The sequence below is a fragment of the Peromyscus californicus genome, unplaced genomic scaffold, assembly GCF_007827085.1.
Source record: "Peromyscus californicus insignis strain IS unplaced genomic scaffold, ASM782708v3 Scaffold_6__1_contigs__length_162567912, whole genome shotgun sequence".
Lineage (NCBI taxonomy): Eukaryota > Metazoa > Chordata > Mammalia > Rodentia > Cricetidae > Peromyscus > Peromyscus californicus.
Window position 1 is genome coordinate 87,799,814 of NW_026294584.1, and position 139,289 is coordinate 87,939,102.

A 139,289-nucleotide genomic window follows, 5' to 3' on the forward strand; every position below is an offset into this window, starting at 1 on the left:
CTCTGTGAGTTCGAGGTCAGCCTGGTCTATAGAGCAAGTTCTAGGGTAGCCAGGGCTATACAGAGAAACCCTGTCTTGGGGGGAAAAAAAAAAGAACTCATTTCATCAATAACAGCTCTGTGTTAGAATGCCTGTTTAGCACGTACAAGCCCCTAGGTTTGATCCCTAGAACAAGCAAAGGCGCAGGTGTGTGTGTGTGTGTGTGTGTGTGTGTGTGTGTGTGTGTGTGTGTGTGACTGTAGGACTGTAGTTAGGGCTACACAGAAGTAAACACAGCCAGGATCAAACCTGGATTCTTCTGTTCATGCTTCTCTCTCAAGTCAGGCTGCATCTGCCACAGTGAGTCACTGTAAGCCTGGGATGTTAACCTGGATTGCACCAGGAGCCCAGCAGATGGGGTTTGGCCTGGGCTGGGCTGAACCTGTCACGTCTTTCCCAACTGCACCCTTCCTGGGCTTCCCTTGTCTTTCAGGTCCTCAGTGACAGAGAAATTTGTATCTGTCACATACAACATTTATCATGGACTTGTTCTCTCGGGTGACGACCCTGCCTGGAATTTTCTAGTCTGGCCTGTTCACCGGAGGAAATATGGCTGGATTTCTTGACAGGGCCACACAGGGCAAAGTCAAGGGGTACCACCTCACTAGACTTACAGAACCTGCAGCCTCCAACTCTCTCTCTGCCTCCATGCTAGCTCGCTGATCACTGCCCTAGGAGGCTAGGGGAGTGCTCTCCCTGCACCTACCCCTACTCACACCCTCAGTGCTCACATTCCATAGCAGACTTCCCAAGCTCTCCAGACTTCTCTCTTCCATCATTTACTCTTTCACATTTGAAAGGCGAAAGGCCTGGAAAAAATATAAGGGTTGCCTGCCATCCATAGATACACTTACATTACTCAAGAGTAGTTAACTATTGGCTAGTGATGTAGCTCGGTTGTTAGCGTGCCTAACATTCATGAAGGCCTATGTTCAGTCCCCAGTGCGGGACACACTGGGCATGTCAAGTCATCTCAGCAATCGGAGGTAGAGTCAGAAGAATCGGGAGTTCAAGGTCACCCTTGGCTGCATAGCAAATTTGATGCCAACCTGGGCAACATGAGACCCTATCTCAAACAAAAACAAAACAAAAACCCCCAAATCTAATAAAATTATTCTCTTTGAATAAAAAATAAATAGATTTTTATTAGACCATCTTGGCTTGGACTTTCATCTTAAAAAGAAGTCCATGCCGGGCGGTGGTGGCACACACCTTTAATCCCAGCACTCGGGAGGCAGAGCCAGGCGGATCTCTGTGAGTTCGAGGCCAGCCTGGGCTACCAAGTGAGTTCCAGGAAAGGCGCAAAGCTACACAGAGAAACCCTGTCTGGAAAAACCAAAAAAAAAAAAAAAAAAAAAAAAAGAAGTCCAGGTTGTCAACGTAGAAGAACTGGGATAGGCTTAGTGAGTGAATTTTCAACAAACCCATGTCATCAGCTGTATTCAGAGCCCTGACTACCCCGCACTGGGCAGGGATGGCAGGTTGATCCTGGGGCCAAGGCTAGGAGGGAGAGGAAGTGGAGAAGGCCAGAGTGGGCTAGGTCCCTGGAAAAAAGGACATCTGGATACACATCTGTCAGCTGAGGAGGTGCTGGGCCAGCTCTGGGCCAGCCTCTTTTCTCTTCCACATTTGGTTTATTTGGTGGGAGTGGGGAGTGCTGTTGCCGCAGCACACATGTGGAAGTCAGAGGTTAATTTAGCAAAGATGGTTATCTCCTTCTACCCTGTGGGTTCCACAGTCATCAAGCTTGGCAGGAAAGTGACTCCACCCATGGAGCCACCTGCTGTCCTGCTGTCCTAAGGGCCATGCTCTTTTCTGCCACCTGGGGTTCTAATTATGTCCTGTCCCTACTACCTGGACTGGGTCCTCCATTCTTGCTGGAACAAGGAATGGAAAGTTAGCTTGGTTCCTGTTCAGGGTTTTGTTTTGAGACAGTGCCACTGTGTAGTTCTGACTGGACTGGAACTCGCTATATAAATCAGGCTAGCCAACAACTATCAATTCTCCTGCCTCAGCCTCTTGAGGGCTGGGATTCGAGGGGTGCATCACCATACCCAGCTGAATCAAGGCCAGAGGACCTCTGGGGCCGTAACACAAGGGTTCTTAGCCATGTCCTCCCAGTTTACGGATTTGGAACTCAGTAAAAAAGCATAAAAAGGCTTTTGTGTCCTGGAAGTAGGGGCTCCCCCAGGGGAGTGAAATTGCAAAGCAGATAAGGGGACCCCTAAAATCCACTCCAAAGTGCCAATGTCCCGCACCCCAAGAAGTCCCTAGGTGGCTGGAGAAGTGATAGGAGAGAGAAAAGTCATTCCCATGGCACGGGGCCTAGGAGTCAATGCTGAGCTAACAGGACTGGCAGGCAGCAGAGAATCCCTTACCCTCCCACTTCCTCAGCCAGCTCAAAGCCCCAGCTGCTGGGGGGACGGACGGGGACAGAGGGGGGGGGCGACGACAACCCCCCAGCCCCACCCCCACGCTTCTGCAGCTCTAGGACAGGTGCGTCCTTGATCAGCCTCCAAGCTTGAAGCTGCTTCCCGGCTGGGACTTTGTCAGTGGCAGTTAATTGACCTGAATTCTGAGCAGGCCGGGAGACGGGAGCCAGAGTACCGCCCGCCCATGAGGCACTTCTTACGTGGAAGGCCCTCACTTAAGCCTCCTAACCGGAGGCCGATGATGGTGCAGGGGCAATTATCTTCCCCTGTATTACGGCTCGGGGAGGGTAATCTGCCAGAGGGTGATGACGAACGACGGCGATCGTGAACGTTCCTGCGGCCCACGTGGCCTGCCCCACCCCCGCCTCGAATTTGCAGATCCCAAGGCCCTGGCTTCCGCCCGGACATCCCACGGACCTCCCTGAACCGCCAGACCCCAGTTCCCCCGGAGGCGGTCCAGAGGTGTTGGGGTGCAGCGTGGGCGCCAGGGGAAGCTGCGCCCTCCGTGCCAGCCCCCTCCCCGCGCCAGGCGGCCGCTAAGCTGCCCTTTGTTTCCCGGCTGCTCCAGACTTCTGCGGAGTCATGGTCACGTGGCGCTTCCGGCACGGGGTGTTCCAGGCTCCACGCCAGGGCCGGAGACGCCCCCGCTCTGGGCCAGCCTGTGGGTTGCTGGCTGCCAGCCCAAGCCCGGGCCCCTTATCCCTGCTGGGCCCACGGCTGCCAAGCAGCTCCGCTCCGGGTCGCAGAGCCTCCAGCGTCCACCACCCCAGGCTCCCAGCTGCTCTGTTCCGCCTTCTCTGGTGTTTCATCCGGGACTGTCTCCTGGGGTCCTCTGACGCCTGTCAAGTGCTGGCCATCAGACCTCTCATGTCTCCAGAAACCCTGTGGACAAATCCTCTGTCTCCATTCCATCACTTCACAGGGTGGTCGAGTCTGCCTTGAGCCTCCCTCCCTTTTTTTGGCCAAGGCCGGCCAGCATAAACAAACATCGGTTTATTGGCCTGGCCCTCCTCCTTCTAGAAGGACAAAAGCCTGAACCTGGTAGAAATGGGGTCCTTCCCTCTGCCGCCTAGCGCTTCCAGTAGGCCCACACAGCGACATCACTCACTCCATTCCTTTTAGGAACTGTGAGGCCTTCTGGGGAAGACCTTTGATTCTCAGCACGTTCCAGAATTCATCCACGGGGCTGGAGGGGACAGCTCACAGTGCAAACGGCTCTTCCCAGCATCTACATCTGGTGGCTCACACCCTTTCCCGCCTAACTCCAGCTCCAGGGTATCTGATGCCTGTCTTCTGAGGACACAGGCACTCACATGCACGTAACCCACACACAGACACACCTCCTGTAATACTCGTAACTGGAAGATAAAGATATTAAAAAAGAATTAATTCAGACAATAAATGTTTATTGAAATATACCGCGTGCTGGTAAACTAGCCCCACCCAGAGTGTGTTGATCCCCGAGAAGTCAGTGCACCTATTTATTCCCTTGTCTGTCTAAGGAGAGGCAACCTCCCCACCCCGGGGCAGCCCAGCTCAAGGCCTCTCATTTCAAACCTGCGGGGACTTTGGAGTGGAGGGCTGGCAGGGGATACAAAGAAGCCAAAGTGGGAGGGGAAACCGAGGGGGCCCGCACGTGCCCACGGTGGATGTGCGTCACCGTTTCTTCAGGGCTTGGTGGGGAAGAGCAGGCAGGTGAACCCCCGGCTGCCGCTGTGTCTGTCCACCAGCGGCAGCGGGTGCTTCATGTAGTGCTGGACCATGGCGGCCACGGAGGGGAAGAGCTGCGGAAGGGAGGCAGGGCGTCTGTGCTCTCCCGAGCCTTACTCTGCCAACAGCTTCCTAAGGCAGCTGTGGGGCCTGGCAGGGGAGCTGGCTGACATTTTTCTAGATGTTTCCCCCCAGTGTGCCGTGAAAGTGCAGTGCCATTTTTGCGGTCTGGTTTCAAGCCTGAAACTGCACCGGCATGCCATGCCGTTGGCCAGCCTCGGGATTCCAGAGCTAGGTAAAGACAGCTTTCGGTCTAGGCCTCTGCCCTGGTCTCTCCCTAAGGAAAGCTGAGGTGAGTGGCTGACAGTCTGAATCCTACTAGTTGCTGGGGAGAAAGTCCTTGGAGACTTCTGCTCTCCCCCCAAGACATTGCCCTCACCTTCACCCTATGAAGATTGAACCATGGTTGCTGGTGGGTGGTGGCGCTCGCCTTTAACCCCAGCCCTTGGGAGGTGGAGGCAGGAGGATCTTGGTGAGTTTGAGGCCAGCCTGGTCTACAAAGTGAGTTCCTGGACAGCCAAGACTTTTACACAGAGAAACCCTGTCTCCAAAAACCAAGAAGAAGGAGAAGGAGGAGGAGGAGGAGGAAGAAGAGGGGAGGATGAGGAAGAAGAGGAAGAAGAAGAAGAAGAAGAAGAAGAAGAAGAAGAAGAAGAGAAGAAGAAGAAGAAGAAGAAGAAGAAGAAGAAGAGGAAGAGGAAGAGGAAGAGGAAGAAGAAGGAGGAGGAGGAGGAGGAGGAGGAGGAGGAGGAGGAGATTTGAACCAGCAGGGTGGGTCTCTTTTCACAGTGCCAGAGGTCGGGAAGATGGTCAGGCCTCTACCCTCTGACTACTTGCTCTGTAGACCAGGCTGGCCTCAAACTCACAGAGAAACCACCCACCTCTGCCTCCCGCGTGCTGGGATTAAAAGTGTGTGCCGCCACCACACAGCTTTATTTTGTTTTTAAACAGGGTCTCACTGTGTAGCTCTAGCTGGCCTGGAACTAAAGAAAGAGATCCATCTGCTTCTGCCTCCCAAGTGCTAGGATTAAAGGTGTGTGCCACCATGCCCAGCTACCTTGTTTGTTAAGTTTTTTTTTTTTAACTTATTTTTAATGTGTATGAGAGTGTTTTGCCTACATGGATGAATAGATGTGCATCCCATGCATGCAGTGCCTGCAGAGACCAGAAGAAGGCAGTGAATCCCTCAGAACTGGGGTCATATACAATTGTACGCTGCCATGTGGGTACCGGGAGCTTAACTCGGGTCTAAACCAGTAAGTGCATCTAACCACTGAACCATCCTCGAGCCCCCACCTTGTTTTTTTTTTTTGTTTTTTTTTTTTTTTAAATGTAAACCCCCACCTTGTTTTTTGAAACAAGGCCTCTCACTGGCTTGGAGCTCACTGTGGAGGCTGGATGGCCAGTGAGTCCAAGGTCTGGACACCCCTTTCTCTTCCTCCCCAGCACCAAGATTATAAACCCAAACCACCACACTTGATTTTTTTTACATGGGTTCTGGGGGGTCAAACTAGATCCTTGCAAGGATTATAGACAGAACTATCTCAGAGGCCCCCACCCTCTGTCGTTTCGACTCAACCCAGGGTGGGGACCAGAAGCAAACTATATTTTCCCCAGACACACACGAGCACCTGGCCAGGCCCAAGGTGCTGCACTGTGAGCCTCCTTGCTGGTTTGGCCCATGACTCCTCCAGCACCCACCTCCTCATGATTCCTGCCCTCCCGGCCCAGGGCATAGTGGTGCCCGCCATCCAGTTGCCGGATGGGGATGTTGAAGACTCGGCCTCTGAGGAGCACAGCCAGGGTGAAGGGCTGGGAACTGTGAGGCCCGGAGCTGAGGCGCACAGTATAGGCTCCGTCCTGTGGAGGAGACCCCCGCTATGAACTTCGGCACCTAATGCCCAGCTGACCCATCACGTCGAATGCCTCCCTGGCCCTCCTCCTGCTGCCAGCTTAATCAGCCACAGGCTGTGAGGAGAAGGGGTTTCCGAGAAGGCCAGGAGTCTACAAACGCCCACCTTTTGGAAGTGAAGCAGGGCTCGCTCGGCAGCTTGACGGTCACAGTTCCCTGAGTACCAAGGCTGACCCAGAAGGCTTCCATCCTATACAACACACAGAGCTACTCAGAGATGTCTTCAAGCACTCCGGTGGGCATGGAGAGCCGAGAACCCTGGTGTATAATTATTTGTGTTTACATCTGCCAGCCCCAGACTGAGCCCTGCAAGCAAAACCAAGGAGTGTCTGTGCCTGGAGCACACGCAGCATGGAGGAGCTGTACACTGTGCTCCGTGCAGGCTCCTTGTGGTGGTACAGGCCCCAGGCCAGGAGGGCTCCTGGGCAAGGACTTTGCTCCCCACAGGCCTCACCCACAGTCTGCCCCCAGCTTGTGCTCACCTCAACAGCAGAGGTGCTCAGGGCAGGGGCTATAGAGGGAGCAGACAGTCTCCGGCCTGCTGAAAGAAGCAGAACAGAGAGCTGGAGCCAGGAAGGGGCTGGGGAAGAAGGCTTCACAGGTGGGTGCGGCAGTCGAGGGAGACATGCCAGTATGTCTAAAGCCCGACATAGGGCATCCGGTGCTCCCTCTGTCCCCGGGCCCAGCACCCTGGGAGGACCCACCAGACAGTCCTTGCATGATTTCCAAATGAGAACTGATCTTGGGACACACACTGGCAGCCTCCCAATTTAGTGCAGACCCTGGGAAATGGCCAAGAGGGTCCTCTCAGGCCTGATCTTGGCAGAAGTCAGAACTGCTTGGACCCCCTTGATGAAGTGAAGTGGGGTCTGAGATCCCGGGGGGAGGGGGTGGTAATCTGTTGTCTGCAGGGCTGGGGGCAGGGAGTGGGATCTTAGGAGAACAGTCCCATTCGGGCTGGAGATGTCCATGCTCACCTTTCACTGTGGTATCCACTGCTCCCTGGGACACAGGAGGTCTGGTCAGATGAGAGCTGGCCTTCCAGGCTGCTACCCACAACCTGAAGTCCCACCCTGGGCCTCCCTCCCACCCCTCCGGGCTCATTTCCTCCTGAGCACTAGCCTCTTACATTCCGAGCCTCCTGGTGACCAAGCATGGGCCTGTGCAGAATAAAGTGGGAAGCAGAGCTCAGACGATTTCTTTTTTCTTTTTCTTTTTTTAAAAATTTATTTATTATTCTTTTATATACATTTGTGTTTTGCCTGCATGTATGTCTGTGTGAGGGTGTCAGATCTTGGAGTTACAGACAGTTGTTAGCTGCCATGTGGGTCCTGGGAATTGAACTCCAGACCTCTGGAAGAGCAGCCAGTGCTCTTAACCACTGAGCCATCTCTCCAGCACCTTATTTTTATTTTTTAATTAAAAAAAAATTCTTTTTGAGACAGGGTCTCACTGTGCAGCATCAGATGACCCAGAACTCTCTAGGTAAACCAGACTGGCCTTGAACTCACAGAGATCTGCCCGCCTCTGCTGCCCAAATGCTGGGATTAAAGAAGGTGTTTGCTACCATGTCTGGCCTCTGAAGTTTCCGTTATTAGTGAACATGGTGTCTCAGGTTGTTCCTACTGCTGTCGCTTACCTGGGCAATCCAGATGTTCTTGGCAGAGGGACTGGGGGGATCAGGGCTTTAGAGCTTGTAGTCTTAGTCAAGGCTGGGACTAAAACAGAGAGGGCACACAGGGTTTGGCCGGGGACCAGGCAGGGAAGTCTAGACTGACCAGAAGTGGCTCGGAACAGTCTAGGGGTCTATTACTGTCCCCTTTGACAGGGGCTCTCCTGAAGCCCTTTGAACCATAGGGAGACACCAGCTTGGTGGCCTGGCTGCATCAGATGAGAGGCTCCACCCAGCGAGGGCTCTAAGGGTGTCACCTCCTTGTAGGGACAGTGTGGGTCTACCTGGGCTAAAGGCAGAAATGAAGGCAGCCAGGTGGGGTTTGGAGGGGACAGAAATGGGGCCAGGAGAGAGTGTGTTCATGGGCAGCTGAGGGCTTTCAGGGGTGGGATAGGGCAGGTGCTCGCTCACGTGGCTCCGGCTCACACTCCAGGTAGATGTCCTCATCGTTTTTCTTTGCAAGGTCTGTTACCTAAGGTGTGGGACCATGGGCTTGACTAGACCTGTGGTCCCTTTTAGGAATAAGAAGGCTGTGCCTCCCTTAGTGAGGAAGGGGGACATGAAAGAAGCCGCTGATTGACGGGGCGTGGCTCAAGGCATTGTACTCCTTATCTACACAGGAGGGGCCTCTCCTCAGTGATTTCGCTTTTAGGAGTGCCCACAGAGAGTGGAGAAGAGACTCTGGGTGACACCCTCAGGACCACTGGCCTATACCTGTGGGAGAGGGAAGACCTTTCCCCCAGGCTACTCAGGTGCCCATTCCTCTCCTATCAGCTTTCTAGAAAAATCCCTAGACTACAGGATAGAGAAGGAGCGAGCTCACCACTCTAGCAGGTGCACCTTGCCCTGTAAGGAAAAAGGAGAACCAGCACTCATGAGAATCACTGAGGAGGGGCCTGGGCACCCTAGTCACAGTGCTCCTCAGAGCACTCATGAGCATTGGTGAGGAGGAGGCATGGACACTCTCAGTCACAGTGCTCCTCAGAGCACTCATGAGCATTGGTGAGGAGGGGCCTGGGCACCCTAGTCACAGTGCTCCTCAGAGCATTCATTCATGAGCATTGGTGAGGAGTGAGCCTGGGCACCCTAGTTGAGGAGCACTCATGAGCATTGGTGAGGAGAGGACCTGGACACCCTTAGTCACAGTGCTCCTCAGAGTCAGCTTTGAAGACCCAGGAGAACACACTTCATTTGCTCATCCTCTCTCTTTGAAACCCTGAAATGTCCCCAGGCTTGATCTCTTACTGAATTTGCTAGGCTTGGCTCCAGATAACTTCATGATGGGAAAAGAAAAAACAAAAGGAAAAAGTCAAACCAATATAGCCACCCGCAAGGTCATGAAGGTTTTCCAGCATGTGAGGAGAATAAGATAGATTGCACCTCAAGTGAGCTGTTTGACCTGGGGCAGAAAAATTCACTCTCCTGCAGCCTGCTTTAGATAGGAATGGCTCAAGCGTCCATTCCTGTCCTGACATCCTAGGGTTCTGGGGTCACAGGCCTCAAGGCACTGACCATAGGGGCCAGTCTCTGGATCTACCGTGGCATGGATAGAATCAGAGTGGTAGCCCCAGGGAGCCCCCAGTGATGAAAGATAATAGTCATAGGTTTCGGTAGGGAGGGCCTTATGTGTGACCTCTTCATTCTCAGGTGCCCCTCACCTGATCCAGAGATCACGGAGGCTGAAGACAGGGCCTGGAGGTCAGGCCTGTGCTTTTGAACTGTCTAGGGCACACAGTTCACGTCTCTGAGTCTGTCTGCACACTCTTTCACTGCTGATAATGATACCTGCACTGACTGCCTTGGGGGCTCAGCAAGCAGAAAGGATGGTGGCTGGGAGGGGTGCGGCGGCGGCAAGCCCAGGTCAGGCCAACCCAAAACTCTAGCCTGTGGAGGAGCCAGGGAAAGAGAGAGGACACTCGGCTTTACCTCGCCTTCCAGAAACAGGCCCCGGCTTTGGGCTTGCAGGCTGCAGACTCATTGCTGTCTTCAGCTGTGGGCACGATGGGGTTAGTGAGGGAGGAGGGAACCGCAGGCACTTGAGGAGCGAGGAAGCTGGGGCGGGCGTGAGCGGGGAGAGCTATGTGCTGCTTTCAATACGACTGAAGTGGAGGCAGGAGGAGCAGGGGTTCAAGGGCAGCCTGGGCTCTGTGAGACCCTCTGTCAACTGCGCCCTCCCCCAGAAAACCCATCCAAACAGACAACTATAAAACATTCAACAAGAGAGGTGCAGGAGAAGGGCAACGCTTCTCTCAGCCTCTATTGGGGTCCCTCTCTTTACTGTGAATTTTTCCCTGTTTATTTATTTATTTGTGTTTATTCTATAAAATACAAAAGCAAAGGGATACTTCTCAAAATGGATAACCGGGTCACAGTGGGAGCCGGGAGTGATGGCGGCTGACCCCTCTGACCAGAGAGAGGTCCTGTGGCCCAGAGCCTAGGTGAGGGCAAGCTGAGCTTTACCCCCAACCCCAGCAGGGATGGAAGAGAGGAGGAGTGCCCTCTCAAGCAGGTTGGATATGGGAGGAAGGCAGGACCCTCTAGGCAAGTGGGAGGAGCTACTATTGTTAATTTGACTCTGGCTTCTGATGCACCTGGCACCAGGGGTTTCAGGACTCCTGGAATGGAAACGTGTGTGGGGGGGAGGGGGCTTGCACATGAGATATCTGTAAGATTCACTCACCGGGAAGTGGTAGCCAGAGGCAGGACGGGTAGGGAAGGAAGGATTTGTGGGGAGTCCTCTGGCCATGGTGGGCTGAGGCAGGGGTGCTGACGGTTTGGATGGACCCAGGGGCCCAGGACGATCTGAAAAAGAACCTGTGCTTTGTGAACTGTGGAGAGGGAGGGGGTTCCTCCCTAGTCTGTTCCCAGTTTTCACGGCTCCCCACCTAGCCCCCATCTCTCCCTCCCTCCCTCCTCCTGTCCCCTCTACTTATTGGCTTCTTGACAGCCCCGTCTCCATGGCAACTGGAGGCCGTCAGCTTCCCTGCCCCCACCTGGCTGATCCCAGTGGGTGAGAGATGCCAGTGGTGGGGGCCTCTCAGGGAACTCCCACCCTGGCTGGAAAGATGTGCGGAGATTTCAGAGGGGGGAACGCAAGGCCCTGGGGACTGGGTCGAGCTTCCTGCTTTGTCGATGTTGCCGTGGTTACCTCGCCCCTCCCTCCTCCTCCTTCCCATTCTCCTTCTTCCCAGTTTTTCCTCTCCCTCCTTTCCTTCATCCCTCTGGCCTTTTCTGCCCAGCCAAGAGGCCACAGTGGCAGCCAGTTGAGGCCCTTCCCACCGCAGCTCAGGCAGAGGGAGGAGAGCTCGCCCCTCCTGGACTCCTCCTTTGTTGGACCCTCTTGTCCTGACCCAACCTCCCAGCCTCTCCCTCCTCAGCCCTCACCCAGATACAAGGAGTCCTCCTTAGAGCCAAGAGACTGTGCGGGGGCCAGACTGAGGGGTGGAACCTCGCAGGGGGGCAGCTCATATTTATCCTCCTCTTCGACCTCCTCCTGAGCCTTCAAGAAGGGATGCTGGGGGCCCAGGGAAGATGGAGGATGGAACAAGTCAGCCCCGGTAGCGGTAGCAGATGCCTCCCTCTCTCCGCCCAGCCCCCAGCCTCAGCAACTGGCCTTACCCTGTGTCTCCAAGTCTCTGGGCCAGGCAGGAAAGACAGGCTTGGTGCATTTTCTCTCCGAAGTGGGGTAGCTGGATGGATAGACTGGTTTTGCTCCATCCCACCCACTTCTAGCACGAGGCTTTACTCCCGCTCTGGTAAATAATAAACCATCTGCCCTTAACTATGGGCTGCAACCCTACACCTAGAGGAACCCATCAAAATGGACATTTCTAGCAGCAGAGGCAATGAGACAGGTGTGTTGAAACATGGGGACCCCTGCAGATGCCTGTTCTACCTAGCAGTGGTTCCTGACCCTACACCAAAGGCAGGTAAGAGAATCAGGCCTGAGTGCTAAGCCTCACTGGACAATTGGTAGGACAGGTTATCTAGAGTCACTCAGGGAGATCCAACGGTGGGGGACCCTAGTCTGCTGGGGCCCCATGACCCACTGGGTCACTTACCTACACATCTGGCGGGTGGCAATGGTGGCCCCAACCTGTAAGCAGACTCTGCTCAGCTCTGCCCAAGGGGACCCTCCGCTGTGTCTGGGTGACATTGCACTCTAGACTAGTCACACCTATAACTGTGAATGCTCCCTGCAGAAGCCGTGTGACATGGTGGACCTGAGATCCCAGCAACTGGAGGGAGGGGGGCAGAACTGGCGGCCTTTGGTGCACTGCGGGATGAGTTGGTACCCTAAGGAAGGTGGCCACAGTGCCGACAGAGTAGAGGCCACAGCTGGCTGGTCACATGGGGTAGAAATAACGGCTGCTGCAGGGAAAGAGGAGGTAGGTGAAGACCGGGGGAAGAGCAGGAGAAAGCGGAGGAGTACTCACCGGGCCTTGCTGCCACTGTACCTGTCCTAGAAGGAGGCAGAAGGGGAGTAGAGGGAGTGGTCAGTACAGCTGGGACTCGCCCTGCCCAGAGCCCTGCATCTCCAAGAGTCTGAACAGGTGAGGTGCCCGAGGCTCCTCTGGGACCAAACCTCACCATGGCAAGGTAGATGAGCCGAGTCCTTTTGCCTCTCCAGAGCCTAGGAGCTGCCACAAATGTCCTGAGGGCACAGGGGCCTATTGTTTCTGTTATTTGCATAGTCTAAGTATTAGGATGGTGTCCGCCTCTACCTGTGGTCTCCCACCCCAAATGGACTTTATCCAGGACACTCCCAGGACCCCACTCTCCCTCTCATGGCTGTGGTCTCCAGCCCTTCTGCCAAGCTAGAAGAAAGACCAAAGACGGACCAGGTTCAGCCCTCTGATAGCGTCACCTTTGCAGACCTGTATGGGTTACAGGAATGGACAGAGCCCTTGCGGTCACTTTTCCTGATCCTTTACTCCTGTTATCACTTGTTGGTGGGTAGTAACCACCAATCAGATAAGTTAAAGGTTAGGGAAAATCCAGAAGCTCTCATATTTCATGTGACTGCCTTGTTCTTTCATAGCGGTGTTTATCAATCATTTATTTATCAAGCTGGGTGTAGTGGTGCATACCTTTAATACCAGCTCTTGGGAGGCAGAGGCAGGCAGATTTCTGTGAGTTTAAGGCTAGCCTGGTCTACAGATTGAGTTCCAGGACAGCCAGATCTACACAGAAAGACCCTGTCTCAATAAATAAATAAATAAATAAATAAATAAATAAATAAATAAATAAATAGCCAATCAACCAAACAACAACAAAAATCTATTTATCAAACATCTACTACACACTAGACACTGTTCCAGACGGAGAGGAGCTACAGAAACCAGGCAAGCCTTTCATGTGTCATTTTCTCATTGGACTCTCAAAATAACCTCCTGATGCAAGGACCAGTTTTCCGTTCACTTTCAGATGAAGATGCTGCATCTCTTAGTCAGCTCTCACTGATGGAGCAATGCCACAACACTGAGTGGCTTAAACAACTGAGATTTTATTTCTTCCAAGCTCAGGAGGATAGAAGGCCAAGACTGGGGTTGGTTTCTGGGTGGCCTCTGTTTCTGGCTTGGATTCCACTACCTCTGTGTGTCTTCACATGGTCTCATGCCTGTGGGCACAGAGGGAGGCTGAGCTGGGCATTATTCCTTCTTATAAAGACAGAAGACTTAGGATCAAGGCCTCCCTCTTATGACTCCATTTAATCTTTTTTTTTTTTTTTTTTTTTTTTGGTTTTTCGAGACAGGGTTTCTCTGTGTAGCTTTGCGCCTTTCCTGGAACTCGCTTTGGAGACCAGGCTGGCCTCGAACTCACAGAGATCCGCCTGGCTCTGCCTCCCGAGTGCTGGGATTAAAGGCGTGCACCACCACCGCCCGGCGACTCCATTTAATCTTAATTGCTTTTCTACAGGCTCTAGGACTAGAGGTTTGACATACGAGTTGTGGAGGAGGGAATTCTCCATTCAGTCTGTAATATTGAGGCTCTGAGAAACCGTGTTAAGTTTCCTGGGCTGGGGGCGTAGCTCAGTTGATAGAGCACTTGCCTGGCATACACGGAGCCCTGTGTTTGATCTGAGTGTGGTGGTGGTGCACACCTGTAATCCCAGCAGAATTTGAATTCAAGGCCACCCTCCGCTGCATAGCACAATCAAGCCAGCTTGAGCTGCTTAAGACCCTGTCTCAATAAACAAACAAAAAACAGATTTTTTTTTTTTAAAAGCCTTGAAAAGCCACTAGGGTAACTCAATAGGGAGCCCAGGTGGTACCGTGGGAAAGTGGGGGGAATGGAGAAGACAGAGGATCAACCCCACCCCTGGCTCAATGTTCTTCTGTTTGGACTAAGAGTCAAAGGGCAACTTTCTCACCCAAGGGAGCCTGTTGCTTATACAAGAGGAGAGCAAGGTCTGGAACCACTGACTATGGGATCAAAGTCTACAGGTCAGACTGAATGGAACATTCTAGATACCACCCCGCCCCAAGCTGGAGTGATAGAATTTCCCAGTGGTACCACTCTCCCACCCCCCTCTCAGCTACCCCTTCCTGCTCAACCCTTTGCATAGGCAAATTGCAAGGCCCGGGAGCAGGAAAGGACCCAGGGAGGACAGAGTCTGTGTTGTCTCCAGGCGCGGACACCAGCTGCACAGAGGTGAAGCGAGAGGCCTGCTTCTGCAGGCCTGTCGGATGGTGGATTTGAATGTCCCCTTTCTCTGACTGGGATCACTTTGTGCACGCCACCATAGCCCCTCTGGATGAATTCCTAGACTGGAGTGGGGTGGGGGGCGGATTGCAAAGGCTCACATTCTGAAGGCTGACTCCCTCACTGTGTGGCAGCACCTGAGTGTCCATTTCATGGTATTTTCAGAGCACAAAGTGATTCCTCAGATTTCTGACATCTCAGCTACTGACCCCCAATGTGAACAGTCCAGAATTCAGGCTAGGGTAGTCAGCTAAGCCTTAGGGAACAGAAAGCCGGTTCCTCCACTTGCCCTGTCACTGGAGAGCTTATTAAAAAATCTTAGGTCCCCCCGATCCTCTCCAAGACTACAAGAATTAGATGACCCAGGCAAGAGCTGGGGGGCTACACCATCTGTAGTATAGACATCTCATCCGAAGTCAGGTCTGAGGAGTGTTGCTCGGTAGAAGAAGATCTGAGTACGGCTTCTCGTAGGTCATTTCGGTATCACCTGTAGCCCTTAGCTCCTGCTGGTACAGGGCTCCCCTGCAGAGGTCGAGTGGCACAGCCCAGCCCCTTGGGGGCTGCTTGAGTGATGGAGAAAGCAGAGAGATGGTTAGCTTCTCTGAACGTCGGTTTCCTTTTGGATGGATGGGAACACTTACAGAAGAATGCACAAGGTGCAGTGGGGGCTCATGACTGCAATCCCAGGCTGAAGAAGCAGGATGATCACGGAGAATTCCAGACCTGCCTGCCCTAGATGGTGAGTTCATGACAGCCTGTACCACATACGGTGTGAGAGATTATATCTCAAAACAAACAACAGCCCAAAAGACATCCTTCATTGACAAGGCATTCTGGGGGTTCAGTTAGCTAATGACATGGGTTCAGTTAGCTCACCTGAACTCAGGACACCGTAGTTGAAGTTGTAGTTGCCCCAAAATGGAGGACGTGGCTAGGTTGGGTTGAGGTCCCTGGTGTCAGCAGAGGGAAGGAAGCATGTGAGGGTCTGGAGTGGCTCCTGTGGACCTGAAGGAAGACAGGTGAGCAGGCTGTGGCCCGAGGTCTCGGGGAGTGCAGTGTGTGGAACAAGAGCCTCTGAGGTTCGGGTGTCTGGGCTCCCGGAAGACTGAAGGAACAGAAGCCAATCTATCGGGCACGCCGTTATCTTTAGGGGTGCAGTAACCACGCTAATAATTTTCCCTCCCATTCACAGAAGTCCTTCCAAGCTCGCTACACAGACAGGTGCTGGTATTGTGACAGCAGGATGCCTCACGACAGGCTGTAAGCCAGATGCGGGTCCGAAGAGAAATGTCCCCCGGCAGCGGAGTGGGCCCTAAGAGAAATGTCCCCAGGCAGCGGAGCGGGCCCTAAGAGAAATGTCCCCAGGCAGCGGAGTGGGCCCTAAGAGAAATGTCCCCAGGCAGTGGAATGGGCCCTAAGAGAAATGTCCCCAGGCAGTGGAGTGGGCCCTAAGAGAAATGTCCCCAGGCAGTGGAGTGGGCCCTAAGACAGTGTAGTGACAGATGGACTCTCTCCAGAGGCTTCTAGGGCTGAGAGAGTGAGGTCAGATGGGCATTTACTGGCAAAAAGTGTCTGCACCCAGCATGCCTCTGCCAGGTCAGCTTGGCCAGGACCTTTGGCACGTTGTTTCTGGAAGGTTCTTTGGTCTTCCCGGAGATTCTGTGAGCTATAGAATTTTTTTTTTTTTTTTTTTTTTTTGGGTTGTTCGAGACAGGGTTTCTCTGTGTAGCTTTGCGCCTTTCCTGGATCTTGCTCTGTAGACCAGGCTGGCCTTGAACTCACAAAGATCCTCCTGCCTCTGCCTCCCGAGTGCTGGGATTAAAGGTGTGTGCCACCACCACCCGGCACTATAGAATATTTTTGCCCTCTAATATTCTGAATACAGTGTCCTGAACTTGCTGCAAAACGTGAGACCAGCCTGGGCTACCTGAGACCTTGTCTCAAAAAACAAACTAAACCAAACAAAACCAGCCTGAGGCAGTAAGGCACACCTGTAACCCTAGAATTTCAGAAGAGGAATCAGAAGATCAGGAATAAGGGTCATCATCCTAGGCTACTTAGTCAGTTCAAGGCCAGCTTTAGCTACATGAGAACCTATCCCAAAACAGGGTTGTTGAGATGGCCCATCAGATAAAGTAATCTTCGATAACCTGTTCCATACCTGGGACCCACATGAAGAAAGGAGAGAAATAACTTCCACAAGTTATCCTCTGACCTCCATGTGCTCTCTGGCAGGAACACACACACACACACACACACACACACACACACACACACACACACACACAATGTCAGGCTGGAGAGACAGTCCATCAGGTAAAGTGGATACTGCTCTTCCAGAGGACCTGAGTTTGGTTTCCAGCTCCCTCACCAGATGGCTCACAACTGCTTTTTTAAAAAAATTATTTGTGTATTTTATGTATATGGGTGTTTTTGTCTGCATGAACATTGGCCCACCAGAAGAGGATATTGACCCCGTGGGACTACAGTTATTACTTATTTATTTATTTTTGTTTGTTTGAGACAGGGTTTCACATATAGCTTTGGCTGTCCTGGAACTCGGTCTGTAGACCAGGCTGACCTCAAACTCACAGAGATCTGCCTGCTTCCACCTCCTGATTAAAGGATTAAAGGCATGTTCTACCACTGCCTGGTGGGACTACAGTTATGAGTGCTGGGATTTGAACTCAGGGCCTCTGGAAGAGCAGCCAGCGCTCTTAACTGCTGAGCCATCCCTCCAGCCCCAGCAGGATCCAATGCCCTCTTCTGGATGGGGACACATCACACACACAGTCTAAAATAATAAAATAAACATTTTTTAAGTCAACCAAGCTGGGCATGGTCGCTCATGCCTTTAATCTCAGCACTTGAGAGACTAAGGCAGAGACAGGCAGGTATGTGAGTTCCAGGCTAGCCTGGGCTACACAGCAAGTTCCAGGACAGCCAGGGCTACATAGTGAGACCTTGCTTCAAACAACAAAAGTCAATCAGTGAATATTCCTCCCCTGGGGCCCCTCCCACTATTAGGTGTTCTTTCTCACTTTTTCTTAATAAAACTATGCTCGCTCTGCTTTTGTTGTTGTTATTATTATTTGTGGGGAGTCACACTGACCCGAGACTTTCTCAGTGGTCCTGATGAAGGGACAAAGGGAACTCTAGTTCTGTGCCCTTGTCCGGCCGTGGACTTGGTGAGGCCCATCTAGAGGAGGAGCCAGTGCCTCGAAGGAGTCAAGGTTGCAGCTTCTGAGGACCCAACTCTTCCCCCTCGCCTGTGGTTATCAATCCTAAGACAGCTGCGTCTGAGGTATCCTGGGCTCTCTTTGCCAACATTGTCTGACTTCGCTCTCTGCTGACCTTGGCCCATTCTCTCCCTGCAAATAGTAATAAAGTCGCTTGGCATAAGTCAGCAGCTTGTGGGAGACCTCCTGACCCCACCGTGGCTTTTGTCTGGTATTTCTCATCTCAGGCCTCCCATTTGACGCCTCAGTCCCCCTTATCCCTGCTGGTTCAGCTCAGCTGTATTTATGGTCATCGGATCTCACTGTGTAGCCCTGGATGGCCTGGAACTCACTGTGTAGACCAGGCTGGTCTTGAACTCACGAGATCTGCCTGCCTCTGTCTCCTGAGTGTCAGGATTAAAGGTGAGTGCTACCTCACTTAACTGCTTTTTTTTTTTTTAAGTCAAAATCAGTCAGTAAAGCATGACGGTATACCTCTGCAGCCCCAGAGGTAAATGGAGGCAGGAGGTTCAAGACTACCCTCTGCTACATAACAAGTTCAAGGTCAGCATGGACTACATGAGACAGTGTCTCAAAACAAAACAGAAGTCAATCAATAAAGACAGAAAAATAAAACGTAGGCAATGAGGAAGAGGTGATGTGGATTTCCAACGTAAAGAAACCAACGCTCTAGGAGAAGGCAGGGGGCCCTGGGAATGGGGAGCCAGGCCCGAGGCCAGATCACAGGGTGAGGAGCCAGCACCAAAACTGTCGATCAAGCCGGAGTCCAAGTGTCCCAGAGGAGGCTCGGTGTCCCATTGAACTCTGTCTTCCCCTGGGTTCAGGCTGATGCCAGGGACAGTCCCAGAGGGATGTGGTCTGCATCAAGGAGAGGAAAGGGGCCAGCACTGATGGGTCAAGCGGCCGGTTTATCACAAGCTGCCGGAGGCCTTTCCCTCCCACACAGTTGTCCTCCCAGCCTGTGACTCAGCTGACTTTAATGAGGTATTTGATGGTCCACAGACAAAGAGACAACTCCCTAGGGAGTCTGTGTTCCCTGCTTCTCCCTGGAACGCGATCATTTATCACTGTGGCCTCAGAGGCTGGTGGCAAACCTTGCCTCCACCTCCCCCGACAGACAGTGGACAGGAGGCTTGGGGTACTGTTTGTCTGCTCAGTTCTTTCCAGGCCAGTTCTCTGTGTCGGGCAGATTCCCCAGAGTCGAGATTTGGGTCCCTGGATTATAGTGCACAGTGTCACCGCCCTGCTGGCCTCTGCCTGGCAAGGTGCTACATCTGTGTCACCCTCAGCAGAGCTGGCCGCGTCCCAGCTGTGCCCGAAGCCCAGAGTGGCTCCTCACCGCTCCTCTGATGGACACCGCGTGTTTCTCACTGCCTTCTAAGAGTGGGATCGACCTACTTCTGCAGCCTCGTCCCTTCATTGTTCCTCAGTGGCTCGTCAACACTAGGCTTCCCCTGTGTTCTCAGAGCACTTTCAGAAATTTCAGTTAGAAAAGACTGAGAACGTCAGTAAGGCTTGGAAGCATAACAACAACAACAATAAAAACCCAAAGGAACATAGGGTGTGTGTGTGTGTGTGTGTGTGTCTGCGTGTGTGCTTTGCATGTGTGTGTGTGTGTGTGTGCCTGCGTATGTGCTTTACATGTGTGTGTGTGTGCTCCTGCGTATGTGCTTTGCATGTGTGTGCTGCAGCACATGTCCACATGCATATGGAGAGCTGAAGCTGACATCTGGTGTCATCCTCCATTACTCTTGACTTTGCTTACTGAAGTTTTAAAAAGATTTATTTGGGGGCTTGAGAGATGGAGCAGAAAGTTAAGAAAATGTGCTGCTCTTTCAGAGGATCCAGGTTCTGTTCCCAACACCCACCTGGTGGCTCACAACCATCTGTGATTACAGTTCCAGGGGCCCAACATCCTCTTCCGACCTCGGGCCCTGCGCACATGTAAACACTTACATACATGTGGGCAAAACACGCATACACATAAAAAGAAAATACATTTTTAAAAAGACTTACGTATGTGTGTTCATGTGTGTCCGTGTGTGTATGTGAACATGTTCTAGCTGCCTTTGGAAGCACCCAGGATAACCTGAGCTGGAGTTCCAGGCAACTGTGAGTCAACCCATGTGGGTGAAGCTGAACGCAGGTCCCCTGCAGGAACAGAGCGGACTCTTGTTAACTGCCGGCTCATCTCTCCGGTTCCTTCACTGCCTTTGTGTTTTGTTTTTGTTTTTTTGAGACAGGGTTTCTCTGTGTAACAGCCCTGGCTGTCCTGAAATTCACTCTGTAGACCAAGCTGGCCTCGAACTCACAGAGATCCACCTGCTTCTGCCTCCCGAGTGCTGGGATTGAATGTGTGTGCCACCACCGCCTGGCTTGGAGAAGGCGTTCTTAAGATATGGGAAAATGTAGGGGATTGAGATGCAGCTCAGCTTGTAGAGTGCTTGTCTACCATGCTTGAAGCTCTGGGTTTGATTCCCAGCATCATATAAAATCAGGCCTATAAATTCAAGGTTATCTTTGCTACATAATGAGTTTTAGGCCAGCCGGGGCTACATGAGACACTGCCTCAAAAAAAAACAAAACAAAAAAAACAAACCAATAAACCCGTAAGAAGACAGACAGGCTGAGGCACGTAGTCCACAGCTGTCATTGGCACTTGGCAGTGGTAGAGGCAGGAGATTCGGGAATTCCAGGCCAACCTTGGCTACATAGAATGTTGAAGCCAGCCAGAGTTTGTAGCGATAACGCCCGCGCTACCACCACCCGTTCACCGTGTCCGAGCGAGGGGCTGTGGATCGAAAGACAGAGACAGAAGACAGCGGGTCACTCGCCTCAGCAGAATGCCGAAGGCCGTTTATGGAAAGAGGGAGGAAACCTTAAATACAGGCTTACAGCACAATGGGAGAACCCCAGAGGGCAGAAGTTCGCTACTCAATGTTCTACAGTCTTGCATCTAAGCTGTTAACGCCCAATATGCAGAATACACAAACAAGGAACTTCCCTAAAGCATTCAGGAGGGTGGAAACCAGCAGGGAATTAGCACAGGGAGGACGTCTGGTCAAGGTCGGCAAGCAGGCAACGGCTTTACTCAATGTGGGAGGAGACCAGGGCCCTACAAGAGCTACCTAAGAATGTCTCAAGTCACCAGACAGGGGTGGCACACGCCTTTAATCCCAGCACTCGGGAGGCAGAGGCAGGCGGATCTCTGTGAGTTCGTGGCCAGCCGGGTCTACATAGTGAGTTCCAGGACAGGCAGAGCTGTTACACAGAGAAACCCTGTCTTGGAGAGAAAAAAAAAAGTCTCAACTCTCCTGCCCCTTCTCCTAAAGGAGAGAAAAGGAGGAAGCCTCTTGTTTACACACATCACACTTTTAAAAATGTTGGAGGGACTAGGAACATGGCTTCGTGCTTAAGAGCACACACTGTTCTTCCAGAGGACCTGAGATGGAGTCCAGGTACCCACGGCAGGCAGCTCACAACTGCCTGTTACTCCAGCTCCAGGGACATCTAAGACCTCAGGCTTCGGCAGGTCGGTACTGGAGTGTGTACAGACCCCCGTCACACACACACACACACACACACACACACACACACACACACACACACACACTTTAAAATAATACAAATAAACCTTTAAGAAAAATCTTGGACCAGTGAGTAAAGGTATTTGCTAGTGATCCAAGTCGGGTCCCCGGGACCGATGGAGGAGAAGGAGAGAACTGACTTTAGCAAGTTGTCCTCTGACCTCCACATGCGTGCTGTGACACTGTGACACACATATAGTCACACACACATGCCACACACACAAGCATATATAAGCATGTTTTTAATCTTAAAAAAAAAAAAAAAGGACCTGTCTCTTTTCAAATGAATGACCCTCCCCCCAGAACCCAGCCCTCCTCCTCCACTTCAACGCTTTTCTGGGGCTATTCATAAGTTAAAACATGACTCTTTTTGTTTGGTTTTCTTGGTTTGGTGTGTGTGTGTGTGTGTGTGTGTGTTGGAGACAAAGTCTCATGTAGCCCAGGCTGGCCCCAATCTTTCTTTGGCCTTTGCCTCCCAAGTGCTGGAATTCCATGTGAGTACTACCACACTTGCCCACAGCTTCTGCTCAGACAGGAAATGGCCCAGTATTCAGGAAGCCTGGGTGAGGCTGCGGGTGGTGGTCCAAGTCGCCTCACCTGGGCCTTCCCTCTGGTCCTCTCTCTTTGTCCTCTCTTCCTGCAGGCCACAGCTTAGGAGAACTTTCCTCAGCAGCCCCCAAGCCCTACCCTCAACGCTTCCATGGCAATTAAGCTCACAGGCTTGTTCCAGAGCTAGACTGTACCGCCTCCAGGGTGCTGTAAGCTCTAAAAATGGCAGCCCTGGTTTCTGTAGAGTTCACAGCCAAACCCCAGCACCTGGCTCCCAGCTCGGCACATGGCAGGATCCTGACTGTCATCTCTTGTAGCGACACAGCTAGCTCTTACTCACTCTGTGGAAAGCCCTGGTCTCTCTGAAAGGCCCACATCTTGCTCCTCTCCTGCCCATCACCAAGCACTAGGCCTAACGGGAAGGCACCGAGTCCTGTCTGCCATTCTGTTTATCTGTGGACAACAGCTCCCTTGGCAAACATGGAGAACTGAAGACTGTCTTTCTGGATAACTTTAACCAACCCCTCTCACTCTGCTTGACACCTCCCCTCCCGTTATCTTCCAGAGGGGGCTAATATTCTTCCTTCTACACTTTTCAGGCACTGCACAGTGTCCAGTCCCCCCCCCCCCCCCCAAACACACACACACATTCTCCGATTGTCCCACAGGTATTATATGACCCTGTTTAGGAATCTGAAGTTCAGAACCTGTCAGCCGAGCATCTTGTCCCGACCTTCTTGTTCCCTCTTTCTAGGTTCTACCATAAGGGAGAGGAATCCCAAAACTACACTGGCTGGACTTTATTCCTTCCTCTTAGGAGACCCCACACACAGTGGGTCAAGGTGCTTCTCCAACCCACACCTTCCGCCACAAGCGTTGAGGGCCCTGAAATCACCTGCCTACCTATTACTAAAGGAAAAACTGAGACCAGAGAACATGGATGCTGGGCCTTAGGCCAAAGCTCACAGTCCCCTTGCTTGTGTTCCTTGCGGCCATCGGCATTTGAGAGTTGTTCGGCGGGAGAGGGCGCCTCCTGGTGGGGATGAAAAGAACGACAGTCTGTAGCTCGATTCACAGGATCCAGAGGCTGACGGAGGAAGTAGGTCATCCGAACCTGCGGCCTTAATTATCAAGAATGTACATAGAGGAAAGTCCCTTGGCAGGGGAACTCTCTCTCCTCAAACCTTGTCCTCAGTCATGCTCCCCATAATGACTTAATAACACTGCCCCGTGGTTTTAATTGAACCCTAAAGAATGGATCTTCAGGAAACAAACACAGTCATCAAATGGTTTTTTGGCACCTGGCAAGCCACACACGCTTTTACGATTCAGGAATCAGGTGCTAAGCCCTATCAGAATGCAGAAGCTTGCATTCTAATAAGACTTCTAGGTCACCAAGACCTCAGGGTCCCAAGCGAGCACCGGGCCGTGCTTCCACAGTAGCCCGCTAGGCGGCGCGCCAACCCAAAGTCGTCCCTTCCGGGAGTACAGATCTGATTCTTTGAAATGCAGCTCCCCAGGAATGCCTTCTTGTACCAAATAATAAATGTGTGCCTCCAAACCTAAAGAAAATATTTCTCTAGCCAAGCATGGTGGTGCACAACCGTAATCCCAGCACTTGGGAGACGGAGATGAGTTCAATGGCCTAGTTTTAATTGGTTTTGGGTTTTTGTTTTGTTTTTCGAGACAGGGTTTCCCTGAGTAACAGCTCTGACTGTCCTGGAACTTCCTTGTAGACCAGGCTGGCCTCGAACTCACAGAGATCCACCCGCCTCTGCCTCCCAAGTGCTGGGATTAAAGGCGTGCACCACCACTCCCGGCTAGTTTTAATTTTTTTTTTTTTTTAATTGAGTATAACTTGTCACTCCCAAGCTGGAGCTAAAACCCCCACCCCAGCTCCTCTTCCTTCTTCCTTCTCCTCCTTCCGACAGTCTCTTAGCCCAAGGAGGCCTTGAGTGCAAGATCCTCCTGCCTCAGCTTCCTGAGTGCTGAAATTGCAAGCATGTACCACCACACCTGGCTGAATTCATAACATAATGAAATTTGTTCTTTTCTCATGAATTTATAATTTCAAAATGAAGAAAATACATAAAATGGAGAGAAGATAGACTATGCTAGTCAAATAATGGATGCCTGGGTTCCTTTTATTTTTTGACAGGGTTTCATGTCAGTCAGGCTGGCCTTGAACTCACTATATTATCAAGTTCTAGGATGACAGGCATGTACCACCATGCCTGGTTTGTGGTTCTGTTATGCCCAGATTGGGACCCCAAAGACTTCACCACAGACCTTAGATACAGAATGCAATAGCATGGTTTATTTCTGTTTGTTTACAAGCCTCGGGCAGGGAAGCTCCATCCAAAGCACTCACTCGTAGGCGTGAGGCCAGGAGGAACTTGCTTTTTCTTTGTGTGGCTAGCTTTTTAAAGGCAAAATCCACAAGCCCTTCAGGGGGCTTGGGGGAGTTTTGCACAGGTACAACTCAGATTGGTTTATTTTTATCTCTGTTTTCTTTTAATTGGGTGAGGGTATGTAACCTTTGAATTTACTGGTTGGTGGTTACAATTTATTACTTTGGGGGCAGTCCAGCACAAGTCCCAGGCTTTGTCCTTGAGCCACCATGGGGGCTGGCTGGCCAAGCACGTACGGCACATAACTCTAAGTTGGTGAGGGGCCCCAGAAAGTAAACATCTGGCTGAACTTTGAGCAGTCAGAGTACGTGCAGAAAGGGAGCTACTGCAAGGACTGTCTTTTGTTTATGGCCCTCCCAGAAACTGTTTGCTCAAGTCTCAGGAAACTGAAATTGAGGCCTGATCTCTGAGAGAAGACTGAGCAGCCTGTTATGGCATCTGCTTGGTCCTTTCAGTTCTTTTTTTTTTTTTTAAGTTTTTATGTTACCTTATATCTTTAAAACTTTTATAAGTGTTTGAGATGGCTGAGTGGATAAAGGTATTTGTTCCCAAGCCTGATGGCCTGAGTTTGATTCCCTGGACCCATATGGCTGAAGGAGGATTAATTCCTATAGTTATCCTCTGACCTCTACATAGACATGTGCCACAGCACGCGCACATACATACATACACACACACACACACACACACACACACACACACACACACACACACACACACACACACGGGAAATGGCTTAGTGGGTATAGCAATTGCTGTACAAGTATGAAGGCCTGAGTTTGAATCCCCCAGAATTCATATAAAACTAGATGTGGTCAGACATGCCTGACATACATGCCTTTCGTCCCAACACCTGGGAGGCAGAGGCAGACAGATCTCTGTGAGTTTGAGGCCAAATGGTCTATATAGTTCCAGACAGCCAGGGCGACAAGAGAGACTGGGAAAAAAAAAAAAAAAAAAAAGCTGGGTGTGGTAGCACAGGTGAGTAATTCTACTGTTTCTATGGCAAGGCAGGAGGCAGAGACAAGGAGAATTTGGAAGCATGATCCGGCTAGCCTGGCCTAGGCAAGGCTGAGGCAGGAGGACTGTGGCAAGGTCAGCCTGAATTACATGACGTTCAGACACTCCGGGCCGCAGAGTGAGAGCCTGGCTAAAGAAACAACAAAGTGAACTATATACACATTTCAGTGATAAAGACCAAGTGGTAAAAAAGTGTAAAAACCCTAAAGGAATGCTTTTAAAATGTTTTATTCTTCGCATGCGCAGTCTGTGAGAGGCGGTGTGCAGGTGCCCACGGGGCCCAGAAGAGGGCGTGCAATCACCCAGGAGCCGGAGTTCCACTGTGAGCTGTCCAACAGGGCTGCTCAGAAACAAACTCAGGTCCTCTAAGAGCCATCTCTCCAGCCCACTGAAGGATTCTTTATGTCATGAGCATTTTATTTTGATAATGCTTTTGATTTAATCTGGGGTGCTTTTAGAAGGCTACTTCGTGTTTCTTCATAATCTTGCGAGAATTCAGAACTATGATTTCTGCTTGGCTCTCCCTTTCGCCGTCCACCCTCCGTGTGGTACTGGGGATTGAATCTGGGGTTTCACACATGCGAAATGAGCACTCTGCCCCTGGGCGGCAACCCATCTGTCAGTTCTGAAACCCAGGACAAACGGATAACTGAGGTGGCAGCCAGGTTCTCTCCGCATCCCTCAGTCCTCACCTGTCCCAGGGTGCTCTGGGCTGGCATACCCTGCCCTCTACCCAGAATCTTCCCCTGCTCTTCCCCCAGCTGCTCTTCCCTATGTAATGGAACCATTTTGGCTACTCCAGTCCCTTTTTGCCCTTTAGGCGTCTTGGTCTCCTGGCTCTCCCCTCTCCCACTTCTCACGCGGTCGGGCTCAGGGTCATGGTTCACTCTGGGTTTTCCAGATGTCTCGGCCCGTTTTCTCCCTCGTATCTACAGTAAACCTTCTCCTCCACCATAGCCAGGAGCGGCATGTCCTTCCTTTTCAGTTCTTTTTTTCATCCACCATCCTCTTTGCATGTCTGACTTTGAGACAGGGTTTCACGAAGTGTTCCAGGCAGGCCTTAAACTTGCAATCTTCTTGCCTCAGCCTCCTGAGAAACTGGGATTACAGGCCTGACTGACTGAAACATTTCTGTGACAGCCCAAAATAAAACAACTACAATAACCTCCCTCCAATAAAAAAATTAGTAATAAAAATAAATTCCAATAGCGGGAGCATGGGCCCTTCAAAGCTAGGGACTGGAGCAATGGCTGTCCCCAAACTTTTATATCATTTACCTCTCACCTCTAGTGGCAAAAGTCTATTTAAAATGATGGCTTTTCGTTTTGCTTTGCTTTTTTGGGGGGGCGGCGGGGGGTTGGGGGTGGGGGACACGATGACAGTCTCATCATGTAGCCCAAGCTGGACCTGAACTCAGGACCCTTATGCCGCAGCTTCCCAAATGTTGATTGTCTTAACAAAAGGACTCAGAACTCTAAGAAGTCTCTGAGAAATTTCCAGGCCTAGATGGACATGCGTGGAGACCACCGGGACCAATCAATACGAATTTCACCTTGCTACTGGAGGATGTGGGCAATCTACTCTGAGTTCTTCCTGGAGTCGATTCTAATTGCTTCACGACTAGCTGGAGTACTTCCAGGAAGTAGCTGCTCTCACCCTAGTAGCTGAAGAAGTGAGATCTTTCTCAACAGGGTCACGGCCACACCTTCCGAGCCTGTGTGACTTCTGGATCTACACTGACCATCAGGCATGTAGCTGTACAGGAAGCGTAAAAACTGAAAACGGGGTCGGAGACAGAAAGTCCAGGTGTTCCTGGCCACTGCGGTGTCTCTGCTCCCAATACAGGTGTAACCTGAGTCCCCACTGGGGAGCCAGAAATCAGCTGAGAAGAGACTCCAGGAGAGAGCAGCCCCAGGCGGAGGTGGAGGAAGTGGGGGCCTCAGCTCCGCTCATCCCGTCTATCTCGGTTTGCACTTGAAGGGTCTGGGTAAGTCCCTTCTCCAGCATCTCAGAGGCTCTTTGGGGCAACCTGGGAAGTTGGGACAAGAGCTGTGACACATGGGTTGTGGGCAGAGGCCTTTGAGAGAGGGGGTGCTTACGAGTGTCTTGGTTATTGCCCCCAAAGTAGCCTCTCATCCTGATGCCCAGGGTCAGGACCTCAGATCTCTGGGACCTACATTTAGGAGACAAGGAGGACCCAGGTCTTTCCTGGGTCTCTCCAGAGACTTGCAATCCATACACGGGCCCTCACAAGCTCCGAGCCGCTGCAGGGTCCGGGCGGACCCTCCCTCCTGTACAGGGAGTTAGCCAGGGCAATGCAGTCAGAGCCAAGGAGGCGCACTGTGTGCCTCCTATCGGCCCCCGCCAGCACCCATCACAGCCTGCACCAACAGTCTGTAGTCTGAAGCCAGCCTCCCCTCCCCGAAAGGATCGCCACCACACCTGCCAGACTCCACTTCCGGAGGAAAACACGGGCTCTAGGCCCCACCCAGCATCCCGCTACCTGCTGGGATTTGTAGTTGGTGGCATCGGGGCTGGCGCATGTGCGTGAGTGTGTAGTGTGTTTGTCTGACTTCACCCGGGGGGGGGGGGGGGGGGCTCGACCTGGGTTTGGTTGAGGCAGCATAGGTCCTGCCCTGCAGCCCACTGCCTGCTGGGACTTGTAGTTTGCAGCTTTTCTCCCTGGGCAACGGTGGGGGCCTTCCTGTTTGTGATCCTGGGCAAACTAAGGGACCAGACTCTAGGCGGGAGAAGCGGTAGGAGGGGCATTCTCTGGCAGGGTCTATCCCTTCTCCAGTAAGGCTTATCCTGGAGATACTGCCTGGCAAAAATGAATTAGGCCAAGGGTACTGTGTCTTTTCTGTTCTGTGATAATGGTATCCCGAAATAATGAACAATCCTGCCCAGGACTGGTTGTATACACAAGTTCATTATCTTTTAGGATTGATTGATAAATATTAATTTCATGAATTTGCTAACTACTTCACCAAGAAAGGCTTTACTCACCAAGAAATTGGTGAGACACACATTGCTCTTGAAGAACCAGTCTGCCTCCATCTTAGGCTTAAAAGCCATCTTATAATAAAGACAAACTAGGTTCATTCCTGTTTATGATTAAACCTCTGTCTCTCAAGGATTAGGCTGTGCCCCACCTGTGAGCTTAACTACAAATGGTTCTGGACTACCTGTTCCAGGAAATGGCAATCATGTCTTTGTTTGAAAAAGTTAATAACCATCTTGCAACCTTTGTTTCTAAAACGTTGTTATGGCTACCTTGTTATGATTGACTACCTGTTGTTAGGACCACCTTGCAATCATGTCTTCATTTCAGGAGGTCGTTAGGACTAACTTGTTACGTTTATGTTCTGCTCCTATAACCCCACCTATTTAGCTGGCCAAATCCCCCATTTGAAAACTCCCTACCCCTGAGCTATAAAGACCTTGTCTTCCTCAGGTCCAATGCTGACCTCTTGAACCCTGCCTTAGTGGGAGGCAGCCTGTGTACACGAATAAAAAAGCTTGCTTTAATTAATTGCTTACTTTGATTAATTTGGCCATGGTGATTTGGGTTGGTGGTCTTTCTCTTCCCATCTTTGGAATTAACACTCGTGTGTGTGAACACATTCGTGTGTGTGTGTGTGTGTGTGTGTGTGTGTGTGTGTGTGTGTGTGTTGTATGCGTTTTTGAAGGCCATATTAATGTCTTCTTCTTCTCCTCCTCCTCCTCCTCCTCCTCCTCCTCCTCCTCCTCCTCCTCCTTCTTTTTCTTCCTTCTCCTTCTCCTTCTCCTTCTCCTTCTTTGTTTATCCACCTTTCCAGGTAGGATTTCTTATTGAAATGAGCTCATCAGTTCACTAGACCCTTGTATTCTCCCCAAGCACTGGGATGTGGGCACTCACTGGCACCAGCTTTTTATGTGATCGCTGGGGATTGAGCTTGGTTCATCATGTTCGTACAGTAAGCGCTTTATGGAATAAACCATCTCCCTAGTCCCCACAGTTTGCTTTGAGGAACAAATAAATGGTTTTGTGTGGGGTTGAGGATATTTAATAAACTGTAAAGCACAGGGTATGTGAGGTGTTCACACCCAAATCAGAGTGTGGTATGTATATAGCTTGATGCTGGTAGGGGTCCTAGGTTGCCAAGAGGTTGCCAGGTACAATGTTTGGCAAGGGGGGTACTTACTATCTGCAGGTAAGGGTCTCTGGCTTCCAAGTACATTGTGAGAGAAGAGGGGTGTGCACATAGCCCAAACAGTGAGGAGTCCTAATTTGCTAAATGATTCCCTGTGCTTGTCCATCTCATCCGCATCAATGGGATTACAAGGTGCCATATCTGAACGCTTTTAAAACATGGGTTCTGCCCAGTCACGGTGGTGGCACACTCCTTAAATCCCAGCACTCAAGAGGCAGAGGCAGGCAGGTCTCTGAGTTCGAAGCCAGCCTGGTCTACAGAGCAAGTACCAGGACAGCCAGGGCTACACAGAGAAACCCTGTCTCAAAAACAACAACAACAAAAAAACCCAAACCACTCCCCCCTCAAAAAAAACAAACAGGGGCTGGAGAGATGGCTCAGAGGTTAAGAGCACTGACTGCTCTTCCAGAGGTCCTGAGTTCAATTCCCAGCAACCACATGGTGGCTCACAACCACTTGTGATGAGATCTGGTGCCCTCTTCTGGCCTGCAGTCATACATGCTGTATACATAATAAATAAATAAATCTTTAAAAAAAAAAAAAAAAAAAAAAAAAAAAAAAAAAAAAACAAACAGCCAAAAGTGGGTTCTGAGATGGAACTCAGGTCCTCATGCTTCCAAAGCAAGTGTTTTCTTGACTGAGGCAATCTCTCCAGCCCCATGTGGGGAGAGTTCATATTAGAGCTGTTAGATACTCCAGTCTTCCCTGTCAGGCCCTCAGTGAGGAAAGACAGTCTGCACTGTACCTCTGGATTGGAGTCAGGAGAGCCTTCATGCCACGGATGAGGAACGAAGGCTCAGAGAGGGCCACAGGTCAGGCTGGGCATGGTGGCTCCTGTTTGTAATCCTAGAACTTGGGAGGCTGAGGCAGGAGGATTGCAGTGAGTCTGAGGTCTGTCTGGGCTACAGTCACAGTCCGACACCTTGTTTCAAAAGATCAAACTACACAAAAGGGGGCTGGAGGGATGCTCAGCAGTTAAGAACACCGGCTGCTCTTGCAGAGGACCCGGGTTTGAGTCCCAGCACCCACGGCAGTTCACAACTGTCTGTGACTCCAATCCTTGGGGATGTGATGCCCTCTTCTGGCCTCCGCAGGCACTGGGTACACATGTGGTGCACAGATATATGTGCATATAAAACACCTATACACATAACATAAAAATTAAAAAAGGAATCTGGAGTGGTGGTCCCTAGCTGCAATCCCAGCACTTGGGAGGTCGAGGTAGAAGCATCAAGAGTTCAAGGTCGTTCTCGGCTACATAGAGAGTTCAAGGCCAACCTTATAGGACGCTCTGCTTCAAACATGACAGAAACAGGGGAGTGTGCCCAGTGGCTCAGTGGTAAAATGCTTGTTGCACAAACGTGAAAACATGATTTCGATCCCTAGCAGTCACGTAACAGCGGGCTTAGCAGCCCATGTTTGTAACTCCAGAGCTGTGGGAAGAGGTGGAGACAGTCGTTCCTAGCAGTTTGCTGGCCAGCCGAGCTCCAGGTTCTGTAAATACCGCATCTCACGATACCGGGGCTCAAAAATTAAGGGGGAGACGGGAGAGATGGCTCTGTGGGTAGGAGCATTTGTGACTCTTGCAGAGGACCTGGGTTCAGTGTCCAGCACCCACATCTCAGCTCATAGTGTCTGTAACTCCAGTTCTAGGGGATCCGATGTCCTCTTCTGACCTCCTTAGGCACCATGTATGTCTGTGCATGCATACAGGCAAAACACTCATACACATAAAATAAATAAAATCTAATTTTGAAAAATAAGTTACAGAGTAATAGAAGATACCTGGCATTGACCTTTGGCCTCCATACACACACGCCCACACACCTGCACATACATGAACATGTATAACATACACATAAACACACATATACACACAAAGTAAAAATTAAAACATATTCTCCCAAAATATCTAGAGAAGAGACTGTCACCCCAGCACTCTGTAGGCCAGCTTGGTCTACAGAGTAAGATCCAGGACAGGCACCAGAACTACACAGAGAAACCCTGTCTCGAAAAAACAAAAAACAAACAAACAAACAAAAAAACCAACAAAATTCCCTTGTTCAGAGAAAAAAGAAAAAAAAAAGACCCAACAACAGCAAATTAACCCACAAAACAGATCCTCCCGTGGCTCAGGGTCGCAGGGTCGCAGTCTCCTAGGTAGAAGTGTCAGGGTTTCTGTCCTTACTTTACGAGGGAGCAGACTGTCCCAATGTTTATCAAGTGGGGCGGTTCTGCAACACGGGAGTTTTGATCTCATCTGTTAAGACATTCAGTAAACTTTGTTTTTTTGGGTGTTGGTCCTGCTTAGCATATATGAAAGAGACCCGCCAGAGCTGCATGGTGATGCATGGTGATACCAGCCTGTAACCCCAGGATTCTGGAGGTGAAGCAGGAAGATCAGAAGTTCAAGGTCATCTACCGAGGCACCAGGAGTTTGGGTCAGCCTGAGCTATATAGAAATTTGTCTCAAAAGTTATAATTTTTTTCAGTGTTATTACTTCCTGGGTGCTATGCTGGGTGCTGACGTTACAGAGGAGACTTGACGTGGTTCCTGGCCCACGTGTGCAAACGGTGTGGTTGGTGAGGGAGGGACACACAAAAAAACCGGCCACAGTGACAGAACCTTCTGTGGTGAATGAGTCTGGCGTTTTGATAGGGATGTGGGTTACAGGGGTGTTGCATCTGTCAAAACTAGAAAACTTAAGTGGTGTGTGCCTGTAACCCTAGTCCTCAGAGGGCAGGGGCAGGCTGATCTCCATGGTTTACATAGAATGTTCCAGGCAGACATCGTGAGACCCTGTCTCAAAAAAAAAAGGTCTGGCACGGAGCCAGCTGTCTGCGGGTCCAGAAAGGTCCGTCTAACCTCAGTGGGATACGATTGCTTGAGTTGCCCAGCTGGCCAGGAACAAAGTCAGGGTGTGCATTATTTCAAACCCAGTCAGTGGGCCTCAGAGACTCCAATTCTGCTTGGCCTTGGCAACGTTGCTTCTCAGAAAACAAGGCCGTTTTGTCGACTGAGTCTGTGGGTGGGTTTGTGTGCCATGTTCTGGAGCCCAGGCAGAGACTGATGTAGACACTGGCTGGTCTGTTTGGCTGTGAATTAGAGAAAGGGGAGAGAGCTGCGTTGATGCAGGTCAGGCCAGTTACAATCCTGGTTCCCCTCTAATCCTCCTGAGAATTCATCTAAGTAAAGATGGAGGATCATTTGGGGGGAAAATTGCATTTATTTATTTCCTTGTGTGTGTGTGTCTGATCCTCCAAGTGCTGGGATTACAAGCATGTACTACCACGCCCGCCCGGTGTTTGTGGTGCTGGGGGTCAGATCCAAGGCTCCCTGCAGGCTAGGCGAGCACCCCATCAGCTGAGCTGCGTCCCTGGCCGGCGGCGATCACATTGAAGGCACCAAGTGGGTGCTCCAGGGAACTGCGGAGGTGGGAACCCTGATGGAGACCAGGGACCTATGGGTTGAATGGGAAGTGAAAGCTGCCCTCCTCGGCCTCAGTTTTCCCCTAGTATGCTGAACCTCAGCTTTCCTGGCCCTGGGGTCCCTACCAGGCCCCCAGTGCTGTCTCTAAGGACTCAGTTGCTGGAAGGGAAGGGAAGGGAAGCGCCCCCGGCCCAGGATCGCACCAGGCAGCTCCAGCCACTTAGCCATTCACGGTGACTCACTTCTCCCAGGGGGGTAGAGGCGTGGTCGCCGGCAAAACGACGGTGTCCAGAGCCACCAAACCCCTCGGTAAGTAAGTCGCGCTCTCGGGGATCTGTTCTCCGCGGCCCGAAGCTCCTACTTTGGGGTCCACAGGGGCTCTGTGGGTCCCGGGGCGCCCGGCTACCTATCACCTCCACACCTTCCTTAGGGGCGAAAGCTCTGCTGGATTTCGAGACTGGGCAGGTGGAGCCGGCAAAGCACTGTCCCAATCATGTGGGACAAACTTGAAGCAGGGAACTGGGGGGTAGGGCGGAACAGAAGTGGGGTGGGGGTGAGGGTGGGGGTACCAACCTGAGTTTTAAAAAGAACAAATTCCTTGTTTTCCCGTTATAACTTCGTTGGTTTGGTTTTTTTTTGAAACGGTGTCTCCTGTAGCCCAGACTTCCTTAAACTCCCATAAAGCCAAAGATGACGTCAAACCTCCGATTCTCTTGTAATCTTCCAAGTGCTGGGATTACGGGTGTGAACCACCACACTTTAATTAACCACACTCAGCAAGTCTTTCTTTCGACGTCATTAAGTTATGTGTATTCTGTCTGAGTGTGGGTTTGTGCGTCCAAGTTAGAAGGGCAGCGGATCCCTTGGAGCTGCAGTTACGGGTGCTTGTGAGGGGCCTGATGTGGGTGCTGGGAACTGAAATCGGATCCTCTTGGAAGGGCTGTGAGCGCTCTTAACCACTGAACCACAGCTCCAGCCCCTGCAACTTTCTTTCTTTGTTTCTTTGTTTCTTCCTTTCTTTTTTTTCCTTTTAAAATATATTTTTCTTCCTGTGGTGAAAGGAGCCTCCTAGCTCCAGCGTAGTGAGCAGTGACTTTCATTCATCTTTGTCCCCTGGAGTGTACATAGGGTCTCAGTCTAAGAGCCAGCTGGGTTCTGCACTAGTGCGGCCCAGACCCATAGATCTGGGCATTCCCTGAGGGGGTTGGTGTGAGCGGGAGGGGATCCCTGGCTTAGCTTTCTCTCCACAGCGCCCTCCCACTCAGCTTGGGAAGGGATGGAGATTGCTGCAGTGGGTGCTGGCCACTTTTACCAGGGCCCCAGTAAATCATGTCAGCAGTGTTTACAGTCACTGACAGAGAGAACCAGCTCCTATAATGTGTCCTCTGACCTACACCCTCAAGCCATAATATATACATGCCACCTCCTAAATAAATGAATGAATAAATAAATAAATAAATGTAATTTTTTAAAAAAAGAGTGCAGATTTAGTGAACACTCAATATTTGCTCATTAATTGTAGCATCTTGTTTAACCTTCACTTTTATCTGTGTGCCCACTTTACAGATTGGACACGAGGAGGCTCCAAGAAGTTGGATCTGACCTACGGAGGTACTGCTGGTAAGTTGTAAAGTGTGACACACACACACACACACACACACACACACACACACACACACACTTGTATGTAGCCAAGGATTGAACTTTTGATCTTCTGGCCTCTACCTCCAAGTGCTGGGGGCTGTAGGCATGTCTCACTGCTCCAACTTCTAGAGTGTGATCTCTCTTTCCACCATGTGGGTCTTGGGAATCGGACCCAGGTCTTCAGGCTTGGTGGCCGAGTGTCTTTCCCAGCTGAGCAGTCTCCCTGGTCATCATCTTTATCCCATGCTATGATCCATCTCAGGGCTTCATGGACGCTGTGTGAACACTCTACTAACTGAACTGTACCTCCAGTCCTCAAGGCACACTCCTAACCTTTCTGCCAAGGTCTCTGCCCTGCCTGTGGTTCTGGGATCTCATCTCAGACTACCCTGTTTTTAAGGCTGTCATTTGGCCATGGAGACCCCTAGGTGCCAACTATAAGCTGTGTTCTTTTCTTGAAACTATTATTTATTTTTATCTGTATGTCTGTACACAGTTGTGGGTACCTAGTGCTTGAGGTGACCGGAAGAGTGCATCCCCTGGGACTGGAGTTGTAGATAGTTGTGAGCCTCCATGTGGGTGCTGGGAATGGAAACTGAGTCCTCTTAACCACCGAGCCACCTCTACAGCCCCCATTCTGTCCTTTTACTTGGTAGGTTCTGGGGATTGAACTCTGGTCATCAGCAAGTGCTTTTACCCACTGAACCATACCACTGACTCCATTTAAAGTCTAGAGAAAACGTTTCATTCTTGTTCTGGTGGTATTTGTCACCCAGAAGCCACACATCTGGATGGCATAGTGGTGCACATCTGTAATCCCAGCACTCAGAAGATGGAGAGATGGAGACAGGAGGATCCAAAGTTGGAGGCCAGCTTGGGCTATGTATCGAGGCTCTGTCTCAAACAAACAAGCAAATACCAACTCCCCACATCCACTCAGTACTCTGTTTTCTCCAGGCTTCCCCCTAGCAGCCCTACATTAGATTGGTCTGGTGGTCGGATACTTGGGAAGGCTTGCTTCTGCTCCTGTTGTATGATCAAGGCCAGAGCCTTGACTCTGAATGCTGAGTCCTACCTGGAACTGGCTGTTGACCAACACTCTTCCAGGACAGGCCTGCCAGAGTCCCTGGGCACTGAGCCACCCAAGTGTGGCTGCCCACTGGGTGCTTACTCTCCAGGACTTCACACAGATTCTGCTCTTCCTTCCTCTAGGGCAAATGGTTCTCAACCTGTGGGTCACGACTTCTTTGACAAACTTACATTACGATTCATAACAGTAGCAAAATTACAGTTATGAAGTAACAGCAAAAATAATTTTATGGCCAGGCAGTGGTGGCGCACGCCTTTAGTCCCAGCACTCGGGAGGCAGAGCCAGGCAGATCTCTGTGAGTTCGAGGCCAGCGTGGTCTATAGAGCGAGATCCAGGACAGGCTCCAAAACTACACAGAGAAACCTTGTCTCAAAAAAAACCCCCAAAAAACCCAAAAACAAAAAACAAAAAAAAATTACGGTGGATGTGTGTGTGTCACCACAACATGAGGAGCTGTATTAAAGGACTGAAGTATTGGGAAGGTTGAGAACCACTGCTCTAGAGACTCAAAAGGGAATCACAGCCTCCTTGGCTCAGCCTCCTGCTTCCTTCGTGACTTCGAGCTGTAACCCAGGGTCCTTCATGGAGCCAGCAAATTAGACCGGATTGAGTATGTACTATCTTTCCATGACTGGGTGAAAGGAGAGATGGTTGCCTTGGGTTCAGCCTGAAACCTTCTGCCCTCTGTCTGTTCTTTTTTCTTTGAGACATGGTTTTGTTCTGTGATTCTGGCTGGCTTGATCATGCTTATTTGCTTCTTATTTATTTATTTATTTTTTAGGAGGTCCACAGGGATTCCAGGATCTTATATACCCTGGGCTGCCTTTGAACTCTCTCTCTTTTTTTTTTAAATTTATTTATTTATGTATAGTGTTCTGTCTGCATGTATGCCAGAAAAGGGCACCAGATCTTATTGTAGATGATTGTGAGCCACCATGTGGTTGCTGGGAATTGAACTCAGGACCTTTGGAACAGCAGCCAGTGCTCTTAACCTCTGAGCCATCTCTCCAGTCCAGCTTTGAACTCTCTATGTAGCCAAACTTCTGATTCTCCAGTCTCTGCCTGACAAATGCTGGTTTTACAGGTGTGTGCCACCGCATCCCGCTGGCTGGCCACGCTAATTTCTATTGATGTCTCCTAGATCTCCAGTGCCCAGACTGGGAGACTGTGGACATTTGGTAAATGAGCAGCAGACTGAGAGGTAGTGTATGTTTTCATTATTTATTTATGTATTTATTTTGGTTTCTTGAGACGTTTTTTCTGTGTAGTCCTGGCTGTCCTGGACCTCAATTCGTAGTTTTGGCTGGCCTTGAACTCAGAGATCCACCTCCTTTACCTCCTGCATGCTGGGATCAAAGCCATGAGCCACCACGACCAGCTGAGGGGATAGTCTTTGAGTATTCCGGGCACTGAGAGACCACTTTAAATGTGTCAAGGTACCTGGCATGATACTTTGGTCCAGGGAATCCTAGTGCTCAGGAAGCAGAGACAGGCCTCATAAATTTGAGGCCAACCTGGGCTACATATTGACTTTCATAACAGCTTGGGCTCCAAAGTAAGACGTCTCAGTAACAAACCAACAGATAGACAAACAGACAACAACCAAACAAACAGCTGGGCATGGTGGCGCACACCTGTAATCCCAGCACTCAGGAGACAAGAGAATCAGTTCAAGGCCAGCTTGAGCTGCGTCGTCATTTAGAGGCTAGCCTTGGCTACATCTCAAAAATAAAACGAAATATCAAAATGAAAACATACACACTTCCAAACCAACCAGAATGTGTCAGGTCCCCAAACCACTCTCTTGGAACTTCGCTTCAAAAAAGAAAAAAAATTAAAAAAAAAATCACATGTGCCGGGCGGTGGTGGCGCACGCCTTTAATCCCAGCACTCGGGAGGCAGAGCCAGGCGGATCTCTGTGAGTTCGAGGCCAGCCTGGGCTACCAAGTGAGTTCCAGGAAAGGCGCAAAGCTACACAGAGAAACCCTGTCTCGAAAAACCAAAAAAAAAAAAAAAAAAAAAAAAAAAAAAAAAAAAAATCACATGTACTCAGGGTGATGAGACTAATTAGTCAGGGGGAGGAGGAAAAAGAAGTACAGAGCCAGTGACCCAACCCAGGAAATGTGACTAAGCAGCCACAGGGGTGTGCAGGGGGTGTGCAGCTTCTGTCTGGGCAGTGGAACGCGCTTCCCTCGCCTGCTCGCGGACTGGTGAGTGGAACGGGGCTTTCCTCGTTGGTCTGACTCGAAAGTGTTCAGAACTTGCCTTGCCTGAGGCCGCAGTGATGAGACTGTGGTGGACCCCAGCCTCCCAGTAGCTGAGGAACAGCTTTGGCTTGCTCTCCTGAGTCCTTGGACCTCAGAGCACTGAGCCTTCCCTTGGGTGGGGCGGGTGGGTGGGACAAGCCAGTGGAGAAGAGGGAAGTGAGAAGCTCGGGTGGAGGGGCCTGAGAGGAGTTTGAGAAGAGAAGGCCTGTGGAGAGGTAAATGTGGTTGGGGCTTCTACAGATGGGCTAGCTGGACCCTCTTGGGTGGATAGGGAGGGCTGGCTGCTAGGGTCTGGGAACAGTCAGGAATGATGTCCCCAGGCATAAGTCAGGCTTGGATCATTATCTGATGCAGTTCTGTAGCTGCAGAGGCTGGGGATGTGTTCCAGCTGCAGGGATGTGTTCCAGCTGCAGCGGAGGAGCCAGGAGGTCTGGGCTCATCCTGGTCTGTAGGAGGTGCTGTCAGACCTGAGAGATTCCCCAAAGGCCTGTCAGGAGGTGGATTCAGATCTGGCAGTGCCTATCCCCAAGATAGTACTGTCCTAGGTCTAGACAACTGGGCTGGAGGGCCTTGGGAAGAAGCAGGGTAGGTCCAGCTACTTGAGGGGCGTTCAGACAGCCCCCAGCCGAGGGTCATCCGGGGAACGGTATGGAGAAAGATGAAGGTAGAATCGGAGATGTGGGGAGTGGGATCTGCTTTGGTGTGTGGGGAAAGAGCATTGTCCTGGGTGTCCGGAGCCACTGCTGTCCCGACTTCTAAGGAGCATGGGCCACAGTCCAGAAAGTCCCGTGCTTTCTCAAATGGACAGGTCACTCCCTCCCTAGGGTTGGTGCTGTTTCAGTTCACAGTTAACGGCACAGATAGGGACTGTGAGGGGAAGTGACCTGTTGAGAATCAGAGTCCAGGCCAGGCGGTGGTGGCGCACGCCTTTAATCCCAACACTCGGGAGGCAGAGCCAGGCGGATCTCTGTGAGTTCGAGGCCAGCCTGGGCTACCAAGTGAGTTCCAGGACAGGCGCAAAGCTACACAGAGAAACCCTGTCTTGAAAAACCAAAAAAAAAAAAAAAAAAAAAAAAAGAGAATCAGAGTCCAAGGGGGACGAAAGTGGCCCTGGTTTTCCTCAGTACTGGGTCACTGGTGCACAATTAGGTCAAGCATGTTGAAGGTAGGAGTAATCCCCCAGTGTGTCCTTAAAGATACTCTAAGGATTAGCCAGCAGGGCACACATCCTCTCCCACCACCCAGGACAGTCTGATGGGTCCCTTTGCCCTCTGCCTTTCTGCCTTAGGCAGCTCCAGGCAGTCCCCCAATGTTGAGATCCTAGGCTATCCCTCTGGTTTAACTAGTGCCCCCAATATTGAGATCCTAGGCTATCCCTCTGGTTTAACTAGTGCCCCCAATGTTGAGATCCTAGGCTATCCCTCTGGTTTAACTAGTGCCCCCAATGTTGAGATCCTAGGCTATCCCTCTGGTTTAACTAGTGCCCCCAATGTTGAGATCCTAGGCTATCCCTCTGGTTTATCTAGTCCCATAACAGGCTCAGCAAATCAAGGCAATTGAACACATCCTTTGGACAGGACCAAGTGTGCCCAAAGGTCCTTAGGCAAACTACTTCCTGCTCCAAAGGTGCTTGATAGCCTCAGGGAGAGAACCAGTCCCTAAAACTCATCACGCGGCGGCCTAGTACGGGAAAAGGAGTCTTCAGCAGAGGTGACCGGCTATAGTGTAGCTCGGTGGTAGAGCGTTTTCTAGCTGTGCCCCCTGGCCTTGGGTTTGGTTCCCAGCATTCCTGCCACTCCCAAAGTTGGAAGATATAAAAGAGGCTGCCTGCGAAGTGGTGAGTTCCCCACCATCAGAAGCATTCAAGACGAGGACGACCAAGGGTGCCCTAGAAGAGGTGTCTGTTCTATGTGCTATGAGGTCTATCTAAGCACTAACGCTCCTTCTAATGCTGGTCTGTGATTATGTGACTGTCTTGCATGGCGGAAGTTGGTCTGTGGTTTCATTGGATGTGATGGCTCCCCACTTCCCTGAGCCCTCTAGCTAGGCCACAAGGCAGACTGTTCTTCCTCTCTTGCCTCCCCTCCTGCAGCCTGCCCAGTGCTGAGCCCCCAGCACAGATCTCGAATGAATGGAAGTGAATAGACTGTCATGGACGCTTGAGGGATGGGGTATCAGGTGTGCCCCTGCTGTTGTTGGCCCGGGGAAGAAGGTGGGGTGTGCTCTAAGCCTGAGGGGCTGGGAAAACTCCCGCAGAAGCTAAGGTGCGGGATCATCCTCAGATAGCTAGGGTTGATGCGTGCCCACAGGGATGCAAGGCTGAGACACATGCAGGAGGAAGCTTGAGGAGCCATGGGACCGGGTCAAAGGTCCAAAAGCAGGAGACAGGGATGGAAGGCTGTTTGCCGGGGAAGCCCCATCCCCAGGGAAGCCTGAACACAAGGCAAAACCAGGAGCTGATAAGGGGCAGTGGGAGGTTCATCAGTGGGAGCTGATGGGGGCTTCTCTCACTGCCACCCAGCCTCCACCCATGCAGGCTGGTTTCAGCTACCCCAGTGTCCCTCATGCACCCCACTTCTCTACCCTTAGGAGTGGGAATTGAACTTAGAACCTCCACATGCTTGGCAAGCACTGTACCACGGAGCTGTACCCCAGCCCTCTTTCTACTTTTTGTCTTGAGATTGGCCTCATTATGTTGCACAGGCGGGCCTTGAACACACTCTGTATTGTCTGGTCTTAAACTTCTAATATGTCTGCCTCAGTTTACCAACTAGTTGGAATTCTAGGCTTGTACCAGCCTGCCTAGCTTTGTCGGGAGGTTGTTGGTTTTTTGTTGTTGTTTGTTTTATTTTGTTTTTTCGAGACAAAGTTTCTCTGTGTAACAGAGCTGGCTGGCCTGGAACTCTCTCTGTAGAGCAGGCTGGGCTTGAACTCACAGAGATCTGCCTGCCTCTGTCTTCTCTGGTAGGTCTGAAGGTGTGCACCACCACATCTGGCTGTCAGGAGTTTTAAAAGCCTTCCTCTCCTTTGAAGCTCTCGTGTAGCAGGCGTTAAATTATGCTCTTCTCCCAGACCTCACACACTAGGAAGATCACTTTGAACATCTATTCGAAACACTTCCAGATAGATAGTGGAGGCAGAGTCTCCTGGCCTATGCACTGATGCTGTTAAAGAAAACTTAGGGGCTGGGGATGTAGCTGCTGGTGGAGTTCTACCTAACATGCACACAGACCTGGGTTCGATTCCCTAGCTCTGCATAAACCGAGCCTGGTAGTAGTACATGCTGGTGATCCAGTAATGCAATTAAATCACTACCAGTCTACAGAAATGGCTTAATGATTATAGGAATTTCTTGGGGGATTAACTCACAATACAGGAAGCTCACAGTTCAGAAAATAGGGATTGAGGTACGGTCCGGCGCTGCTGTCCGGAGAGCTCTGCCCTGATCCACACCAGCATCCAAGACCACGAGGTAGCGAAGAGAGCAAGCACTTATATATTGTCCCAGGTCTTAAGGGGTCCCCATCTGGGCCACGCCCCAGTGGGGAGGGCTGGTACCTAGCAGTTACCTGCTGCCTCACTAGGGGCGGTGCTTCAGGGCACTGACAACCACCCCTACAAACCAGCACTGGGGAGGTGGAGGCAGGAGGATCAGAAGTTCAAGGTCACCCTTGGCTACCTAGTGAATTCAAGACCAGATTGAGCTACAAGAGACCCTATCCTAAAAGAAAAAAGGAAAAAACCTGTTCCCTGATACTTGATACCATAAGGAAGGCTTTAACGGGACTGTCACTGTAAGCACAGGAGCCACAGCACCAAGGCCTTGCAGTGTGGGAGAAAGACTAGTCTCAACACACACTGCAGTGTGAGCAAACAAGGCTTTCCTAGTCAAGGAGCTAGGTAAGGGTCAGTGCATGGAAAGTTACTAAAAGGAAGCGCCAGCGGGGAGGGAGGTTCTGCCAAACTTACCTAACCGGATTCTTGTGAAGATAGCCTGGATGATCAGACACCATGGGGGGGATGGTGCAGGTTGAGGAACCAGATCGAGATTAAAGGATTATGGGATATGGATTATGGGGACTTGCAGCTAAACTGATGTTTCAGGGATCTCTGGCAGAAACTGGATTTTGCAAGGAAGTACAGAGAAAGGTCTAGAAGGTCCAGAGGGAGTAATGGAGTTTAGCCAGAGTCTTTGCATTTCTGTAAGGTGCCTGGTTACTTTTTTTACATTTGTTATTTATTTGTGTGTATATGTATGTGTGCATGTACCATGGCATGCATGCAGAGGTCAGAGGACAACTCTAGGAAGCTGCTGCCCTCCTCCATCCTGTGGTTCCTGCGGATGGAACTAAAGACGTTAGACTTGTCAGCAAGCACCTTTACCACTGAGCCATCCTGCCAGTCCTGAGGAGGTAGTTGTAATGAACCTCTAGGATCGTGAAGGAGCAGACAGCCGAACCGACCCCCTCATCAGAACCCGGCAGTGACTTGGAGTGGAGGGCACTTGATTGAGTTACGGCCCAGTTTCTCATTTTGGTAACACAGAACTAAAAGCAATGATGTTGTGGGCTCAGCCTAGCTTATTCCTGAGCTTGGGTTTGGGGCAGACGCATTAGTTCCTACTGACTCACAGGCTGGGCTGCCCACAGCAGGGGATGTGGTCACACCCCATGGAGTATGGGGGAAGTGTCACGGTGAAAAAAATGCCTTCCTCTGTTTGGGAGGTTGGTAATGAAAAAGGACAGTGGTAACTCGGCTGGCAATTCACATGTCTCACCACAGCTCTGCTTCCTGAGCAGACTCAACCCTCACCGCTGACCCAGCCACCCTTCAGAGAGTCTCCTTCGCCCTCCTGCAACTCTAGGCTGCAGGGCCTGCTTGCTACCCTCGCCCTCCGTGTCCCACAGGGTACCTCTTCCAACAGCTCACCAGGTGGAAGCATGCACTGAATTAAGTGCTGGTGACATATGCTCTCTTCTTTTAAAAGCCTTAAAACAAACAAACAAACAAGCAAGCAAACAGAAAACCTTAGGCCTGAGACGTGGCTCAGTGGGTAGGGAGCACCTGCTGCCAGGGCTGACTGCCTGAGACGTGGCTCTGTGGGTAGGGAGCACTTGCTGCCAGGGCTGACTGCCTGAGATGTAGCTCTGTGGGTAGGGAGCACTTGCTGCCAGGGCTGACGGCCTGAGTTTGATCCCCAGAACTCACATGGCGGAAGGGAAAGCCAATTCTTTTGTCACACTTATTTACTTACTTAGTGTGTGTACATGTACACTCGAGCACACATGTGCATGTGCCACAGTATATATGTGGAGGTCAAAAAAGACACCAGCCACTGACGGAAAGAAATAAAAGGGCGGGTGAAGTTGTTATGACTGTATTTTTCTGAAATTAAAAAAATATGGGGTATATTAACAACAATAACAACAGCTTGCCTTTTGCATTCTCCCTATACTACAATTTCTTTTGTCCAAGAAATATTTCCTCCACTGACTTACCAAACAAAGATGGTGTTCATCACTCTGGAACTGGAAGATTCTGGGAACATAGAAGGGTAGCTAACGCTGAGGATGAGTACAGTTCTCCTGGAAGAGAATTGCCTAGGAGGGATAAAGTCCCAAGAAGGTTTTGTTTTTAGTAGATTTAAAGAGTAAAAACTCTGCTTAAGGACCTCCCCCTCCCCCCCTTCTCTCTCCTTCTCCCTGGCTGGCTTGGAACCCACTATGTAGACCAGGCTGGCCTTGGATTTACGGAGATCCACCTGCCTCTGCTTCCGAGTGCTGGGATTAAAGCTGTTCCACCTCGCCCAGATCTCTCTCCTTTCTCACAGGGTCCCATGGATCCCAAGCTGACCTCAAATACTTTGAGGATGATCTTGAACTCTTGCCTCCACCCTCCCTCCAGTGCTGGGGTTACAGTTTATAAACTGTATCATGCCCAGTTTATAAACTGCTGGGGATTTGAACCCAGGACTTCATGCATGCTAGGCAAGTACTCTGCCAATGAAGCCACATCTCCAGTCCTTTCTCTGTTGCTTCTCTATTTCTTTAGATATTAGATTAACAAATACAGTCGTTGTTGGTCTGAGTCTGTATACATTTGTGCACGGTGTAAACATGGAGGTCAGAGGGCAGCCTCTGGCCGTCTGTTTCCTCCTCCGCCTTCACTTGGGTTCTGAGATCAAACTCAGTTCATCAGACTTGTGCACCAGCGCCTTACCCACTGGGCTGTGACCGGGCACCTTTACCCACCGGGCTGTGTCATAGGTACTTTTACCCACCTAGCTGTTGAAGCACGATCCTAATTATTCTTAAATATAAAAACGAGGGGTCAGATATCGAGGGTGAAAGCTGAAAAATCAGAGAAGCAGAGCAGCAGCCACTGGACTTCTTACCTCTACGAAATCTCAGATTGAATGGGGGATCCTGTGTCAAGTGAGCCGAGACCCTGTCTCCACCTGCTTTATATTCCTGTCTCTACCTCCCTAGTGCTGGGATTAAAGACGTGCACCACCACCCCCGGCTCTGTTTCTCCTTTAGACTGGTTCAATCTCATGTAGCCCAGGGCAGCCTTGAACTCCTGACCTTCCCGCTTCATCCTCCCAAGTGCTGGGATTAAAGGTGTGTGCCACCACCGCCTGGCCTCCAAGGCTAACTAGTGGCTAGCTCCGTCCTCTGATCTCCAGGCAAGCTTTATTTGTCAGAACACAAACAAAACATCACACAGCACACTGTGTCACAGGCCCCTTGTTTTTTCCCTTCCTTTCTTCCTTTTTCTTTTTCCACGTGGTATCTTGTAGCCCAGGTTGGCTTTGAATTCACTAGGTAGCCAAGGATGGCCTTGAACTTCTGACTCTCCTGCTTCTGGAATGTCGGTTTGGCTGGTGTGCACTGTCACACCAGGCATTTTCTGTTGTTGTTTTAAGACAGTTTCACATAGCCCAGGCTAGCCTGGAACCAGAACGTCCCTGAGTGTCTGAACTTTCTGCCTGCCCCTTCCCATTGCTGGGATTACAGTTGTGTCTGCTGTCATAGTAGGCATTTCCTTTTCTTTCTCTTTTTTTCTTTTAGTTTTTGAGGCAGGGTCTCCTTGTGCAGGCCAGGCTGGCCTAAAACTCATGATTCCCCTGGCCTGGTCTCCCATGTGCTGAGATTGCAAGCCTGAGCTAGCATGTTTGGCTTACTTTTAAAAAGATGTATTTATTTTTATTTTAATGTGTATGGGTAGTTTTGCCTGCATGTACGTGTGTGCACCATGAGCATGTAGTACCTCTGGAGGCCAGAAGGGGGTGTTTAGCTCCCAGAAGTGGAGCCTGGATGGTTGTTGGCTGCTGGGAACTGAACTCAGGTCCTCTGCAAGAGTAACAAGAGGTCTTAATCGCCGGGCCATCTCTGCAGCACCAGCTGGCTTATTATTTTGTTTGTTTATTCTAAATCACGAATGGATGTAAAGTTTTGCTAAGCACTTTCTGTATACACATTGATATGAATATCCATAAGGATACACTAATATCACATATACTTGTTAATGTGGTATATTATATTGATACAAATATCCATATGAATATATTAATATCATATATACTTGTTAATGGGGTATATTGTATTGACATAAATATCCATATGGATATATTAAATATATATTAATCACATATATTTGTTAATGAGGTGTATTATATTGGTTAAGTTCGAATGTTGGACTAACTTTACATCCACAACATAAACATCATTTGGTCACTAAGTTTTGTATTTTTTAATTAAAAAAATTTTATTTTGTAAATATTTTCTTTTTCTATTTGTGTGTGTGTGTTGCTTGTGCACGTTTGCACGTGTGTGTAGGTCCAATAGCGTGTGTGTGGATATGCATGTGGAGGCCCAGGGTCGATGTCAGGGCTCTTCCAACGTCATTCCTCGTCTTATTCATTGAGGCAGGATCTCTTAATCAAACCCAGAGCTTGCCGATGTGGCTAGTTTTGCTCTTCAGGTTGCTTTGGGGATCCTCTGTCTCTGTCCTCTGAGGCTAGAATTGCAAGCGGACAGCCCACCCAACATTTATGTGGATTCTGAGGACTCGAACTCTGCTCCTCACACCTGCCATGCAAGGCTTTAGCCATCGAGCATCACCTCAGCCCCAGGTCATCCTCAGCTACTTGCGGGCTGTGAGGACAACCCAGGCTACCTAAGACTGCACATTCCAAAATCCAAAGGGAGAATACTTGGTTGACTGGAAGGCTCCCCCGGACCAGTGAGAGAGCTGGTTGTTGTGACCCTTGTGGTAATCATGGCTTCTCTTTTCAGGTCTGCAAACAGCATGTACACACCCATCCCTCAGAGGTAGGTAGTGCTCCCCACCGTCTTTTCTCTCTTCCTTCCTCACTTCCCAGGGCTGCTCCTCACTCACTGCTCTCACTGTACCCAGACCTCAGTCTCCAGGCCTGCCCAAGTCTCTGTGCTCGAGCCCCCTCCCCACGGAGTCCACTACCAACCATCTCTTCCCACAGTGGCTCTCCATTCCCAGCCTCGGTCCAAGACCCAGGTCTACACATCTGGCGTGTGGAGAAGCTGAAGCCGGTGCCCATAGCACGAGAGAACCATGGCATCTTCTTCTCTGGGGATTCCTACCTGGTGCTTCACAATGGCCCGGAAGAGGCCTCCCATTTGCACCTGTGGATAGGTAAAGGGGTTGGAATGGTGTCTGCGCGGGTTTGGCCACGGCGAGGGATGGAGGTTGCAGTGGGTCTCAGGGACCTTGCCTGTCACCCCACATTCATCCTAGGCCAACAATCATCCCGGGACGAGCAGGGGGCCTGTGCCGTGCTGGCCGTGCACCTCAACACTCTGCTGGGGGAGCGGCCCGTGCAGCACCGTGAGGTTCAAGGGAATGAGTCCGACCTCTTCATGAGCTACTTCCCACGTGGCCTCAAGTACCAGGTGAGAACCACCTCCAGGCCCTCATTCCCAGGGCTTTTCTTGGAATCAGTTCCTGTTTCTGGCTGTTCTTATCCTTCTCAAGGCCTGGGCGCCCTCGGGGATCGGTTTCCACCTCCCTTCATCTCCTAGTGCGATGGAGTGCGGAAGGCTCTGGGTGCCTATGGGGCCACTCAGGCCGGTTTTCTGGGCTGCAGGAAGGTGGTGTGGAGTCGGCATTTCACAAGACAACCTCGGGGGCCACCCCAGCAGCCATCAAAAAGCTCTACCAGGTCAAGGGGAAGAAGAACATCCGTGCCACCGAGAGGGCGCTGAGCTGGGACAGCTTCAACACTGGGGACTGCTTCATCCTGGACCTGGGTCAGGTGGGTAGGTGGCTGAGACTGCGCAGTGTGCCAGCACCGTGCTTTAAGACAGGCTGGGAGGCCGGGGAGATGGAGGAGTGAGAAGGTAGACCCCGTGTTCTGGTGAAGTGTTCCATCCGTGAGAAGACATCCAGCCAGCCAGCCCTTAGGGACCTATACGGATTATTTCCCAGCAGCACACAGGCTCTACTGTCCTCAGATGCTCCAACCTCATAAATACAGTACCTGTACATAACTCACATGTTTCCTCCCCTCCGGTTCCAGGCATGTCCAATCGATGGCCATTGGCCGCATGTAGTCCATGGTATATAAATGGGGCTCAACAGAAAGCTTTAAACTGTCTTCAAACAGGTTTATGGTTTTTTTTGAATTTTTTTTGTAATTTGATTACATTTTTAAAAAAATTATGTCTGTGTCTGTGTGGGGGGCATGTATAAGAGACTGTAGATACCAGCAGAGGCCAGGAGAGGGGGTTGGAGTTGGAGTTACAGGCAGTTGTGAGCTGCCCATTGTGGGTGCTTAGAATACAGGTCCCCTGGAGGAGAATATATATATACACACACACATATACACACACTCTTGGCCACTGAGCCATCTCTCCAGCTCCAGGAGATAATTTATACACAAGATTAAAAAAAAAAAAGCTTAAATATATGATGATAAGTGATGTGGAGATGGCATACGGGCAAGAAGCACTCTTTAAAATTTTTTTTTTCTTTGAAAGCTGGGCAGTGTGGTGCATGCTTTTAATCCCAACACCTGAGAGGCAGAGGTGGGAGGATCTCCAAGTTAGAGCCTAGCCTGGTCTACAATAAAGTTCTAGGATAGCCAGGGCTACACAGAGAGACCCTGTCTGAGAAAAACAAAAAAAGATAATTTTTCTTTTAGATTTATTTTGTCTGTATGAGTGTTTTGCCTGCATGGATATATGCACACTGGCACTGCCTTCTTGCTTGCCCTGCCTGTGGGGACAGTTTTTCAGTGGGGGTATGACACAGGCAACCGGCTGTGATGGGCCTGTCTGATTCCCTGCAGAACATCTTCACCTGGTGCGGTGGAAAGTCCAACATCCTGGAACGGAACAAGGCGAGGGACTTGGCCCTGGCCATCAGGGACAGCGAGCGGCAGGGCAAGGCCCAGGTGGAGATTATCACCGATGGAGAGGAGCCAGCCGAGATGATTCAGGTCGGGGACACTGGGGTGGGCAGCGGGGAGATGCAGCCAAGAGAGACAGTGATGAGCCGGGATTATGAAGGTGGCTGATAGAGGCTGACAGGGGCTATCTGGGGCCCTACTCAGCCCTGTGATGGCTCATGGGGTACCTTTGTGTGATGGGGATAAGGGGTTCCTCTGAGTGGGTACAGCCTTGGGGCCAGAGACTGTCTGGTGGGTGGGCTGGACCCATCACTTTACCAAGTCTTAGCTTAGTGAAGGACACAGGTGGCCCTGGACGTGGTGATTTGGAAAATTCGGGTGCAGAAGCCCCAGTAATCCTGTCTGGCTCCGCAGGTTCTGGGCCCCAAGCCTGCTCTGAAGGAGGGTAACCCTGAGGAAGACCTCACAGCTGACCAGACCAACGCCCAGGCTGCGGCCCTGTATAAGGTGGGCACTTCAGGCCTGCTGGGGACCAACTAGGCATCTGCCGCTGTCAAGGCCATGGAGCTGAAGGGAGGAGGCGGCTGTGGGAAGGCTGGGCCGGGAATCAGGTAGGTTTGTAGGGGTTGGAGGAGAGATGGGTGGGAAGCAGGCAGATGGGCAGCCCTCTGAGGAGGTAAATGGTATTCACTTCCGGCCGGCCCATTGGTGAAGGTTGAAAGCTAATGCTAAGCGTGCCTTGGTTTGAACCCTGGGCAGTTAGTTGTAATGTGAGGTCACCTCTTTCCCTAAGGGAGCCGTGGCTTCTGAACTGCATCTGACAGACAAGAGAGAGGCTGTCTGAAGTTAGCCTTTGGGGAGCCCTCTTCCCACCTGCTTCTTGGAACTGTTGGGAGAGGCAACTGGGTAACTTCATTCACAGTGAGGGCCAGTGTGAGTGTGTGAGTGTGTGTGTGTGTGTGTGTGTGTGTGTGTGTGTGTGTGTGTGTGTGTGACACTGGCGGCTGTCCTTCCTCCCCAGGTCTCTGATGCCACTGGACAGATGAACCTGACCAAGGTAGCCGATTCCAGCCCCTTTGCCTCTGCACTGCTGATTCCAGATGACTGCTTTGTTCTGGACAATGGGCTCTGTGGCAAAATCTACATCTGGAAGGGTATGTGCTCCTCGGTGTGAGCCTGGGGGCCCTGCAGCTGCCATGGGGGCCCTGAAGCCAGCAAGCTCAGCCATTTTGAAAATCTCAGCCGGCCTCGGAACTCCAGGGGCCTCTTCAGTACTTTGCTGGGTCCATCCCAGAGAGTCAGACTGACCAGGTCCAGGTTGGAGCCTGAGCGTGTATGTGTTTAACATGTTCCCAGGGCAGGCCTGTGGGGCTCCAGGGACCACACTTTGAGAACTCTCTCGGCAGTCTCCAGGCCTTCAGGGCTCTGGGGTGCCTGACTTTGAGGTAAATCTTAGATGGGCTTAGTAGCACTTTATGTCGTGTGTGGTAAACTTGTGGGCCGTGCTTTGTCAAGAGATTGTGTCTGCTGGAGAGAGAAAGGTTGCTTGCTTTTGTGTGTGCCACGGCTGCCTGGCTTTCCTTCTTTCTTTCTTGTTTTCTCTTCCTCTCCTCTCCTTCCCTCCCCCCGACCCCCGTTGCCACATGCCTATGGGTACCCAAGGGGGCCAGAGGGCATCAGATCCCTTGGAGCTGAAGTTAAGAACAGTTATGAGCCTCCTGATATGGGTGCTGGGAACTGAACTCTGGTCCTTTGCAAAAGTAGCAAGTGCTCTTAACCACTGAGCCTTTCCAGCCCTTTCCCTTTCTTTTTTGAGATAAGGTCTCATATAGCCCAGGCTGGCCTCTGACTTGTTATGTAGCCAAGGATGACCTTGAACTCCTGATCCTCATGCCTCCATCTCCCGAGTGCTGGGATTACAGGCATGCACTACCATGCCTGATTTTCTCTGGTGCTGGGGTTAGAACCAGGGCATGCTGGGTAAATAGTCTACAGACTGAGCTACATCTCTTGCCCTGGGGCTGTCTTTTCCTTCCTGCAGAGGCGCCATATACCATAGAGTCAATGCTGAGACTCCAGAGTCTGTAGTCCCCAAGAAAGGAATCATTATAGGAAAAGAAGTCGTGGGGCAGGAAGCTTGGGAGGTGGGAGACAAGTGCCCATGGATGCCAGAACAGTGAGTCAGTTACAGAGGAAGGACACAGACACTCCATAGTTCACAAGATTTTAATATCGGCCGGAGAGCCAACCACCACGCTTGGCTCTGTTTCCATGTCAAAATGCCTTCAGCTTGAATCACAGTTTGTGTCCCAGTGATTGCCAACATAAAGGCCTACATAAATGATTGCCTACATTGTCTATATTGTGGATTCTGGGTGATCTTCAGTCTTTTAAACACTTCATCAGCAAGCATGTTGGCTTTTGACCTTGTGGGAGTCCGTTTGCCTCTGTAAGAAATTTTACTCTGCATCCTATTTAGTTTCACAAAAAAAAGTTTTGATAACAGAATGGTGTTACCTGTAACACTGTACTCACACAGGAGGTGAGGGGCTCCGGGGAAGGGTGAGGCCCTGGCCACAGAGTTTCTTTTGTATTTTGTGTGTCTTTTTCTTACATGTATGTCTGAGAATCATGTGTGTGCAGTGTCCTCAGAAGCCAGAAGGCAGCATTGGATCCCCTGGAACTGGAATTACAGGTGGTTGTGAGTGCCAAGTGGATGCTGGGAATTGAACTCAGGTCCTCTGCAAGAGAACCAAGTGCTCTTAACTGCCGAGCCATTGCCCCGGCCCACTGGCCTTACAGTGTGATGTCTAGGAGGAAGCTTTTTCTTCCTAAAAGATGGCTTGGTCAGGGCCAAAAGATTCTGCTGATCCAGGCAGAAGCTTTAATTAATTGATTAATTAATTAATCAATTAATTAATTAAATCTTAGCTTAGAGCTGCCAGCTTTCTGGAAAAAGAATTAAGGGCATGACTTCATACTCTAAGGGGCCCTCAGTATTCTTGGGTATGCTGAGTACATTTGTTTAAAAAAAAAACAAAACCAATACTGTCAGGCATTCTGTGGACCCCTAAAATTTCCTCAGGAAAATGGGGTAGAGACTGGAGACTCTCTGCCCCTTCCAGTGTCCCACGCAGCCCAGGATGACTGTGAACTCCCTATGTAGCTGAAGACATGAAGACGGTTCGGAGCCTCCTGCCTCCACTTCCCCAGTGCAGGGCTTACAAGTGGTCTTCTGTGGTGTTGGGGACAGAAGGCGGAGCTTCACACACGCTGGGAGGGCGAGCCCTCTCCCGTGGCTGCACCCCATCCTCTTCTCCTGCTGAAATCTTGTTCCTATGTTCCAGGGCGAAAAGCTAATGAGAAGGAGAGGCAGGCAGCCCTCCAAGTGGCCGATGGCTTCATCTCTCGGATGAGATATTCCCCAAACACTCAGGTGAGGACAAAACCATGTCCCCCACCTCCTCCTGGCACCTTCCTGTGGCTCCCTACCCCGAGACCGGATGAGAACAGGGCAGCTCAGGAGTTGGGAGCAGACTTGCCTGCCTCAGACCAGTTAGGTGGAAAAGCCTTTTCAGTCCTTCAGCATTAAAAACAACAACAAAAACTCCAAACTTATTTTCAAAGAGAATCCTGGGAGCCTGAGGGACAGGGCATGTCACTGGGGGGCTGTGTCTGTCCGCAGCCACTGGTACCCCTTTTAGTCCCAGCACAGTGGCTACACAAGATATTCTCATCTTGTCTCTCTCCATATGGGTCTCATGTAGCCCAGGCTGGCCTCAGACTGTCTATGTAGCTAAGGATGACCTTGAACTTCTCATTTTCTGGCCTCTACTTCCCAGTTTCTAGGATTATAGGTGTGGGTCACACCTGGTTTAAGTGGTGCTGGGAATTGAACCCAGGGCTTTGTGTGTGGCTAGCATGCCCTGTACCAGTTGGGCTTGATCCTCAGCTCTCTCTTCCCCCTTTCGGGACAGTGTCTCACTCTGTTGCTCAGATTGGCTTAGAACTCACTGTGTATCCCCAGCTGGCCTGAAATCACAGCAATTCTCCTGCCTCAGCCTCTCACGTGCTGAGATGACAGGTGTGAGTCACCGTGCCCTGCTCAGAAGTTCTGACATAGAAATTCTGGTACAGCTGATGTCTAACTGGTGGCATCTGCCTAACTGAGTGCCCCAGTCCTTGAAGGAGCGTTCCCTCAGCCTGTGTCCTGTGACCTTGTAACCTTCGTCTTCTCAGGACTGGCTTAGAGTGTTGGCGGTCTCTCTCTCGCCTGGTGTTACAGGGCCTTTGTCTTCTTGAATGAAAGAATTTAGTCAAAAGACAGGCAGTCTGAGCTAAAGTTTATTCAGCAAATTCACACAAAGAAACAGTCCAAAGAGACTGGAGTGCCCTGTCCCCATGGTGGGGAGCTGCCCCTGGGTTCTGCATTGTGGATACTGAAAACAATTTTATGAATATTTGTGAGGTGGGTGGTATATTCATGGGATAAAGTGGTCCTTTTCCCTCCTAAATCACGACGGACCAGATATCCCTTTAGAGTATTTCTTCCCATAATCCTCTAGAAAACCCCACAAAAGTGTGTATATGTGTGGGGGGCTATCGAAAACCACAGTTCAGGTGATATTAGTGATCATGTGTCACTTGAAGATGCAAGCCTTTCGGTCGATGACATGCCCTTGCACCTCAGGCCCTGACGTAGCGAGACAACCTAACTGTAGGGCCATGACAAGATTTAACTGGAAAGGAACATTCTCTCAGGGACATGGCTGCCAAGGCACAGCTGACATTTGCTTTGGTTACGTCCTACCCAACTCTGCCGACCCGTCAGGGTATCCCTTGTCCTCCTCCTCAGCAGCAGAGGTGGGCAGCCCGTGAGCCAAGCTTTTCTCCCACTGCAGGTGGAGATTCTGCCCCAGGGCCGAGAGAGTCCCATCTTCAAGCAATTCTTCAAGGACTGGAAGTGAGGGTGGGTGTGCCCGGCCCTGCTCTCCTGCCTGCCACCACCTGCCTGCTTGTTCCCGGCTTGCTGAGTCAGCACAGAGGTGCCCTCTGGATGCTCAATAAAAGTGACACATTCCCGTTCCCAGCTCTCTCCCAGGGCGCTCGCCCTGGGCTGACTTTGTCCCACCTACTCACTTGGGCTCATCCCCATTCTGGGGGTTGAGCAGAACACATGATAATTCCATGGCTTCCAGGAGCCCAGCACTGGCTCTGCATGGCCAGGACTCCCAGTGGAGCCGCTATCCAACCCCCACCATGCCCAGAACCCAATAGGGAGGTGGCACAGTGCCAGGCCTTGGCATTGCTTTCAGGCCAGGGTTTCGTTCAAGTCTCACATTCCCAGCCGGGAGAAGGCTGGGGCTGGGGCTGGGGCTAGATTTCTGTTCAAACCAGTATTTCCTCAGCTGCCCCAGTAAGCACCCAGGAGGCCGTTTTAAATGATTACACTCACCCAGCAACAGAATGTGCCACAGCCCTTGAGTAGGCCCCCTGTTCTCTCTTACTGCACTGGGTTTCGTGTTTGGCTCATCAGCCCAGGACCAGTGGTGTGTGTGTGTGTGTGTGTGTGTGTGTGTGTGTGAGGCCCTGCTTCTGATAACTGGTGTTCTCCCTGGTCACAGGCCTGGTTCTATTTCTTGTTAATGACACAGTATGGAATATTGAGGAGGGCAGAGAGCGTGTGCTGGGGAGAAGAGAGAACCTGAGCCAGGTACGGAGGTACAAGCCTGTAATCCTGACACACTTAGGAGGTAGAGGCAGGAGGATCATGAGTTTAGCCTTTGCTACATAGTGAGTTCAAGGTCAACCTAGGCTCTATGAGACCCTATCTCAAAACAAGCTAGAGAGCGTGAAGGAGCGTGTCACAAAGAGGCCCCCACCCTGAAGGCGTAGCAAGAGGGTGGTGTCTTGGTGAGCCTGGACCAGAGGCTGAGAGGCCTAGAGGCAGCCACCCCGAGCCACCCGTCCTGTGTCCTAAGGGTTATTGCGGCTTCTGAGCTGTGACACACTGATTCTTCTGTCCCACACAAAGCCAGAAAGTCTGACAAGTTCATCTTTTTGGTGTTGTGCCAAGAAGCAAAGGAAGGTGACTCCTCTGTGGACCCTCCCCTCAGTTTTCCCTGAGACTTCCACAGAGGAGCACATGCCAGGAGAGAGGAAGACACACCCAGTGATTCCGCCCGTTTTAGATTTATGGAGACTCCCTACCTCCAAGAAAAATGCAGCTCCCAGCTCTCAGAGGCCTCCTCTCTCCACCTCCACCCCACCAGAACAGATTCCTGAGTTATCCTGGAGCTGTGCACACCCTGGTCTGGATGAAGTGCCCCTCCCTGCTGGGGGTGCTGGCTCCCTTCCAGCCAGACCCTCCTAGGGCCCATGTGGCCTGACATGCTGGGATCCCGTGTTTCCAGTGGATGCTGCCGAGTCAGCCTTGCAGGCTCAGAGCAAGGGAAGCGGCCAGGAAGGAAGGAAGCACCCAGACTGACCTCTCCCAGCCCCGTAACCTCTGTGACCTGTCTGCGGGAGGAAGAGGTCTGGTAACAAACATTCTGAGACCCTGTAAATCCGACAGGGCCAACTGCAGGGCATATAGCACACTGGGAAGCCTCTGTTGGTGCCATCTCTGGGCCAGATTTGGAGTGGCCTGAAACACAAGCAGAGATGGGCAGCTTCTACAGCTTCACTTGCGGGAAGCCAGAGGCGCGCAGGGAGCCTTAGGTTTTAGGGTGTTAGGTGAGGGCTGGGGCGAGGGAGAACAGCCAGGCCCTGAAGCAAATGCAGGAACAGCCTGGGGTGGACACCACACTAGTCAACTCTAACAAGAGCCACGGTGCTCACTGGCTAGAGCTTGCCAGGCGTCTCCTGGCCTGGCTGGGCCAGATGGGTAAGGAGCTTGCCACAAAAGCCAGACAACTAATCTCCAGAACCTAAAGGTGGAGAAAGAGAACTTCACAAAGCTGTCTTCTGATGCCCACGTCATGTCGTGTGTGCCCCACATCCCATATCATACACACAAACAATAATAAATACGACGTCCCCGGGCCTGCAGGTGCAGCCAGGGGAACTGAGGCGGCAGGGAGCCCGGGCGCAGGAAGCCTCTCCATCGGGGGCTCTGAGGCGTCTGCAGCCCCACTTGCACCCTAGGCGCTAACCTGCCCAGCTCAATCTGGTGCCCAGACAACGGGGCGCAGGAAGGCCCTGAACTGTCTTGGAAGAAAACACTAGGGACTACAACAATTCCTTTATTCTAAAACTGCTGGTGGGTGAGCGAGTTCCCAGCGCCTCTCAGCCAGGCCAGATAACCAGTTAACCTGGTGCGTGGTCTCCCTAGGAGCCCCCAGCCTGTGGGCGGTGGGGATCGGGCGCCACGATAACTAGTCTAGCTAGCCGAGTGCCCATTTCCAGATCACAAATCATGGTGGGCAAGGAGCTAGGGGTAGGAGGAGAAAGGTGGAAATAAGTGTCCTGAAAATCGAGGTGGTTGAAGGAGAGGCCTGGCCATCAGTCAATCGCTTTTAACTGTGCTGTGCTGCCCCCTGCTGGCCGAAGGTATTGTTGCCTCTGCCTCTCCAATTCCAACCTCAGACTCTGCGGGCAGCTGCTGGGTTGTCAGCAGCTTCCAGAACTCTTCCTCTAGGTGCGGATGGGTAGACTGTTCAGACGCCGCTCTCCTACTTTGTGGTCTGTTTACTTCCACTGAGGTATTGGGAGCCTAACCTTGTGAACTGGAGCCCAGCGGGGAACGACAGAAAACTCTCCTTGCTTCAAAAGCGGCAAGGAGGTAAATTCTAGCTGCCTGAATGGGCTTCACTACGCCCACGTGGGAGCTTCCTAATCTCACCCGCAGAGGCAGGAAGGGCTTTGGTCCAGACACGGCTCTTGGGTTCTGAATGCTCCAGCGACCCGGCTGGCCTTTCTAGGAATGGTCCCCGGGGTGGGTCAGATCAAGCCTGCACTCTCCAGTGAGTGAGACTGCAGGTCACACACGCCTGTGAAGGTGAGATCCTTGGAGTGAGGCCCTTGTGATCCAGAGCACTTCGGTGCCCCCAACAAGGAGGCCTGTCCCTTTGACACCCGGGCTAGGTAGGCGTCCAGAGTCTTGAGCAGCCGTTTGGGGCTCTTCTTGGCCAATACTTCCAAGTCTGGAACAGAGGAGATTGGGAACTGAGGGCTGAGGGGACCTGGGGGACACAGGGCCTCAAGTCCAATGGCCCTGTGAACACGTCCAACCCTGTCCTTTAGAGACAGGAGTAAAACAGTCATCAAAGATGGCAAAACCTGACAGAGCCCAGGGACCGCTTCTTCCTTGTGACAGAGATCTCAACTCTGGAGAATCGAGCTAACTGCTAGACCTCACATGCTGTAGTTTAAAATTTTTTATTTTATTTTATATGTATGGAGTTTTACTTGAATGTATGTCTGTGTACCACGTGTGCTTGATGCCTGAGGAGGTCAGAAGAGGGCGCCAGATCCCCTGGATCTGGAGTTGTGAGCCCCATGTGGGTGCTGGGTTAGAGGCCAGTCCTGTGGAGGAGCATCCAGTGCTCTCTCTCAAGCGCTGAACCATCTCTCCAGCCCTAGCTTTCACGTTTTTTTGTTTTGTTCTGTTCCGTTTGAGACAGGTCTCCTGTAGACCTGGAACTTCTTATCTTCCTATCTCCACCTATAAAGTGCCGAGATTACAGGCTTGAACCACCACACAGCTTGTGCGGCTCCGGGAATTGAACCCAGGGCTCCCGCATGCCAGGCAGGAGCTTTAACAACAGCACCACATCCCAGCCCCAACTTTTACTGACTGTGTGTTTTCAAGACTTATTATTTTTCAAAATATGCATATAAGTCTGAGTGTGTATATGTGCACGTGAGTGTGCCTCAGAGGTCAGAGGAACGGTATCTCTCTGGAGCTGGAGTTACAGGCAGAGGTGAGCTGCCCAGTGTGGGTGCTGGGAACCAAGTGGGTTCTCTGCAAGAGCAGTAGGCCCTCTAACCACTGAGCCATTTTGTCCGTCCTGTTTTGTTGTTTGTTACTATGTAGCTCTGGCTTGCCTGAAACTCACATGCAGACCAGGCTGGCCTTGACCTCACAGAGAACTGCCTGTTGAGCTTTAAATTTTTGGTTCAGAAGATGTGGGTTGTTGTTGTTGTTGTTTGATGTGATGGTAAAGAACCACGAATGGTCAAGACTGTAATCCCAACACAGGGGAATGGAGCAGGAGGACTGTAGCCTGGCTAAAGAACCACGAATGGTCAAGACTGTAATCCCAACACAGGGGAATGGAGCAGGAGGACTGTAGCCTGGCTACAGTGTGAGACTATCTCAAAAATCTAAACAAAAATAACAACAACAACCAGTCATCAGACATATACGGCCGGCCCACCAAGCACACCGTAATCTTTTTTTTTTCTTCTTTGAGACAGGGTTTCTCTGAGTCTAGGACTACGGTCCCGGAACTCCCTCTGAAGAGCAGGCTGGACGCCTGTAATCTTTGCAGTCAGGAAGCAGAGGCAGATGGACTGCCATAAATTCAAGGCCATTCTGGTCTACGCAGCGAGTTCCAGGTCGGCCAGGGCCTTGTAGCGAGACCCTGCTCAGACACGCAAACAAGTAACAGGCAAGGGACAGAAGTGCATGGACAGACAGACGGGATGGGCATGGCGGCAGAGAAGGGAGAGACAGCAGGCCCCAGGGGTTCTGGGGGAGGGGAGGGGAGGAGAGGGGAGGAGAAGTGGGGGGTAGGAGAGTGGAGGGAAACGCAGTACTCCACAGGAGAAAGTGCGCACCTTTGAGGACAAAGCCCGAGTCTGAGATGGTCCTCTGCTGGGTCCTCCACTCCCTCGCCAGGTGAAGGAAAGTGGCCGCGTAGAAGCTGTTCACCACCGGGATGACCTTCTGCCGCCGGTTACATTCCCTGCAGGACAGAGGTGACCTGCTCAGCCAAACCTGACTCCGGTGCCCCCGCTTCCCAGCCGACCCAGTCAGGGTGACCCAGTCAGGGTGCCCCACCCCACCATTCCCCAAGCATTTGGTCAGGTTAGGGAGGCGAGGTGGCTGGTGCACGGGACATGTCCAGATCTGAGACCCAGCAGAGCTGTGGAGAATGAGGCATGGATGGGAATGGACCAGGCTCTGCTGGGTCACTCTGATCCGACAGGGACTCACCTGGAGAGACACTCTTCCCTCAGGGCCTGGATGGCAATGCGGGTGATGTTCACAGACATCACACAGAAAGGGAATTGCTGGAATGGAGGAACGAAGGTCAGTGGCAGCCGGCTCTGCCTTATGTGCTTCTTCTGCCGCATGTGGCTGGCAGGAGCGGCTGCCGCTGATACTGGCCCTGCTTTCCACCTTACATACCAAAATACTTAACGGTAACTTAAGGCCTGGAATCTAGGACTCCATACGAGGTTAGTCCAAACTAGAGCTGCATCCAACTCCCTCTTTTTTCATATTGGACCGGGTTTCACAGATCCCATGCTTGACGTAAACTCTCTTTGTAGCCAAGGTCGACCTTGAACTTTTTTTTTTTTTTTTTTGGTTTTTCGAGACAGGGTTTCTCTGTGTAGCTTTGCGCCTCTCCTGGAACTCACTTGGTAGCCCAGGCTGGCCTCGAACTCACAGAGATCCGCCTGGCTCTGCCTCCCGAGTGCTGGGATTAAAGGCGTGCGCCACCACCGCCCGGCTAATTACTTATTTAATGTGTATGATATGACTGTTTTGTCTGCATGTATGTCTGTGTACCATGTGTGTACCTAGTGCCTGAGGAGGCTAGAAGAGGGTGTTGGACCCCTGGAACTGGAATTACAGACGGTTGTGGGCTGCCATGTGGGTGATGGGAATTGAACCCGGGTCCTCTGGAAGAGCAGCCAGTACTCTTAACCGTGGAGCCATCTCTCCAACTCTTGCTCTTGAACTTCCATCCACCGGCCGAATACTGGGATTACAGTCATGTGCCACCATGCCCATTGTGTGGGGCTGGGGATCGAACCCAGGGCCTCGTGAAGGCTAAGCAAGCATTCGACCAACTCTACTACATCCCATCACTTTCGTGTTTTGACACAGGGTCTCACCATGCAGCTCTGGCTGTGTTGGCACCTGCGATGTAGACCAAGCTGGCCTCGAACTTGTGTTCCTCCTGGGCATCTTTTTGCATTTTCATTTGCATCCATGTCTTTCTTTTGGACTTGAATATTTTTGAATACCAAAGCAGGGTGATCCAAACATCTTTTGAGGCTCAGCTGGCCTCACTCCTGAAGATTCTGGGGTGTGACATGGGTACATCCCAGGTGATTCTGGAGTGAGGTGCTGACTGGGACCACTGGTGTGGACTCTTGGTCCAGCCCTACCGCTTCTGAATGCCTGCTCTGTGCATAATACTGGACTTCTCAGAACTGCACACACAGTGCTGAAGAGATGCCTCCTGGAAAGCTGGTCAATCACTGTCAGCATAGCTACAAGGTGATTCAATAAAGGAGACTGGCATGTCCCACTTCTCTCAGGGGACAGTGCTGTTTTTCGGGACAAAGTGCTAAAAGCCTTGGAATGCACGGAGGCTGGGGTCTCTCAGCATCTGGAGGTTTCAGTCAATTCTCTCTCTCTCTCTCTCTCTCTTTTTTTTTTTTTTTCAAAACAGGTTTCTCTGTGTAACCTTGGCTGTCCTGGATCTCACTCTATAGACCAGGCTGGCCTCGAACTCAGAGATCTGCCTCTGCCTCCTGAGTGCTGGGATTAAAGATGTATGCCACCACCACCCTGCTTGAGTCAATTCTCTTTTAGCAGGGGGCATGACAGGCACCTGAAACTTAAGCTCTCTCTTAAGTCTTTTCTTTTTTAAAAAATATTTTTAACTTTACGTGTATGGGCATGTTGCCTGTATGTATGTCTGTGTTCCACGTGTGCCTGGCAGGTCAAGAGAAGGCACCAATCTCCTGGGACTGGACCTATAGACTGCTGCAAGCGCCGTGTGGGTGCTGGGAACCAGCCCGGGTCCTCTGGAGGGGCAGCCAGTGCTCTTCACTGCTCAGTCACTGCTCTATCCCATAACAGGTTTTCTTGATTATACTCATTTACTTGTGTGTGGCAGGTGCACACGCAGTGGCCCGTGTGTCAAGGTCAGAGAACAATTTGTAGGAATCAGTTTTCTTTCAACTGTGTGGTTCCTGGGCAGCAAGGGCCTTTACCTGCTGAGCCATCTCCATGGCCCTCAGCCATCTTTTTAGGAGGAAACAGACATGGCTTCTGGTTCAACATGTCCCAGAGACTGCATCTGGAAAACTCCATGTTTTGGAGGTCAAACTTCACATGGTGGCGGGCAGTGGTGGCGCATGCCTTTAATCCCAGCACTCGGGAGGCAAAACCAGGCAGATCTCTGTGAGTTCAAGGCCAGCCTGGTCTACAGAATGAGATCCAGGACAGGCACCAAAACTACACAGAGAAACCCTGTCTCGAAACAAAACAAAACAAAACGAAACAAAACAAAACAAACAAACTTCACATTGTTACTTGTTTTGTGTTTTGAGACCAGGTCTTATTGTGTAGCCCAGCTGGCATCGAACTTTCACCCTGAAACACTGGGATTATAGTCAGGGGTGGAGGTATACACTTGCTAACAGCCGCCTGGGAGGCAGCGGAGGGTCACTGAAGCCTGGGAGGCATCAGGTGGCTCACAGCCACCTTAACTTTAGTGCCAGGGGATCTGAAGTCTCTAGCTCTGCAGGCACATGCACTCATATGCACACATAATTATATGCATTATTTTAAAAATAAATCTCATCTTAAAAAGTGGATGGGTGCAAATTGGAGGGTAAACAAGACATTTGTATAATTTCAAAGTATTTTTTGGTAAGATGGTTATTAATTGTAAGGGGAAATAGAAACCTTATTTAAATGGACATGGACCAGAGGACACCATCTTAACCAAAGCTAACACCACAGGAATAACACACAGAAGACTGTGTGTGTGCGCCTTGGTACCAGGCACCCAGGAAAGCACGTTACATACATGGAGCCACTGTGCCCCAAATGCAAACTTTCAGCTGAATTTAAAAAAAGGAGAGACAAACCTAAACTGAGGGATAGTCTACAAAAGAACTGAGCACGGGTCCTTTAATGTGTCAAGGTCGTGAAAGACAAAGACTCCTACGGGCTGGAGGAGACAAGGAGACGAGACAAGATGCAATGATCCACGTGCAAAAGAGCGACAGCAGAAAATGAAGGAGACCAGAGCAAAGGTCTCCAGATGTGCACCGGGCAGTCACTGTTTGCAATAACAGGCAGAGGGAAGATGGCTGGGAAGTGGAATGAACGGCATATGCTGCTCTCTCTGGTGTCCTTTGGCAAGTTTTCTATAACTGTAAAATTGAAGGGACACTAGCCCCCTAGAGCATGTGGCTCTGGCAGGCCTTGCCCTTCTCCCCCATTCCCTCTGCCTCGCTTATCATTAGATTACGTTCCTGAAACTAGCCACCAAGGTCTAGTCCCTTATTTGGCCACTTCCTCCTCCTGAGGCTGACTACCAAAGTCCAGCAATCGAAAGTCCCCTTTGGTTCACTTAATTAACGTGATCAATCAAAATTAAACACGTCATCCTAACACTGGGTTTCCCCCTTTACCTTCATAAACGGCCATTTTCCTATGGGCCACATCTGTCTCCTTTCTATCCAGAGACAGTTCTTTGTCCCTCAGGGACAAATACCCCTGCCCCTTTTCCTGTCCCCTTCTCCCTCATCCCCATCTCCTTCCCCACCCCATCCTAGCCCATTCTAACACAGACCTCCCCTTCTTCTCATTACACCTGCAAGGTCACTGGCTGCCGCTTTCTGCCTGAGTCGGAAAGCGGCCACTTCAACTTTTCGTCCCCACTTAATAAAGGCTCTCTCTGTGAAAACAGGTGTTTGGGTGTGGTTTGTGCCTAATTCGGGGTCTGGAAGGGAGCCCCCACTGTGTGGGAGTGCCCTTCAAAAATCACTACAAAATAAGACGTTAAAGTGCATTGGTCAGGAAGCAGAAGCAGGAGGATCAGGAATTCACGGCTAGTGCTGGCTACAGAGTGAGTTTGAGGCCAGTCTCTCTACCAGAAAGCCTATAATGGAGCTGGTGAGATGTCTCAGCCGGTTCGCCGCCAAACCCAAAGACCGGAATTGATCCCCAGGACCCACATGGCAAGAGGAGAGAACGAACTCCCACAAGATGTCCTTTTTCGTGTGCTTGTGCATGCACACAAGCATGTACACACACACACACTACTGTTCTCACATTGGTTCTCAGCACCCACATGAGGAGGCTCACAATCGCATTCTCCGTCATGGGACCATGAGCCCTATTCTGGCCTCCACAGGCACCTGCACTCATGTGAACATACCTACACACAGACACACATGTATACAAAGAATTTAAAATAAGATAAGGGGCTAGAGAGACGGCTCGTGGTCGAGACTGGTGGATGCTCTTCCAGAACACACGAGTGTGACTCCCAGCACCCACATGGTGGCTCACAACCTCTGTAACTACATTTCCAGGGGAGCTGATGCCCTCTTCTGGCCTCCTTGGGCACATAGACATACATACAGGCAAACATCCATACACATAAAAATAAAAATAACGTAATTTTTAAAAAGTGCATTGATCCAAGCCAATGATGATCCAAGTCAATCTGGCCCCATGATAGGGTGGAGGCAGGGTCCCAACCACCTGCCCTTCCCTTCATTCTAAACTTGGCTCTTTGTTCTGTGTGGTGGTTCACTTTTAGGAGTCTTTATTTAACTTTTCACAATTACACACACACACACACACACACACACACACACACACACACACACACACAGTACTTTGATCACATCCCCTCAATACCCTACCTTACCCCATTCTCTCTAACAAGCCCCTTCCTACTTCCACGTCTTTTCTTGTATCCACTGCATTTAATTAGGAGTGCTGTGTGAGCAGAGGTGAGGAGAGTTGATATTTATTCTTGACTGTCAACTTGACAGGGTCTAGACTCCCCAGAGACAAGCCTCTGGGCAGGTCGGTGAAGGATTCTCTCTAGTTAACCGAGGTGGGAAAGCCACCCTAAATACTGGTGTTGGGCTGGTGTCCTGGACTGATTAAAAGCAGCCGAGCAGCAGCATTCCCTGTTTTCTGTTTGTGACTGTGGATGCCATGTGACTGCCCATCTGGGTCACTTATGCCCTCCCTCCCTTCAGCTGCTTTTGGGAAGTAGTCTGTCTAGCAACAGAAAGGTAAACTAATACACCTCCACTTATTATCCTGTAAATACCAGGGCCAGTCTCATTTGGTTCTGTTTGTGTGTTTTGCCTTTTTGAAATGGGGTCTCATGTAGCCCAGGCTGGCCTGGAACGTACTCTGTAACGGAGGGTGACCTTGAACTATCGATTTTCCTGCCTCCCGCCACTTGATGGATGCCTGATCTCACCTAGCTTCATTTGTTCTTTGCACCTTTTCATGTGGTTGCCGGAACCCCTTTGCCAGACTCCAGGGCCGTGACTGGCTTCCTGCACTCCACCCCCAAACAAGCTCTGTGTAACCCTGGGTCTGTGCCTATCTTTTACCTTTCCCCTACTTCCCAAATGTTCCACTGTGCAACTGGCACAGCTGTCGTACTGTGATGTGTGATGTGCATAGCACGATGATAAGCATCTAATTACAGCAAATGTTCCCGTGAATAAATCAATACTCGCTCTATTTGTGGACCTGGCGCTCTGCTGGGGACACAGTCTCCAGGCAGCACCAGGAAGCACCGATGGCCATTTCCTATCCCTGGGGGCCGGAGTATGTGTGTATGTGGAAGGGTGGTGCAGCCCGCTTTTAAATCATCCTCCCCATTTTCCCTACTGCCTTCTAAGTCATCATTAGCTGAGGATGGCACTGACTTGTGACTGTCCTGACTACCTCCGGAGTGCTGGAGTTCCAGGTGTGCACCACAAAGCCTGCTTTGTGCCGACGACTGAACACAAGGCCCGTGGATACTAAGCAGGCACTCTACCAACGAAGCCACCTTCCCAGCCCCTGTCCCACTTTTGAGACAGGGTTCTACTGTGTCACCCTGGCTGACCTGGAACTTTCTATGTAGACCAGGCTGGCCTTGAACTCACAACAGATCCATCTGCCTCTGACTCCTAGAGTACTGGGATTAAAGGTGTGAGCTACCATACTCACGTAAAAAAAAAAAAATTTTTTTTATTCCTTTCTTCTTAAACAGGGTGTCTTGGAATCCAGGCTGGCCTTGAACTTGCTATGAAGCTTAGGATGACCTTGATTTTACAGGTGTGCCCTAACACGCCAGGTCCTGGGGACCTGTAATACGTATTATATTGGTAAATTGTCATGTGCTGTTTGTGCATGTTGAGAGTTGACTCTTGAGGACAAGAGTCCCCCTTGTCTCAGACTCAAGCCTATATATCTCAAGTGTCCTCTGAGATTCCTTGTCCTGGGGGCAGGCTGATGTCCCAGCCCTGTGGGGGGTTGTGGGGGGGGGGAGGAGAGCAGCCAACAGCTGAGGGCATTAAAGACATTGCACCTCTGAGACCAGCTAGAAGGCAAACCATTTCCAACATGGGTTTACTATTGTTTAGCCCATGGCATTCAACTGCCTGCAGCGGACTAAGAAGCTGGAAGCTCCTCCATGGAGACCACCCTGCTTTGCCCAGAACGCTCTCAGTCAGGCACTTCAGCACAAGTGTTTGAGCAGGGTCTCCCCCATCGTTTCTGCTGGATGTGGTAACTGCCTGATTTGATGAGAATTCTTATCTGTTACTTGATATTTATTCTTTTTTTTAAAATTATTTATTTGTTTGTTTGTTTACTTATATGAGTGCACTGTCTGCAGAATAGGGCATCAGATCCCACTATAGATGGTTGTGAGTCACCATGTGGTGCTAGGAATTGAACTTGGGACCTCTGGAAGATCAGTCAGTTCTCTTAATGCTATGTCATCTCTCCAGTCTGATAGTTATTTTTTTACTTTTGCTTACTATATTGTTAAAAAACTCACTCATACAAAACGGAAAATATGGCTGTCATACGCCGTCATCTGGGTAGAACAGAACTGAACCCAGGGCTCTGTGTACCCCAGGCAAGCACTCTACCAACTGAGCTGCATCCCCAGGCTCTAACTTTGATTTTTTTCTACGTTATTAGATAATATTTCCCACTTACAACTTTTCTGTACACTTGAAATTTCATGAAAATAACCACTTGTCATGGATGGGGGCTGACACCTGTAATCCTAGCCCTTGGAATGCTGAAGCAGGAGGATCACTATGTATTTAAGGACAATCTGGGCTACACAGTGAGTTCCAGGACAGCCCGGACAACAGAGTGAAATGCTGACTCAAAAACTAAGAACATGGCGCACGCCTTTAATACCAGCACTCGGGAGGCAGAGCCAGGTGGATCTCTGTGAGTTCGAGGCCAGCCTGGTCTCCAAAGCGAGTACCAGGAAAGGCGCAAAGCTACACAGAGAAACCCCTGTCTCGAAAAACCAAAAAAAAAAAAAACAAAAACAAAAACTAAGAACAAAACAGAACAAAATAAGGGGCTGGAGAAGTGGCTAGTGGTTAAGGCACTGGTTGCTCTCGAAGGTTCCCAGCACCCATGTCAGGCAGCTCACAACCTCCTGTAACTCCAGCTCCTGGGGATCCAGCACCCTCTTCGAGGCCTCCACGGGCACTGCACACATGTGCGCATACACACACACACACACACACACACACACACACACAAATACACATAAATAAAAATAAAATCTTAAATGCAAAAAAGCAAACTAAAAAACAAGAACACACACACACACACACACACACACACACACACTCACCCTTCTTGGCTTCTCTTTGCCACGAAATCCTCTGAAAACTGAGTCTACATTTACCGTCTCAAATTCATTCCTCCCACTCTACTCCCTTTTAACTTAATCCAAGCCAAGGCTCTTTGTCTCTAATATCCTCTGAAATCGTCCTGTTTTCGTTCCCAGTGACAGCCCTGGCAATCCTTAGGTCTTACCAGCCAGCACCATCTGACCCCAGGCCAAGGCCAACGCTGCATCCTGACTTCCCGGGTGCTCTGTCTCCTGGGATCCTACTCACGTAACGTTGGAAGCGCTGTCACTCAGTCCCAGGGCATCTCACTCCACCTCCATGACTGAAAGCATGGCCTCTACCACTGACGAATTTTCAGAATCGCTTGCAGGGCTTCTTACAACACAGGCTTCTGGGAACCACAGAGGGTCTGGGAGGGGTACTGGAATGGCTGCCTTCCCCCCATCATCGCCCTTCTCCTCCCTCTCCTTCATTCCCTCCCCTCCTCTCTCTCTCTCTCCTTTCTTTCTAGCTAGCTAGCCCAGGCTTGCCTTGAACTTGATATGTAGCCCAGGCTATGTGCAACTCACTACAGGTATTTATTTTATGGTAGTGCTGGGGGACTGAGCCTGCACCCTGATCCTGCTAGGTAAGTGCTCTTTCATAGCTACATTTCCAACCCCTGGAAGTCGCAACATGGGGCCTTGAACTGGTGCCTCAGGCTCTTGAGTGCTGGGATTACTGTTGTGTGTCACCACACGGAGCTCAGAATGTGCACTTGTTCTTATTTATTTTTTTATGTGTGTGGTGTTTGCATGTATGTCTGTGCACCCAATGCATGCCTGGTGCTTGAGGAGGGCAGGAGAGTGTCAGATCCCCTAGAACTGGAGTGACAGACCATTGTGAACCACCATATGGGTGCTGGGAATCAAACCCGGGTTTTCTAAAGAGCAGTCAGTGTTCCTCTGTGTAGCCCTGGCTGTTCTGGAACAATTCTGTAGACCAGGCTGTCCTCAGACTCAGCGAACCCCTGCCTCTGCCTCCCCTGTGTTGGGCTTAAGGCCTGTTGCCACCACCACCCCGCGCATTCAGTGTTCTTAACCACTGAGCCGACTTTCCAGTCCCTACTCCTGCTTTTTCTTGATGGTACCTTCTTCTTCTTCTTCTTCTTCTTCTTTTTTTTTTTTTTTTTTTTAAGAAAAGGTCTAACCATGTGGTTCTAGCTGACCTGGATCTCGCTCTGTAGACCAGGCTAGCCTCAAACTCCCAGAGATCTGCCGGCCTCTGCCTCCCGAGTGCTGGGATTAAAGGCGTGCGCCACAATGCCTCTTTTTTTCCCCTTAGTTCTTCTTAGTTTTTTTTAAAAAATCACTGACTTCCTCCTTGTCCTAAGTCCTAAGCCTCTGTCCAGTCCATCAAAACCCACAATGCTTCTATTCTCTTAGACGCACACGAGTCTTATTTTATTCACCTCCTCTGAAATGTCCCTGTTCCCAAGCCCCTGCCTCCCCGAACTGGGACGACCACAGGGACCTCCCTAGAAACTGCTCTTCACCTGGCAGCGGGTGAGGTCCCTGTACATGTCACCATGCTGCTCCAGCTCTGCAGTTATTCCTGAGGCAACAGAGGACAAACCCGGAACCACCATGTGACTGACGAGGCCTACTGCCTGGTCTGCTTCCTTGGTGGCTTCTTCTCCCACTGTGTGCCCTGTTCCTTCTACTCACTCCCAGCATGCTCTGTTTCTTGTGACCTTTGCTTCTGCTGCACCCTCTGCCTGGAATACCAGGTACCCTAGGCACAGGCTTGGCTGCCATGCCACAGCCTTCCAGACTCAGTTTATCCCCTGAGAGTTAACCCCGCCTCCTCCACTCAACACCGTGTCCCCACTAACCAGTCCAGAGTTAACCCTGCCTCCTCCACTCAACACCGTGTCCCACCTAACCAGTCCAGAGTTAACCCCGCCTCCTCCACTCAACACCGTGTCCCACCTAACCAGCCCATAGTTAACCTGCCTCCTCCACTCAACACCGTGTCCCACCTAACCAGTCCAGAGTTAACCCCGCCTCCTCCACTCAACACCGTGTCCCACCTAACCAGCCCATAGTTAACCTGCCTCCTCCACTCAACACCGTGTCCCCACTAACCAGCCCAGAGTTAACCTGCCTCCTCCACAACACCGTGTCCCACCTAACCAGTCCAGAGTTAACCCCGCCTCCTCCACTCAACACCGTGTCCCACCTAACCAGTCCAGAGTTAACCTGCCTCCTCCACTCAACACCGTGTCCCCCCTAACCAGCCCAGAGTTAACCTCCTCCTCCACTCAACACCGTGTCCCACCTAACCAGCCCAGAGTTAACCTCCTCCTCCACTCAACACCGTGTCCCACCTAACCAGTCCAGAGTTAACCTGCCTCCTCCACTCAACACCGTGTCCCCCCTAACCAGCCCAGAGTTAACCTGCCTCCTCCACTCAACACCGTGTCCCCACTAACCAGTCCAGAGTTAACCCCGCTTCCTCCACTCAACACCGTGTCCCCACTAACCAGCCCAGAGTTAACCCCGCCTCCTCCACTCAACACCGTGTCCCCACTAACCAGCCCAGAGTTAACCTGCCTCCTCCACTCAACACCGTGTCCCCACTAACCAGCCCATAGCTAACCTGCCTCCTCCACTCAACACCGTGTCCCCACTAACCAGCCCAGAGTTAACCTCCTCCTCCACTCAACACCGTGTCCCACCTAACCAGCCCAGAGTTAACCTCCTCCTCCACTCAACACCGTGTCCCACCTAACCAGTCCAGAGTTAACCTCCTCCTCCACTCAACACCGTGTCCCACCTAACCAGTCCAGAGTTAACCTGCCTCCTCCACTCAACACCGTGTCCCCACTAACCAGCCCAGAGTTAACCTGCCTCCTCCACTCAACACCGTGTCCCCACTAACCAGTCCAGAGTTAACCTCCTCCTCCACTCAACACCGTGTCCCACCTAACCAGTCCAGAGTTAACCTGCCTCCTCCACTCAACACCGTGTCCCACCTAACCAGCCCAGAGTTAACCCCGCCTCCTCCACTCAACACCGTGTCCCACCTAACCAGCCCAGAGTTAACCTGCCTCCTCCACTCAACACCTTGTCCCCACTAACCAGTCCAGAGTTAACCTGCCTCCTCCACTCAACACCGTGTCCCACCTAACCAGTCCAGAGTTAACCTGCCTCCTCCACTCAACACCTTGTCCCCACTAACCAGTCCAGAGTTAACCTGCCTCCTCCACTCAACACCGTGTCCCACCTAACCGCCCCCCCTTTCCTTAGCACTTCGCACTTTCGAATGAGTTCTGGAATTCATTTAGAATATCATCCTGTCATCTCTGCTGGAAGAGCCTCGTCTGTTTTGTTCTCTGACACATCCCAAGCACCATGAGAAATAACTAGTGGGGGGTGGGCGGGGATGTGGGAGAGATCTTTGTTTTTTGTTCACTGAATGAAGTAATTTCTAGCCCCGGGTGGACAAATTTGGGTGGACAAATGGGAGGAAGCAGGCTGCATCTGTCTTCTTTTGAGGTGAATACTATCTTTCACTACATGGGAAAACCATCAGACCTATCCCCGAAGGGCAGGAGATACTAAGGGGCTACCAAAGCCATCACTGGGCTGATGGTTAAGATCATGGGTCACCCCAAAACTAACCCTGTCCCTTCAGAGTTGAAAGAGGTTACCAATACCAGAAGCAGCAACCCCACTGTGTGCCTAGTGAATATGATCATAGACAATCGAATACTCCCAGTGGGCAGCTAACAGTCATGATGGTCAGTGCTGACAAATGGCAGTGTCTGGAGTCACCTGGGATATGGGCCTTGATTATGTTGTTGACATGGAGACACATATCTTAATTGTGGGCAGGACCATCCCCTGGGCAGGGGATCTGGGACCATGTGAAACGGACAAAGTGAGCTGTCCACTAGCATTCTGGCAGTTACTGTTGCTTCTTGACTGTGACACAATGTGACCAGCTGCCCCCTGAAGCTCCTGCTGCTGCAGCTCCCTGGCATTGACACACTATAACATCAAACTGTGAGCAAAAACAAACCCTTCCTTAGCAGGCAGAGGCAGGCCGATCTCTGTGCGTTCGAGGCCAGCCTGGTCTACAGAGAGTGTTCCAGGACAGTCAGGGTTACACAGAGAAACCCTGTCTTGAAAAACAACCAACCAACCAACCAACCAACCAAACAAACAAACAAACAAACAAACAAACAAACACCCCTTCCTTCTTCAGTAGCTCTTGCCAGAGACCTTCACCACAGTGACAGAGAAGAAGAGAAAACAAGTCTCCAGGATTTCCATCCAGCACATGAGGAAATCAAGGTTCCGAGTGTCTGAGGGATTTGCTGAAGACCCACAGCTAACGAATGGTGGCGCTCAGATTCTAAGACCTCTGACAGAGAAGCCATCCTGACACTCAGCTGCGCAGTCCTCCTGGCTGCTCAGGTCCTCATCCCGCAGCCTTCCCCCTCTGCCTTCCCACCAGAACCCTACCTGGACGTGGTGATGAGACAGGCGGAAGATCTCCTGGGCCATCAGCAAGGTCTTCGAGTCCATGACCAGATAGAGCAGGTGCAGCAAGGCCAGGAAGCCTGCCCCCCTCAGGTCCGTAGCTGGATTTGCTCCTGTGCCAGAAACCAGGGTGACAGTAAGCGAGGATCCCCTGAGCTCCCAGGACTTGGCTGGGAGACTGCTCTGAGACTGGCCCTGCTGGGCTAGAAGAGGATGCAAGGCACAGCCTGCTTACAGACACACCCCGATGGGCTCTGTGGGACCAAACAAGCCCATCCTTCCGTGTAGAGAGCCGTGTACGGCCGCGCCTCAAAGATGGCGCGGCATCTGGCTTCCGCCTTCCCGATGGCAGGTGCTCCTTATTTGGCTAAGGCTAGGATCTGGCTTGCTTCTGTGCACCTGGACCTAATCTGGCTTGCTTGCGTATGTCTGACCCTATCGGCATTGTCCACGTGGCACTATGGGGTTGATTGCCCAGTGACTATAAAGGGCGTGGGCTGACTTTCCCCGGGAGGAGATAGAAGATCGGAGGAAGAGATAGGGGGGAGAGAGAGAGAGAGAGAGAGAGAGAGAGAGAGAGAGAGAGAGAGAGAGAGAGAGAAAAGAAGAAGAAGAAGAAGAAGAAGAAGAAGAAGAAGAAGAAGAAGAAGAAGAAGAAGAAGAAGAAGAAGTAGAAGAAGAAGATGGCTTCCCCCGGGGTCAGAAGATTGTTCAAGGTTCCTGAATAAACTGCTTGGAGAAGAGCCTGGCGTCGCGTCTTCCTTGCTGGTTGAGGCAGACGCGACAAGTGGTGGCCCTTACGGGGAACCCTTTTAAGGCTCAGAACTCTTCACAGTCAGGGCAGTGCACTGGTAAGTCCCCAGGTAAGGCGGGGATCCGCGATAAAAGCGGGAAACGTAGAGCCGTGACCAAAACGGACAGGGAAAATTAAGTAGAGCCGTGACCAAAACGGACAGGGAAAATTAAGTGGAGCCGCGACCAAAGCGGACAGGAAGGTTAAGTGGAACCACGACAAAAGCGGGCAGGAAGATTAAAGAAAGTGAAAGCAAAGGTGCTGCTAGCATCATGGGCGCAATTTCTTTGCACCCAATTTTTCTGGCTCTTAACGAGCTGCTCCTTTCAAAGAAATTAGATTAAGAAGAGTAACCCGGAGGTTTGGAGAAAGGTTAGAACTGAAATGCAGCTAGCTTGCCCAGTGTTTCTCAATGCCCAGACTCAACAGAGATACCATGACCAGATAAATCAACTAGCAACAAGGGCATGGAAGTCCCTACCTAATAAAGGGGAAGTGAGCGGTAACCTTACTAAGATCCTTCAGGGACCTATGGAACCTTTTTCAGATTTTGTGGCCCGCATGGTCGAGGCTGCAAGCAGAATCTTTGGGGGCCCAGATACCGCGATGCCATTTATAAAGCAGCTAGTTTATGAACAATGTACCAAAGAATGCAAGGCTGCGATCACCCCTTATAAGAACAAAGGTCTAGAATTAGGGGGACCTCTAACTAACGCAGGCCTTGCGGCTGCAGTTATGCAACTTAGTAACAAGAAAGGAGGGAACACTGGGCATGTTTTCGGTGTGGAAAAATGGGCCATCTCAAACGTAGCTGCCCTCAAGGAGAAGGTAACTTCTATAGTTTCATTAAAGAGTATAAATAAGTAGAAAATGTGTAAATGTTGAGTGTGAGTTTAGGCTTAAAAGGTGCAAATGTTGATTGTGAATCTAAGCTTAATGTATGTGGTGAAAGAACCTGAGACACAGAAGGTTAGTGTCCTAGCAGACTGCAAAGCAGGCAGTCTGAGCGGTTTTCAAAAGCAGAAGCCGCTAAGCTAAGAATGGTGGACGCCAGAACCAGCACAACAAGGCATCCGCAGCTGAGATCTGTGGAAAATCAATGCAACACAGAAAAACCTGAGCTAACAGCGAAAACGGTGTGGTTTAAAATTACTGACTCCGCAGATGGGAGTACAATTAGTGGAGTATGATGAAGATGGGATGTCATCCTAGGTTTGGTTTGGGGAAGTTTCTCCAAGGCAGAAAAGATCCAGTTCAGGCGCAGAGTAGACCACCTAGGCAGGGACTGGGTTTTTCATAGGGGCCACTGAGGAAGGAATTCCCATTTCCTGGAAAACAGAGGACCCGGTATGGGTACCTCAGTGGCCACTTTCCTCTGAAAAGTTATCAGCGGCAGAAGAGCTAGTAAAAGAACAGCTTGAGGCTGGACATATATGACCCTCTGTGTCCCCTTGGAATACACCTATATTTGTCATTAGAAAAAAAAAATCTGGAAAGTGGCGATTGTTACATGACCTTAAGGCTATTAATAATCAGATGCAGGTCATGGGTCCAGTGCAGCGAGGGCTGCCGCTTCTATCGGCTCTGCCAGCCTCCTGGTATATTATTGCCGTGGATATAAAGGATTGTTTCTTTTCCATTCCCTTATTTCAAGAATTTGGATGCCTCAGGAAGTTCATCAGCAGATAGGCATCATAATCCACACAGCCCTATGAAGGGCATGGTGAAGTGGAAAGATATCCTCACGGGTAGCTGGCATGGCCCCGATCCCGTGCTGACATGGGCGGGAGGTTCTGTTTGTGTTTTCCCACAGGACCGGCTAGACCCTATCTGGGTACCTGAACGATTGGTGCGGCGGGCCTCTCAGACGGAGAGACGTGATGACACCCCGGAAGCTGATGTGCCTGATCCTGATAGCCCTGATTCTGACAAGCGTGCCAGCGGGAGCAGCTGAGGATTGACTCACGAGCGGAACCTGGTCGGTGGAGTTTGACAACCTGACCCAGATCCTGCGCAATGAGATCATTGCGGTCAACTCCACCCGTGTGCACCTGGCCTCCGCTGCGGAAATGATGTCTTGGCTGCGAAAATTCTATCACCTTTTTAAAGGAGTGGGCGGGATTAGGTGCCCTGGCAGGCCTACTGGTGCTTGTCTCCCTGATGTGCCTGTGGTGCATTGTTCGTTTAAGGGTTTCTCAGCAGTGCAATGCAGCCATGATTATCCAAGCCTTTACAGCCATAGAGGCTGCACAGTCTCCCCAGGCCTGGCTGGCCGCATTAAAAGCTTGATTGCGCAGGATGCGAGGCTAGTGCACTGCACTTGGGCCTAGCTGTATTGCAAAACCCAAGAAGAGCAAGTCTAATTGCATGTGGGTTGATGACCTAATTCCCACCTCTGCAAAAAAGGGTATCGGACGGGTCAAGTGTTCTCTGGGTGGATGACACCTGGACTAACACCAGTACAATGTCCAAGTTGTTTTTTGGCAGAGATTAGACCTCTGCTCTTGCCTGCTGCTTAAAACAATAAAGGGGGAACTGTAGAGAGCCGTGCACGGCCGCGCCTCAAAGATGGCACGGTGTCTGGCTTCCACCTTCCCGATGGCAGGTGCTCCTTATTTGGCTAAGGCTAGGATCTGGCTTGCTTCTGTGCACCTGGACCTAATCTGGCTTGCTTGCGTATGTCTGACCCTATCGGCATTGTCCACGTGGCACTATGGGGTTGATTGCCCAGTGACTATAAAGGGCGTGGGCTGGCTTTCCCCGAGAGGAGATATAAGATCGGAGGAAGAGATAGGAGAGAGAGAGAGAGAGAGAGAGAGAGAGTGAGAGAGAGGAGAGAGAGAGAGAGAGAGAGAGAGAGAGAGAGAGAAGAAGAAGATGGCTTTCCCCGGGGTCAGAAGATTGTTCAAGGTTCCTGAATAAACTGCTTGGAGAAGAGCCTGGTGTCGCGTCTTCCTTGCTGGTCGAGGCGGACGCGACACTTCGGCACTCGGGACTGCCCTGGCAGCAGTCTTCTGTTCCCACAGCCTTCTGTAGTCATTTCCCCACACAACTACCAGCATGATCTTCACACAGATAGGGCTGGGGTGGAGCTTGGCAGGCAGAGTGATTGCCTGCCATACACGAGGCTCTGGGTGCCATCTCCAGCAGAGTGTGAACTGAGCATGTTCGTCAACATGCCTGTCATCCCAGCACTTGGGAGGTAGAGGCAGGGGGATGAGACGGTCAAGGTCATCCTTGTCTGTATAGCAAGTTCAAGGCCAGCAGAGAGACCATCTCCGGAAGGCAAAAAGAGGAAGAAAGACTCAAGCTGACACAGGCCTGTCCTTTCTCCTATATCCCCACCATGTTACGACACAGTAAGAAGGCTCTCAACAGACACCGAGAGGATTCTGGAGTCATACTCTTAGACTTCACAGCCATCAGAATCAGGAGTCAAATAAGCTTCTCATTTCTGCACATTACCCTGTTGTGATAGCAACAGAAAATAGACTAAGAGCAGATCAAAAAGGCCCCAGAAAAGCTGGCTCTTTAGCCAAAGGGATAGGAGAAGGGCAGCCAGGAAGACAGATCCAATTTAGATAACATCTAACCTACTCCAACCAAACACTATAGAGATCCATGTGGCCCCACGCCGCTGCCTCCTCCTCTTTCTTGGCAAATCCCAGTGAGGGCCCAGGTTGTCTGACTGAACCCAGGCAGGTCTTAGCCGCATTAGAGAAAGCCACCAAGTGTGGAGCTCGGCATTTACCCTGTCTAGTGTTAAGGACCCCCGTCCCCTGTCCCCATCCTCCAGTGGAGGGGACACGGAGGAACGGTAACAGAGTCCTGCTACCGCCCCCAGATACTGGTATTCATCGAAGCTGAATGCAATACAGTGAATGATGTCAGCCCTTACTCCCTGACCCCAGTACCGGAGGAGGCCTGCTGGAAGAGAAGAGATAAACAAGACCCAGAGACTGAGAACGTAATGGCCAGAATGCCCAGGGTACGACTGAACATGCACTGTAGCAAGAACAAGGATAATCTCAACCTGAACAACGCCTGAGGTAAGGCAGATGCTCCAAGTACCCGAGAGATTAGAAAGCTGCTCTGGTGGTCAGAACAATCCCCGCTTCCAAAGACGTCCACACTCTAACCCTCAGAATGTAGAGGCACACTACACAGCAAAGGAGATAAAGATGCATGCAAAATCAAGGCTGCTCTCAGCAGAGAGGCGAGTGTCTTGGGGTATCTGGTGGGCTGGATGCACAGGAGAGGGGTCCATGAAGGCAGAAGGAGGCAGAAACATAGTAGGAGCAAGCTCAGGGATGCCCTTCTGCCTATAAGGTCCGCAGGAAGTTTCTAGAAGCTCAAAAGGTTAAGGAAATGGATTTTCTCCCAGGTCCCTTACAATGAAGTCAGCACTGCTGACCTCCTGGTCATTCTCTTCATGTCTGATACAGGGTCCCGTGGAGTCCAGGCTGGTCTCCAACCTTAAACTTTGGATCCACTGCCTCCATTTCTCCAGCGCTGGAAGTGTAGGTTCACGGAACTGTATCTTTTTGTTGTTGTTTTTCAAGACAGGGTTTCTCTGCATAACTCTGGCTGTCCTGGATCTCACTCTGTAGACCAGGCTGGCCTCGAACTCACAGAGATCCGCCTGCCTCTGCCTCCTGAGAGCTGGGATTAAAGGCGTGCGCCACCACTGCCCTGTGAAACTGTCATTTTATGGGGTGCTGGGGATTGAACACTCTAACAACTGAACTACACATCTCTTGGTCAGTAGAAATCCGTTACTGCAACTACAGCAAACTACAGCATCCTGGTTGGCCTGGATCTCTCTGTAGAACAGGCTGGCTTCAAACTCACAGAGATCTGCCTCCTTATGCCTCCTGGGTGCTGGGATTATGCCCTGCAATATAGTTTCTTATTCTTTACAAATGTGATAGGATCCAAGGAAAAAACAGTATAGGGTGGAGGGTGCAGCTCAGTGGATAGACCGCTTATCCGGCATGCAAAAAGGCTCTGGGCTGGATGTCCAGTACTATATAAACTGGGTGTGGTGGGACTACCAGCTAGGGAGGGGGAAGCAGGAGGATCAAAGTTCAAGGCCAGCCTAGGCTATAAGAGACCCTGTCTCAAAAACAAACAAACAAACAAACAAACAAATAAATAAATAAAAGCCATGCTCCTGTGTGCTCCCCTAGGGCCCTTGACTCTTCTGTCCCCTCCTGGATGTTCCTCCTCACTCAAGACGGCCTCTCCCTCTGGAATCTGGAATCAATCAGACCAAGAAAGCAAGACAACAGGCGCTTTTTTTCTCACCCTGGAAGCCGAGGTCTTCCCAATGGTCTCCATGAAGGGCACAGTCGAACTTGGAGCCGGTCAGCTTCTTGTAGATGGTCTGGAGCACTCGGCCGTGCATTGGGTCTTGGCTGTCCAGGCCACCTGCCCCAACACACACACATACACACACTTTCTGCCAGGCCGTCCCCAGGGAGAAACCAGTGCTTCCTGGAGAATGGGAAACTGGACTATGATCAAGACATGCTATGCCCACTCCTGTTCTCATGGCAATCTGAACAGGCAGGAGCTTCCGAGTGTGCCCTGGGTCTGCCCCCGGCACTCACACTGAGCAATGGTGAGGACCAGGTCTCTTTCTTCCCGGAGGCCCTGGTGCAGCTTTGGCGGCCCAAAGAGGCAATGCCGGAGAGCGGCGAGTCCAGTCCTTCGAACAGTTGGCTGGATTCTTTTCTGGGAAGAAAAGCACAGATAATTACGAACCTTCTGTCAGGCAGGGACTCTCCCCAGTTAGTGTTGGGCCAGGAGGAGGAGTCAGAAGCCAGGAGGCAGCAGACAAGCGTGTCCAGCTCCCAAAGTCTCTACAAGATGTTCCGGCAGTTCTCTGCATTTGGTCTCTTGGACTTTTTCAGAACTAGTTACTGACAACCAGGGAGGCTGAGCTGTGGCCACATGGAATCTCAGCTATGGTCAGGTAAACGCCAGGCTAGTATTCTCAGCAAGGTTGTGTCTACCTTTCATACGGCAATCTGTTTCTTTGAGGATATGAATTCCAAAATACGGTTCCTTCTCTGCTTCCATGATGTTAGGGCCAGTGGGCATTCATGAGTTAGATGTCCCTTCTAAACTACATCATGCTGGCTCCCGAAAGTCAGGGCCACCACGGTGTGCCTCACAAGGCTCTGGTTGACATCTTCTGGCCTTCTGTGTCAGCGTCTGTCTCTTTAGCCTCTCTCAGGATCCAGGCTTTAGGCTGACCCAAACCACATTCTGCTAAACTTACTACAGGTCCCATAAACCCCTGAGTGTGCTTACTCCCCCAATCCGCCTTCCCATCCCACTTTATTTTTAGTGTGTGTGTGTGCATGATGTGTGTGAGGGGCACACGTGTCATGACTCGTGTGTGGAGGTCAGTTCTCTCTTCCCACCTTTCCATGGGTTCTGGGGATCAAACTTAGGCCATGCGGCTTGTGCAGCAAGAGCCTTTACCCACCGAGTCATCTTGCTGCCCCACACAACTGTTTGTTTTTCTAGACAGGGTTTCTCTGTGTAGCCCCGGCCATCCTGGAACTCGCTATGTAGATCAGGCTGACCTCAAACTCAGAAATCTGCCAGGGGTTGGGGATTTAGCTCAGTGGTAGAGCGCTTGCCTAGCAAGCGCAAGGCCCTGGGTTCGGTCCTCAGCTCTGGGGGAAAGAAAAAAAGAATACAGAAATCCGCCTGCCTCTGCCTCCCAAGTGCTGGGATTAAAGGTGTGCATAACCACCACCCAGCTCCCACACAACTTTTTTTTGAGACACGGTTTCTCTAGGTAGCTCAGGCTGGCCTTGAACTTGTGATCTCCTGCCTCGGCCTCCTGAGTGCTAGAATTATAGCTGTGTGCCATCACCATATCCTTTTTAACAGTTAATCTTGTGTGTACAGAGTGTTTTGCTTGAACGTAGTCTGTGCACCATGTGCGTGCCTGGTGCCTGAGGTGGTCGGAAGAGGGTGTCGAATCCCCTGGCCCTGAAGTAATGGATGGTTGTGAGCTGCCATGCAGGTTTTGAGAATCAAACACGAGTCCTCTGCAAAAACAAGTGCTCTCAACTGCTAATTCATCTATCTCTCCAGCCCCCAGCATCTTTCCTAAATTTCTAAATTATACTGGGGTGTGGTGGTACGTGCTTAGAACTCCAGTACTTGAGAGGTGAGGAAGGAGGATTGCCTGGTGTTTATCACCAGCCCCGGTAACAAAGTGAGTACTATGCAGCCAGGGCTACATAACAAGACTCTGCTTCAAACATTAATGAATCAATTCAATTCCCAAACAGCTCCTGGCTCCTATGGGGAATTTCCTTCATTTGCCATGAATCTTTAGTACCCCGCTCCCTAGACAGTCTATCTTGCCTCCCCAAGGAGCTGCCTGGTCTTTGACTCCACACTTCCACCTCTAAGAGGGAAAAGTCAGGAAAATCTGCACGTTCTGAATCACAGGACTGCAAAAGCTCCTCAGGCTCAGTCCCACAAAGGCTGGCAGGGCCCTACATGGTTCTGGGAGACAGCTCACGGGTTAATAAGAGCACTTATTCTTCCAAAAGACCTAGGTCCGGTTCCCAGCTCCAATATCACATCAGGCGGCTCACAACTACCTGTTCCAGAGGACCAAACAGCCTCTGGCCACCACAAGGCACCTGCACACACATAATCAATCAATCAATCAATCAGTCAATCAGTCAATCAGTCATGAGTTCTTAGTTTGGAGCACACACTGGAGCTGGCTGTTAAGCATGAGGCAACCCTCTTGCCTCAGTGTCTCTATGCTGGGATTAGAGGTGTGAGCCAACAAACCTGGTTCTTTGGCTACCTGAGATCCTGTAGCCCAAGCTTTCTTAGGTGAGGAAGGGTCCAGTGCCCTGTAAGTTTAGGAAGCAGGAGCATGCTGCAGGCCCATACTTTCCTACAGCTATACCTTGAAGGAGGAGAGGTCCACGGTCTGGAAGTGCTGCAGGGCCTCACTGAAGGAGACAAGCTGGCCAGGCTGCTGGGAGCTGACTCCACTCTCTGGGTGAAAAGAGAAGACACCTGGGGAGTTGAGAAGGTAGCTGTCCTAACAGCCAGCACCCACTGATGGCAGCTGGTTGTCACCTCTGAACCGAGCACTGGCTACCAGCTTGTCACTCACTGTGACATCTCTCCTGAGCTTGGTGAAGCTTGGGTGAGACCCAGATGGTCTCTACCCTCCTCCAGCTCCATCTAAATCTGTCAGAAAAGGACTTGAGGCAATTCTCCCCAACCTTCAGAGACTGCCAGCAGATGGCTTCCACAGGGGCCCTCATTGCCTGCCTCCATCCCTGTCCCCTTCCGGGGCTAACTCGGACCAAGGCTCTCTTATCTTCCCTCAGCACTGGGTGGAGGGTGGGCAGCACCGGCAGCCTTGCCCTGTGGTGTTCCTTCCCTACGTCATGCAGTAGATGTCATTTCCGGATCTGTGGAGGAGACTATACTGTGTCCATAACTAAAAACTAAGCTTCTAATCCCAGTCACAGCTGCACCAGCTGTGCACGTGGATTCTGCAGGCAGCTGTGCTGGACGGCGCCCTCTCCACACTGACCTGTGTCTGGATGGATGGTGTCCACCACTTCCCACTCTTCCTGGGCTCTGAGCACCTCCGGATTTACAACTGCAGCAGCAAGAAAAGGGGGTCTGTGAGGTCGGGGTCTGTGAGGTCGGGGTCGTCTGTGAGGTCGGGGTCTGTGAGGCCGGGGTCTGTGAGGTCGGGGTCTGTGAGGCCGCTCTCACACAGCCCTTCCCTCCAAACCATAGCTGTCCTTCTGGTCAGACGGCCTTCAGGAGGTAGTCATGTCTGAATCCTGGTGGCTTCGTTAGAGAGACCAGGAAGAGAAAAGGAAGTGCTCAGACATTGCAGAGCCAGAGAAAAAGGGTATGGGGGCACCATGCCCACAGGGACCCCCAGGGGGCCTCAGCACAGGAGCAAAGGGCAATGGAAAACCAAGTAGCTCAGAGAAAGCTGAAGAAGCAATCTTGGAAGTCAGGTTTCTGGGGTACGGCTCAGTTGGGAGAGTGCTGGCCTAACACGCACGAAGCCGTTGGTTCAATCCTAATACTGCACAACCAGGCACGTGAGAGGCAGGGAATCAGAAGGCAGCTGGGGATACAGGAGACCCTGTCTTTAAAATACTAATCAATAAAAATATGCTATTTCTTTATTATTTATTTATGTGTATATCTATGTGTGTGCATGCAGGTGTCGGTAACGGCCAAAAGCGGGTGTTGGATTCTCTGGAGCTGGCACCATAGGTAGTTGTGAGCCACCTGCCCAGGGCGCGCAGAACTGAAATCTAGTGCTCTGAAATAGCAGTAAGCATTTTTTTTTAATTTTTATTTTTATTTATTTATTTATTTATTTTGTTTTTTTTTGAGACAGGGTTTCTCTGTGTAGTTTTGGTGCCTGTCCTGGATCTCACTCTGTAGACCAGGCTAGCCTCGAACTCTCAGAGATCCGCCTGGCTCTGCCTCCCGAGTGCTGGGATTAAAGGCGTGCGCCACCACCGCCCGGTGCAGCAAGCACTATTAACCACTGAGCCATCTCTCCAGCCTCAACATTTAAAAAAAAAAAATTAAGTGATGTATCTTCATTTGGGACAAAAGTCTGGTGGGTCAGATTTTTTTCAGGAAATAGTTGCAGAGAGGGCAAAAGTATTTTAATTCTGGGGGTTGCAACATGGATAACAGAAAAGTGAGACAGGCATGGTACCAACCTGAAGCCAGGCATGGGGGTTCATGTCTGTAACCCCAGCACTTAGGAAGACTGCTGTGAGTCTAGGGCTAGCCTGGGCTATGGTGAGACCTTGCCTTAAAAATAGTAATAGTGATGGGAAAATTTTTAGTAACAAAAAGAGTGAAAAGAATCCTAAACAAGCCACTGCTCAGTCTGCCACAGAGTCAGACTTCTTTTGGTTTATCTTGTGTGTTCACGACTTTCAGTGACCTTGTGCAAACAGGGTCTGCTGCTTGGGTATCTCTTTTGTCCTCTCCAGAAGACTTCATTTTTGACTTTGATGAAAATTACGATTCATACAATTAAAAAAAATGCCAAGCAGTGCGGCAATCTTTACTCCCAGCACTTGGGAGGCAGAGGCAGGTGGATCTCTGTGAGTTCGAGGCCAGCCTGGTCTACTTAGACTGTTTCAAAACCAAACAGGAAGGACAGGAACTAGAAGAGACATTGTGTATGTAACCTCTCTATTGTCGTGGGATATCCTGCACCAACGGCAGGTAGGACACCAGATACAGCCCCTCCTGAACTTCAGTGAACCTCGGGTTGTCTGCTTCTTTGGTGTTTTAGGTAGGGTCTCATGTAGCCCTGGGCTATCTTGAACTTACAATCTACCCAAGAATAACCTTTAAACTTCTAGCCTTTCTACCTCCACTTCCCATGTGCTGGAGATACAGGCATGTGCCACGGTGCCTGCTTAAACCCCTATTCCATATAACATTACCCGGCCTCTGGTACTTTGTTGTAGTAATGAAGGATGCGTTGACAGAAGAGACTTGCAGATTAAATAAAACACTACCGAATGCTAATGAAAATGGAGGAGAAAGCGACTGGAAGAGGAGAGGCTTCATTGCTGCTGCTTGCTAACTGTATTTTTTTGGCCAAATTACTTAACCATGTGTGAGTTCTTATGGGACTGTTGTAAGCATGAGGCAACTCTCCAATGTCTTACTTACATGGGTATGCAGCCTAGAGGGAAGAGTTTAACAAATGTTCACTATTGTTATTGACACAGCCATGGTTAAGGCCAGCAGGTTAGTGGGATCGGGGGAAATGATGCAGGGTCCGAAGGAATGGACTGCTAGGAAATTCCATCTTGCTACTTCCAGACTTGGGGTGGCAGACACGGAGACTCAGAATGACTGAGCTATACAATGTCCACAGGACTTGGTCTTGCATGAGTAGAGAAAATGAAGTACAACCTTCCGCATTCAAGACTATGGGAGATAAAAATGAGGGGCAAAGGGGCTGAACAAAGAGACGAATGAGGGCTTGGGGATTTGGCTCAGAGCAACTGCCTAGCAAGCAGAAGGCCATGGGTTTGGTCCTCAGCTCCGCTCCAAGAGAGGACAGGCTGGAGAGATGGCTTAGCAGTTAAGAGCACTTGTGGTTCTTCAAAGGAACCGAGTTTAGTTCTTAGCACCCATACTGGGAGCTCACAGCCGACAGTAACTCTAGCTTCAAGGCATCCAACACCCTCTTCTGGCCTCCACAGGCACCCAGTAACACTCTCACACACACACACAGAGGCATAAAAAATAATTCTTTAAAAAAGAGTGTGTGAAAGCTGGGCGGTGGTGGTGTATGCCTTTAATCCCAGCACTCAGGAGGCAGATTCAGGTGGATCTCCGTGAGTTCGAGGCCAGCCTGGGCTACAGAGTGAGTTCCAGGACAGGCACCAAAACTACACAGAGAAACCCTGTCTCGCAAAACCAAAAAAAAAAAAAAAAAAAAAAAAAAAATAGTGTGTGAGCCAGGTGATGCACTCAGAATCCCAGCACTAGGGAGGCAGAGGCAAGGGGATCACAGCAGGTTCGAGGCCAGTCTGGGCTACAGAGAGAGCTCTAGGACAGACAGGGCCACACAAGACCTTGTCTCAACAACCAGAAAACAAAAACAAGCGAGGAGTGTGGAACACAGGAAAAGTGGTGGGGCTGAACACAGCCTTCCTGCCTTCGACCCTGGCGTCCAAGCATCTTTATCATTAATCGACCTATCTCTCACCCCATGCTCCCTCACCTACAAGCAATTTGACCACATCTGTGAGTCAGGAGCAGAAGAAACCTTGGCCAGGGGGCAAGGGAACTGACCATTACAACCGTTATGCAACCGAAAGTTCAAGATCTCAGCTAGCCTTATCCAGCTGGTGCCTAAAATCTGGAGAGGGATAGCCAAACCATGTACGCACTGTCGCTGTCTTCTTGCAGCCAGGCCAACCCTCCTGGCTCTGAAGATGATCCTGACATAGGAACCCACAGGAGTGCGTGTGTGTGTGTGTGTGTGTGTGTGTGTGTGTGTGTGTGTGAAGCAAATATCTTTAGGATAACTCACGCAGTTCACATTTTTCTTTTTTTTTTCTTTTACTACTTAATTGAATTCTTTATTTTGCCTCTCTTATTTATCCATCAACAAGCACTGATTTAGTCATCCTGTAAATGGAAATTAGCCAAGAGCATTACTTTTGCTGGAAGAGGTGTATCGAGAAAGGGTTTCTCTATGTAACAGTCCTAGCTGTTCTGGAACTTGTTTTGTAGACCAGGCTGGCCTTGAACTCACAGAGATCCACCTGCCTCTGCCTCCTGAGTGCTGGCAATAAAGGTGTGCCCCACCATGCCTGGCCCCATACTGCATCATTTTCAGACTGTCCTTGAGGATGAGCATTGTTTACATTTCCACTGCTGGGTCAGGGAGATGGCTCAGTGCCTTCAAGGCTGGTGACCTGAGTTCATCCCTGGAATCCAAATGGTGGAAAAAGGGAACTGACTCCCGCAAGTCATCCTCGGGGCCGTACTCCGACACCCCCCCCCCCACCCCCGTCGTCCCCATAAACAAGTAAATGTAATTTAAAAAATTTTCACTGTAAACAGACATTATTACATGACTTGCCCAGAAGCACACAGCAAACCACTACCAAATAAACTGGCTCCTAACCCAGTGTTGCTTCTAATTTTTGTTGGGGAATGATACATATACAAAATTCTCAGCTCTGACCTGGGTCCCACTCAAACCCTAAGGGCCCTCAGAGTTCTTACCACCTGGCTGCCATCCATTGGTTTCTGTGGTCAGGGCCTGGAGAAAGCCATGGTTCTTCAGCTCTGAGATCTGTAGAGGCAGGTGACCTTTAGAGTGAGGGTAGCCTCTCTGTCTCCCCCCACACAACTCTTCCCACCCACTGTATGTAAAATATCCTGGAAATCAGAGGCTGGAAGAATACAGTCTGCTCTGATGGGCTGATTAAAAATGTGTGTGTATGTGTGGCACACTCATGTAGGCCATAAGTCGATCTTGGGTGTTGTTTCTCAGGAGACTTCCACTTTGCTTTTTGTAACAGGGTCTCTCTAGTACCTGGGGCTCCCTGCTTTGGCTAGACTAGCTGCCCAGTGAACCCCAAGATCCTCCTGCCTCTGCCTCCACAGCACTAGGATTAGAAGCACATGTCACCATGCCTGACCTTTTATGTGCATTCCTAGGGATCAAGCCCAGGTCCTCATGTGGGCAAGACAACCACTTTACTGACTATTTCCTCGATCCTAATTGTTTGTGTGTACACTCACTCACGTGAGCGAATGCTGGGGATTGAACACAGAGCCTAGTGCATACTAAGCACTCATTCTACACCGAGCTACAGCCCAGTTCCAAATTCAACCCTGTTTTTGTTCAAGACAGAGTATAGCTATGTAGGCGGGCCTTGAACTCTTGTCTTCCTGCCTCAGACTCTCAAATGCTGGGACTTACAGGCCTACACCACCTCCTCCAGCCTAAAAGTTATTCTTAAAGTGGAGCTCCTGGAAAACCTTGACTGTGAAGTTGCAGGTCTTTAACGTGTGGGACAAAGGACTGCCCTTGTTGAGCGATAAAGAGACACAAATGCCCACAATCCTCTGAGACTGTGGTGTGCCCTTGACATCCCTAGTGCACTCTATGCTCACCCTCTGGGTGGCAGGAGCTTATCAGGCAAACTTGTGTAGCGGGTGTGTGCTTTCCCAGATGTGAACCCCTGGAGTCTCTGCCCTCCTGTGTCCCCAGCACACTAAAGCTTATGTTGGCAGGAGAGGCTCTGAAGAGGGGCTGATACGTACAGGAATTCCTCTGAAAGCCATGAGTGCACTGTTGTCCGGGTACAATGAAGAGTGCCCAGCAGAGACACTTTCCCCCTGTAAGACAGACAGACAGACATACAGACAGACAGACCAGGGTCAGCTTCCTGCAGCAATCTCCCTCAGACCATAGTTTAAATTTCTCGTCTTTTCCTAGAATCACAAAGATATGAACTTCAGAGAAATCAGACACAAAACTATAAAGACAAACCCTAGGCATGGCGGTGTCCTTGGGAGGCAGAGGCAGGAGGATCAAGATGTCTGTGGCCAGCCTGGGCTACAGAAGAGCCTATCTCAACCCTCAACTCCCACAGAGGGGGTGGTGGTGCAGGCTTTTGCTTGAGAAACTGGGTTCATATGATCTTAAGATAAGCACGCAGCTAGCAGTTACAGCACTGTGTAGCGTGAATAGACTAGGGTACCACCACAAGAGAAAGGAAGGGAGGATAAGGGTAGAAGAAGGGAGGAAAACACTATAAAGGGATTGCTGAATGTTGTTCAAGAAATCACTTTATGTATATATGCTTGTATATATGTATGTATGGGGGACACTGTGCCACAGCATGTGTGTGCAAGTCAGAGGGCAATTTGTAGGAATTAGGTCTCTCCTTCTACCATGTGAGTCTGGGGAATTGAACTCAGTTCATTAGGCTTGGCCGCAAGCACCTTTATTGCTGAGCCATCTCACCAACCCCTGAGAAATCTTACGTCGGTTTCTCTATTGTTACAAGTCTTGGAACTTGTGTCGGTGAAGTTCATTTAGGCACTTCGCCCAGCCCTTTCCCTCAGCAAACCTTTCCCCTAATAGTGTTTAAAAAAACAAAAAACCAACAAAACAGCTGGGCGGTGGTGGCGCACGCCTTTAATCCCAGCACTCAGGAGGCAGAGGCAGGCGGATCTCTGAGTTTGAGTGCCCAGCAGAGACACTTTCCCCCTGCAAGATAGACAGACAGACAGACCAGGGTCAACTTCCTGCAGCAATCTCCCTCAGACCATAGTTTAAATTTCTATGAGTGAGTTCCAGGACAGCCAGGGCTACACAGAGAAATCTTGTATCGAAAAACCAAAATAAATAAATGAAAGAAAGAAAGAAAGAAAGAAAGAAAGAAAGAAAGAAAGAAAGAAAGCAAGCACGTGACAGGGAGGGAGAGTCAGTTTTCTCTAAATGTGTGGCCTGGAAGGTCCCAGTGCCCAGGGGTTCCCTCCACACCCACAAACACCTGAGCAGAACAAACTGGACTTGTTTTTTTGTTTTTTTTTTTAAATTAAGGGGAGGTCATGAATTTGGGAGGGGTTGGGAGTGGCTCTGGGAAGAGTTAGGGATAGAAGTAGGGGCCAAATATGATCAAATGTATATATTGTATGCATATACAAAACTCTTTTTTCTGAGACAGGGTTTCTCTGTGTAGCTTTGGTGTCTGTCCTGGATCTCGCTCTGTAGACCAGGCTGGCCTCGAACTCACAGAGATTCGTCTGGCTCTGCCTCCTGAGTGTTGGGATTAAAGGCGTGCGCCACCGCCACCGCCACCACCACTACCACCACCACCACCACCACCACCACCACCACCACCCCGTCAAAATTCTTAAAGAATTAATAAAAATGTGTGAGGTATATGTACGCTCATGCGTGACAGTCAGAACCCAACCTAAAGCATCTGTCCTCACTTCCCATTTTGCTTTGAGGCAGGGTCTCTTCTTCCCTGCTGGTGTGCCAGGCTAGCCGGGTCCTTGAGGGGATTCCATGTCTACCTCCCATCTCTCCATTGGGGTTACAGGCACAGGCCACCACATCTGGTTCCATGGGTTCCGAGGGTCCAAGTTCACATCCTCATGCTGCACTGCAGGCGTCTTACCCACTGAGCCATCTCCCGGGCTCAAAAGCACATTATTTTCACATTTTATCTTGCTTTTATTGTGTGTGTGTGTGTCTTTCTATGTATCTGAGAGTCTGCCATGTGTATGCAGGTGCTCAGTGAGGCCAGGAGAGGGCTCAGATCCTTCAGTTACGAGCCCTCTGACATGGGTGCTGGGAACTGAACCCAGGTCCTCTGAAGTGCAGTAAGTACTCTTAACTGCTGAGCCATCCCTCCAGCCCCAAGCATTTTTTAAAAAACATAGATTGAAGCCGGGTGGTGGTGGCGCACGCCTTTAATCCCAGCACTCGGGAGGCAGAGCCAGGCGGATCTCTGTGAGTTCGAGGCCAGCCTGGGCTACCAAGTGAGTCCCAGGAAAGGCGCAAAGCTACACAGAGAAACCCTGTCTCGAAAAACCAAAAAAAAAAAAAAAAAAAAAAAAAAAAAAAAAAAAAAAAAAAAAAAAAAACATAGATTGAAGACTATTCTTGGTTGTTAACTTGACCACATCTGGAATTAACTATAATCTAAGATGCTAGATACACGTGAGGGCGTTTTCTTGACTGGATCATCTGAAGGGGGAAGACCCACCTAAATCTGGCCCACACCTGCTGCTGGCAGCCTACATAAAGGACAGGAAGAAGGAAGCTTTGGCTTTGCCTGCCTGTTGACCTTTGCCCTTGTTGGCAAGTCCACCCCTCCACTGGCATTTGACCCACTTTCTCAGGATTCTGGTGTAGACTGAAGTCCAGCGGAGACATCCAGCCTCAGGGACTAAACAACTGCTGGATTCTTGGACTTTCTGTTAGACTGGCAGGACCACACACACACACACCCCAGTTCTGTCCTCTAGAGAACCCTGACTGATAAGTATGAATTATTCTGAGGTAATGTTTCAGTTGTTAGGTTACCAAAGGTCAAAAAATGTGATTAAAAAAAAGTTGGTTTTTTTTTTTTGGTTTTTCGAGACAGGGTTTCTCTGTGTAGCTTTGCGCCTTTCCTGGATCTTGCTCTGTAGACCAGGCTGGCCTCGAACTCACAGAGATCTGCCTGCCTCTGCCTCCCGAGTGCTGGGATTAAAGGCGTGCGCCACCACTGCCCGGCGGTTTTTGTTTTTTTTGACTAGAGGGTCAAGGGTTACAACTCACCAAATGCAAATGTATCTAACCTTTTGACCTTGCAACAGATACTGCCATCTATAAAATTCACACTCAAGAACCACACAATCAAGTGATAAAAAAAGAGAAAATTGCAAGAAAGATGTTCTAATGCTGTAAATGTCTTCTTAAAGAATGTAGGGTAGCCGGGCACTTGGGAGGCAGAGGCAGGCAGAGCTCTGTGAGTTCAAGGCCAGCCTGGTCTACAAAGAGAGTTCCAGGACAGCCAGGACTGTTACACAGAGACACCCTGTTTCAAAAAACTAAAAAGAAAACTAAACAAACCCAAAACCTTAAAGTATGTCCATTCAGTGAGATAAATGCAGCACCCCCCCCCCCCCCCTGCCAAGCGCTAGTCTCTGGGAGTTACTACAGAGTACCACACCGCTTCATCTGTGGGCCAACTGCATGTCCTCCTGAGAGTCTATTTTCCTCGTGGCCTGTGGAACTTTGCTTTCCTTTTCTTTGGGTTTAAAAGAGACTCCTCTCTTGCTTTTACATTTATTTTTCATCACTATTGCTTGTTTTGAATCTTGTTTCATTTTGTATCTCTAGTTGGCTTATAACGTGCGGTGATCCTTCTGTCTCTACCTCCTCCTGAGTGCTAAGGTGACAGATGTGTACCACTGTGTCTGGTGAGGTGGGGGAATGTCACCGTATGCTACCAATTTGTTTCACTGACCTTACCATTCTCTCCTTCCTTCTCTTTCCTCCCCTCTTTCCCACTGTTTAGCGCTGGGCGGTAGGGGCCTGACGAGGGTCCTCTAGAGGAGTAGCCAGTGATGTTCCCCACCGAGCCATCTCTCTAAGCCTGCTCTTTCAGTCTTAGGACGCCCCTGCAATGCAACCCAAATTTCCCCGCAAAAGGCTCCAGACCTTCTCCTACACATCTTTGATGTTTTCCACAACCATCAGCCTAGTACAAGACACAAAATCCGTCTATAATTTTTATTGAAATTCTGTCTCAATAATATTTGGTGATTCCTGGTGTTATATATGAAAAATCAGATTCACTTCACTCTTCCCTGTCTACATTTCAGCCCCTTCCAGAGACTTCCCTTTGGAAGAACAGTCTGTCCTCTTCTGAGAATGAGGAAATCTCCCTGGAGAGCTCAGCAAATGCTTTGTCTCTACTCTGGCCCCTAAATCTCATTTCTGGTCAGTAAGTCGGAGGGGAAGGTCCAGAAAGTAGGTGAGCTGCCAGGCTCACATGGACACACACTGTGACTGTGTTGATCTAGGAGGGCTCAGGGTGTCAGTGTGCTGCTTATGTTTCTGTTAACTTGACACAAAACAGGTGTCATCGGGAAAGACGCCTCCCCTGGGAAAACGCCTTGGCCGTACTGGCCTTTAGACAAGTCTGTTGTTTTTGTTGCTGCTCTGAGAGAGGGTCCTCACTTTGTATCCCTGGCTGGTCTGGAATTCACTATGCAGACCCAGGTGACTTTGAACTCACAGAGATCTGCCTGTCTCTGCCTCCTGAGTGCTGGGATTAAACGTGTGTGCTACTCCGCCTGACTGGTATTTTCTTGACTAACAACTGATGCGGGAGGGCCCAGCCACTGTGGGCAGTGCCACACCTGGTCAGGCGGTCCTGGTGTAAGAACCAGGTATGAGAAATCGGGCTGAATGCGAGCCTGAGGAGCAAGTCAGTGAACAGTGTTCCTCTATAGTTCTGTTCCTGCTCCCAGGTCTCTTCCTTGACTTCCCTCTGGGATGGGCTGGAAGCTGCAAGATGAAATAAACCCCTTCCTCCCCAAGTTGCTTTTGGTCATGGTGTTTATCACAGCAATAAAAAAACAAAACAAAACTAAGTAAGGGGGCTGAAGAGATGGCTCAGCAATTAACAGCACTGACTGCTTTTTCAGAGGACTCAGGTTCAGTTCCCAACACCCACATGACAGCTCACAACTGTCTGTAATTCCAAGATCTGACACACAGACATACATGCAGGCAAAACACCAATGCACATAAAACAAACAAATAAATAAAAGCTAACTAAGACAGTCAGCCAAAGCCAATGATCGACAGGGAAGAAAATAGTAAGTTAATTGATGTGAGTCCAAGCAATAGTGATTTCTTAGGGAATTTCAGACACCATCCACCGCCCTCAACCCAGGCAAAAGGAAACAAGGTTCTCTGAGTCACCCAGAAAACAAGCTACCACCTACAGGTGGACAGAATCTTCTGCTTTTCAGACAGGGTCTCTGTAGCCCAGGCTGACTTGAACTCATATGTAGCCGAGGATGACCAAGAATTCCTGATCCTTTTGTCTCTACCTCCCAAGTGTTAAGTTCACAGCTGTCCCCCATGATGGCTTAGTGTCTCCTGTCTCTGCCTGCCTGCCTGTCTGTCTCATCCAGGGAATGGAACTATAGTTGTGGGCACACTAGGCAAGTGCTTTCCTGCTGAACCTTCAGCCCAGACTCTCCTAGAACGAAGATATACGATCATTTTCCCTAAATATTTCTAAAACCCCACATTCTCTGGCTCATGAACAGTAGAGCCCCAAACAGCACCTTCTTTTCCAAGTAGGAGTCCTCACCTGTCCATCTCGGAGTTCGCTCTCCGTCCCGAAAGAGCAAGGTTTTTCATTCATGACTCCAGATCACTGGTTCCGATGAGCCATGTCCTCGGGCTCCGGAAGGGTTTGATATGATGGTCTGAGGTCCACAGCTACCAGGAGAGCCACAGGCACAAGTGCGCTACCTTTGCTTTCCTTTTTGGCAGTCATTCAGGCTACAAGTAAGAAAACAGTCCCTTTGTGCCATCACCAAGGTGCAGGTTTCTGTGAGTCTTGAAAGGAGCCCCTGGGGACTGTGAAGCCTCACTCTGGAAAAACAGAGATCGGGGGGAGGGTGGGGAGAAGAAGAAAAAACTGGCTTCGTCAGTTATGCCTCCATTCAAGGGGGAAAGGACTTTAAAAACCTTTCATCAACTGTGAATCTATTCTAAATAAACAAGATGCTTAGCCAGATGTCTACTGTTTACTGCCCACACCACAGGACTGGATGGGCCATACAGGGTACTGGGGGGCAGGGGTGGACTGTCAGTGTCTATTCTAAGTAGTGGGGTCTGTTTCTGGCCACGATGTCACTGAGACCTAGCTGGCTGATAGGGGTGAGGCTAAGTGGTGGTTGCACTTTACTGAAGAGCTCTAGCTTTGTTCAGATCTTAGACATAGGTGGAGCTCTGAGGCTTATGATCCTGAACCTGCTTCCTGGAGTAATAGAAAAACTCAAAATGCATGATATCCTAACCTTGCCAAACCAAAATGATCAACTCTGTGTGTGTGTGTGTGTGTGTGTGTGTGTGTGTGTGTGTGCGCGCGCGCGCGCGTACCTGTGTGTGTGTGTGTGTATACCTGTGTGTGTGTGTGTGTGTGTGTGTGTGTGTGTGTACCTGTGTGTAGTTGTGGCGCTGGGGATCAAATTCAGGTCTTCATACATGTCAGGTGAGTGTTCTACCACTGAGCTACATCTCCAGCTCAACTTATGTGTGTGCACACACATGCACATTCCTGTGTGTGTAGGTGTACATCTGTTTGTGTGAGGGGGTAAGAGGACAACCTCAGCTGTGGTTCCTCAGGGTCCTGTCACCTTAGTTTGTTCAGAGAGGATCTCTGATTTGGAACCCAATGAGCAGGCTGGGCTGGCCGCCCAGTGAGCTTTAGAGATCTGCCTGTCCCCACTGTCCTAACGCTGGGATTACAAGCATGTGCTCCCACACTACCACACCCAATTCAAAAGATATTATTTTTATTTGTGTGGATGTGTGTGTGTCTGCCATGTATGTACAGATGTCCACAGGGTATTAGATCCCCTGGAGCTGGAGTTATAGGTGGTTGTAAGCTGCCATGTAGGTGCTGAGAACCAAATCCTGTTCCTCTGCAAGGGCAACAAATGTTCTTAACTGACGAACCCTCCCCACTTCTGAGATAGGGATATAGATATAGAGAACAGGATATAGACGTAGTTCAGTCTGGCCTCATACCTGCTATGTAGCTAAGGCTTGCTTCTACTTCTCAAGGACTGGGACAAAATGCTGTGGAAAAGCTCAGAACTCTAGCCCTCCTCTCATGTCTGCCTCAGGACTAGGGCGGGACAAAGATCATATCTTAATCATGAGGGAACTAGACATCATGGATGCCTATCACACCAGACGTTTGTGTCAAGCAGAGACAGTCTTCTTCTCATGGACAAGAGCTTCCAAGATCTTAGTGGCAGGGATTGATATGTGGGGCTCAAGATAAAAACATGAGGCCTGGGATACAGATCAGAAGTAAAGCTATTGCTTATCATGTGTGAGGTCCTGGGTCCAACTCCCAACACTGAAGGAAAAAAAGAAAAGAAAAGAAAAGCAAGCAGGAAAAAGAAGATCAGAGATCATTCTCAATATGGTAGTGTATGCCCCTGGAGGTAGAGGCAGGAGGATCACTGTAAGTTTGAGGGCAGCCTGATCTACCTAGAGTTCCAGGCCAGCTGAGGCTACATAGCAAGAGTTTGTCTCAATAAAAAACAAAATAAGGGCAGGTGAAATGGCTCAGTGGGTAGAGGTGCTTGCCGGCAAGTTTGGTGACCTGGGTTCAATCCCCGGAGGGACCCGCATGGTAGAAGAAGAGAAACAAGTTGTCTTCTGACCTCCACACATGCACCACGGTGCACACCATTCCACTCACCCCCTACTACATAAAATTAATACAAAACCAAACAAGGGACTGGGAAGATGGTTCAGTGGGCAAGAGAGCTTGCTTCAGGTGTAAGGACCTGAGTTTGGCTCCCTAGCATTATGGGGGATGAAGATAAAATGACTGCCGTTTCTGGGCCTAGTTCCAGCAGAGCCCCAACTTCAAAGGTATAAGGCATAGAACAGGGCATTTGGCAGTCCTCCTTTGGTCTTTCTGTTTCTATATGGGTATGCATACTCACACCCACACACCGAATAGTCAGGTGGAAAGGCTGGCATTGGCGTATAGTGGCAGGACACTAGGTTCAACCCTTAATACTGAGGGAAAGAAAATGTGGGTGGAGGGTTTTCATACAATTGAAAAATCATACTTCACAGGCTCAAAGGACTAAGGCAGGATCTCCACAGAGTCAGCTCTCGACTGGGGGAATATGATCTATATTCTCCAAGGACTGGCTGCCAGTAATACACTGGACTCATTGTCAACTTTTGGGCTGGATACCTGACTGTCTGTGATCTCGGAAGGATGTGGTAATCCTTTACCTGTAGCACCCCAGGAACTAGCTTTCTCTCCTTGGAACCTCAGCATCTACCTCTCTTTTCCTTTCCTCCCATCTTGGCCTGGATGACAGCACAGGATGACACACACATCAGCTAACCTGGCAGAGTAACAGGTAGGTAGGACAGCGGCAGTCTCAGGAAGGCTTTCCTCTTACTGTGTGGGAAACAAACCAAGTAGCACAGAAGCATGACTTGCTTTACACAGTCGACTGGAGCCCTGCTGGGATCTGTAAAAGGGACAAAATACGCAAAGTTATGAAGTCACTCTTCCTGGTAGTTGGTATTTGAGGAAATGAATTTCCTATAAAAAACAATCAGTCTCAAATCAAGTACTTATTTCAGACCTACTTTCTTCAAAGGGCAACGTTAAGAGGGTAGGATATCTAGACTGTCCGCTGGAGCTAACCTAAAGAGGTGATTTAGAAGCTGGTTTATCCTTAAAGGCAAATGCACACATAGGTATGATCCTTGACGGTCTTTCTTGAGGCTTGTTCCTAGGTGGCTCTGTACTTTGAGGCTCCTACAAAGTGATCGCGATTAGGGGATCCAGGTAGGGGCAAGTTCAGGGACCAGTGTAGTGACAGACAAAATCAGGAGAGCGCCTGCGCAGTTCTCAACAGGGGTCTCAATTCATCAAAAAACCCAGACAAGCGGAGGCTGTGGGGACTTGGGGACAGAAACTTTCTCACTGCTTGTAAGGGGAAAGTGGAGGAAAGCAATGAATTGCCTCCGAGGTTTCAGCGAATCCATCGCAGAACTGGCACCAGGACCCAGGTCTTGTCTGCCTCCCAGGCGGGATCTCTCTCAGACTTGCAACTTTCAGCCTTGTGTGTCCCCGCGGCGACCACTTCCATCCCACATCGTCCCCTTCACCCTCATCTCCCTCACCCCAGCCCTGGCTCACCGGACGCGTCCCCAGCGTTCCGGTTGGGATCCCACATCCCCTGCGGGGCCTCATCGCGCAGGCGCTCAGCGCCTCCTGTCCCGTGCTAGAACTACATTTCCCAACAGGCAATGGAAATCCCGCGCCTCAAACGTCATATGAAGAGCCAGGATGGACAAACTTCATCAGTTTTGCGAGGGCATTGGTCAAAGTTCCTGGACCCTCCTTTGGTGTTCTTCCAACAACAAACTGGTGGGGCGGAGCTTCAGTCATAAAAACCGAGCTCAGACGGAAAGGACGCGTTCTTCCGAGCCCACGAAGCAAGATGTGGGTCGCCGTACTACTGCTGGCCGTGCTGCTGCTGGCGGTCTTCCGCAGAGTTTACGTGGGTCTCTTCGGCGGAAGCTCCCCGAACCCCTTCGCCAAGGATGTCAAGCGACCCCCTGAACCCCTGGTGACCGACAAGGAGGCCAGGAAGAAGGTTCTCAAACAAGGTCAGCTGGAGGGACTGTGGGTTCCAGGACTGCTCTCGGGCCTTCTGCTCATGCAGGGCACGGACCTCCGTCTCCCCATTTAAAAAAAGTACTGGGAAAACTCACTTACACACGGAGGCTCCACTTCTCAGTGTTCTTTGCTCCTGAAGGTTTGGGTGTAGGCATTAATTACCCTTGGCACGCCAAGATGTTGGCATAACCTAGTTGGAATCTGTTCGGCTAACAGCTCACACAGAATAAGACACTTTTCCCCTACTTGGTTCTAGAACCAACTTTTTCCTATGCTCCTGTGCAAGCTCGGGGGTATTGGGGAGCAGCACAGAAAATTTTCCCAGCAAGCGGTTTGACGGGAAAAGTGTAGTAGTCTCAGTTAATAGGATTAAAACTTGACTATAAAACTTCTGAGTTTCACTACTGCTTCAGGATAAGAATCTTACCCTCCAGTCAACCAGCCATCATTAAAACACGTGTAGAGTTGCTTCCAAGGTTTTTGGTTTTTGTGTTTTTGAGACAGGTCTCCCTTTTGCACCAGAGCTGGCTTCAAACTCACTATGAAGCCCAGGGTCAAACTCGGAGCAGTCCTTTGGCTTTTGCCTACAGGATAATGGGATCACAAGCATGCATCAACATGCCTGGCCTTCAAGGTTTTAAGGAAATGTTAGAGCTGGGAAAAGTGGTATAACATTTTAATTCCAGCCTGAACTATACAGTGAGACCTGTCTCTACAAACACCAAAACAACCAAAACCCTCAAATGTAAAACCTTCAAAAAACAAACAAGGATCTCTTGTTTGACCTCCAGGGGCCTCTTGCTTGTAAATTTTAGCCTAGGCTAGCCTCAACTCACTACTGCAAAAAAACAAACAAGGATCTCTTGTTTGACCTCCAGGGGCCTCTTGCTTGTAAATTTTAGCCTAGGCTAGCCTCAACTCACTGCTGGGGACTGACCTTGAACTCCTGGTCCTTGTGTGTCTACTTCGTAAGGCATACTACACCCAGTTATTTTATTGTTACTGCACCCAGTTATTTTATTGTTACTGTTTGTGTATTTAGGAAGGGGTGAAGATCTTATACTTGTATTCCAGGCTAGCTTAAAACTTGCTACGTAGGCCAAGCATACCTCAAACTCATAGTGATTCTCCTGCCATCAGAAAGATTACAGACAGTGGTATTACAGATATAAGCCACCATGGCTTGAGCAGTGTTTTTTGTTGTTGTTGTTGGGTTTTTTTTGTTTTGTTTTTGAGACAGTGTCTCTATGTAGTTCTGGCTGTCTTGGAACTTGCTATACAGATCAGGCTGGCCTTGAATTCACTGAGATTCTTCTTCCTCTGCCTCCTGAGTGCTAGGACTAAAGCTGTGAGCCCCTATACCTGGTCTTGGGCAGTGATTTTTTTTTTTAACACTGAAAGGACTTTTTTATTTTTAAAAATTTATTTAATTTATCATGGTGGTGGCAGTGCATATCTTTAATTCCAGCACTTGGGAGGCAGAGGCAGGCAGATCTCTGCGAGTCTGAGGCTAGCCTGGTCTACAGAGTGAGTTCCAGGACAGCCAAGGCTACACAGAATCCCTGTCTTGAAAAAGCCAAAAAAAAAAAATTATTTTATTTTATGAACATTGGTGTGAAGGTGTTGGATCCCCTGGAACTAGCGTTACAGACAGTTTTGAGTTGCAATGTGGGTGCTGGGAATTGAACCCGAGTCTTCTGGAAGAGCAGCCAGTTGCTTTTAATGGCTGAGCCATCTATTCAGCCTGACTTTTTTCTTTCTTCTTCTTTTTTTTTTTAAATTTTTTAAAATTTTTTATTTTTTTGCAATTGTAATTGGGCAGTGATTTTTTAATGAACAGGTTTTGCTGGACATAGTGGCACATTCCTGTAATCCCAGTGCTGGGGAGGAGAGGCAGGTGGATCTCTACATAGGGAGTTCCAGGCCAGTTAGGGCTGCATAGTGAAACCCTGTCTCCAAAAAACCCACATCAAGGAAAGAAAATAAATCAAGGTGGAAATGAAGGAAGAGAACAGGAGAAGACAACAAAAACCAAGTCTTGTGTTGGATGTGCTTCCCAGTTTGGGTCTGTGTAGGTGTCCTGCCATACCAGCCGTCCTCCTTTTCTGGCTGGTGCTGTGTGACTTCTCAGAATAACAGCTCTGAGCAGCCCTGCCTGCCCCACCTCCATTGGCATGCATAGACCTTGCCTCTTCCAAAGAAACTCAGTTCCCTGAGCCAGCAGCGCGCACACGCGCACGCACGCACGCACGCACGCACGCACGCACGCACGCACGCACGCACGCACGCACGCACACCCACCCATCCATTGTTTCCTTTCCTTGCTTGCATTCATAGAAATGTCTCCACTTAGATTACAATGCGTGTACTGGTGCCATCTTTCTGGTTTTGTTCTACAGTAGTTAGCTGATTCCTACTTTCTTTGAAAGGTATAAAAATCCCCAAGTACATAGTAGGGTTTAAGACCCAGCTCATCACTATTTTGCCTGCCTGGTCCTGAGTATTCCCTGATAAAGTGTTTTGAGACATCTTAATCAAGAATTCTGTGCTGAACTGCCCTAGACGGGTCTGTCCTGTTTTGAGACTGTGTCTAATGAGCCCAGGCTGACCTCCAGTTCAGCTGTATAACTCAGGATGACCTTGAACTCCTAATCCACCTTCCAAGTGCTGGCATCACAGGAGTGACCACCATGCCCAGCTTGCCTTAGAGATTTCTTACATAGTACAAGCTAGAGAAGTCCCCTCCGGCTTCTCTGACATCTCTGCCTTCCTGTTCTCGTCTGAGAAGCCCACCTCTGTCTCCTCCATTCTACAGCATTCTCAGTCAAGCGAGTACCAGAGAAGCTGGATGCCGTGGTGATTGGCAGTGGCATTGGGGGGCTGGCCTCAGCTGCGATTCTGGCTAAAGCTGGCAAAAGAGTCCTTGTACTGGAACAACATAGCAAGGCAGGAGGCTGCTGTCATACCTTCAGGGAAAATGGCCTTGAATTTGACACTGGTAAGGCTTATGTGAAAAAGGGTTGGGATCATGGCTCTGTCTTTAGAAGGCTAGGAATGGGCACTATGGAGTGATATGGGGCACACACAATAGGGTAATATGGGGGCACCTCTATGTTTTGGAGATCCCAACTTCTTTCTGGGCATCTCCATTTCTGTCTGGCCTGGCAAGCATTGGGTGGTATATATTCTGGCACATTCCTATAGAAAGGGTGGGCAGCCCTCTCTGGGCATGAACTTGGCCAGGCAGGGCAACCTCTTCCTTAGTTGGCACATTTCCAGGGCCCGATGCCCTTATCCCTGTGCCTCCTTTTCTTTCCACCTCCCAACAGGAATCCATTACATTGGAAACATGCAGGAAGGCAACATTGGCCGTTTTATCTTGGACCAGATCACTGAAGGGCAGCTGGACTGGGCCCCCATGGCCTCCCCTTTTGACATAATGATACTAGAAGGGCCCGATGGCCGAAAGGAGTTTCCCATGTACAGTGGGAGGAAAGAATACATCCAGGGCCTTAAGGAGAAGTTCCCTCAGGAAGAAGCTGTCATTGACAAGTACATGGAGCTAGTCAAGGTAGCGTGCACCATGATCAGCATCCCCAGTTTATTTCCACCAAGACTGACTTTTTCATTGGTGAAGTAACTGGTTGGGAGGGACTGAGTTGGGGAGGCAGGCAGGCAGGACTAGTCATGTCTGTCTTGAATCTAGTGTACACTTGTATATGCCTGCACCCTGCCAGACTCTTCAGCTGCTACCCTCACTCTGGCCTCTAGATGGTACCCCTGGGAAGTCAGGCTTTGAGGGAGTCCTGAGATGAACCAGACTCCTTGTTTTGTGATTTTTTGAGACAGAGTCTCACAATGTAGCCCTCACTGGCCTGGAACTTAGAGAGATCCCCCTGCCCCTGCTGGGTGTATGCCATCAATCACACATGGACCAGGATGTTTGAAAGGAATTTGAGGGCTGGAAATGGCTCATGCTTATTAGCATGTACAGAACTCTGAAGTAGATCCCAAGCACCCCTTAAACTGGACCTGGTGGTGTATCCTGTAATCCTAGTACTCAGGAGGCAGAAGCAGGAGGATTAGGAGTTCAAGGTCACTGGGATATATATGGGACTCCATGTGAAAAACCATTTTTTTTTTGAGCAAGAAATGGAAGAGCAAATATAGTCTCATTTTAGTGTGAAGAATGAGAAAAATTTAGGGTCCATTTATTTGCTGTTAGTGTTTTATGGTGAGGGAGACAGTCTTGCTATATAGTCCTGGCTTGGGTGTCAGTGTGTAGCTCTGGTTGCCTTTGAACTCATGGCAGTCCTCCTGCCTTAGCTCCTCAACTGTTGGGATCACAAGCCTGAGTCACCATGCCTGCCCAGCTTAAATTTTTTTAAGTCCAGAAATTCAGCCACGAGTAAGTGTTGCTGGGCCTGCAGTCAGTGCTGGCTGTTGGAGTGATGCCTAGCTACAGCGGTTTCGAAGACTCACTCTACCCGTTTTTCCCCAGGTGGTATCCCGTGGAGTCTTCCATGCCATCCTACTGAAGTTCCTCCCGTTGACCTTGACTCAGCTCCTCAACAAGCTTGGGCTGCTGACTCGTTTCTCTCCCTTCTGCCGAGCATCTACCCAGAGCCTGGCCGAGGTCCTGCAGCAGCTTGGGGCTTCCCCCGAGCTCCAGGCTGTTCTCAGCTACATCTTCCCCACTTATGGTGGGTGGCTACTGGCCCAGGCTCTTCTAAGCTGCTGCCCTCCCAACGTTTGGTCTTTCTTTCCCATCTGCCTAGCTGACAAGCCAGAACAGACTAAGGTCTGCTGGAGTTTGAAGATAAGGGCTGAGAAGTCTGACCCCTGCTGGACTCTGGTAGAAATTCTTTTTTTCTACTTTCTAGATTTTTCTTCTCCCTTTTCTTTTTTCTTTTTGTCTTCTGGGCAAGCTTTGCATTCTTGTAGTCAAGGATGCCCTTAAATTCCTGATCCTTCTGCCTCCACCTCGCTAGTGCTAGGATTAGAGGTATTTGCCACTATGCCTGGTTTATGTGGTGCTGGAGATCAAATCAGACCTTCCTGCATGCTAGGAAAGCATCCTGCTAATTGAGCTACATTCCCAGTACATTTTCTCCCCCACATCCCTCACTCCTCTGAGACAGGTTCGGACTTTGTTCAGGCTGGTCTGGAACTCTCCGTAGCCGAGTCTGGCTTTGAATCAGTGATCCTTCCATTTTAGCTTTTGAGTGTTGAGATTGTAGGCATGTACTGTCACACTGCTCCAGGGCGATTTGTCTCTTTAGCCAACAGTGTCAGTGACTTCCTTGGTCTTGGCAGGGTAGTGGTTTTCGGGGAGTATTATTTATATTCCCAATAAACTTGGTATCTTCCCTGGGCCTTCGGGAGCATTTGGATCCTGGGATGGACTCACGTGGCCCTTCACAGGAAGCCCTGTTTCTTCCTGCATGGTGCCAAGTGACTGCTTTTGCCTGCTCACCTTTTCTTTCCTTCTTCCTTCTGTAGGAGTAACCCCCAGCCACACGACCTTTTCCTTGCATGCTATGCTGGTTGACCACTACCTACAAGGGGCATATTACCCCCGAGGAGGTTCCAGTGAGATTGCCTTCCATATCATCCCCGTGATTCAGCGGGCCGGGGGTGCAGTCCTCACCCATGCCACTGTACAGTGTGTGCTGCTGGACTCTGATGGGCGAGCCTGTGGTAAGAGTGCTGCACTGAGCTGTGGGGTCCGTGGGCTGGGGTGAAGGAGACTTGGGGTCTCCCTATAGATGAGCCAGCCTGTTCATGCAAGGTAAGAGAGAGGCTGGAGTCTAGGCTGCTGAGATAGCTCAGTGGATAATGTTCCAGCCACTAGACCTGATGAGCTCAGTTTGATTCCTACAGTCTACATGTTGGAAGGAGGGAACTGACCCTGCAAGCTGTCCTCTGAGCTCCACATGTGGACTGCAGCACCTCACTCCCACACAGAATAAAGGAAGAAAAATACAATTTTTACAGAAGATCAGGTTTGGCATAATGGTTTTATGAGAATAGCCAGAGATGACGCTGGACACACAGGCTACAGCGGATCACAAAACTTTGGTGTTTCATGAAGGTTGAGTCATCCGGGGAGTATTGTGGACGTAGAACTTGGCAGCAGTGAAGGAAGGCCCGGGACTCCATAGAACCAGTGTTCTTGGGACGGCAAGACATGGCTAAAGATAAGCAAGTCCATACGGGTGGGCGGGAAGAGCTGGAGGAGAAGGCAAGCACAGACGCGGCTGAGCCCAGGCCCGCTTTGCTGCGGAACTTCCAGGGCTGAGAAAGTAGGGTCTGTCCCAGGAGACATCTGGATAGTGTGGCTATAGACAGAACTCATCTTTTGAGGCAGGGTCTCATGTGGTCCAGGCTAGCCTCAGATTCACTAGCTAGCTGAGGCTGTCCTTAGAACTCCTGATTGTCCTGCTTCTACCTCCTAAATGTTAGCATTACAGGCATATGTCACCATGACATGGCTACAACTATAGCCTTGAGAGGAATGTATTTGAGGCTTTCCTGGATTTTGTTTTATGGGGGGTAGGGGTGCACTGAACCTAGGACCTCACACATGCTAGACAAGGGCTATACCATTGAGCTACATCCCCAGCCCTTAAGTGTTTTCCATTGGCACAGAGGTTGTGCTTAATCTGCTGCTGTTTTAGCCAGCAAACGTGGCTCCGCAGTTCCTGGCCCTCTTCTCTGGCAGCAGCCCAGCTACTCAGGCCGCGCCCTGGCGGGAATTCTGTTCCCGCAGACACTGGCTATGTTGTTGCCACTAAATACAGCGTTTAACTAAGTCTGTATCGTTCTACTTATCAGTGAGACTCGGGGGTCAAAGGCTGGGATAAGCTCAGAGAGGTTGAGTAGCAGCTGGCCGACCTTCTCTCTGCCGGCGTCTCCAAAAGAGAGCGTTCTTCTGCTCTGCCAAAACAAAAGAACCCATGCTACACTAAGCCCCTCCTACTACTTCCCGTGCGTTTATCATCTTACAGACACCCTATGACTCTCTGTGATTACTTTCTGTCAGCTAGTTGCTCACTCGGCCTCCTGACCCAAAGTTGATTTTATTTAATTAATGCAGACGCAAACTCGGGGCTCACAGTGTGATCAAATATCCCACAACACTTAAGAGAGATCTGGAGAAGGGTGTAGGCCCTTTTCTTCTTGAACTCCCAGCAGCTCAGCCAACTTCTTGTGCCTACAGGTGTCAGCGTGAAGAAGGGACACGAGCTGGTGAACATCCACTGTCCCATTGTCATCTCCAGTGCAGGACTGTTCAACACCTACCAGCACTTACTGCCCGAGAGTGTCCGCTGTCTGCCAGGTAAGAGGCTGGACTTCCGAACTGACATTTCATCTGTGGAGCTTACGACTCAGCCTGGGTTATAACTCTTCTTGGGCACCTCTCTGACTGTCTATCTCTGGTCTGTGTTACCAGCACCATAACATTTACATATGGGGAACCCAGGACCACACAGGGGAATAAGCCCTTCACAGAGGCAACAGCAGGGCTCTGAGGGCCCTGTTCTGTCAGATGCAAATGTCTGGACTCTATACTTCAGGCTGAGAAACCAAAGCCTGTATATTTGCCTTCCTTTGCCTGAGAAACTGGGATTTTAACAGAAAGGGACTCACTTAAAGGATGGAAGAGGGCTGGGGATGAAATTCAGTTGAGTAGAGCGCTTGCCTAGCATGCATCAAGCCCTGGGTTTGATCCCCAGAACCAGGCAAGACAGCGGTGGTGGATTTGGCTGTAATCCCAGCACCCTGAAGGTGGAGGCAGGAAGATAGGAAATTCAAGGTCATCCTTGGCTCCATGAGACCCTGCCTCAACAAACAAAACAAGGCCCATTGAGATGGTTCAAAGGGTAAAAAAGCACTTTCTGCTAAGTCTGGTGATTTGAGTTAGATCCTCAAGAGTGGAAGAAGATAACCAAGTTGTCCTCTGACTTTACCCTGCACATCCAGACATGCACTTATCCATGCACACCTACAATTAAAAAAAAAAAAAATCTAAACATCTAAAGAAGAGGATGGAGACAGCCTGATTGTCCAGAGGTGCTGAGTTAGCTGTGCTGGGAGCCAGCACCTATGTCTAAAGGTGCACAGAGCAGAGGTGGAAAGAGTCTGAGGCTATGTTTGACATGGTCAGGAAGAGACAGAAGAGCAGGTCCCTGGAGAAATAGCTGTAAAAATGGCTAGGTCTCTACCCTAGCTGGCAGCTGAGTAGCAAGCTGCAGATCAGAAAAGGGAACATCCAGAGGCTGACCTGGCAGGGAGCCGGTCTGGCCACAGCTCCTGCAGTGCAATCCTCACTGGCTCTCTCTCCAGATGTGAAGAAGCAGCTGGCAATGGTACGGCCCGGCATGAGCATGTTCTCAGTTTTCGTCTGCCTGAGAGGCACCAAGGAGGAATTGAAGCTTCCGTGCACCAACTACTATGTTTATTTTGACACAGACATGGACAAGGCGTAAGATGTGAGGGGTTGGAGAGGACTGATGGCACTGGACCTTAACCACAAGACCCCGCTTCCACCCTTGACACAGTTCTAGGAATAAACAGGAGGATATGTGTTGAGGGAGGAGGTGCACAGTCCCCGTGTACTCCTAGAAAGGCTTTTTATCCCAAAGCTGTGTCTGTTTCACCCCGTGGGGAGTATGGACCATCTTTTAGGTGGTGCTGGTGGCTTTGGGCAGGGGTGGGGTAGGGGGGTGGCCTAGAGATTGGCAGTCACACCTCCCCTCATCCACAGGATGAAACACTATGTCTCTATGCCCAAGGAAAAGGCTCCAGAACACATCCCCCTTATCTTCATTGCCTTCCCATCAAGCAAGGACCCAACCTGGGAGGACCGATTCCCAGGTAGGGCTCTAGGTCCAGGGGGAGTTGGGTGTGGGGCAAGGGAGGGCCAGGCTGCAGTAACATGGCCTTATACCTGCAGACCGGTCCACAATGACTATGCTGATACCCATGGCCTTTGAGTGGTTTGAGGAGTGGCAGGAAGAGCCAAAGGGCAAGCGGAGTGCTGACTATGAGACACTCAAAAGCGCCTTCCTGGAAGCCTCTATGTCCGTGGTCATGAAACTGTTCCCACATCTGGAGGGCAAGGTAGGGCTGACATACAGAGTGCTTTGTCTTTTCTTGGGTTCAGGGATAAAGCCTGAGGTAACAAGAGTCCCAAGGAAGGAGCAGCCCCTGCAATTCCCTTGCTCACTCTGCCCTGCCCTTTTGCCTCCTTAGGTGGAGAGTGTGACTGGAGGATCCCCACTGACCAACCAGTATTATCTGGCTGCTCCCCGAGGTGCTACCTATGGGGCTGACCACGACCTGGCTCGTCTGCATCCTCGTGCAATGGCTTCCCTAAGAGCCCAAACTCCCATCCCCAACCTCTACCTGACAGGTACAGTGCCTCACTTTGCTAGAATCTGGGCTTCCTTCTTCTGTTCCCATCCTCAGGGCTCCTTGGCCCCTTCAGCTCCCATGCCAGGAGCTGGGCTGCCTTGGCTGACTACAGTCCTGGGGTGGAGCTGAAGCTGTCTCTCTTTGGGTGGCCTTGATGTGGAGGGATGAACACAAGAACCCTTGCTCTATCTTCATATGGGTAGACATTTCATGGGTCACCATTTTTGCCTTCTAGGACAAGATATCTTCACCTGTGGGTTGATGGGGGCCCTACAAGGGGCCTTGCTGTGCAGCAGTGCCATCCTGAAGCGGAACTTGTACTCAGATCTGCAGGCTCTTGGCTCAAAGGTCCGGGCACAAAAGAAGAAGAAGTAGTCAGAGATAGGCCAGAGGAATGGCACCTTCCCCAACGCCTTTCTCATGGCGTCCTCCTGCAGCACTTCCTTGTGCATATACCCAAAGCCACTTTGTTTCTGTAACTGCTGTAAATCAAGCTCTTCACCTTTGCACCCTGCATTTCTACTTAAGGCCTAGTGTGGGCTGCATAAAATGTATCTCTGCTTGACCTTGTAAACACACCTAATACTACTACAAGTTTGATTGTAATGTCTAACTACTAACTTTCATTTCTTTATATCCTAGTAGTTGGTAATAATATCACTCAAGGATTAGCAAATTGCATTACACGGTTAAATGAACTGTATAGGTATAATATCTTGCACAAGATTAGAAATATATGTACAGCATTTTCTAACAATCAATCTCAAATTTGTATAAATATATATAATTTGTATGCAATATACAAAAATCCAATCCCATGTAAAATACTTAAAAAACTAGTAGCTCTTCTCCTTTGCACCTTTCATTTCTACTGAAGGCCTAGTGTGGGCTGCATTGTCTCACGATGAAGAATGCTCCCATGCCTTCCGCACACAACACTGAGCAAGGGTCAGGCTCCCAGAACCCCTGAGGGTGTTGGCTGGTAGAGTAGGTCCAGTAGGCTATTGGTCAAGTCCTCCCTGAAGTTTTTTGCTCCTACCCTGTTGTGCTCCTACAGTGTTGTGCTGCTGTCTGTCTGTCAGTGGGAAGGATGACTAGCATGGGTTTGGGTGCCAGCTCTCTCAAAGTGAGCCAAGAAATTCTCAGCATTAAGCTTTGTCCTCTGATAGAAGCAGGCTGAAGGAGCGTTCCAATCAAAGACATACCAAAAGACACCACTGCACCAACAAAATGAGATTTTGACTAGAGAATGGCCAGCCTGGTAGGGAGGGGACAAGAGTGGAAACACTGGGCCCAAATACAGGAAGCCCAATGTGCACAGAGCCTAGAGATGGCATTTGTAGTTGCTGGCATATAGTAAAAACCGAGTATTGTTTCCCAAAATGCTTGGAGTCAGAATTCCTTCCGATTTTGTAGTATTTGCATACTGATGAGATAACTTGGGGAATGGGATCCAGGACTAACCTCAAATTCATTTGTTTCACATACATAGACCAGGCATGATATCTTATGTAATATTTTGAAAATTTATGAGCATTCTATGATCTGTCATATGAGTTCATGTTATTAAAAAAGCTTGCTTTGGATTTTAGAACAGAGATTCTCAACTATATGAATAAATAGGAAAGTGGGTAAAAGTGTAAAACCTTTCACTTATGTTAAACGGGTACCAATTTTAGTTCATTTAAATATAGAATTAATACATGTAATGTTTCAATGCTTTGATATCTGAAGTTTATTTGGTTTTTGCTCAATAATGACATGAAACTACACTGAGATGCCATTTACAGAAGCTCAGTAAAATATACTGAAAAATACTTATTATACCACAATAAGCTTTAAAAAAATAAAATTAAACCATTCTCGTTAAGTTACAAAAAAGGTGAAAATACAAAACATGACTAACAGTGACAGTCTACTAATGGGTAGGCAAACAAGGAAAACAATCTCCACAGTCACTCATGTACTTAACATGGTGGTTTGAATTAAGTTCCGATCACAGTGTGAGGAGGCCACCTTCATGGCTGGTTTGCTATGTCATGCAAGCTGAGGAGTTTCTCAAAACTACAGAGTTTCTAAGCTAAAATACTTAGGAGAGTCACATCTGAGCAGGGAACTAAAGGAAGCGAGTCATCCTGATGTAGCTAGTTAAACCTCAACATCTCTTTACAGCTTTCTTTTGTTTTTTGAGACAGGCTCTCACTGTGTAACTCTGGCTGCCTTGAACTTGCTATTCTAGACCAGGTTGGCCTCAAACTCACAGTGATCCTCCTGCCTCTGCCTCCTGAGTGCTGGGTTTAAAGACTTCCTTCACCACGCCTGACTCCTCACAGGTTTCTTACGGCAATGCCAAACTGAACCTTCCTAGCAAGAGTTTATGTCAGGGAACAACACAGTAACACACTTAGTTTGGTCCAGAAGTGGCTTCTATAATCCACAGCAGGAAAATAAACTATTACCATCAAGGACAGGTAGGTTCCCTAAGAAATTGCCCTTCAGCCAAAAGCTGAGCAGGAGAGCAAGCTCAGAATAGTCTACAGGAGTGCTGCTTGAGGCTTCCTACATGCCAGCCCAGCCCCTGGTGTGGATGCCTCAGCTGGGCCATCACCAGCTACACACTCTAGGAAAATATGCTTCAAGTATTCTACCTTTAAAGAACAGTCCTGAAACTGACTTTTCTTTGGTGGGAGCCATCTCCTTACAGTGGAGCTTTTCAAGTGAAACCAATTCCACTGTACTCTGTCAGCACAAGAAATATTTGTCAGCAGTCCAGGGGGGAGGCTTTGTAGACTCTGGCAACATTTCATGTGTATGTCCACTTGCTGGCAATCTTGGATCCTGAAAATCAATCTTTCTTCTTGCCTCTCAAAAGCAAAGTCAACAAGTTTAAGGTCACAGAACCAGTAGCCAGGAGCGCCGGTTTCAGTTACATCTCCAAAAAGAAATTTGACCCCTTAAGTCCCTGGGGGTTTTCACAACACTAAACAGATACAACAAAGACAATGGCTGTCTCTCAGGGCTTAGTTTTCTTGGGGAGACCACAGCAACATCAGAACTAGTCATGCTGAAGTTCCAAGATGAAGGAGACAAAAAGCTATCAGTATGGAATGAGAAAAGCCAATCCACCGTTGAAGCTAGGAAGGAACATAAGCAAGTGAGCTGAGTCCTTCAAAACACAAGGACCTGGGTAAGCTGAAATGAAGGGGAAAGCCTAATCATAGAGCAACCATGAGAAGCTGGAATACAGAGGCCATGATGAGGGCAGAAGCAGAGAAGCAGTGTGGGTCTGAATGATGAAGCCAAAGAATCTAGTCTAGAATACAACTTCAGACAGAAGGAAGCTTCAGACCAGTGCACAAATTCTGGAAAGATCAATGTTTCCAAAACTGGCATGAGAAAAGGTCAGGAGAACAAAATGAAGAGTATATTTAGATACTTTCTTTAAAAAAAAAGGGGGGGGACTTCTGTGATAAGAAAAATGTTATTAGTTTGCAGTGTGGAGTTTTCAGATGATTAAAGAAACTGAACAATAGGTAGAGGAGCTTCATAGGTACAAGTGAGAAATTCTGGTTGGATGAAAACCAGACAATGTAGCTGAGTTATTTAGCATAGAGCAGAAGTGGGTTCTTGGGAAGTAGGCTTCCTAAGATCCTAAAGATAAAGATGAGTCAGAAAGGATAAATGGATGATTTGTTGAGGAGACAGTCAAAGCAATAGAGACCTGGCTTTGGGCACCCTACTCCCTTCCCACCATAAGGCCAAATTTGCGAGAGACACCCAAACTGTCAACATGCATGGACCCCAGCATCCACTATTCCCAAGTGTAAGAACAAGGTGAGACTGAGCTGTTAAATTTGGAGCTCTGTGAACTGAGTAACCTTGAGAGACAGGAGGAAAACAGACCAAGGCGAGTCTAATGTCAGGAGGAGGAAGCAAGGGATGGAAGCAAGAGCAACCAGGACAGGATAAGTACGGGCGTGCAGACAGGCTGGAGGGAAGCCTGCAGAGGCGCACAAACAGGTCTAAAGAGGAAGAGAAAACGGGAAGGGGGAGCTAAAGAGATGCTAGGGAAAGCTGAAGGAGACTGAGAAAGGCTTCCTCAGCTTGGAAAGTTAATAGTAGACTTGTGCGCAGCTGAGAGAATGGTAGCAACGATCTTATTTCCAGAAGGCAACCTGCCAAGAATACAAACTTCTACTTCAAGCACAAGCTGCAGTCAGCACAGGGAAAGAATCCCAGACTGTTTCTTCTTCAGACTGACTTCTCCCATCGTATTTTCCCTCTTGCCATTCTTTCCACATCCCTGAGATTAGCTGAGACTCTTCTTTCTTTAGGCATGACCATATAGACTGGAATAAAACTTCAGACAGCATAATCCAAGACATCCTCAGTTACATCAGGGAACCTGCTTGGTTTCTTACAGTTTCATGACGAGGTGTCACAGGAGAGAAACGATTTTACTCATTAACTTGGCATCTTGGATGGGAGGACCATTAAACCGAGCAAGGAAAAATGTGGAGAGTGTAGTTAGTTCCTAAATATCTATCTATCTGCTGTGGGCAATAAAGGAAATGGAGTTTGTGGAAACCCTCTTTCATGCAGACCAAATCCCTTCTATGTATTTCCTTCCACAAAGCATGAACCTGCCCCTTTCCAAGGAGTGCCTTCCTATTGGGGTGACTGTATGCAAGAACATACTGGTTCAATGATCATCACCTTATTAAGCAAAACAAAGCGAAAGCCCATGGAACAGTGTTTTTACTTTCAGAAACCCCAAGTTCCCTTCTACGCTAGTACAACCAAAGAGTGCAAACTTTCAGAAAAATATCCAGACTGTCAGATGGATCAGACTTTAACACTCTTTAAAGTTGCTACTCTGCTTTGCAGCTGAGGCCTCTGTAGAGAATAAGTGTTCAAAGCCCTCTGCCCATAAGCATCTCACCTTCTAGACCTTGTCTAGAAAGCACCTCCCTGCAGTTCCCTCCTAGAGCTGCAAAGATAAAAAGGCTATGGGAGGGTGGTCCATCGTGTGGCCTGCCTAGGGTGGGGTCTTCCTTTGTTCACAGCCACGTTTCCACATGTTCCCTCCTCACACTCCAAGAAAGAAAGGATGATGGAACACATCAGCAAAAGGGAACACAAAAGTAAATAAGACATCACCAGAATACAATGTCACCAAAGTGCAGGTGCAAAACCTGAAGCAATCCCGTCTCTGCCAGCCCAGACTTGCCACCAGACCCCAGAGGAGGTCAGTCTTTTCATTCTCTTGATTCGGAAACAAATCAGCAGGGAGGACAAGGTTCTTGCAGACAAGAAAACAATCAAAGCTGAAATGAGAGCAACACGTTCCATTGGTAACGTTCACCTTTTTCAGGGAAATATACTAGTGTTGTGATTTTGAAACTGAGGTTTAGGTGAAATGTCAGAATTGGCTTTTTTTTTTCTTTTTCTGGAACTGAGGACTGAACCCAGGGCCTTGCGCTTGCTAGGCAAGCGCTCTACCACTGAGCTAAATCCCCAACCCGAAATGTCAGAATTAAACTCATCCACCACCACGAAACAGAGTGAATAAAAATACAGGAGTCACATTAGTGAATATTAAAATCAATTTGAAATAAAATATGTACTAGAAAGTTAGACATTTAGCTAATGTGGTGGCTCATACCTGTAATCCCAGCACTTAGGAGGCTGAGGCAGAAGGATTATGAATTTGAGGCCAGCATAGATTACATCATGAGTCCTGAGATACAGTGAGAGACTGTCTCAAAAAACAAAAAAAAAAACAAAATAAGCTAGTGATTGACAGGAGAATGAGAGATACTTCCTTCAGCAGGGCAGCCACTGGTAAGGTGCCCATGCTCCTGTGAACAACTCCTAAGGAAGGTCACTGGGTCATTTTAAAAAAGTGTACTGGGAGTTGAAGAAATGGCTCAGTAGTTAAGAGCACTGGCCGTTCTTCCAGAGGTCCTGAGTTCAATTCCCAGCAACCACATGGGGGCTCAAAACCATCTGTAATGGGATCTGATTACCTCTTCTGGTGTGCCTGGAGACAGGTCACTCATATCCAATAAATAAATAAATTTTTTTTTTAAAGTGTGCTGGAAAGACAGTTGAGCAGTTAAGAGCACATGTTGCTCTTGCAAGGAGTGGGGTTTGTTTCCGAGCACCCACACAACAGTTCACAACTATCCTTAATTCCAGTTCCAGGGGATTCAATGACTTCTACTGGCACCAGGCACACCTGTGGTACATATACATACACGCAGGCAAAACACACACATAAAGCGAAATAAATAAACCCCAAAAATGTTACAAATGTAGAGGGGGACAAGAAAGAGTAAGGGGTGATGGTAAATATTATCTAAACCACACACACACACACACACACAAACATGTAGTGAAACTGTGTAATTAATACCTGCTAATAAAGAAACAAATGATGGCAGGTAGGTAGAATTAGGGCTTCTACTTTATACTCTCCTGTATTGTTCTGAGTAATTTTCATGTGTATTGTTCTCTTTCCAACTAAAACAAAATTCAGGAGGAAAAATCCTTAAAAGCCAGTTATCAAGGAAAGTAGCAGGCCAGAGCTAACTGTGAAGTTGACCTAGTTATGACAGATCTCTGAGCAGTGACTTAGTCTATGGTGCTGTGAAATGGGCAGGTGAACTGTTCCCTGCAGGAAGTCTCGGAATCGATCCTGTCTGGGTCACCCACTCTTCTTTGCCCATATCCTTCCTGTTGCTTAACAGAACAGGGCAGGTGCCTGTGGTAGCAGCTAATAGACTGACCATACAGTTACCTGTGGGGAGAACCTTCCTCAGCTCCTGCTGCTGAGGGATGGAAGGCAGGTTCCTCTCCCTGGCAGAGACAGATTGGCCACAATAAGGAGGCGAAGCCTGTAGTGCTGACCTGCGTGTGGGGTTACGTGAGGTCTATGTGCTTCTGGGCTCATCTGCTTTGAGAGAGTTGTGATCTGGGACTTTGCTGCCCATAGTGTAGTCTGGAAGCATCTGGTAATCCCCAGAAATGAGGACATAGCCCACACTTAGTGAATCAGATCTGGCTTTTTTTTTTTCTTTAAGATTTATTTATTTATTATGTATACAGTGTTCTGCCTGCATGCCAGAAGAGGGCACCAAATCTTATTACAGGTGGTTGTGAGCCACCATGTGGGTGCTGGGAATTGAACTCAGAACCTCTGGAAGAGCAGCCAGTGCTCTTAACCTCTGAGCCATCCCGCCAGCTCCAGATGTGGCTTTTTATCACAATGCTCAATGTCTATGGCAATGCTCATGTGTCAAGATACTATCAGATGCTGGTGTTGCCTTTGAGTGGAAACTCAGGACAAAAACAAATAAAAGAAACAAACAAACAAAATCACATTTCCAAACAGATCTGTTTATCTGTCAAATCTAGCTCTAACTTTGTAGATAAATATGTAGTCTATGGATGGTCCTATTTGCAGTCTCCAAGGACTGGGGACATTGACAGCAGCATCCCCAGAAGTGGCCCAACTCAAGTTTCACATCCCTCCTAGACCTGGCTCCTCCTTCCTTACCTTTAAGTTCAAACGCTGGTAGTCACTGGCCTTTGGCCTCCGAGTGACTTTGGATCTTTTTCCTTCTAGGGCAAAAGCAATAATCTGAGGAAAGGAAAGAGAAAACAAATTAACACTTGGCTCTGTAATGACGTTCTTCAGTTCCTGAAATCAGAGGCAACTACCTAGATCCACAAAGAGGCCTATTTAAACTGTCTATACGTTCTCCCTCTCTCTCTCATTTCAGTGCTGGAGTTCAAATAAGGCCTTGTGCATACTAGGCAAATGCTGTATCAAGCACGGGATAGAGCACTGTAGTAGAATGCTTGCCTAGCATGCACATACCTGAGTTCAACCTCCAGCACCACAAAAGTAATAAAGTTGTAAAGATTTTAAAAGGAGCTCGGTTATACTATTTAATAGGGATCAACAGATGGAGGGTGTAGCCTATGGGCATCTGTATGATTTAATTGCAGGGACAGAATCAAAGGTCTGTCAGTCCCCTTGCCAAAGAGCTCTAGGTCAGGTCTTGGGGGGGGCGGGGGAGAAGCTCGTAATCACTGATTGCTTCCTATCTACAAATACATGTTTTTATCCTACATGTTGCTTCAACAACTTCACTCTGATTTACCACGCTCATCATAAACATTTGGATGGAGAATGAAGAATGCACTTTTACTAATGGTCTTCCCTCATTCTTTATAGCCATATGCCCAATGGCCATCACAAATTGAATTCTCTAATTAAATCAGGTTACTGAAATTATCTTCTAAATCTCTTGGCTCACTAGGAAATACAATCATTTTCTCATCGGAGTTGTTTCTAAAGGACATGGGTGCCACTTTAACCTCAAAGACATTTAAGCAGTTTCTAGGTTTGCTTCTAACTCTTGTTGGTTACAGAAGAGCTGTCTGTGGGCTTTATGCTGCTGGTATTAGAGCCTATGTAACTGAAAACATTCTGTCTACAGATGGAAGACAGTTGGGATGGAAGCTAGAAGTGGTAACTGTCTCAAGCATGGAAAAAAGGGAAGAGGTCTACATATCAAGAACTCAGGTCCACAAAGGCTGTGAAAGATCTGAGTTCCAAGTTATGGGAGGAGAATCTCAATTAGGTCAGGTCATGATTCATGTCCAACTTGGCACTTTACAGCAGAAGTCACAGGAAACAGGTCACATGATGAAAACACATGACTTACAAAACTAGCGTTTTGTAAGCCCTAACAGGGTCTGAGGAAAAACTGAAGTTGCTCTTCAAATCCTTGGAGCTCACACGCAGATGAGTGACATATAGCTGCCCATGCGCCAAGCTCTCAGGGTTAGGGAAATCCCAGTCTCCTCTTACCTTCCGTTTGTTGTGGTAAGCAATATAGAGGACAGCAACAAGAACAGCTGCAGTCACCAGATATGCAAAGAAATGGCTGCTTTCTGCACTGGTGTTTCCAGAATTGTCCTTATAAGAGTCATCCTTCTCCCCATTCATAGAATCTGTAAGTGACCCCTCTCGGTTCTCACTGGAGGAAGGGTCCAACACCTTTTCATTCTCTTCTTCAAGTGGTGAGCCCTCTTCTGGCTCTGTATCACCCTCATCAGTCTCCTTGGTTTCCACATCTTCAGTAGGCTCTGAAGACTTGTCTCCTACCTCTGGCTTTAAAGAGAAGTCGGAGTCCCCCGCCGGTCTCTCCCCAGATTCAGTTTTGGAAGTAAGCGTTGGTTTCTGTCCTTGTTCAGCCAAGTCGGTTTTGTCAATCTTAGGAGTCTCCTTATCTGAGGAGGGTTTGGAGATGGGCTTGTCCGAATTAGCTTTTGTGGACTTCTTTGGATCATCTTTTGCGGGCTTCTGCTCAGGCTCCTCCTGTTTGGGGTCGGTTGGCGGGGGCTGCTGTGCAGTCCCAGTTGACGTGGTTTGTGCTTTCTCGGGCTGATTTTTGGGACCAACCGGCTCTCTTGCGGAGGTAACCTGCTGTCCAGATCCCGCCGAACTGGCAACTGCTGCCGCAGTCGGCTCCACCAGAGTCTCCGGGCCTACGTTAGGGGACGACTGCCTCTGCGCGGTCTGCCCGCCAGGCTCTTCCTGCTTAGAAGACGCTTTTTTCTCAGGAGGCGGGGGCGTGGGGGTCTGACTGGAGTCTTTTTCTACAGAAGGCTGAGCCGGAGGATTATCTTGACTTGGGGTGGCGTGTGTCGTAGGAGCAGGCGGCGACTCAGTTCCTGAAACAGAAAAAGCAGTAAGTCCTCGGAAGAAAAGGCCGGGAGAAGAGAAGGGGGCTTGACGTCTCCGAGCTGGAAGAGCTCAGTGGTGATGGCCGAATGGGAGAAGAGCGGAGATGGCCAGAGTCGGGTCAGGCAAGGAGGACGCCAGCTCCGGTAGCGACCCGCCCAGGTGAAGACGGGGGAACCTAAGGGAGAGAGTGGGATGAGCTTGGGGGGGGCGGGGGGGTCTTACTCGCCACTGCGACATTCAGCAGGAGCAACGCAACCAGGAACCGCATCCTGGAGTCTGCGCTTCCGCCCTCTACTGCTGACGTGAGAGCGGCGCAAGGGACTTGGAGCGCGTGGCCCCTCCCTTTCCGGTGGGCTGTTCCTTTTCCGGCGCAGCCCCGCCCCGGGGCGGGGCTATGGGGTTCCGATAGTGTGCGGGGCGTCGAGTCCGCTCTGCCTTCCTCTTTTTCTCAGCTCTCCGACGGGCCCCGCAGTCTCTCTCCTGTTTACTCGTCCACGTGCTTTGGAAACTGTTCTGACCGGCAGGCACTGCGTCGCCCCTCGTGGCTCGTGATGTGGGGTCGCGGGGCCGGGAGCCGCTTCGCTGCGTCGTCTGCCGGTGTTTCTGGCTCCTCCGATGCTGGTGGTGCTTTTCTCACGCCACACAAAAATGTAATCTGTTCGGGTCTTTCCCGTCTAGAAACAAACACTTCGTCCCTTTCGTTCCCGGTCCTAATCCCTTTCTTGAGGGTACCTAGGGCCCTCTGAATTTACCACGGATTTTTTTTTTCCCTAAATTTTTGTGTATGAGACGGTATTGCTCTGTAGATAGGCTAGCTAGCCTCAAGCTCCTGCCTCCCAAGTGCTTGGGATTACATGTGTCTCACCACGCCCCTCTCGGGCCATTTATTTATTTATTTATTTAAGACATACGATAGCAAAGATTTATTTTTATTTGTGTGTACCACCTGTGCGCGGGTGCCCTTGGAGGCCAGACGAGGACGTCGGATCCCCCAGAGCTAGAGCTACGAGCGGTTTCAAACATCTACATGGATGTTAGGAACTGAACTCTGGTCCTGTGGGCGAGCAGCAAATGCCCCTAAGTGCTGAGCCATCTCTCCAGTCCAGGACATAAGGTCTCTTGTTAACCAAACAGAGGAAGACCTGGATCTTCTTACCTTCCTACTAGATTACAGGCTTGTATCCCCAAACCCAATTTATGTGGTACTGGGGATCAAACTCATAACTTTGTACACTAGACAAGAACTCTGCCTCACCCCAGTAATTTTTTTTTTCCGACGTAGGGTTTCTCTGTGTAGCCCTGGCTGTCCTGGAACTCACTCACTCTGTAGACCAGGCTGGCTTCAAACTCAGAGATCCGCCTGTCTTTGCCTCCTGAGTGCTGGGATTAAAGCCGTGTGCCACCACCATCTGGCAGTAATAGATTCTTAATAATTCAAACAACAAAGCAGAATTTTAAAAGAAATATACTTTTAAGTACAAAGTCAGGATGTTTGAAGGACTATCTGGTAGCAATTGATTAACCACAGGATGTTCCAATGCCGGAGGTAGTCTATAAAGTTTGACAAATAACTTTAAACTACATAGTAAGATAACACAGAAATTCTGGAAAGCCCCTAAAACTTGAGCCAATCAGAATGGTACCCGTACTAGCACCCCTAAGTGATGTAACCTTATGGTTTTTGCCTTTAAACTGAGCTTGCAGAGGGGCGGGCACCTCCTCCAGCCTCTACTGTGTTGGATGGCTTGATGAGGTCCCTGCCGCACGGCTTGAACTGCTTCAATAAACCTTGCTTTTGAATATCGGTTACGTGTGTGTGTGTGTGTGTGTGTGTGTGTGCTTTTAAAATTTCTTTTAGGGAAAAATTTTTTTTAGGGAAGCTCGGCAGCATGGTGAATGCTTTTAATTCTAGCACTCAGGGGGCTGAGGCAGAGGGATCTCTGAGTTCCAGGCCAGCCTGGTCTAGTTCCAGGACAGCCAAGGCTACACAGAGAAATCCTGTCTTGAAAAATAAATTTATTTTAGAGGCTAGAGAGATGGCTCAGTGGATAAGAACACTAACTGCTCTTCCAGAGGACCCAGGTTCCATTCCATTCCCAGCACTCACAACTGTCTGTAATTCTAGTTTCAGGAGATCTGACACCCTCTTTTGACCTCCACAGACATTGTATGCATATGGTGTACAGACATACATGTAGGCAAAACATACATTTTTAAAATTCTTGCTGCCTGCTCATCTATGGATTACTATTTGGATTCATTTCTTGTGTCTTCATCTGTTATAGTACTGGGTTGTTTAAATAAGTTGCTTGAAATCATTTGTGAACATCTGCCAGGGTTAGGTATTTTGTAAGCAGTGATTTAACAAATTGTTGTTGGTTGTTTTTACTCTTACTCTTTGCTCTTTCCACCACCCAGCCCCCAAATAAATCACACATGGAGGACTATTATTACTTTAAATGCCCGACCTTAGCTTGGCTTGTTTCTTGCCAGTTTTTTAAAAATGATCCCTTTGGCCTCTGTCTGGCTTTTGCCTTTCTCTCTTCTGTATTTCTTCACTTCTCACTCTGTGGCTTGCTGTGCAGCTGGGTGCCTGGCCCTGTGGAGTCCTCCTCCTCCTCTTTCTTGCTCCTCCTTGATGCCTCTTCCTGTCAGCTGGTTATAGACGCAGCCTCCCGACCCCAGGTTAATTTAATCTAGTCAAACAAACGTAACACACCTTTGCATCATTAAACAAATATTCCACAGTAGAAATGAATGTAACACAGATTAACATTCCACAACAAATAGTAGGTCCTAGCCGAAACTAAAAGTCCCAACAACTGTGTTCATTTTGTTTTTGTTGTTTTGAGAGAGGCAGCCATAGCAGGCCTGGAACTCACTCCAAAGAGCAGCTGACCTTGCACTTGGCATCAATCTTCCTTCCTCTGCCTTTAGAAATGCTGAAATTGGGCTGGAGAGATGGCTCAGCGGTTGGGAGCACTGCTTGCTCTTCCGGGGGTCCTGAGTTCAATTCCCAGCGACCACATGGTGGCTCACAACCATCTGTAATGAGATCTGGTGCCCTCTTCTGGCCTGCAGGGATGCATGCAGACAGAACACTGTACACATAATAAATAAATAAATCTTAAAAAAAAAAAAAAAAAAAAAAGAAATGCTGAAATTACAGTTGTGTGCCACCTTGCCAGGTTCTATGGTCCTTAATACCCTGGAGGTTTAAGACAGAGGCTATTTTAAATAAAATTATTGTGTTATTCTTTTATGTGTATGGGTGTTTTGTCTCCATTTATGCCTATTCAGCATGTGCTTGTCTGGAGTTCAGGGAAGCCAGAAGAGGGCATCCGATCCTTTGGAACTGGGGTTAAGAGATGGTTGTGAGCTACCATATGGGTGCTGGATATTGAACCTGGGGCCTCTGGAAGATCAAGCAGAGCTCTAAATCTCTGAGCCGTCTCTCCAGCCTCAGAGGCAAAGGATCTTTTGAATTACCAGAATTTGGAGGCCAGTCTGAAGAAAAACAAGTAAGAGTTAGTCTCAAAAGTACCTAAATAGCCAGTCATGGTGGCGCACGCCTTCAATCCCAGCACTCAGGAGGCAGAGGCAGGCGGATCCCTGTGAGTTCGAGGCCAGCCTGGTCTACAGCGTGAGTTCCAGGACAGCCAGGGCTGTTACACAGAGAAAGTCTGTTCGAAAAAACAAACAAACAACTCAAACAAAAAAAGCAAAGCCGGGCGGTGGTGGCGCACGCCTTTAATCCCAGCACTCGGGAGGCAGAGCCAGGCGGATCTCTGTGAGTTCGAGGCCAGCCTGGGCTACCAAGTGAGTCCCAGGAAAGGCGCAAAGCTACACAGAGAAACCCTGTCTCGAAAAACCAAAAAAACAAAAACAAAAAAAAAAAAAAAAAAAAAAAAAAGCAAACAAAAAAGACATAAATAAATATGAGTTTAATTTCATAAAGCATGCAATCAGGTGAGGTACATACATATCACAAAGATGTTTGCCCCTGTTTGCTGGAATGGTTAATTTTTATTATCGACTTGATGGGCTTTAGAATTACCATGGAAAGAAATCTCTGGGCATGCCTGTAAGGGATTATCTAGGTTAGGTTGACCGAGGTGGTAAGACCCGCATTAGGATTTCACAGGCTGGAGTCCTAGACTGAATAGAATGTAAACCAAGGTGAGCACAATATACAGTGTTCCTGCCTCTCCCCTTCCTGATCATGAGTTCAACATGACCAGCCACTTCCTGCTCTTGCTGCCATGATTTCCCTGCCGTGATGGACTGTGTATTCCTGGGAACTATAAGCCAAAGGCAACCTTTAAATTACTCTTGTCAAGTAGTTTGCAGTGACATCCAGATAAATAACTAATAGAATACATTCTAAGAGCTACCAAGCAAAATGTGAAACGTGTGTGTATGCTGAGGAGTGAACCATAGGACTGAGGACCAAAGGTTGTAGATATTCCTGGGGAATAATGAAAGGAGAGAGGGATGAAGATTTCTGGCTGAGTGACCAGCACATGCAGTTGTGAACCTGGTGTTATGGGTAAGCCTAAAGAGAAGGCTTGCTGGGTAACAAGAATGGGAGAGAAGGAGGCTGGAACAGAGCCAGACCGAGAAACAAACGAGAAACAAACAGTTTACTGTTCAGCTACTCCAGCCAAAGAGGACAGTAGCCACAGGGAAAGTAACACTCTGTGAGAAACCTGAATGTAATATGATATGACCTGTAGTCCTGGATGGCTGAAATATTTCAGCAACTAGTACATGACACAAATACAGTTTCAGAAACAAGTGCTTTTTCTGTTATTTGAATAAAAATCCCTTTCATGTGCTCCTCACCACTTCTCCCCCCTCCCTTCTCCCTCTCCTCTCTTCTTACATTACTGAAGAGGGAATAAAAATCATAGAGATGTGAGAAGTCACCAGATTATTTCAGGAACCAGACTATAGCTCAGTGGTAAAGTGCTGCTTGCCAGACATGTGAAAGGCCCTGGGTTCAGTCTCCAGAACTTAAACACACACACACACACACACACACACACACACACACACACACACACACAACACACACACACTTTAGAATGTTGACTCTGCCTTGGCTAGAGGAAGTGAACTGGTAAATGAATCTTTTTCTAAAAGAAAATTCTGTCCGCCTGCTTTTAAGATAAATGTTTGACTAGCATTTAAGGATATTGGCTTAGTGAGGGTGTGGGTGGGTGGGGAGGGTAGTGGCAAATTATTAAACCTGACCTGGTGTCCATGTTGCTAGGCAGGGCAGGAAAAAAGTTCTGATCACAGAGAGCTCTTGGGCATTTGTATTTTATCTAAACAGTAAAAGAAACCATTGAAGAGGTTTAAGTAGGGGCAAGGTGTAGTCAGTGGAGAATGTTTGGACATTACTCTGCGTGTATCAGAAAGAACTGACTTGGGCAATAGGGGAAAAGATCTGGGTGTTAATCATTGAGGAGACTGTTGTAATAGTCCCAAGTAGCACACAGGCCCAGAGAGAATGATGGGAAGTGGTCAGACTGGAGACGAAATTGGGAAGCAGTACCAACATGCTTCCGAGGTAGACTGGAAAGGAAGCAGAGGAAAGCTGGGGAGGGAGAAGGAAAGGTGCTTTCTCGCTGAGGTAGGAACCACCGGTGGAGAACCAGGTGTAATGCACTGGGGCATAGGAAATGAATTTGCTACTGGTCAATTACTCGTTACTTTGGTTTATCTTCACTTAAGATGATTGTGGGGTGGGGATTTAGCTCAGTGGTAGAGTGCTTGTCTAGCAAATGCAAGGCCCTGGGTTCAGTCCTCAGCTCTGGAAAGAAAAAAAAAAAAAAAAGGAAAGAAAGAAAAAGAAAAAAAAAAAAAAGATGATTGTGATAGCCAAGAGGAGAGATGTTGGCATGGTAACTGAAAATGTGAGCCTGGAGTTCAAAGCAAATATAGGAACCATTTTCCTCAGTGTTTTGTTTTGTTTTGTTTTCAAGATGGGGTTTCTCTGTGAAGCCTTGGCTGTCCTGGAATTCACTCTTGTAGACAAGGCTGGCCTGGAACTCAAGAGATCCTCCTGCCTCTGCCTCCGGGTGCTGGGATTAAAGGCATGCGCCACCACTGCCCGGCTTCAGTTTTGTTTAAAATATGCTTGCTAATGGTTTCATTAAAAAGTAATTTACATGTTTATCGTAATCGTGACAGTTTCCCAACGACTGGCACCTGGATTTTCCTCACCTTTCCACTACTCGCAGCTATTTGTAAGCAGGTAGTGGTTAGGTTACATGCCTTCTAAGATGAGGAGGCAGTTCCTCAGAAAGATTGAGCAATTTGCTCAAGGCAGGCAGGTCATTTTTATCAAACTGCGGATACAGGGAGCTTTTCTTTTCTTGGTCATTCTCCTGACTTTCTCTTCCTACCCTGCTTTTCCTTTCGTCATTATGTCACCCACACTCCTCTCAACCTCCTGGGCCCGGGTGATCCTCCACCTCAGCTTCCTGAATAGCAGCAGCAACAGTGGACAGCAACACTGACTACTGTCCTTACTTGCTTTTTTACATTTGTGTTAGCATACAAAGAATCCAGTTACGTTATGGCATTTTCAAACAGAATTTGTTTTAGTTGTTTCTCTTTCCCCCTTTTTCCTCAGCCCTTAATGTGTCAAATTGGTAGGAGAAAAAGAGTTCTTGACTTCCTGCATATGTATGCGTGCATGCTTATTTGCACACTCCTGTGTGTGTGTGTGTGTGTGTGTGTGTGTGTGTGTGTGTGTGTGTGTATGTGTGTGTGCCAGAGGACAACCTCTTGTGTCATTCCTCTGGCACCATGTGCCCTTTACAAGGTCTTGCACGGGCATAGAACTGGCTGAGTATGCTAGACTAGTTGGCCAGCAAGCTTCGGGAATCTCCCTGTCTCCAACTTCCGCAGCAGTGGGGTTTCAGACACACTCAGCTTTTTAACGTGGGTTCTGAGGATCGAATTCCAGTCCTCCTGCTGGTAAGGTAAGCAGTTTACTGATGAGCCGTCTCTCTCTTGTTTTATTTATTTGTTTATTGAAACTTTTATGTGTATGGGTGTTTTGTCTGCCTGTATGTCTGTGCACTATGTGCATGCCTGGTGCTGTGGAGGCCAGAAGAGGGTATCAAATCCCCTGGGCTCGATAACAGACCATTGTGAGCCGCCATGTGCTTGCTGGGAATTGCAGTTGGGTGTTTGGAAGAGAAGTTGGTGCTCTTAACTGCTGAGCCGTCTCTTCAGCCTCTGTCTGTCTGTTTGTTTGTTTGTTTAGACTAGGTCTGCTCATACTGGCCTCATGATCCTCCTGCCTCAGCCTCCTGAGTGCTGGGATTGCAGCATAAGTCAACATGCCTGTATGTTATTATTTAGTACTGAATTCCTGCACAAATAGTTTGCATGAATGTAGGTAATTCCTTAAGTACTTTAAGTGTCAGTTTCCTCATTATGAATTAGAGATAAAAGTGTTGACTGTTAGGGCTGGAGAGACGGCTCAACAGTAATGATGAGTAAGTCATGAACAATAAGACGGCTCCATAGCATGGGTTGCTATGACAGAGGATCTGGTTTCAGTCGTCCCCCCCCCCCCCCCCCCCCCCGCCGCCCCCCCCCCCCCCCCCCCCCCCCCGCCCCATGCACATAATGGCTCACAACTAACTGTAACTCCAGTTCCAGGGCATTCAACAGCATTTTCTGTGGGTACCAGGCATGCACATATATGCAGGCAGAATACCCATCCACACAAAAATAAGATAGAACTAAAAACATTTAGCCCCATAGTGGTGGCACACACCTTTAATCCCAGCATTTGGGAGCTGAGTTCGAGGCCAGCCTGGTCTACAAAGTGAGTACCAGGATAGCCGGGACTGTTACACAGAGAAACCCTGTCTTGAAAAACAAACAAACAAATAAATAACATTTGAGAGTTAGATAAATTGTGTATAGTGTTTAACAGTTCATAGTTATAGTAATTATAGTAATTAAATTATAGTAATTAAAGTTCTAAGGTTATGTTATAAGTAATATACTCTGTAGAAAAGTTAAAAAATGAAGATAACCCAAAGTAAGAAAATAATTTTTTTATCTAGAGCCATGTTACAAATATCTTTTTAGTCATATATGTGCACATGATAGTTAACTGAAAATACAGCAAGTTATAAAACCATATATACAAATCCCACTGTACAGGTCTCCTTGTGGCTATTAGAGCTACAATGAGTCATGTCACTTATCACCTGGGACATCGTCTCCTTGATTTCCACTAATTTCTTTCTTCTCTCTATGTCCTTAGAAGGCTCTGATTTGTCACAGAATGTAGTGCTTCTAGAAGGAAAGTGACATGAACAGTATCGAACAGCACAGGGTCGAAATAAGATTTCAGATTGGATGCTGTGCTGGCTGGTTTTATGTCAACTTGGCATAATCTAGAATTATCTGAAAGAGGGAACCTCCACTGAGAAAATGCCTCCATAAGATCTGACTGCAAGGCATTATCTTAATTAGTGATCAATGGGGGAGGTCCCAGCCCATTGTGTCATCTCTGGGCTCTATAAGACAGCAGGCTGAGCAAGTCATGTGAAGCAAACCAGTAAGCAGCACCCTTCCATGGCCTCTGCATCAGCTCCTGCCTTCAGGTTCCTGCTCTGTTTGAGTTCCTGTCCTGGCTTCCTTCAGTGATGGACTACAGTGTGGAAAGTGTAAGCCCAATAAACCCTTTCCTCCCCAACTAGCTTTTTGGCCTTGGTGCTTCATTGCAGCAGCAGAAACCCTGACGAAGACAGATGCTTCCGCCAAGAGGTGAGAGTTTGGCTGCAGAGGGGTCAGCGGTGAGGAAGGTGAGTGCAAACTGCTGTGGGCATGAGAGGTGGAACACAGGGATCCTCCTGTGAGAGAGAACTGAGCTACTTTAGTGACTGGGGGAAGGAGTGGGGGAGGGAGGGAGGGAGAGAAGGAGAGAGGAAGAGCAGAGATAATAGTATTAACTGAATAAGATACAAAGATATGAAAGGCTAAGGTAGAGCCGAAAGTATAGAGTTGAATTTGAGTCAGTATGAGGAGCAAATTTTAGGTCAGGATCTGGAGGAGCAAAACAGCAAAATCAAATTATTCCTGTTGGCCTCAACTTCCTTCCTCCCTCCCTCCTTTTTTCCCTGTGAGGTTTATTTGTTTTATTTTATGTGCATGCGTGTTTTGTCTTAATGAATGTATGGGCACGTGTGCGTGCCTGGTACCAAGGAGTCAGAAGTAGGAACTGGATCCTCTGGAACTGGAGTCGCAGATGACTGTGAGCTGTCATGTGGGTGTTCAAACTTGGGTCCTCCACTGCTGGGTCATCTCTCCAGCCCCTCCCCGTTCCTTTTTGAGACAGGGTCTCATGTATTTCAAGCTGGCCTTGAACTAGCTTTGTAGCCTGAGGATGACCTTGAACTTCTGGTCCACCTACTTCCCGAGCGCCTGGATTAAAGCAGATGGAACTCCGGTTTCATGCACGCTAAAAAGTGCTCTACCAACTGAGCCACACCCTCAGCCCTCAATTTTCCAGATATTCTGAGAGGCAAGCCTTCTTTCAAGAGTGAGGGGCTGGAGACTGAACAGAGCTGCTGAATGGGCCAGGAGGGAGCTGACACAGGACAGTGTTGAAGAAGGAACGAATCTAACGGGCTCATCCCCGTGCCCTGCTTCTTCCTGGCCCAGGCTCAGAGGAGGCAGACTCCAACACCGACTCCTAGCTCACCACAGTTGCAGTGGAAGGAAGAAGCAGAAAGGAATTCCCTTTTCCTTTTGAAGTGGAGGTCTCACTATGTTGCCCAGATTGGCCTGGAACTCCAAGTCACGCCATCCTCCTGCCTCAGTGTGGTAGCTAGTAGTATAAGTGTATGGCACTATGCCCAGCTGAAAGTAGATTAATGAATCTTAAAATTTTCTTTGTATCCCTTCATGATTAAAAGTAACAGCAACAGGGGCTGGAGAGATGGCTCAGAGGTTAAGAGCACTGACTGCTCTTCCAGAGGTCCTGAGTTCAATTCCCAGCAACCACATGGTGGCTCATAAACCATCTGTAATGAGATCTGGTGTCCTTTTCTGGCCTGCAGTCATACATGCTGTATACATAATAAGTAAATAAATCTTTAAGAAAAAAAAATACCAGCCTGGGCTACCAAGTGAGTTCCAGGAGAGGCGCAAAGCTACACAGAGAAACCCTGTCTCGAAAAACTAAAAAAAAAAAAAAAGAAAAAAAGAAAAAAAAAGAAAAGTAACACCAACAACTAAGAAAAGGCAGAGTGTGCTCAACCTGAAAAAGGATATGCATGGAGCTTGCCGGTCACATACTTGATGCAAAGAAATTGGATACCTTTTTTTCCCCCAAAAATGAGGAACAGTTTTCTCAACTGTTTTTTATTTATTATGTGTGAGGTACAGTCAGTGTGTGTGTGTGTGTGTGTGTGTGTGTGTGTGTGTGTGTATGTGTGTGTGTGTGTGCAGGTCAGAGGACAGCATACAGCTGTGGGTTCTCTCCTTCCTCCATGTTGGTCCTGGGAATCCCAACGGAGGCCCTCAGGCTTGGTAGTAAGAGCCTTCCCCTGCTGAGCTACCTTCCCAGCCCTTGACTGGATTTTATTTACTGTTTTCACATTTTCATTATTTTGTGTGTATTTGTGTGAGTGTGTGTATGCCATAATATTCATGTGGAGGTCAGAGGCCAACTTGCAGGTCTCAGGAATCAGTTCTCTCTCTGATGAACCAGTGATATGTGTGTGGGTCCTGGGGATTGAGCCTAGGGCTTTGTGCATGCTGGGCAGGCACTCTACTAACTGAGCTCCATGCCTAGCTCTTCAGGTACTCTTGAATCAGGGCTTACTCACTCTTTACACAGTTTCCAGTTCTCCACCTTGTCCTAGTTCCTCAGCTGACCTACCTTATAGCTGCCAATATGACCATCTCCTGGTAACCACTTCCTTATGAGGCAAACAGCAAACAAATTGAAGTCTAGGCAATAGAAACCGTTCAAAAGTATCAGAACCTGACTGGCCTTAGTCATTGCTCAGAGTATGATAGCAATTAAGGAAAACACACCTCCCCTCACTTTTTGCTCTTTTTCAAAGCACACCTTTAGTTCCAGCACTGGGGAGGCAGAGGCAGGCAGATCTCTATGAGTTCAAGGCCAGCCTGGTCTAAGGAGTGAGGTCCAGGCCAGCCAAGGCCATGTAGCAAGATTTTATCTCAAAGAACCAAATAAATAAATATGTGTGTATATGTCTGTCTATGTGTATGTATGACTGTATGTTCACCTGTCTGTGTGGGTGTGTGCCAGAAAAGGGTGGCCAGCATTCTCCACAGTCATCCTCTGCTTAATTCTTTGAAGCAATGTCTCTCCCTAAACTTGGAGCTTGAGTTTTCTAAGCTGGGCTGAAAGGTGTGTGAGGGTCAGCTGTCGTGTTAATGTGGGTGCTGGGATCCAAACTCTGGTCCCCTTGACTGTACCGCAAGCGCTCGAGAGTCCTGACCCACCTTTGTAGCCCAGCTGGAAAAACAGACAGTGGTCACGATCACAGTGTTGTAAATGTACTGAATGCTACCTACAAATGGCTAAATGGCCTTTTCTTTTTTTTAAAGCAGGAACTCATGTCACCTAAGTTGGCCTCAGACTGAATATGTAGCCAAAGATGAAAACAAACTTCTGGTCCTCTTGCCTCTACTTTTCAAGTTCTGGGATAACAGCACCACCACACCCCTGGTTTTATGGAGTGCTGGGCACTGAAACTTGGGTGTTGTGCATGCCAGCCAAGTACTCTAGCAATTGAGCTATATCCCCAGTCTTAAATATAAAAATGTCGAACTCATGTTAAATGCATTTTACTACTGTTAAAAAAAATTTGATACAAGGTACAACATGGATAAACTTGCGAACATGACACGGAGAGACCTTGGTGACAGAAGACCTCATGTTGAATTATTTTGAGTAAATACCAGGATAAACAAATTTATAGACAAAATAGATTGCTGGCTGGGTAGTGCTGGGTTGGAGAGGATGGGGGAGCGACCTTCAAAGGACAGAAGAGTTTCTCTTGGGAAAAACGTAAATTCTCTATGTAATTGGCAGTAGCAATGGACACATGGATACACAGTTCATCATGCAAAAATCCAGTAAGATCGTCTTCTTTAAAAAAAATCCAAGATGGCTCCGTGGGTAAAGGTACTTGCCCACAAGCCTGTTGACCTGAGTGTCATCCCTGGAAGGTGGAATTGGTTCCATAAAGTCCTCTGACCACCATAATAACTTGTGCTTCCCTGCCAGACACGATGATAAATAACGTGTCATATTTAATTGGAAGTACTAGTATCAAACTCAAAGCATCCTACAGAGGTCGTTGAGAGGTACCCCCCAGCCCCGTCCACTGTTCTGAATGGGGAAAATGTAAGTCTAAACTAGTAAATTATATCTCAAGAAAGTCACTATGAATAACACCAGCCACAGGGCTGGAAACCACAAAAAGCTCAAAGGACATCCAGTGCTCCTTGGCAATTCTAATAAGGAGTGGTGGGTCAGAAGCATAAGCAGAATATTCCCAGATTAGAAATCTCTTGAAATCAATTATAAATTATAAGATTCATACTTTGGGGGTCTCAATGGTCATGTTATGTATCTTTAAGATGAAGTTGGGGGCTGGAGAGATGACTCAGTGGTTAAGAGCATTTGTTCTAGCAAAGGACCTGAGTTTGGTTCCCAGCACCTACACAGTGGTTTACATCCTTCCATAACTTCAGTTGCAGGGGATTCTAAGCCCTCTTCTGACCTCGGCATCAGGCACACACATGGTGCACATATGTACACACAGGCAAAATGTGCAAAATGTTCATGCACATAAGGTAAAATAAAACAATTGTGGGGGAAGAAAGGTTAGAAGTTGCTTGGGTTCTTCTAAGCTCCGCTGGTATGAGTCTACCATGAGTGGCCTGCGAAAATTTAACCCAGGGCTTGGCAGGAAGGCAGCGGCTTGATTCAACAAAAGGTCTAAAGAAACATCCAGAAACAGTCTTGCAACTGTAATTTTTATTTTCTTTTGTGAAAATAAACTGGGAGTTTAAATTGCTCCAAAAACCATAAAAACAAAATGAAATACACACAGAAGAAGCTTGTGAGGTGGGCGGGGCAGAGGGTCTCAGAACTTGGGCAGATTGTACCAGCACAGACTGAGGTGACAGGAGTCGGACACTGGGGACTGGGCCCTGCCAGCCACTCTGAGACTGCGAGGTGGGAAAGCTCAGCTGGGCACCAGAGAGGAACACAGACTTCTTGGAGGCACCTTGAGTCCCTTTAAGGGGTGGGGGGACCTTTTCAGAGGAAGGACCTTGTTCCCCACCACCAGCTGGAGGCTGGCCCCTTGGGGCCGGAAGAGGAAGAGGGCGAGGCTGGTGGGAACCGGTCAGGCCAAGATGTCATCACACACGGTCATGGCCTGACGCTGGGCAGAGGACAAAGGGCATGAACTGGTGGTGTGGAAAGCATGACAAAAATTTGCGCTAGGGAACAGGAGTGACCCGGAGGAAGGGGAGCCAGGCTAGAACTCCAGGCCAGGCCACGCAAAGTTGCAGATGCGGTGCGGGGAGCTGGGGCAGGCGGGGGCTGGCGAGGACAGGGGAGGGCAGAAAGTCAGGAAGAGAAGAGGTAGAGAGGCATCTTCTGCCCAGGTACACCTACCACAGCGCACGGGGAGAGCGCGAGCGAGCGACACACTGCTTTTCAGTGCTTTCTTGTGAAGATATTTTTTGGGGGGGGGGTAAGGAAGATTTTGTTTTGTTTTTTTCTTTTTCTTTTTTTAAAAAAGCCTGAAGATCAGCTATTGGTTACATCTACACTCGTAAAGCACTGCTGTTACCAGACACTTTACAGAACAGTCCAGAGTGGTCAAATATTGACCAATAATGTTTCCTTTTTTTCTTCCCCCCCCTCCTCTTGTCTGAATCGTAACTACTTGGAGTCCCAAGACAGCCTGCATAGAACAAGGGGCAGCTTAGTGGGCAGACTTGGTGACCAAGGAAAGAGGCTGAGCCTGTAGCACGGGGAGGGTCTGATGGGCATGGAGGGTGGCTGGGAAGGAAGGGGGAGAGGTCAGCAGAGCAGCGGGCACGGAGCCCAGGGGCAAAGGCCTGGTCAGCAGTGGGGGCTGGCTGCCCATCTGGCCGGAATTGCTGGCCGTGGCCTTAGCTGACAGGAAGGCAGCTGAATGGAGAGCCAGCTGGGCGCGGGCCTCCGGTTTGGTGGTGAGGGACAGGGGCTGGGCTTGCTCCGAGTGGGTGGCCGCGGGGGCAGCTGGCGATGCCAAGGCTGTGGAGGGAGTTGCAGGGGAGTCCAGCGTGCTGCCGTGGGAGGAGGCAGGGCTATCGCAGGGCTTCTCGGGGGGCAGGTACTGAATACATGGCTTCTTGCTCTTAGAGGCCAGAGCACCTAAAAGTAAAAACACAAGGAGAAAGGATCAGCTGATAGCATCAGGAGGCGCAGAGGAACAAGCAGTGGCTAGACACAGGTACAGTGAGCCTTGTGGATCTGTGGCTCCCACTCTGGGGATGCAACTCAGAGCCCGTGAGAAATACTCAGGGAAAAAACCTTGTCCATACTAAACTGCTATTTTTTCGAGAGGCAAATAGAACCTAACAGCTATTTCCACAGCACTCACTGTGTGGGGCGTTATAAGCCATCTAGAGTTGGTATCGGGTAGACGGAAGATATGCATAAGCTATATACAAATACAAGGCCACCTCACTCAAGGGACTCGGGCACCTGGAGACTGGCTATCTCAGGAGTGGAGTGCGGTGGGGCCCTGGAACTAATCCAAAGGATATTGACTGTACATTGGAAACGTTAAGATTACTTTAAAGATACTTGAAAAAACATTATATTGTGGGGTGTGTGTGGAGGGCAGGGGTGAAGTCTGGGCATCTTCTATTGCTTTACACCTTAATTTTTTAAAAAATTATTTTATGTGTATGAGTGTTTTGCCTACATGTATGTCTGTGTACTAGGTGTGTGCCTGGTACCTGTGGAGGCCAGAAGAGGGCATTAGATGCCCTATAACTGGAGTTACAAATGGGCACAAGTACTCTTCACTGCTGAGCCAACTCTTGAGACCCTCCCCCCTTTTTTTGAGTCTCTCACTGGATATGAAGCCTGTTGTTTTTAGTAGATAGATGACCAGGCTGCCATGGTGACTTTCACATGGGTGTCTGAACGCAGGTCCTCATGCTTGCCCAGACTATCCACCCAGTTAGGTCTCCAGTCCTTGGTTTATTTGTTTGCTTGAGACAGGCTCTCATGTATCCCAGGCTGGCCTCAGACTGAAGCCAACCTCTGGAGGGTTGGGATAGACACCCAGTACCACCCTGTTTTAGGTGGTGTTGGCCATCAGGCTCAGGGCTGCATGCATGCTTAGGCAAGCATTCCTTCAACTGAGCTGCATCTCCAGGCTGTTTAAAGATTCCAAGAATAGGAAACTACACTTAAGAACGCCCAGAGAAGGCACAATCCAAAGACCAAATACCCAAACTGACAAAGACCCACTCACAATCTGATCGGAAAGAAACAATTCAAAGTCTCCCTCCTTTCCATCCCTGCCTTAAACCCCTTAACTGTTGAGACGACTCTCAACTCCGTTTGCCTTCAAATCCTTGGCTAATGGCACAGAGAAGGGGCACTCACTCCTGCTGAGCATGTGGCATGTGACAGACTTCTTACTATTTTACTACTGTATGCTGTACCCAGGAATATACAGATGACGTGGAGGAAGGGAGGCCCAATGCACCACAAATGGCACAAGCAGTTGCCCACGTGTTACCTATCGGCTCTATACTGAGATGAGCATGAGATGAAGGCCAGGACCTAAAATCCCGCCATCCTGAGCAACGCTCTGTGCTACCTGCCATCTAGCTCAGCTTCTTGTGGGATGTGGTCCCTGAACAAAGGCGAACACTGTTCTTCTGGCGTGCTAAACACCTAATCCCGGTGAATTCATAGATAAGTGGTGTGATGGGCAATCTTCACCGTCACCATGGAAACACACCCCTCAGTGTGTCCATCATATGTTTCCAGAGAGTTTTAACAGAGCAAGGAGGACCCACCCTGAAAAAAGGCAGAGGTCCTAGACTAAATCCAAAGGAGAAAGCAAGCTGGGCACCCATTCACCTCCCTGCCTACCGGCCAAGAATACAGTGTGACAGCTGCCATTCCGCCCACCATGAGGGACAGTTCCCTCAGCTCTGAGACAGACCAAATCCTTCCTGATGATGCTTTGTCAGGTATCAGGGATTTTGTCAAGGCAACGAGAAAAGTAACTAGTCCAGGCACTGTGTTTACCTCTAGCACGCCACCTTTGGAAGGGATTTTAATTTCAGAGATTAATTCCAGCTAACTCCTGTTTTTACTGTATGCAGGACATAACCCTTAAAGGACAACTCAGTGGGACCAAGACATGCCTGAGCTTTGAAAAGATTGTCGGCCTCTCTCCATTTAAAATGCTGATTTTCTTAAGGAGAGTAACCGGGAGACAACCCCCCTTCCCCTGCAAACCCTCCAGAGTTTTATATGAGGAGGCTGGGCTCCAACCCAGGGCTGACAACAGTGTTCTCCCGGAGGACCCAGCCCAGGACTCACCCTCTGCCTCGTGGATTTGCTGCTGTGACTGTGTCTGTGACAGCTGCTTTTCTCTCTTCCTCTTCTTCTTCTTGCCCTGAAAAATATGGTGGCAGGACGAGATGACTAGGGACAGAATAACACCAGTCTGGCAAGAGGACCCCAGACCAGACCGCCTTGGGACACAGACCGCCTCGGGACACAGGTGCCAGCCTTCTTCTCCTGATTGCTCCTGGTGAGGGTGCTGGAGGACTGGGCTGGGAAAGGAGGCAGAGTGACCCTGCCCTTCTTTCTCAAAAAGTCCCTCTGGTTGGGGCAGTCAGGCCTCTTGGTCTTGAGGGCCTTCAAGCTATTCTGTTTAGCCCCCACCCCGACTCTGTGTGTGTGTGTGTGTGTGTGTGTGTGTGTGTGTGTGTGTGTGTGTGTGTGTATGTGTGTGTGTGTGTGTAATGCACATGGGGACCAGAGGACCAGATGCCATTCCTTAGGCACTGTCTACCTTTTTTGGAGACAAGGTCTCTTTACTGGCCTGGAACTCGCTCCCAAGGCTAGGCTGGCTAGTGAACCCCAAGGATTTGCCTCCCCCTCTCCAGTCTAAGAACACAGCACCATGCTCTGCTTTGTATGTAGGTGTCAAAGATTAATACTCGTCTTCCTGCAAAGCAAGTATTTTATCTACTGAGCTATCACCCTGGCCTGGTTGTTGATCTTTTCTGTAGTGTCCCAGGTCCCTCTGAAAATTTGATGCAGCTATGAACCCTCTTACCAGGAAAAAAAAAAAAAAAAAAGAAGAAAACCATATATTCAAAAATCTGACAAGTTTCGAAGAATTTCTAGACATGGCCCCTAAGAATTCAAACTTGGCTTCCTTGTTTCTAGAGAACATGGCTTCTCCTCTAAAAGCAAACTGAAGCTGCTTGCTTTCTCCCCTCTGCATCCTGAAGATGTGCAAGTGCAGTTCCCGGAAGGTGGGCGGGGGTGGGGAGGGGTCTGAGTTCTGGCACAGCATGAACACTTACATAGTTGTCCCGAGCTGACCAGGTTGGGTAGAGTTGAGCGTGAAGCTGCCGTTCTTTCCGGGCAAGCTCGTAGTATTTGGCCTGTTCTTCTCTAGACAGGTTGTGCCACTGAGGGAGAAAGGGTTAAGACACACAGAGCCATCAGGGTAGGGGATATGGAGGCTGATGATGCCAGGGCGAGCCAGCAGGAGGGCAGGCCTCACCTTTCTTCCCAGGATCTGGTTAATGGCTGCACTTTCCTTCAGGGTACACTCAGCCACCACCTTGGCCCTCATCTCCTTCATATACAACATGAAGGCGTTTAGAGGCTTTTTCACGTGCGGCTTCTTCTCCTCCTCCTTTTTCACGGTAACTGGGGATTTCCTGTGGAGGAATGTGGCTATGGGTTAGGTACCACCATCATCCGGCTCCCCATCCCTGCCTTTCTGAGGCAGCTGACCAAGGCCTCTGGGAGGAGAGGCTTGTTTGCGTAGCCATGTGTGACTGCTTTAAGGATCTGGGGGGCGGGGGGAGGGAGAGAGAGAGAAAAAAATATATATAGAGAGAGGAATAATAATAATAGTAACAATAATAATAATAATAATAATAATAGGAAGAGGAGGAGGAATTGGAGGAGAGAGAAGGAGGGCAGGGCATGGCTCTCTGGGCTCCTCAGCCACAGAGCTAGTGGTGTGGGCTTTCCTGCTGTCTTTCCAGCATAGAGGATAACGTCTGGGTCTCTGGTCCGGCATCAGCTCTCACCAGTCCTTGAGAGAATTTCTTTCTACCCTCCCAGCCTCATATTTTATTGGGATGACAGGGCAAGAAGGGAAGCTAAAAGCTTCCTTCGTTCCTCACAGTCTCTAGAACCTGACTATGAGAACGGACGCATCAAGTCTTAAAGGAAGGGTCGCAGACACTCGACGAGAGCAGCCTCCAGGAGAGAAGACAGGGCTAAGATTGCAAGCTGACACCAGGAGAGAAAACCAAACGGCACGGGCTGTGCAGACTGGCCAGTCACTCACACCCCCCTCCATCCAGACAGCCTCTTACTTACGCACTCGCTGCAGGGCTCAGGCTGGGGGGCGCTGGCTCCTGCTTCACAATGGGGGAGACGATGGCAGGGTGGGGAATTCCTGAGGTGGGCAGGCCAGGATGGGCAGAAGCCACCATGTGTGGGGAGAACCGGCTTGAGACCAGGCTGCATGACAAATGGAAACAAATGAGAATAGAGAGGCAAGGGCTGTGTGCCACCCAGATGGTTGTCATCTGCAGAATTAGGAGATCGGTTTTGGGGGCCGCCTAAGGATGCTATTCCTTCCCCTCACACACACAAGGTCCCCAAGCCTGGTGCTGGATGCAGGTGGAATGACAAACAGAGGTGTGTGTGCGAGTCCTAGGGTCCATATTCCATGGGGTTATGGTGTAAGGAGCATTGGGCAAGAGGTAGCCCCTCATCAAAGAGAAGTGAGGACCGGGGAACCCCATACCTACTCACTAACCTACAGGGGACAGGCTGGTTTACGGCCACAAGTGGCAGTCACTAATAGACAAATATCCCAACACTTCCTGTTGACAGCCCCAGCCCCAAGACTAACCTGGACATTGAGGCATTCATGGCGAGGGCAGGGTAAGGATGCCGGAAACCACCAGGAGGGAGGGAGTACATAGGCTGTCCTTGCCTGTGAGGGTGAGAGAGGAGCGAGATAATCTAGTCAGACGGGTATTTAAGGCCAAGACTGAGGGGGCTGGAGAGAAATAGGGGCAGAAGTCAGAGGAGCTGGGAGGAAGCTGGCCAAGGTGGGAGTGAGGGTGTCGAAGTTCTGGGGTCCAGAAGGCAGAGCTCAGTAGAGGGGGCAATGAGGGTAAGAGAGGCGGTGGGTTTCCTTACTGTGGGACAAGCCAGCCGAGGGGATGAGGGATTTGTCCGACAGCTCCTGGAGACAGTGGGTAGTATGGCGAGAGCTCAGAGGGATGAGGAGGCCGGGGGATTCCTGCTTCCAAAGAGAGAGGTGTCAAGTACTTCCCTCACCCTACCTTTATAACTTCCCTAACACCCAACAGGAGCCTCCTTCCCCTGCATGCCCAGGTTGTCCACACCCTGGGAAGCCTTGTCTCTCCTCCTTCATTTCTGCCCTTTCCACCAGCAGGCAGCTCTGGGCTGCCACTCAAGGGCACCCAAGGGCGTGAGGACCCATAAACCTTCTCTCTAGTATCTTTGTGGTTGTAATTTTCTGTTGTTGACTGGACAGGGATGCATACAGGGTCCAGGACATACCCAACACAGAGCAAAAAGTACCCCGACTCACCTTTAACTAATGTTCTAGAAAACCTGCTTCATTCCCAGTACAATAAACTTGTTCTGCCAATAAACCACCCTGCCTCTAAACTCTTGATTTTCACTCTATGTTTACCCACCCCACCACCCTGCAATGATCATTATTTCTCCAAACAAGGGCTCTGAAACTTCTTAGAACCACAGTGACTCAGTAGGAATGTTATGAAGACCTTGGCTCCCAGGGATGGACAGGTATGGTGGGCAGTTAATTATCACCAACAACACATCAAGTCAGGCCCGCCCTCTGTTTTACAGCTATTTTAAAGTCTGTCCAGAAGGCTTCTATTTGAAATGTACGGTGAGGGCATACATCCTGGTTTATGGAGGCACAGCCTCGGATAGACTGGACAGCACTCTGAATTTACAATGGTACCAGGCTCTGTGCTTAACAGGTCTCATTGCTTCTAGTCCTCACAATGGCCTCTTAGTGTGGAGAGGTGGAGGGGGGGGGGGCATGGGTTAAAACCAAACAAACAAACAAAAAAACCCACCAGACCCAAACAACAAAACACTACTCCAGCGAACCGGCAAGGCGAGCAACCTCTTGAGAGCTGCAACAAGATCTGAACACAGACCTTACTCATCCAAGGACTCTTCGGTACCCCACCCCAAAGGAAAGGGGGCCGCCCCACGGGAGCACAGCCTGTACCAGGGACCACTCACCTGTCTTTGGATCGATCTCCGGGGAGAGATGCGTGGGAGGGGACGCAGGGGAGAAGTGGTCGTTGCTGTAGGTGATGAGGGGTGTCAACGGGTGCATGTGATGAGGGTGCTGAACAACAGGAACCTTGTTGGACTGCAAGAGAGAGAAGACGGACTAGGCACAGGGGCCAGGGAGACGGTGTGTTCACCAGCTGTCATTCACTGGTGGAATGTGTGCCGGCTCTTTTCTGTGCAACGCCCTACCCAGTCCTCATAACTGGCCTAGAGAAGAGGATGAGAGAGGACGGCGAACCCCTCTCTAAACCTGCCCAGCACCTCTTCACAAGTGCAGTGGGCACCCGTGGGCCACTCAGTTCTAATGGGCTATGGCACCTCTCTAGGTGGGAGAGGGCTTGGCACACTTTCTAGACTGCTTCCATGGAAACGGGAGATCTCAGGTTTGTCACCAAGTTCAGACTTACAGATGAAGGGCGCTCTCAACTCTCTGCTACTTCCTGCAGCCCTTCTATTCATCTGGTGTTCACACCACAAACTCTCATCTGCTCAGTTCCAGTTGCTTCCTAGGCTCACAGGTCTTTCTGCAGATAAGGTAGCAGAGCAAGGGGTGGAGAGTCCATCCCGATTATGAGCCGTGCTGCTGGCCTTGGTGGTGGACATAGGCTTTACAGTGAGCAACTTCCTAAGCCCTCTGTGCTTGTTAGACGTAGTAGCGTGAGGACTGTTCTCACTTTATCCACTGGCCATCACCAATGGTTCTCTACCCACAAACACACAGCACAACTAAAAGCATAAACAATAACTAACTCTAACATCAGATTGCTAAGAACCCAGTGCATCCAAAGGATGAACTTGGGTTTCTTGGGGATGGTTTGTCAAAGGGTGACTATTGGTATTATAAACATAATAGGACTATTACCAAAGAAAAGTAAGGGATGGAAGAATTATAGAGAATGCTCAGATGGTTCAGTGGGTCACGGTGTTTTCCACCATGCCTGACAACCTGAGTTCTATACCTAGAACCCACACAGTAGGTCCTCTGACCTCTGTGAGAATACCATGGAACAATGATGCCCCCCACACACAAATAATAGTGAAAAAAAAAAAAGAATCACACAAAACCATCTCAATTGGGAAAACACATGAACTATGATTTTAAAAAATGGACGCTACACACTTAAGCCAGCCCCTGCCACCAACTTCTCATGTCATTTATTATTTTTGACATCATCTCATTATATGGCCCAGGCTAGTCTCAAACTCATGATCATCTGTTCCAGCCTTCATGCCTCAGTTTTTAATTTATCCTTATTTGCATCATCTTGTCATTTTATAGTAGAGAAGTCTTGGGCAGGGGTGTATGCCTCAGTTTTTAATTTTTACTTATTTGTATCATCTTGTTATTTTATAGTAAGAAGTCTTGGGCTGGGGTGTGTAGCTCAGTTGTCTGGCATGCTTGAAGGCCTGGGTTTGATCCCCAGCACTGCATAAACTGGGTGTGGTGGCATGTATCTGTAACCCAAGCATTTGCACTGGGCAAGTGGAAGAAGAAAAATCAGGAGTTGAAGGTCATTCTTTGCTACATAGCGAGGTGAAAGCCAGCCCAGGGATATAGCACTCTCTGTCTCTGTCTCTGTCTCTGTCTCTCTCTCTCCACCTTCCTCCCTCTAGTAAAAAGTCTCAGTTGCCCACATGCCATTGAGTCAAAGAACACAGAGCAAGGAGTTCAATTTGCAATCTAGGTATAAAACCAACCTAGATGTCCTGTGGGCTATTATCTGCCACTAGGGGGCAACATTGTTCAGGAAATGAACTTCAAGGGGCCAGGCGGGAAGTAAACGCTGCTAAGCAAGAACTGTTCTAAGTCTGGCCTCGTCTTTCAGGCTACAGTCCTACTCTGCTCTCCTCACTCTCCTCTCTCTCCAGCTGCCCCCAGGGCTGATGACCACAGCTGAGGTCATGGATCAGGAATGTACAGCCTCGGTGGACAACCTCAGTGAAGACACAGGTGCTTGCTCCCGGAGGAATGCACCCATCCAGAACAGAGCCAAAGCCTTCCTGCAAGCTCCACGGCCCGAGCACTTCCTCAGCCCAGGTGTCTTGTCCATTTTAAAGTTTTGTGTGTATGTGTACACATATGGAGGCCCAAGTTGACATCGGGTTGTCTCCTTTGGACTTACTGAGCAGGTAGGTCCCTTGCTGAACCCATCGCTTACTGATTTTGGCTGGACTGCTTGCCTAGGGAGGGGTCTTTATCTACTGAGCCTGGAGGAGGCCGCCACACAGGCTTAGGTTTTCTATGAGTTCTGAGGCTCCCAACTCCCTCTGGCCCCCACACTTTCAGAGCAAGCACTTATCTGCTGAGCCATCTCCCTAGCCCGTCTCTACCTTTATCGGGCATGGGTTTAACTGGAACCTAGGCCGGCTTATGGCCACCACAACCTTCTTCAGTCTTTTCCAAGTTTGAATCTCTTCAAACTCCCAGCTCTTAGGGAAGTAAAGCCCCACCTCCGCCTCACACTTCAGGGTGTATTTCAAGCCCAAAGTAAAGGGAACCCCTAATGGCTGCCCCATGGAAAACCCTCCACCAGAGCCCCCTCCTCATTATTTTTTCCCCCTTCTTAACCTGATCAAAATCAGGTGCATGCAAGTTTATGGCTCAGGAGAGAGTAGAGCCTTCCCGTTTTCATCACTCACGAAGGAGTCATGGACTTCACAATGGCTGCCCAGGAAGGCACCTAACACTCCAGGAGGCAACTAACAGTATTCAAAACGTGAGTCCTACCCACCATCAATGATCTGTCTGCTGACAGAGACCACCTTTTCTTGATGGTGGTGGCAGGGGTGCTGTTCGTGAGAGACCATGCAGAAAGGCAGGGAAGAACGAAAACCAAGAATGTTTGCAGTGCCATGGGCTTCTCTGAATCATCACAAAGCCCCTGGGAAGGAGTGGGACAGGAAGCGTTTGGGAGAGGCTCCAGCAGACCTTGTCCCTCCAGGTACAACCTGCTGAGATCGTAAAATGTGGGTCTGGAAGGAGAGCCCCGAGGACATGGAGGCTCCGCTACAGCATTCCGCCATACTGCGGCTCTTCTATCTGTCCCAGGTGATCAGCTAAGCTAAGGGTTGCTCCATTTCTTCTGTTGGCCAACCCAGGCAACAGAAAGCATCAGCTTTGCTGCATCCCTTCAGTTTTAACCTCGGGTTTGTTGCAGGAACAGCCCCCAAGCTCCTTGCATGTTTCCTAAGTGTATTCCTAAGAGCCGAATGGCTCCTTAGGTGGGCTCAGCTAAGCCGGGATGTGTTACAAGAACCAGCACATAAGTGTGTTGTCACACCTCAACACGAAACTTCCGACTTCCTTCGGCACACCTCACATTTAACACAGTAAGGCTTCATTCCATTTTTTTTTTTTTTTTTTGGGAAACAGGGTTTCTCTGTGTAGCTCTGGCTGTCCTGGAACTCACTCTGTAGACCAGGCTGGCCTTGAATCACAGAGATCCACCTGCCTCTGCCTCCCTAGTGCTGGGATTAAAGGTGTATGCTGCCACTGCCTGGCCCTGATTTAAAATTATTTTAAACATTTATTTGTGTGTGTGCTCATGTGTGCACACACACACATGCTACAGCGTGCTTGTGGAAATCAGTGAATTGGTTCTCTCCTTCCATATGGGTTTCAGGGCTAGAACCTCAGATCACCAGGCTGAGCCATTATGCTGGCCCCCATACATAGATATCCATGACAGTGAGCATGTCCTACTGTCCATCTGCCCAGATCTTCTTTTGTTTTTTGCTAATCCACTGCTTAAAGTTTTATGACAGAGAGCAACCTTCTCTGCATGCATCCTATTACAGATTCCTACAAAGCTCTTCCTTAAGCAAATTCATGAGATGTCTCCTTTCTAACTCTGCATATGTCTCCATCTCTGTCTCTCTCTGTTTTTTGTTTGTTTATTTGGTTTTATTTTTGATACAGGGTTTCTCTGTGTAGCCCTGGCTGTCCTGAAGCTCACTCTGTAGACCAGGCTGGTCTTGAACTCAGAGATTCACCTGCCTCTGCCTCCGAGTGCTGGGATCAAAGGTGTGTGCAACCACACCGGCCTTATTTCTCTTTAATAAATGAATTCTGTTTTAGATTTTTCTTTTCTTTTTTTTAAAGATTTGTTTATTTATTATGCATACAGCTCTCTGTCTGCATGTATGATTATAAGCCAGAAGAGGGCACCAGATCTCATTATAGATGGCTATGAATCACCATGTGGTTGCTGGGAATTGAACTCAGGACCTCTGGAAGAGCAGTCAGTGCTCTTAACTGTTGAGTCATCTCTCCAGCCCACTTGTTTTAGATTTTTAGACTTTATTTTATGTGTATGAGTCTTTGCCACGTGCACGTCTGGTGACCACAGAGGTCAGAGGCACTGGATCGATCCCTTGGCACGGGAGTCAGGATGGTT

At 49.4% G+C, this 139,289-nt stretch overlaps 6 protein-coding genes and 1 long non-coding RNA gene across 23 annotated transcripts in view; 2 read left to right on the forward strand and 5 right to left on the reverse strand.

The window, feature by feature from the left end:
• Positions 1–3,856: 3,856 nt before the first annotated feature.
• On the reverse strand, positions 3,857–12,053 carry Sh2d6 (SH2 domain containing 6). 4 transcript variants are annotated; one of them, XM_052719011.1, is made up of 14 exons: positions 11,444–12,053; positions 11,210–11,339; positions 10,506–10,627; positions 9,752–9,815; positions 8,649–8,671; positions 8,237–8,297; positions 7,793–7,871; positions 7,283–7,313; positions 7,131–7,155; positions 6,858–6,935; positions 6,636–6,691; positions 6,260–6,343; positions 5,943–6,101; positions 3,857–4,255 (listed from the first exon to the last, which is right to left on the reverse strand). In XM_052719011.1, the coding sequence occupies exons 1-14, from the start codon at positions 11,540–11,542 to the stop codon at positions 4,139–4,141; spliced, it is 1,128 nt and encodes a 375-aa protein (XP_052574971.1). In that variant the 5' UTR covers positions 11,543–12,053; the 3' UTR covers positions 3,857–4,138. The 4 variants fall into 4 exon arrangements, with proteins under 4 accessions (XP_052574971.1, XP_052574970.1, XP_052574972.1 ...); XM_052719010.1 differs by having other exon boundaries at positions 6,636–6,694; XM_052719012.1 differs by lacking the exon at positions 6,858–6,935 and having other exon boundaries at positions 6,636–6,694.
• A 15,217-nt stretch (positions 12,054–27,270) lies between these two features.
• On the forward strand, positions 27,271–53,432 carry Capg (capping actin protein, gelsolin like). Of its 10 annotated transcripts, none has more exons than XM_052719022.1 (12): positions 27,276–27,323; positions 34,526–34,579; positions 36,835–36,894; positions 46,258–46,293; positions 46,461–46,633; positions 46,736–46,890; positions 47,085–47,252; positions 48,288–48,437; positions 48,762–48,854; positions 49,369–49,501; positions 51,695–51,783; positions 53,249–53,432. In XM_052719022.1, the coding sequence occupies exons 4-12, from the start codon at positions 46,271–46,273 to the stop codon at positions 53,312–53,314; spliced, it is 1,050 nt and encodes a 349-aa protein (XP_052574982.1). In that variant the 5' UTR covers positions 27,276–27,323; positions 34,526–34,579; positions 36,835–36,894; positions 46,258–46,270; the 3' UTR covers positions 53,315–53,432. The 10 variants fall into 10 exon arrangements, with proteins under 10 accessions (XP_052574980.1, XP_052574982.1, XP_052574979.1 ...); XM_052719023.1 differs by lacking the exon at positions 27,276–27,323 and adding an exon at positions 32,646–32,665; XM_052719017.1 differs by lacking the exon at positions 27,276–27,323 and adding an exon at positions 32,672–33,268.
• Positions 53,433–55,578: 2,146 nt separating this feature from the next.
• On the reverse strand, positions 55,579–91,048 carry Elmod3 (ELMO domain containing 3). 2 transcript variants are annotated; one of them, XM_052719008.1, is made up of 11 exons: positions 90,935–91,048; positions 85,362–85,436; positions 84,315–84,384; positions 80,098–80,166; positions 79,456–79,547; positions 77,114–77,237; positions 76,809–76,931; positions 70,691–70,821; positions 58,510–58,586; positions 58,131–58,258; positions 55,579–56,491 (listed from the first exon to the last, which is right to left on the reverse strand). In XM_052719008.1, exons 1-11 carry the CDS (start codon positions 90,986–90,988, stop codon positions 56,289–56,291), a joined length of 1,146 nt encoding a protein of 381 aa, XP_052574968.1. In that variant the 5' UTR covers positions 90,989–91,048; the 3' UTR covers positions 55,579–56,288. The 2 variants fall into 2 exon arrangements, with proteins under 2 accessions (XP_052574968.1, XP_052574967.1); XM_052719007.1 differs by having other exon boundaries at positions 79,456–79,568.
• On the reverse strand, positions 91,016–114,561 carry Tgoln2 (trans-golgi network protein 2). 3 transcript variants are annotated; one of them, XM_052719026.1, is made up of 5 exons: positions 114,429–114,561; positions 113,328–114,193; positions 112,005–112,088; positions 93,735–93,863; positions 91,016–91,128 (listed from the first exon to the last, which is right to left on the reverse strand). In XM_052719026.1, the coding sequence occupies exons 1-4, from the start codon at positions 114,472–114,474 to the stop codon at positions 93,834–93,836; spliced, it is 1,026 nt and encodes a 341-aa protein (XP_052574986.1). In that variant the 5' UTR covers positions 114,475–114,561; the 3' UTR covers positions 91,016–91,128; positions 93,735–93,833. The 3 variants fall into 3 exon arrangements, with proteins under 3 accessions (XP_052574986.1, XP_052574985.1, XP_052574987.1); XM_052719025.1 differs by having other exon boundaries at positions 91,111–91,221; XM_052719027.1 differs by lacking the exons at positions 91,016–91,128; positions 93,735–93,863 and adding an exon at positions 106,161–109,770.
• On the forward strand, positions 94,680–106,168 carry Retsat (retinol saturase). Its single transcript, XM_052719004.1, has 11 exons — positions 94,680–95,013; positions 97,839–98,021; positions 98,353–98,594; positions 99,525–99,726; positions 100,526–100,723; positions 102,246–102,365; positions 103,373–103,511; positions 103,794–103,903; positions 103,983–104,149; positions 104,282–104,441; positions 104,679–106,168. Exons 1-11 carry the CDS (start codon positions 94,845–94,847, stop codon positions 104,816–104,818), a joined length of 1,830 nt encoding a protein of 609 aa, XP_052574964.1. The 5' UTR covers positions 94,680–94,844; the 3' UTR covers positions 104,819–106,168.
• LOC128098216 (uncharacterized) lies at positions 101,025–103,405 on the reverse strand. Its single transcript, XR_008214165.1, has 2 exons — positions 103,311–103,405; positions 101,025–101,962 (listed from the first exon to the last, which is right to left on the reverse strand). It is a non-coding gene; the product is annotated as an uncharacterized LOC128098216 (long non-coding RNA).
• A 12,688-nt stretch (positions 114,562–127,249) lies between the features above and the next one.
• Tcf7l1 (transcription factor 7 like 1) overlaps positions 127,250–139,289 on the reverse strand; it is a 164,564-nt gene continuing 152,524 nt past the window's right edge. For both annotated transcript variants that reach the window (XM_052719001.1, XM_052719003.1), the window contains 8 exons: positions 134,839–134,971; positions 133,729–133,831; positions 133,436–133,519; positions 132,895–133,038; positions 132,062–132,221; positions 131,859–131,966; positions 130,861–130,936; positions 127,250–128,661 (listed from right to left, as the gene is read on the reverse strand). In XM_052719001.1, the coding sequence (XP_052574961.1) occupies positions 128,228–128,661; positions 130,861–130,936; positions 131,859–131,966; positions 132,062–132,221; positions 132,895–133,038; positions 133,436–133,519; positions 133,729–133,831; positions 134,839–134,971 (1,242 nt within the window). In that variant the 3' untranslated portion in view covers positions 127,250–128,227. The remainder of the gene's footprint in view (positions 128,662–130,860; positions 130,937–131,858; positions 131,967–132,061; positions 132,222–132,894; positions 133,039–133,435; positions 133,520–133,728; positions 133,832–134,838; positions 134,972–139,289) is intronic.

Coding starts and splice junctions, on each gene's coding strand:
- Sh2d6 (XM_052719010.1), bottom strand. CDS start 11,542: ATGGAGCAAAACCAGTCTATCCATCCAGCTACCCCACTTCGGAGAGAA. Junction 6,936..7,130: donor AGTGGATACCACAGTGAAAG/GTGAGCATGGAC, acceptor GCCATTTCCCAG/GGTCTGCACTAAATTGGGAG. Junction 6,102..6,259: donor CCCTGCTTCACTTCCAAAAG/GTGGGCGTTTGT, acceptor TCTCCTCCACAG/GACGGAGCCTATACTGTGCG.
- Capg (XM_052719020.1), top strand. CDS start 46,271: ATGTACACACCCATCCCTCAGAG. Junction 46,634..46,735: donor CCATTTGCACCTGTGGATAG/GTAAAGGGGTTG, acceptor CATTCATCCTAG/GCCAACAATCATCCCGGGAC. Junction 46,891..47,084: donor CACGTGGCCTCAAGTACCAG/GTGAGAACCACC, acceptor TCTGGGCTGCAG/GAAGGTGGTGTGGAGTCGGC.
- Elmod3 (XM_052719007.1), bottom strand. CDS start 90,988: ATGAATGAAAAACCTTGCTCTTTCGGGACGGAGAGCGAACTCCGAGAT. Junction 79,569..80,097: donor CACCATCCATCCAGACACAG/GTCAGTGTGGAG, acceptor TCAACTCCCCAG/GTGTCTTCTCTTTTCACCCA. Junction 77,238..79,455: donor TGGACCTCTCCTCCTTCAAG/GTATAGCTGTAG, acceptor TTTTCTTCCCAG/AAAAGAATCCAGCCAACTGT.
- Retsat (XM_052719004.1), top strand. CDS start 94,845: ATGTGGGTCGCCGTACTACTGCTGGCCGTGCTGCTGCTGGCGGTCTTC. Junction 98,022..98,352: donor TGGCCTTGAATTTGACACTG/GTAAGGCTTATG, acceptor ACCTCCCAACAG/GAATCCATTACATTGGAAAC. Junction 102,366..103,372: donor GAGTGTCCGCTGTCTGCCAG/GTAAGAGGCTGG, acceptor CTCTCTCTCCAG/ATGTGAAGAAGCAGCTGGCA.
- Tgoln2 (XM_052719026.1), bottom strand. CDS start 114,474: ATGCGGTTCCTGGTTGCGTTGCTCCTGCTGAATGTCGCAGTGGCGA. Junction 114,194..114,428: donor GCTGAATGTCGCAGTGGCGA/GTAAGACCCCCC, acceptor TTTCTGTTTCAG/GAACTGAGTCGCCGCCTGCT. Junction 93,864..112,004: donor ACCAGCGTTTGAACTTAAAG/GTAAGGAAGGAG, acceptor TCCCTTTTACAG/ATCCCAGCAGGGCTCCAGTC.